The 133,432-nt window shown below is 41.9% G+C and overlaps 6 protein-coding genes and 1 long non-coding RNA gene across 10 annotated transcripts in view; 4 read left to right on the top strand and 3 right to left on the bottom strand.

Moving 5' to 3' along the window:
- The first annotated feature begins 19,321 nt into the window (after positions 1-19,321).
- Positions 19,322-34,089, top strand: LOC132769314 (fibroleukin-like). 4 transcript variants are annotated; one of them, XM_060766177.2, is made up of 4 exons: positions 19,322-20,253; positions 27,638-27,682; positions 29,133-29,254; positions 32,557-34,089. In XM_060766177.2, the coding sequence occupies exons 1-4, from the start codon at positions 19,719-19,721 to the stop codon at positions 33,148-33,150; spliced, it is 1,296 nt and encodes a 431-aa protein (XP_060622160.2). In that variant the 5' UTR covers positions 19,322-19,718; the 3' UTR covers positions 33,151-34,089. The 4 variants fall into 4 exon arrangements, with proteins under 4 accessions (XP_060622160.2, XP_067319612.1, XP_067319613.1 ...); XM_067463511.1 differs by having other exon boundaries at positions 29,136-29,254; XM_067463512.1 differs by lacking the exon at positions 27,638-27,682.
- A 2,062-nt stretch (positions 34,090-36,151) lies between these two features.
- RPN1 (ribophorin I) lies at positions 36,152-52,258 on the bottom strand. Its single transcript, XM_060766176.2, has 10 exons — positions 51,920-52,258; positions 47,387-47,451; positions 46,564-46,870; positions 44,808-45,017; positions 43,191-43,383; positions 42,203-42,302; positions 41,847-41,985; positions 40,256-40,375; positions 38,782-39,027; positions 36,152-37,008 (listed from the first exon to the last, which is right to left on the bottom strand). Exons 1-10 carry the CDS (start codon positions 52,169-52,171, stop codon positions 36,826-36,828), a joined length of 1,815 nt encoding a protein of 604 aa, XP_060622159.2. The 5' UTR covers positions 52,172-52,258; the 3' UTR covers positions 36,152-36,825.
- Positions 52,259-52,349: 91 nt separating this feature from the next.
- On the top strand, positions 52,350-66,045 carry LOC137096032 (uncharacterized). Its single transcript, XR_010909143.1, has 3 exons — positions 52,350-52,607; positions 59,496-59,665; positions 64,855-66,045. It is a non-coding gene; the product is annotated as an uncharacterized lncRNA (long non-coding RNA).
- Positions 66,046-68,754: 2,709 nt separating this feature from the next.
- RAB7A (RAB7A, member RAS oncogene family) lies at positions 68,755-100,490 on the top strand. The gene is made up of 6 exons (XM_060766175.2): positions 68,755-68,942; positions 92,188-92,277; positions 93,697-93,823; positions 96,980-97,198; positions 97,549-97,677; positions 99,199-100,490. Exons 2-6 carry the CDS (start codon positions 92,225-92,227, stop codon positions 99,292-99,294), a joined length of 624 nt encoding a protein of 207 aa, XP_060622158.1. The 5' UTR covers positions 68,755-68,942; positions 92,188-92,224; the 3' UTR covers positions 99,295-100,490.
- A 5,613-nt stretch (positions 100,491-106,103) lies between these two features.
- Positions 106,104-107,811, top strand: H1-10 (H1.10 linker histone). Its single transcript, XM_060766173.2, has one exon. It carries the CDS (start codon positions 106,234-106,236, stop codon positions 106,957-106,959), a length of 726 nt encoding a protein of 241 aa, XP_060622156.1. The 5' UTR covers positions 106,104-106,233; the 3' UTR covers positions 106,960-107,811.
- Positions 107,812-116,033: 8,222 nt separating this feature from the next.
- On the bottom strand, positions 116,034-120,622 carry LOC132769310 (histone H2A type 2-B-like). The gene is made up of 2 exons (XM_060766172.2): positions 120,522-120,622; positions 116,034-120,433 (listed from the first exon to the last, which is right to left on the bottom strand). Exon 2 carries the CDS (start codon positions 120,416-120,418, stop codon positions 120,038-120,040), a length of 381 nt encoding a protein of 126 aa, XP_060622155.1. The 5' UTR covers positions 120,419-120,433; positions 120,522-120,622; the 3' UTR covers positions 116,034-120,037.
- Positions 120,623-126,799: 6,177 nt separating this feature from the next.
- The window catches only part of HMCES (5-hydroxymethylcytosine binding, ES cell specific), a 13,535-nt gene continuing 6,902 nt past the window's right edge, over positions 126,800-133,432 (bottom strand). Inside the window, exons 4-7 of the mRNA XM_060766171.2 lie at positions 131,523-131,642; positions 129,494-129,660; positions 127,965-128,157; positions 126,800-127,203 (exon numbers count right to left, since the gene is read on the bottom strand). Of these exons, the coding sequence (XP_060622154.2) occupies positions 126,994-127,203; positions 127,965-128,157; positions 129,494-129,660; positions 131,523-131,642 (690 nt within the window). The 3' untranslated portion in view covers positions 126,800-126,993. The remainder of the gene's footprint in view (positions 127,204-127,964; positions 128,158-129,493; positions 129,661-131,522; positions 131,643-133,432) is intronic.

Raw genomic sequence — 133,432 nt, forward strand, 5'->3', positions numbered from 1 at the left:
TTGTTGTGGAAACAAGGACTGGCGAGAAAGCTTCAATAATACTTTCAAGAGTGAATTTCCCTTCCAAAAGGTAGGTTTCTCTCACTTCCTATTGTCTTAGCCCCATTTTTAACTATGAGTCATTTGTAAGCTGGGTGTTTGTAACTCAAGGACTGCCTATAATACAAAAATCTTTAAAATATCCAAGCTCTTCATAATATGCAACAACACTGTAATAAACAGCCTGGAATTTATTTATTTATTTATTTTTTGCCTTCTGGGAGTGGAATAACTAATTAGTAAGTAAACATCGGCTTCTCAAATTCAAGTTTTCTTATGATGTTAATGTGAGGGCAGAGGGACATGTATGGGCAAGAAAGAAGCCTTCTTAGGTTTAAGGACATCATTACATGGGAAAAAAATCCCCATTGTAGAACACATCACCCATGCACATAGCATAGAGCCGGCCTGTTCTCATCACATGATGCACATCTACTTCCAGGGGGGCTCCATGATGGCTGCGTCGGTGAAGTGTTCAAAGAGGGGGAAATCTGAACACGGGAAACTACTTGTGTTCAGATAGAAAATCATGAGGACAGCATGGGGGCACGCTGGAAATGTATGTTTTTCAGTGTGTGATGGGTAAGCAGATGGTACGAGTGATGCAGGGCACTGAGCGATGAATTCTCCCTGCTGCCCCATGATTTGCCTCACTGCCCTAAGGATCCCCTCACTGTCCCCCTTTTCAAGGACCTCCATGTGATGAGGTTCTAACCCTATCCCTGCCTCCTGCTTCCCCCTCACATCCCCGCCTAGCAGGGTGCTTTTCCTGGACTCATTTTCCCAAACAGAATGTGAGATGAAAAATAAGTTAATAGAAATTGGGGTGGTTTAATTCCCAACAAGTAATTATCCAGCCTCAGGTAAGAAGAAGTCTCATCAGTCTCCTTTACTTTCACAGATATAGAATCATAGAATCATAGAGTTGGAAGAACGTGCGTTGCGCTACGGGCGAGAGGCGGCCCCCTTCCGGCCGCGCTCCGCTCCCGAGACGGACGGCTCTCCGCACCGGGGCCGGCCTCGTGGGCCATCCAGTCCAACCCCCTGCCAAGAAGCAGGAAAATCATGTTCAAAGCACCCCCAACAGATGGCCATCCAGCCTCTGTTTAAAAGCCTCCCTAGAAGGAGCCTCCACCACACTTTGGGGTAGAGAGTTCCACTGCTGAACAGCTCTCACAGTTAGGAAGTTCTTTCCTGTAGTTTGAAGCCAATGCTCCGCATCCTTATCTTCAGGACAGCAGAAAACAAGCTTCTCCCTCCTCCTTATGACTTCACATCACATATTTATACATGGACATAATGTCTCCTCTCAGTCTTCTTCTGCAGTCTAAACATGCCCAGTTCTTTAAACCGCTCCTCATAGGGCTTGTTCTCCAGATCCTTGATTATTTTAGTCACCCTCCTCTGGACACATTCCAGCTTGTCAATATCTCCCTTCAATTGTGGTGCTCAGAATTGGACACAGTATTCCAGGTGTAGTCTAACCAAGGCAGAATAGAGGGATAGCATGACTTCCCTGGATCTAGACACGATACTATTTATGCAGGCCAAAATCCCATTGGCTTTTTTAGCTGCAGCATCACATTGTTGGCTCGTGTTTAACTTGTTGTCCATGAGGACTCCAAGATCTTTTTCACACGCACCGCTCTCGAGCCACACGTCCTCCATTCTGTATCTTTGCATTTCATTTTTCTGCCTAAGTGGAATATCTTGCATTTGTCCCTATTAGTTTTGGCCCATCTCTCTAATCTATTATGATCGTTTTGAATTTTGATCCTGTCTTCTGGAGTATTGGCTATCCCTCCCAATTTGGTGTCGTCTGCAAACTTGATGATCATGCCTTCTAACCCTCCATCTCAGTCATTAATAAGATGCTGAATAGGACTAGGCCCAGGACGGAACCCTGCTGATGGCACTCCGCTCGTCACTTCTTTCCAGGATGAAGAGGAAGCATTGGTGAGCACCCTCTGGGTTCATCCGCTTAACCAATTACAGATCTATTTAACTGTATTTTGCCTAACCCACATTTGACTAGTTTGTTTGCCAGAAGGTCATACAAAAAAAAAAAAGATCTGGTGGAAGTTGCTTCCTTGGCTTACATGTCCTAGAATCCTCACTGGCTGGAATTTGGGCATTAATAGCCCAAGAAAAAAACTTTTCTAAACTCTAACAGAAGATAAATATACTTCAGGCCTTGTAGTAGGAACTTGGTGAAAAGGCTATCAGGAAGGAAGGACAGTGATTATGGAAACAAACCCACACACTCCCACCGTATAGCCTTTCTGCAGATGAATAAGGAGACGGGCGCTCTCCTGCCCATGACAACTAGAGGATGACAACTCTCCCTCTGTCCCCAGGGAGATACTCTGATAAGCTGAGAGAGACAGACAAGAGATAGTTTCAAAGCAAGGGCCTCCTTTTCTCCGCTTTGAGGATTAGGTAGCCCATGGTTTTGATCATAATATTCAAAATGCTAGAAAGAGGAATACTTGGCAGGTTTAGGCAGGTGGAATCAACACACATACACAGACACTTCTCTTATGTCTTTCTTGATCTGAGTCAATAATTTCTCAAAGAAGAAGCTACAGGGATAACAGAAAGAGTGTGTTCCTGGAAAGAAGTCAGCCTTCTTCCTCCTCTTCTCCTCTTGCCACCACATTCATTGCTAAGGCCAGCTTACATTGTTCCTAGGGACTACTTTGCTAACAAACATTGTTTGTTTTCAAAGCTACACTTGCCTCCTCAAGAAGGAAATCCTATTGCAGTCTTAGGTTTAGGAACCAGGCATGTGAAGCAAAAGCTATCAGCATGGGACCAAGAGTGGCAAAGAGTTTGCTGCCTAGAAATGAGTCCTTCTATTAAAAGGGTAGGAATTATGCAAACATGGCTACTTCTTGCTCAACCATCTAGATCTGCATCTCACTGGAGAAGAGGAAGAATATAGTCTTGTGGTTATGGCAGTGAATTGGGGCCATGAGAAATCTGAGTTTAGTTCCTGGCTGCCAGTGAAATCATCATAATGCGATACTATGCATCTTCACCTGGATTCATGTCTCACAGTGTTCGGATGAGCTTCTTATTGTGATGTGCCTTCAGGTGATCTATGACTTATGGCAACTTTATCCCAGGTTTTCTTGGATAGATGAGTTCAGAGGTGGTTTGCCATTGCCTTCCTCTAACATTGAGAGGGTGTCCAAGGTCACCCAGCAGGTTTCCATAACTGACCAGAAATTCAAACCCAGAATCCCAATCCAACATTCAAACCACTGTACTACACGGGCTTTTTAAAAAATATATATTTTAATTGTCTGTATTGATTATTTGTTATCGCCTTTGTTTATTGATGTGCTGTGGGCTTGGCTTCATGTAAGCTACACCGAGTCCCTTGGGGAGATGGTAGTGGAGTACAAATAAAGTATTATTATTATTATTATTATTATTATTATTATTATTATTATTATTATTATTATGGCAGGGCTTACTGTCAGCAAATAAACTTGAGCTGCAGTTTAAGTTTATAGTCCAACCAGATTGTGTGTGATTTTGTCTTGGACTATAGTGGCTGCAGTCACCATTGGTCATGCTGAATCAGGATTTTAGGAGTTGGCGTCTCAAAATCTGGAGGGCCAGAGTCCCCACATATATAATATGGAATACTGGAGCTTTTTTAGCTTGTCTCATCAGAAGCACTTGTGCACAACCCATTAAAATTGCTTTTTTGTTGCTTATCTGTTCTGTTGTTTCCAACTCTTTGTGACCTCACGGAACAGCCCATGCCAGAGCTCCCTGTTGGCTGTGGCCACCCCCAGCTCCTTCAAGGTCAAGCCAGTCACTTCAAGGATACCATCCATCCATCTTGTCCTTGGTCAGCCTCTCTTGTTTCCTTCCATTTCCCCCAGCATCATTATCTTCTCCAAGCTTTCCTGTATTCTTATGTAGTCAAAGTATTTCATCTTTGCCTCTAATATCCTTCCCTCCAGTGAGTAGCCTGGCTTTATTTCCTGGAGTATGGATTGGCTGGATCTTCTTGTCGTCCAAGGCACTCTCAAAATTTTCCTCCAGCACCACAGTTCAAAAGCGTCTATCTTCCTTCGCTCAGCCTTCCTTATGGTTCAGCTCACGCATCCATAGGTTACTATAAAGAATTGTGCTTGCAGTATAAAGTCTAGTAGCAATTTTCATAAGACTGAAGCATCAATGCAGCATCAAACCAGCAACATAGCAGTTCTTGTAGAATAGAGTGGGAGCAGAACTTGAATAATTATATCGTTGGGTTATAATTCCCAGAATCACATAGCCAGCATAGGACTAATGTCAGTATTTTGCAGTATGCTTTAAAAATAAACGGGAAAATACTAGACCTCATTTCCTACCATTGTTTTAAATGTGTGTAGTAAGAGGCCACTTTCAGAATTACATAATTGTAACAGAAGAAATATGTATGTAGTCTTGAGTAGGCACTGTTGCTTAAAGACGCCATTAGAAACACCTTGCTGAAGCATACCAAAGTCCTGCTTCATTCAGCATCCTTTGCTCAAACATACAGCCAAACACATGCATGCTAGTCAATAGGAAAAGATTAATCAGTCAATATCTTGGCTATGCCATGCCCGTATATGTCTATTTCTCTTCAAATATCTATATTTTTAAAAGATGCAGAGAGGTTTGCAATTAATTCATAAGGTACTGATGAATCTGTTTGGGTTTGTTTGTAGTTGATGTTTTTGTCCTAGGTTTATTTTTTAAAACCTCAAATACTTTTCACCTAGCTTATGAGGAAGTGTGTGAATTTTTGTTAGTGCTGATTGTAAAACAACTTTCGACCCACCACTCTGGCCAAACTGGATAGACTGGACAGACTGTGTTTGATTTACCTGCCTTATAGTTGTTAAAGTTGTGTACAGCAAAACAAAACAGGTTCAGCACCAGAAATGTATTTGAATACATGGGGATTCAAAGACATACTTTTAACAAAGAGCTAAACACTCAGATCCCTTTGCATAGATGAATGAATAATTTAATTTAGATGTTTGTTGTGTTTATGTTTTGTTTAATGCCTCTCCCTATATAGATGAAATTTTGATAACTTGTTTACCCATTCTTACCAGTTCCTAATTTAAATGCAAAGTTTCAAATACATTGTCTCACAAAATATACATTTCTAAATTTCTTTCCCCACAAAATACACAATGCTTACTTTATAAATTACATATACTTACTTTATAAACTACATATCCAAAAACTGCATCGCAAAATTCAGAGAGGGGCGAAATGGGAAGTCTAATTGCATTCTGAACCCCATGCTAGTGCTGGAGATACAGATCAGATCAGCTTGTTTCAAAGTGAACAGAATCACGAAGCGTCCCTAGTGGTCAGTGGTTCTCCTGCCCATTGTGATGAAAAAGATATCATGAAGGACAATGATGGAATTATTCAGGGAGCCATCAAAGGACACTTTCTAGTATATTGTTGGTTATATCCACTGCCCTGCAAGCAAGGTTAGTGTCGGTCATTTGGTCAAATGGACATTAGTACCTCTGTGTTCTGCTAGTTGCACAAGAGAAAAAGGGAAAACGGGTAACTTCAAATGAGGATTTTATCAGACCAGCATTTGAAGGCACTTTTGCTGCTATTCTGTCTCTTTTTTGAGGAAAGAAAGTCGGAAGAAACAACAAGGGAAGGTTGTGAGTGGAGTGTGTACATTATGTAAAACACTCACAAAATTAAGTGAATGAGGCAGGTTGATGATGTGATAAAAAAGAAAGAATCTCCCTGTTTGGAACCTCTGTATGGTGAACAAGTACAGAAAACTGCCAGGCACAGATGGTTTGAGTCAGTTGGGCTGTCTTTTGTCCAAACTGATGTAGTACATAATATCTGCAGTTTAACGTGGGATGGGGAAACACATCTTTGAAGGGCCAAAACAGAAGAGATTCAAAACAGAAGAGATTCAAGCCACTGGTGTTTGTGTGTGCCTTGGGTTAGAGAAGAGTAGGAAAAAGCTCATGTTGAAATCAGGTGGGTTTAGGCCAATGAAGGTGGAGACTGGGCATTTATGTTTTGTTTGCCTCTTTTTTGGAAATCCAGTTGGTAGTTAAGTGCCTTTGAGAATCCGTTATGTGCCGGTGCTCAAGCCCCAGCCCTGCCCCCATGATGAGGAGGTACAGTTTGTGAAATACACTGAGCTTGCGGTTGACCAGAGTCTGAGGCCGGAATTCATGCTCTGCTCTGTATCCTGATGTGGTAAGAAGCTCAGGCCCATATGTGGGGAGGGCGGGGTGGGGAATAACCAAGGCTGCTAGTCTGACAACACAGGCACAGCCAAGGAACCTGGAGGGAGACTTCTGCCATGGGACTGCTCTTCAGGGGCCCCCTCGGATGCACCGGAAAGCTTGGCTTGGCCCTAACGGAACTGTGATAAATATGAACGTGGCTGGAAGCAGAGAGATTAATGTCCAAGTTGTCCACAAAGGAGTGGGAGAAGGGGAAATGTCACCTGGTGAAGGAAGCCAAAGGATGATGGGAATAAAACAGACACAAGGAGGAGGAGGAGATGGTGAACTCACGATGGACATCATAAAGCATTGTCCTCCACAGTATTTCTGACCTCTGTTGGTTGCATGAAGGAAGAAGGAGGAACAAGAGAAATTTTGCTTCTCTCCTGCTAAAGCTCTCTTCTTTGTGAGCATTTTTAAAAAATCTGAGTCACATCTCCCTACATAGCTGTTCTCATCTCTTATCCCACTATTGCTGGTATTATTATTATTATTATTATTATTATTATTATTATTATTAGTCTGACACACAAAACACAGTATGTCACAGCAAATGAGATCTATATGCCAGATTTTGTATCACAATATGATGATGATGATGCTGATTATTATTATTATTATTATTATTATTATTATTATTATTATTATTATTTCCTGATAGATACAAAGACCATTCACACAACAGGACTGTAAATGTTTGACACTACTTTAACTGCCATGGTTCCACCCAATGGAACCCTGGGATTTGTAGGCTGCTGAGGCACCAGAGCTATCAGACACAAACCTATCACACAAAACTATAGCGTAGATCCCCAAATTCCATAGCACTGGGTCAGGGCAATAAACGGGATATCAGACTGGATTGTATCCACACTGCTGTAGTTTTGCAGAGTGGATACAACCACTGCCTCCCCTCTGGACTTGCTCCTTTGGCCAAAAGGGAGTTAGGGCTTTCCCCATTGGCAGAAAGAGAACCTAGCCTAAAATGAATCAACCTACACTTTGCAACCAATGAACAGGTTTTCAGATTAACCCTTTTTACTGCAATCCTGTACATAACTCATGCACATTTTATACAAATGTACCACTAAGGAAGCTTGTCCCTTCTGGGTCATTAGTTTTCTGGGATGGCCAAAGGTTAATTTAAATACTTACAGTACTGAAGGCATCTGGGAAATGGCGTGGGTGTAAATGAAATTATGTTTTTTGTGATGTCAATGTTATGTATTTTAGGAAGTACAAAAGTTATCTGTCAAAATGTTCACGGTTCTGTCATCTTTAGAAGAGCAGATGTTCAAGCATAAGGGTAGTAATAGAAACATTAACCAAGGTAATGTTTAGGTATCCCAAGAGGATCAGCTACCCACTCGAGATGAATCTGCATGGAAATTTTCAACCACTCTGCACTAGAAACTTGATACAAAAGCTAAAGTTTCAGAAAATTTCCTTAATGGATCTTCTCTCTCAAGAAGACACAGATGTAAAATCCAAACCTTTGGCTCCTTTCTCTGTTATTCCAACAGCGGCTGAATGCCCTTTTATTCTTCTAGCTATGTTTTCTTCTTCTTTTCCTGGTAATGTGGGAATACAGGAACAACAATGTAGGAAGTGAGGACAGGAAAGGAAAAGGAGTGTGAGAAGAAGGAGCAGAAGCCGCCAGAGGAAGAAATGCTAACCAGCAGAGATATAAAGCAAATGTTTTCACGGAAGAGGGCGGAAAGTCATTCTAAAAGCGAGATGCTTTTCAAGATTCACGAAGTGAATGGGAAATCAAATAAGAAAGAATGTTAGATTCATCACAGAAGCTACTTCACAGAGATGTTCACATGTCTATTCCTCCTGGAAGATTTCAGTCATCAACCAAACAGTCAATTCTATTTGGATCAGTTCAATATATTTGCATCAAGTGAAATTCTTTTTTTGTTCTAAAGGGGCCCTCCTACACCCACACACATATCCGGATCATTTGCATCAACTGAAAGCCCTTGGTTGGTTTCTTTCATTCATTCCTCATTGTAAAACCATGCAAGAATCGTTTGTTGTGTTTTTTCTTTATTACCACACTCCACAGTTTTCTAGCAGGCCTGTTTTCCCAAAACAGTGACCAATCTTCCCCACAATTCAGAGTTATGATACCAACCATGTCTGTAGCAAGATGAATGACAGACAGAATTCACCATCATCCAGTAGACCAAGTGCCTGACTTCTTATTTCCTTGAGCCCACTTTCATCGTCATCCTCAAACACAATTTTTTTCAGGCCGAATTGAAGATACTATAAAGCAGCTATTGTTGCCTATGGTGCACATTTGTTTTGCTATTCCATTAACAGTGGTCAAAAGCAATTTTGCATGATCTTGAAGTGTTAGAAACCTGTAACCTGAAAGACTTGAACTATATGCAAGAAAACAGTGAAAACCAAATAATGAAAAAGAGCCCTGATAGGTCGGGCCAAGGGTTCACCAACATTATCTATCCTATGGTGGTCAAAACATGAAGACAACAGTCCTTTTTGCTATACATCCTGAGCATCTGATACTCAGAAATGTACTTCCTCTGAACATGGAGGCTCATTTGTTTATCATATTTCATAGGTGTTGATCTACTTGGTCATCAAAGTGTATAAACTGGGGACTGTCCATTCATAACATCCATTCATAATGTTCTGGGTAAAGAAGTACTTTCCATGGCCAGTCCTTAACCTGCTGCCAATCAGTTTAATTGTGTAGCAAGGGTCAAGTATTATCGGATTATAAACTGAGTGCATTATAAGCATAGCTCTCAGGTTTGCTGTTAAAACAGACAGCTCTGTGCAGTGCTATATTTTTACAATCTGTCTTAGAGGAACATCTAGTGGCTGCAAGGCTTCACTGCAGAAGTTAACACACTACTTAGAAACAGGGTGCAGTGTTCGAAAAGACAGGAACATCGGCAAGAACCAACCACCTATGTGAAAGAGGTCTGCATATTAAGCCAGGAATGGGGATACTGGAGAATGTCGCTGGGTCTATATTTTTAAGAGAACTAACTTAATGCATACTTCGTGGATTAATAAAAGAATTGCAGCAGTTAGTCTTCAGATTCTGGATTTCTCCTAATTTAAAAATACAAGTTTTCATTCAAAAAGATTGCATATAGAAATATATATATTAAATGTACATATATGTCTGTGTATGTTGAAGAAAGTTGAGGGTTTTTTGTGTGTGTCAGGAGCAACTTGGGAAACTGCAAGTCACTTCTGGTATGAGAGAATTGGCCATCTACAAGGACATTGCCCAGGGATCCCTGGATGTTTGATGTTTTACCATCCTGTAAGAGGCTTCTCTCATGTCCCTGTATGGGAAGCTAGAGCTGAGATGGGAGCTCACCCCTCTCCCTGGATTCGAACTGTCAACCTGTTGGTCAGTAGTCCTGCCGACACACCCATTGCACCACCGGGGGTACAAAACTAACTGAATTTTCAGAATGATGCAGAAATTGGACAGAATAGGTTCAAAATAAACATACACATTAGTGACATTGACTTTTTGGCAAACCCCTAAGCAAGATAATTTTTAAGACATGATACAAAATGGTACAAAAGAATGAAGAATGATACAAAAAAGGAAGGAGGATGCAAAATATAGTCATCACAATACATATTTGTAAAATATTATGAGCCAAATCAGACAATGCTTCTTTTGATCCAGCCTGAACATATGAAAGTGTATCTGCTTTCCAATATACAGGGTTAGTCAAAATGAATAGGCCAATAAGAAAATTAATTGTACCCGAATTGGCCTATTCATTTTGACTAACCCTGTATTCCAGCCTTCATGCTATGGAGTAATATTGAAATGCATTCTTGCATGATTCCTATCCAAAGAGGCTCATTAAAAACATTGCAATTCCTTAATTCACTATTTTTCATTTTCACAGGGGCCCTGTGTCCACAGCAAACATGAAGTTTACATGGTACATGTAAAGATATATCATTAAATACAAAAGTCAGAACCCTATATGCCATTGTATTTCTGATTTGTATGCATGGTTGTGAATATTGTGACAGTGGAGAATGCAAACAAGAAGACCCACTTATTTGCTGAAGGAAAGCTTTGGGGATACCATGGACTGTTAAAAAGCCAAATAAAAGAGTTCAAAGGCAAATGAAGCTGGAACTCTCTCTAGAGACCAAAATGACTTAACCCATTTATGCTCTACCTGCAAAACCCTTGCATGAGCCACAGGTCTACAGAAAAAGTGGATTGTGAAACTGGATTTGAAGGAGAGGAGAGAAATTATCCAATGAAGCCAATGCAAATTGTGAACTATCTTAATTCGGGGGGGGGGGGGGGGGACTGTGGCTTTAAGAATGGCAGCTTCAATCAACCAAAAGGACAGAAGGTGCAAGGATCATCCATAAAAAAAGACTGAAGAAACCTAGAAAACCAGAATACACGCAAGGTTCATAGAAAGAAAAATAAATGCATTTTGGAAATGCTTGAATGAAAGAGAAGGAGCTCAATTTGGCAGTGGCCTAGAGCTGGGTGAAGCAAGAAAGGAGAAATCAAGAAATGAAATCTAGAAGAAAGAAAAATAACTGGGCTGTTGTGAGTTTTCCGGGCTCTATGTCCATGTTCCAGAAGCATTCTCTCCTGACATTTCAGAAGCATTCAGGAGCATTCAGGAGAGAATGCTTCTGGAACATGGCCATACAGCCCAGAAAACTCACAACAACCCAGTGATTCCGGTCATGAAAGCCTTCGACAATACAGAAAAAAGAACAGTTTTTGCTTCTGATGGTGACAGAGAAATGGGGGAGGGAGGGGAGGAGGGAGGCAGTAGTGGAGGCTGGTGGCACCCATGTTGTTGGGTAGTGAACTAACATCAAATTTTAGTAATCTTCAAAGGAGCTTTGCAAGATTGTGAACTTATTTTGAGTATAGGGCTCAGCACCTTGGATAGTTCATGCTAAAATTCAGGGAGTTAATTCATTGCCTCACTGATATGCCAAACAGCAGGTACCAACGCTTAGCAGTATAGCTGAAGTGGTGATGGTTAGAGACCCCATCTTTATCATTTTCAGCTATTTCAAAACATTTTCCTGCCTGAAGTGAGGGACAAGTGACACTCTTTTCACATTTGACACAAGTGGGACTAGCTTTGGACCATACTTTAACACTGCTGATAGGGCTAGAGTTTTTCTTCATTCAACCCATTACGCCCTCCAGGCATTCATTCAGTGGAGACATGATATCCTTAGTTAAGGCTATTTTTGAAGGCATAGAGAAATAGATTTGGGTGACATCTGCGACCCACCTTTAGATCATTTCTCCCAGTGGTTTCATGTAAATGTTAAAAAGCATTGGGACTAGAATGGCTCCTTTTTTGAGGAGCAGCTATCCCCAAGCAGCAGCACCTTGATACTTGAAAATCCCTGAACAGACTCAAAAGTGGACTCTAGGCAGATCAAAAGACAACCTGGCAAAATGGCACTACCTAAAAGAATCCTCCATATTGTGTGACTGGGGAGCAGAACAAACAACTTTGCATCTGTATGCTTGTCCGCAATGTCCTGCCTCATATACAGAGGAAGAATGATTTAAAGCTACAGATAATGCAGTTGCTGTTGCCCGTTTTTGGTCAAGAAATATTTAGCCGCTTGTGCTCCTTCTATTTTTATCAGTTTTATACTTATTTATGCAATGCTTTTGATATGAAATAAATAAACCATCTGGATCCATCTGAGAGGTATGACCAAATCCTCTTCCTCCGATTCCCAAATCTTCCAGGCATTCCAGAATGATACCATGGAACACAGAAGACTGAGAGATCACATGACAGTCATCTCCAAATATCCAAAGGGATGTCATGCAGAAGACGGAACAATCTTGTTTTCTGCTGCTTCAAAGACTGGAATAATTTGATTAAAATTACAAGATATGAGGTTCCACTAAATATTAGGAAGAATGTTTTTACTGTAAGAGCAGTAAAAGCAACAGTGAAATAAGGCTGCTTTGGCAGTGGGGTGGATTCCCCTTCTTTGGAAGTATTGTAACAGAGGTGAGATGGCCCAAATCCTCACTGGTTGAGAACAAACTTTGACTTGCAACAACCCTATGAATGAGAGTCCTGCAAGAGCCCTGGGTTAGATCTACCCTGCCATATAATGCAGTTTGGAATTGATTCTCCTTCTTTCAGCCATCAACTTATCTGGTGTTAAACAAATTGGACAAATTAGTGAAGACTGCTTTTCATAATAACTATGTGCTACCTCCAGAATCAGAGGCAGTAGAATACGAACAACAGGGAAACAACAGTGGGAAGATGCTATAGTCTCCATGCCCTTCTTGGTGCTTCCCAAAAGTATCCCCTGAGTAATGAGATACTGGATTGTATACCTATCTAGTATACTTTTTACTATTTTCAAAATTCATATTTAAAGTAAAGAAGCTGTGAGAGCTGTTCAGCAGTGGAACTCTCTGCCCTGTAGTGTGGTGGGGACTCCTTCTTTGGAGCCTTTTAAACAGAGGCTGGATGGCCATCTGTCTAGGGTGCTTTGAATGTGATTTTCCTGCTTCTTGGCAGGGGGTTGGACTGGATGGCCCACAAGGTCTCTTCCAACTCTATGATTCTATGGGTTCATAACAGGGTGACCTCTGACAGAGGACTTTCTCTGCTATGGTGCCCCAATAGTGGAACGCTCACTTTGTGCATAATAATTTTGTACAATTCTACAAACACACACATGATTGTGAACTGGTTTAACTTGCTAATTATTATTATTATTATTATTATTATTATTATTAGCTGTCCCCTGCCATGTGTTGCTATGGCCCAGTCCATTTATATGTGTTTTGTGTATATATATGTGTGCATATATTTGTGTATATATTTTTGTTCGTGTAATTTTTTGGCTTTTTAAGTCCCTTCTGCTGTGTTTTTCAGTGGAGAGCTGCTTAGATCCAATGAACATATGGAGCACAATATTCCCATAGCACTGATGGAATTGCAAGATACCATACATCACACTGTTTTTAATCTCAGAATCCATTGGAATTGGTTTGATGTTCTCTTTGCCACCTTAACATAATACAAAAAGTGGACACCATTCTTGGGCCTTTTGAGGAGAGGTATTCTCCTCCATGTAATTGTATGAGCTGGACAGGAACATCTCATCAACTCCTGTCTTATGCTAATACTTCTTGCTCAGTGCTTATACTCACTTGGCAATCCTTCTAACTTTGAGAGTCTTCAGTTTGTTCTCTATTTTATGAAATAGAAATACAGATGGAAGTGGATGGATGTGATTTGCTTTCTTAACTTTTCTGTCAGGCAGACTTTAGTAGCAGAATGAACGCCGCCTCTAGAGCTGCATACATTTCAACCATGTAAGAGCACACTGGGTTATGTGGAGGGCAGTTAGCAAACTGTCCATGGATTCCTTGCATGGGGCTGTCTCCATGAACATAAGGCCAAGGGTTGTTTGTTGTGTTAGAAAGGGTTCCAAACAACATCATGGCCTTTCCATTGCTCCAAGAGTTCACTCAAGGAACCACACAAAATGGCGCCAGTGCTGGCTCTAGGTGGCTTCTACTATCCTTGGAAAGAAGGCCTTTGTGCCTGTCTTTCTCTGCAGAGTCAGTGGCAAAGATCCAGAGAGCCTTCATAGCAGAGCCCTCATAAAGTTTCCTGCCTGATGTCCTGACAGCAGTAGTGGGTCCCCAACCGCTACCAACTCTTAGGCTTCCGGCCGGGGCTCCAGCCTGAACCCCTGGTGCTATCAGCTCCAGACCAGATGCTTGTCAGGATACTGTGGTAAAACTGTACAGAGCACAAACTGCAATTTGGGGTTTTCTCCGGTGTCATTTACGAAGACAAATTGGATGGGGTGGGGTGGAGGGTGAGCAAGAGAGGAAAAAAGATGCCTTGCTTTGTCATTGCCCATTATTCATGCTTGTTTTTTTCTTTCACATGCTGAAAAGAAACATGGGCAAAAAACAAGTCCCCCATTTCTGTTAAGAGCTGGAATTTGGGGGTAATCTGAATGACCCAGCTAGGAAAGGGCTGGAGAAATGGTCTCACCATGAACTGTGACCATATTGACTCTTTTGTTTGTCCCCCTAGTGGTACAATGGGGGAAACGGCACCTCCTGGGCATTGATCAAAACTTGAATTCTGTAGGGAAGGCAAAGAAAAAGAAAACATTTTTCAATCACTCATGCAATGACTGAATCAGAGCGTGCTTCTTGCGTGACAAATGTGATGATGCAAGTTGGTTCCCCATCCTCCCATTCGGGACTGGGTTTTTCAATCTCTCTGGCCATCCATACTCTCTGCATTGACATTTTTCCCTTAAAGGACATTCGAGTAGTCTGAAAAGTTACAATTTGGCATCATTATGGTATAGCTTACTCTTTCAGAAGGAGATGATGGAATATTGCCAGGGTTGCCAGCTCTTTGTTGTTTGGAGAAAGGTCAAGACGGTTTAGATCTGGGGTGTTGTTGTTTTTGACCAGAATAATGGACTATCTACTTCATCACACTAGAGAATGAATCCACTTTAAATCCGATTTCTGCCTCCTGCAGAATTCTGGGGTTTGTAGTTTAGGAAGACTGTTAAAGGCTCCTCCCTAAACTACAAGCCCCAGAATTCTGCAAAGTCACCTACTCAGGATCAAGGGGAGTGAGGCCTTCTCAACAAACGGATAAGCTTAGCTGTACAATCTTAATTCTTTCAGTTAACTCTTCCCCTGTCATGCAAGGTTTTGATGTTTAACAGAGTTTTGTGTCCTTTGGAGACCTGTGGTTATAATTGTAAAGAGAGAAAGAACTTCCAGAGTGTTTCCTTTCTTGCAGTTGGCATGGTTGTGAACCAAATTCCACTGGCTGCCAATTAGCTTCCGAGCACAATTCAAAGTGCTGGTGTTGACCTATAAAGCCCTAAACGACTCCGGCCCTGTTTACCTCTCCGAACGTATTCTCCCCTACGAACCATCAAGATTACTAAGATCATCTGGAGAGGCCCTGCTCTCGGTCCCACCAGCCTTGCAAGCGCGGCTGGTGGGGACGAGGGACAGGGCCTTCTCGGTGGTGGCCCCACGACTCTGGAACTCTCTCCCTCTGGAGGCCAGAACCGCCCCATCCATCCTAACATTTAGGAAACGGGTGAAGACGTGGCTGTGGAGTCAGGCCTTCGAGGAATGAGACAACATCATAGGACTCTGGATGGAAGTGGATATAGATCCATCTTATTAGGACGACTGACCACTGTAGTTTTATATTTAGTGTTTTTAAAGTTGTTTTGTAATTTGTGATATATGATATTTTAATGAATGTATATGTTTTTATGGCTGTAAACCGGGCTGAGTCCCTCGACGAGGTTGAGAAGCTCGGTATACAAAACTGTGAAATAAATAAATAAATAAATAAATAAACGAACCTCCATTTAAGGCATGTCGTGCTGCATGCAAGGAGATCTGCTGACCAGGTACGGAGGAGACATCTTTTCGTTAGACAAATATAACAAAATTCACTTATATTGTCGAAAGCTTTCATGGCTGGAATCACTGGGATGTTGTAGGTTTTTCAAGCTTTATGGCCATGTCCTAGAAGGATCCTTTCTTGACGTTTCACCTGCATCTATGGCAAGCATCCTCAGAGGACCTCACAACCTCTGAGGATGCTTGCCATAGATGCAGGCGAAATGTCAGGAGAGACTGTTTCTAGAACATGGCCATTTAGCCTGAAAAACCTATAACGACCCAAAATTCACTCAACAATATTTCCTTCCACTTTCTGCTAAAAGAGGAGGATCCATCTGGAAGCACTGTGCTCACTTTCCACTCCATTAGCTTCCAGCAGATGAATGACACCAAACTGAGTGTGAGTCCAGACAGGCTTCCAACTAATTCACTTGCATATAAATTATTTCTGTTTCTAAGTCAGGAAGGAAAAAAGAAGAAAGCAGAGCAAAGCAGATCATATCAGAAGTGCCAGTTCTACTCCAATGGAGTCTAGAGAACTGCAGAAGGCAGAAATGGATTTAGGGCCAGACCTCTGTAGCGTGTTTTATAATGGCCTTAGCTGAACCATGGGATTAATTTAACTACAAGGCTTTAGGCCCATGCTTTATGAGCAGGATGCAAGACAAAATGATGAAGAATGACTTTAATCTGCTATCCAAGTGTTCAGATCTGGATACACTCCCTTGATCTTTGTAATCATCATTTGTGTTTCTTGTTTCAAGGAAATAACCAGATGTTTCCATCATGTTTGGGGATAGATTGTAACATTCCTACTGTATTGTCTCCCATACAGCGATTCAGGCCAGGAAAAAAAAAACTTTTCATAACACATTTATTGAGGATAAATACCTGCAAAAGTTGTCAGAATCAATGCAGACTGAAAGCCAAACTATAAATTAGAAGAGTGAGATGGGAAGGATATAAACACAGAAGATATAATTGATCATTTCCCTCAAATAAATTAAGGATCTCTTTGTACAATTAATGGCTTACTAATGATAAACTACTAGTAAGTGAAGAATGCAATCCTCTGTCCCCTAGGTGGCGCAGAGTTCCTGCCCTTTACTAAAAGTAATGTTTAATTGGTCCAAGAGGGAAACATCTTTCCAACATGTAATAATGATGAACCAAGATGTTCCATAATCTTGTGCAAGCTTTTGAGTTCTCCAGAATTCATCATGAGACTGGGTGATACCAAAAGCAGGTGATCATTGGACATCTAAACCAAAGTATAGAGAATAGACCAGATATATTGTTGAAGGTTTTTATGGCTGGAATCACTGGGTTGTAGTAAGTTTTTTTCAGGCTATATACCCATGTTCTAGAAGCATTCTCTCCTGACATTTCACCTGCATCTATGGCAGGCATCCTCAGAGGTTGTGAGGTCTCACAACCTCTGAGGATGCCTGACATAGATGCAGGCTAAACGTCAGGAGAGAATGCTTCTAGAACATGGCAATATAGCCCGAAAATTCTACAACAACTTAGACCAGATAATTTGATTATATATTTTAGAATTAAGACTCAAGACTGAGATGGCCAGCTTACTTGTCCGAACGCATCTCCCTCTACGTCCCCGCTTGCATTTTAAGATCAACCGGGGAGGCCCTGCTCTTGCTCTTGCCAGCATCACAAATATGTCTGGCAGGAATGAGAGACAGGGCCTTCTGAGCTGTGGCCCCTGCCTGTGGAATTCACTTCCCACTGAGGTTACATTGGCTCCATCCCTCCTGTCATTTAGGAAGAAATTGAAGTCGTGGTTCTGGGACCAGGCTTTTGAACAACAGGCATAGATAGCACGTTGGGATATGGAATTGACTGGAATGATGATACAGCTGTTAATACTGGTTTTACTGTTTAAATGAATGTTTTACTTATTGTTTTAATTGTTATTATATTGCTCTGTTATATGTAGTGGCATCAAATTCCTGCCAAATGTAAGCCGTCCTGAGTCCCCCTTCTGGGGTTGAGAAGGAACGGATAGAAATACCGGAAATAAATAAATAAATAAAGTGATCACTGCCAGGTGTTGGGTATTCTGGAAGAAGGAAATAGTAACCGTACAGTGATGTTCAACTACTCCTTTGTCCCAGAACACTCCACATAACCTGATATCCTTTATTACTACTACTACTAGTAGTAGAATCATAGAATCATAGAATCATAGAATCAAAGAGTTGGAAGAGACCTCATGGGCCATCCAGTCCAACCCCCTGCCAAGAAGCAGGAATATTGCATTCAAATCACCCCTGACAAATGGCCATCCAGCCTCTGCTTAAAAGCTTCCAAAGAAGGAGCCTCCACCACACTCCGGGGCAGAGAGTTCCACTGCTGAACGGCTCTCACAGTCAGGAAGTTCTTCCTAATGTTCAGATGGAATCTCCTCTCTTGTAGTTTGAAGCCATTGTTCCGCGTCCTAGTCTCCAAGGAAGCAGAAAACAAGCTTGCTCCCTCCTCCCTGTGGCTTCCTCTCACATATTTATACATGGCTATCATATCTCCTCTCAGTAGTAGTAGTAGTAGCAGTAGTTATGTACCTTCAACTGAACCTTAACCTTCCCAAATTCTGAATCAGGGTAGAGGGGACACATATAACATCTGGATATGCTGGAACACACGTCTATCACCTTTAGCCTGTGTTGCCAGTAGATAGGAATTTTGCAAGATGCAAGGTTACCCGTTCCCTGTCCTGGTCTGGATAGTTCCTTATCCAGAATAAGCCTTTTTTTCATAAGTAAACATAACTATAGTAACTGTGTGGATGTCATGATGCCTATCAAGCAAAGTAATATAAAGGAGAAGAAAGGCTATGCAGGACATTCTCTCAAAAAAGGAAATTAACATCTGATCCCTCTTTTGATCTGAAGGCCTTTCAAAGAAGAAGAAAGGATGTCAAGGGGCTTAGCAAAATTAAAGTGCATTCCTGTGCCTCCGGTGTCACCTTATTTTAATTATAAAAATACAGAGTTCGAAAGCAGGTCATTAACAACCATAGTAATTATACATTTCAAAGCGGGTGACCAAATAAGAGTGGTGTTCCTACATTTATAAATTCGTTTTGTTAGTATTCACTTCTTACTGCCCAGATACGTCATTTTTTGCTTCTCAAATGATATGTTTGAAATGTCTGTGTGCAGTTGCCTCCAGCACACAGTTCTGCTTTCACAGATGAAGACTTACCTAAAAGTAGCAAGGATTGAACATGAGATTTTCTGTGTGCAAAGCATGTGCACAACCAGTGAGTTACCATTGATGTGACTTCTTGATTTTCCAGGGAAACAGGAGGAGGGGTCTCTTGGCTAGTGCAACTGCGGAAATTAGGAAATTTATGAAGGAATTCAATTGGCCCAGCATAGGAAGCCTTCTAAGTATGGTGCCTCCCAGGCCCTTGGTCCTGGCATGGGAAGACCTGTGAGCGCATGCCTTGCATATGTGTTGTGTGGGTGGCAAATCTGTGCCAAAGGCCAGCGATCATTGAGAGAAACTGCCGCTCCTTTCACTTGGTTTTCACTCTCTTATTTGGGCGATTTCCTGGTGCCTTTAATGCTGAGGCAAATTACAGGCCTTTGGAGCCAGGGCCTCCTGGAGCAGAGCTTTGCACCAGCCGGACCCTAATCACGGACTCCCTGACTCCCACAAAGGCCTGGCTTTAATTGCCCATGACATGCTAATCTGCCGGACTGACTCAAACACTCCTTTATCTGTGTCTCTCTCACTTCCCTCCTCCTTTCGCTCACAGCTTCCCGATCTCCACCATTTCTGTGAGCCGTTTACACTGACCCAGCCTGTGAGGGGACTTCCTGGCCTGTAGGAGCTCCTTTTCCAAGACAGAAGAAGCCCTGTTTAACCTTGTCCCCACTGGTAATTCTGTGCATTTCTAGAAAGAGCAGCTAGAAGAAATGAAACTTTCCTCCTGCTTGTGCAAGTGTTTTTATTTGAGCTTCCTCCTTACAGCTCTCCTGCAAGAGTCAGAAAGCCTGAATTCAGACAATCCTGAATGCAGTCAAGGGGAAGGTGATCCTCCATGTTTGAGTTCTCTGGTGGCTATGCCTCTTCCTTTGCTGGAAAAAGGATGTGATGGACTAGGAAGCTGCAGACTCCATATCCTCATGCCTGAAGAGCCAGTCATACCTGAGGAAATTCAAGATGTTCCAACTGGAGAACAGCAGATGGAGTTCAAGCAGGTGATGAAATATGCTGGAGATCCCAACAAACAGGGATCATCTAAGGCTAGGACTTTGATGGATCGTCTTAGTTTGGTGGAAACCAAAGTGCTGTCCATGGCATCGAGCCTGCAGAAGTTGCAAGAGGAGAGCAGACTCAATCTGAATCGCCTAGAGGAGCAACTCAACTCTTTGGTGGCTTTGTTGCTGGGAATCCTGTCTGGCTGCAAATTGCCTTGCAGTGAATCAGTCTTGAAGTCATCCATTTTAGGTGAGTATATGAAGGCACTCAATTTTCCACTCTCTGTCTATTCTCTTTTCAAGAGTTAGTTTTATCTTCGGGAGAGTACAGTGATCCAAACAGCAATCACTGAAATGTCTGAAGCTTAGGGAGATTGAGTACCATGAGTACTGTGAAAGGAGACTCTTGTGTATATAGTATTGAGTTCCATGGTCAAAGAAAGTAGGACATACATGAAATAAACATGCAGCCTCATAAGAAGTGACCAAGATTGCAAGCAGACATGGGATTAATAGGGCAACACACACAATATCCTACAAAATACCCACTTGATCTTGGAAGGTAAGCAGTGGCTAGTATGAGATGGTGGACCATCAACAAATACCACATACCGCAGGCTATATTTCAGAAGAAGGAACTGGTAACATCCAAAGGAATTCATAGGTTTGCCATGGGTCAACAGGCAACTTGAAGGAACATACATACACACGTGTACATACATATGCGCATACATGTGCATACACACACAAACACATATTCAGAGAGAAGGTTATCTAGTAGAATTCCTATTGTTATTTATTTGTTGCTCTAATATCTTGCTCTTCATCCCTATGAGGTTTATGGAGAGTTACCAAGGGTTACCAAGAAGTTCCATGGCTGAGTGGGGAATGGAATGTGGATCTTTTAAAGGGGACGAGAAAATCCATACGGAGAAAGAAAAGCCCTTAAATAAAGCTAAAGATTGAACTATGCAGGCTACAGGATTATAGAAAGTGTTGTTCAAAATGAAACTTCTTCCAGCTTTTCATGATAGGTGGTAAAGAGCTGCTGCACCTGAGTTAAGGAAGAAGGGATGTCTGCTGCCTAGGTAATTGTTATCTTCAGAAGCAACTGAGGCAGAGAGCATGATCCAGAATATGATGTAGGCATCACCATGATAAAATAATGATCCATCATGCTTGGAGTGGGACAAGGATTGTTTGCAACTAAGAGCTCATACGGGAAGAAAAGGGGGATATAAATTGAAGGCAAGTAGGCAAACTTGCACAATAGTACTTCACAACCTGCTGTTGCTACTACTAAATATGTTTAACAGACCCCCTATTAGCAATGCTACTTGTTCCTCCTCTACTGCTAAGCCAGTAGTTGCGTTTTGCCCCTCATCTCCTGTTGCTACTGAGTTGGGGTGCAGTTGTAAAAGGCTGTGTAGCAGACCTGGCCGTACCATTAGGGGAAGCCACTTGAGGTGCCCAGTGCTAGAGGATGGGGGTGAAGAACAGGGGTCATGCCAAGGTACCAGAGGATAGATCAGTGTGTACCATACAGCCTTCTCCATCCTGTTCCTCTTGGGCACAGTGGAGGCTGTCACACCACCAGTTTCAAAGATTGAATTGCCAGTAAATGTGCCCCCTTCAGAATTAAATCCTCCCCATCCCTGCTCTTTGACATCTTAACAGTTGTCACAGGAGGAATTTGGCTTAGATACTGATCAGTGGCTCATCCTTGATCAGTGTGCGGGGGATAGCCCTGACTGGGACAACACTTCACAACATTCACACTTGCACAATCCTGCAGGTGTACCATCCCCAACCATAGACCAGGAGCAACAGGAACACATACAGGAGAACCATAGGCTCTTGGACGAATCTCAATGGATTGTCCTTGACGAATGCACCGGGGATGTCGAGGAGGAGGACAACACTTTTCACCTACACAATTCACACCAACAGGATCACTTTTCTGGAGACCTACACACAACATTGCACAAAAGGGGCCCTGTCATTCCTGAAAGTAAACAGGTATTGGTAGTAGGCGACTCCCTCCTTAGAGGAACGGAAGCTGTCATTTCCAGACCAGATGGGATGGCTCGAGAAATATGCTGCCTACCGGGGGCAAAAATACACCATATCACTCAGAGGCTCACCAGGCTCCTCAAGCCCTATCACCGTCCTCCCCTCATGTTGATTCATGTAGGAACCAATGATACTGCAAGGCATACGTTTCAAAAGATCACAAATGATTTTCGAGCTCTAGGAGCAATGCTAAAAGAATGTAATGTACAGGTGGTCTTTTCATCCCTCCTCCCTGTTGTAAGACACGGACCCACAAGAGCCAGAAAAATAGTACAGGTCAATGACTGGCTTAGAAAATGGTGCCAGGAGGAACGCTTTGGCTTCCTCGACCATGGCCTGCTTTTCCAGGAGGATGGCCTACTGGCAAGGGATGGGGTGCATCTCACACAAGTAGGAAAACACCTTTTTGCTCACAGACTCGCAAACCTCATTAGACGCACTTTAAACTAGGTCCACCGGGGGAGGGGGACAACAGCCTTGCGAACACTACTTTACCCATAATGTCTGGGAATCGCCAGAAGGCTAAACGGAGGGCTGCACAAACACAACAAGGACCAAGTGCCAAAAGCACAATAATCCCAATTAAACAGCTCAAGGGAAGATCCCAGGGGCTCACATGTCTTTACACTAATGCACAGAGCATGGGAAATAAACAAGACGAACTCCAACTTCTAGCACAACACCACAAATATGATATCATAGCCATCACTGAAACCTGGTGGGATGACTCCTATCGCTGGAATGTAGACATCGAGGGCTATAACCTCTTTCACAGAAACCGAACAAAGGGGAGAGGAGGCGGAGTAGCCTTATATGTCAAAAACTCTTATGCTGCAGAAGAAATTCAAGACAGCAATCTGGGAAACCAGCTTGAAATCATCTGGATAAGAATCAAGGGAACTGGGACTCAAAAAGATGTCGTTGTAGGCGTCTACTACAGACCCCCAAGCCAAGAGGAAGATCTTGATGAAGTCTTCTGCCAACAGTTGACCAAACAGGCACAGAAAAGAGATGTAGTAGTCATGGGCGATTTCAACTATCCCGATATTTGCTGGAAAACAAACTCGGCCAAGAGTACAAGGTCCAACAAATTCCTCGCTTGCCTTGCAGACAATTTCATGGTCCAGAAGGTAGAAGAGGCAACAAGGGGATTGGCTACTCTTGATCTCATCCTAACAAATGCGGAGGACCTGATCGACGCGGTCGAAGTGGTAGGATCCTTAGGGGCAAGTGACCATGTGCTCCTGCAATTTGAGGTACAAAGGAAGGCCGAAACTAAGACAAGTCAAACCCACATTTTGGACTTTAGGAGAGCTGATTTCCAAAAAATGAAGGAAACGCTGAGCAGCATTCCGTGGACACAGATACTAAAAGACAAGGGAGCTACGGATGGATGGGAATTTCTCAAGAGTGAAATACTCAAGGCGCAATTACAAACCGTGCCAACAAAGAGAAAAAATAGGACAAGTGCAAAGAAGCCAGAATGGATGTCCAAAGAACTTCTAACTGTGCTAAGGCACAAAAGGGACATGCACAAGAAGTGGAAAAAGGGAGAAATCACCAAAGAAGAATTCAAACAAATAGCCAACACCTGTAGGGAAAAGGTCCGCAAGGCTAAAGCAAAAAACGAGCTCAGACTTGCCAGGGACATTAAAAACAATAAAAAGGGCTTCTATTCTTATGTCAGTAGAAAAAGGAAAAACAAGGAGGCGATAGGACCTCTTCGAGGAGAAGATGGGGCAATGCTGACAGGGGATAGGGAAAAGGCAGAACTACTTAATGCCTTCTTTGCCTCGGTCTTCTCACAAAAAGAGAGTCTTCAACCTCAGCAAGATGGAGTGGATGAGGGATTGGAGGACATCCAACCCCAAATTGGGAAAGAAGTCGTCCAGGAATACCTGGCCGCTCTTAATGAGTTCAAGTCCCCAGGGCCAGATCAACTACACCCAAGAGTATTGAAGGAACTAGCGGAAGTCATTTCGGAACCATTGGCAACCATCTTTGAGAGTTCTTGGAGAACGGGAGAAGTTCCAGCAGATTGGAGGAGAGCCAATGTGGTCCCAATCTTCAAGAAGGGAAAAAAGGACGACCCAAACAACTACCGTCCGGTCAGCCTCACGTCGATACCGGGCAAAATTCTGGAAAAGATTGTTAAGGAAGCGGTCTGCAAACACTTAGAAACAAATGCAGTCATCGCTAATAGTCAACATGGATTTATCAAAAACAAGTCATGCCAGACTAATCTGATCTCTTTCTTTGATAGAGCTACAAGCTGGGTAGATGCGGGGAATGCCGTGGATGTAGCGTACCTGGATTTCAGTAAAGCCTTCGACAAGGTCCCCCATGACCTTCTGGCAAGGAAACTAGTCCAATGTGGGCTAGGCAAAACTACAGTGAGGTGGATCTGTAATTGGTTAAGTGGACGAACACAGAGAGTGCTCACTAATGCTTCCTCTTCATCTTGGAAAGAAGTGACGAGCGGAGTGCCGCAGGGTTCCGTCCTGGGCCCAGTCCTGTTCAACATCTTTATTAATGACTTAGATGAAGGGCTAGAAGGCATGATCATCAAGTTTGCAGACGACACCAAATTGGGAGGGATAGCCAATAGTCCAGAGGACAGGAGCAGAATTCAAAACGATCTTGACAGATTAGAGAGATGGGCCAAAACTAACAAAATGAAGTTCAACAGTGACAAATGCAAGATACTCCACTTTGGCAGAAAAAATGAAATGCAAAGATACAGAATGGGGGACGCCTGGCTCGAGAGCAGTACGTGTGAAAAAGATCTTGGAGTCCTCGTAGACAACAAGTTAAACATGAGCCAACAATGTGATGTGGCGGCAAAAAAAGCCAATGGGATTTTGGCCTGCATCAATAGGAGCATAGTGTCTAGATCTAAGGAAGTAATGCTACCCCTCTATTCTGCTTTGGTTAGACCACATCTGGAATATTGTGTCCAATTCTGGGCACCACAATTGAAGAGAGATATTGACAAGCTGGAATGTGTCCAGAGGAGGGCGACTAAAATGATCAAGGGTCTGGAGAACAAGCCCTATGAGGAGCGGCTTAGGGAACTGGGCATGTTTAGCCTGAAGAAGAGAAGGCTGAGAGGAGATATGATAGCCATGTATAAATATGTGAGAGGAAGCCACAGGGAGGAGGGAGCAAGCTTGTTTTCTGCTTCCTTGGAGACTAGGACGCGGAACAATGGCTTCAAGCTACAAGAGAGGAGATTCCATCTGAACATTAGGAAGAACTTCCTGACTGTGAGAGCCGTTCAGCAGTGGAACTCTCTGCCCCGGAGTGTGGTGGAGGCTCCTTCTTTGGAAGCTTTTAAGCAGAGGCTGGATGGCCATCTGTCAGGGGTGATTTGAATGCAATATTCCTGCTTCTTGGCAGGGGGTTGGACTGGATGGCCCTTGGGGTCTCTTCCAACTCTTTGATTCTATGATTCTATGATTCTAACTGTAGTAAAGAGAAATACTGAGAGGTTCCCTTCTGCCTGTTCTAGCCATCACATTGGTTTGCCTGATGATGTAAAAGAAATCGTTTTATCTGGTGAACATAATTAGCCCACTGTTCACCATCTTCTCAGTTGGGACTTTCACTTTTCCTACCCAATATCCTCCCTACATTTTCAATTAAATAAGGACAACAAAGAGATGAAGATACTAGAACTGAAGGGGAGCAAAACAAGGCAAATCCAAGATATTTTTTGCCTGAGATAAAGCTACAAACAGGCCCCTCTTAGCCAATCAAGCAGCATAACAGACAATAACAGACTCATAAATGAAAAGTTCTTATATTAGAGGCACTTCTATCCCCAGCAGTAAACATACTGTACAATAATAACAAACCACAGTTTTTGCTTTTTGTGGATCAAGAATCTGTTGTCTCTCTTTCCCTAATAATAAGGCCAACCCTGGGATTAAGCAACACAGGGTTGATTGTTGTTGTTGTTTTTGGTCTCTTTGGGAAGAACATCTTACTAAATGCTAATATTTTGATAAATGTTTTAATGTTTATGTATATGTATATGAATGTTTGCTGTATATATGCTGTTCTCTGCCCCGAGTCCCCTTTGGGCTGAGAAGGGCAGAATATAAATGTTTTAAATGATTTTTAACAATTACTTGTGAATATAGACAGTGAGCAGCTTCCAGCTTTTTCTGTGCAGTGATGCACATGCAATGAGGTCTTGTGGCAGATGTAGAGGAAGAAATGCTTTAAAATGTCAATTTGGCAGGGGATCAGAATTGGGCAGCTGTGACTCTCTAATCTTCATTCCTCCAGGACCCAAACATCCCAGACAGAATAGCCAATGGTGAGCAATTATGGGAGTTGCAGTTGAAGAAGCATTGTGCCCACTTGCCATAGAATCATAGAATCATTGAGTTGGAAGAGACCTCGTGGGACATCCAATCCAACCCCCTGCCAAGAAGAAGGAAAATTGCATTCAAAGCACCCCCAGTAGATGGTCATCCAGCCTCTGTTTAAAAGCCTCCAAAGAAGGAGACTCCACCACACTCTGGGGCAGAGAGTTCCACTGCTGAAAAGCTCTCACACTTAGGAAGTTCTTCCTAATGTTCAGGTGGAATCTCTTTTCCTATAGTTTGAAGTCATTGTTCTGCATCCTAGCCTCCAGGGCAGCAGAGAACAAGTTTGCTCCCCTATGATTGTCTCCTCTCAGCCTTCTCTTCGGCAGGCTAAACATGCCCAGCTCTTTAAGCTGCTCCTCATAGGGCTTGTTCTCCAAACCCTTGATCATTTTAGTTGCCCTCCTCTGGAGACATTCCACCTTGTCAACATCTTCAATTGCGCTGCCCAGAATTGGACACAGTATTCCAGGTGTGGTCTGACCAAGGCAGAATAGAAGGATAGCATGACTTTTCTGGATCTAGACACTATACTCCTATTTATGCAGGCCAAAATCCGCTTGGCTTTTTTTGCTATTGCATGACTTTTTTTTTTTTTTTGCTGTTCCATTATCATTAGTTAGTTATCAAGACTTTTAGATGGTTCAGTGCAAATTTTTAATGCATCTTCTTTTGAACACAAAAATCAGGTAGCAATGGCAGCTGCTAATTCTTTGCTATTTGCACAGATTGAAAAATAGTTACTTTGGCCTGATGGAAATTTGAAACTTCAGTTCTTCCAGTCTCTTACATTGGCCTTGCTACATGGTATTGTTTGGGGTTGCTGGGCCAAAGATCTGGAAGGCCAAAGGTTCCTCACTTTTGGTTTAAAGCATAACATTGAAAGCAGGTGACTTATTTTATAGGGGGGCATTTGAAGGCATCCTCTGTTTGAAACGTTGAGCCGATCACGTGGGCTTTAAAAATAAAGAAGCAATAAATATCTACTGAATTGCCAGCTTTGTTCACAACATTCAAACTAGTAGAGCAGTTATATTCTAGTCTAAATACCTGCAGCAATGTGTGTCAAATGTTTAGCAAAATTGTATTACAAATACAAAGCTAAGATACTCAATTATGAGTGATTAAGAGAAGTTTTATAGAAATATTTTGCAGCATCTGCACTGATTCACAGTTCTTTCACAGATTTAGGGAAAGAACACAAGGCTGAAGAGACAACGGCACTTTTGGGTTAGTATAAATCTATAATGCCTCATTCCTTCTGTTCTCTCTCATTCTTTCTGCAAGGTGCATGGCATGCTGGGAGATACATTAGTCATACAGAGAAAAGGAGATGCGCTATTTAAATTGATTTCTATTCTGCCTTTCTCCCAACACAGGATTTAAGGTGAATATTCAAACAAATCTGAAAATCTGGGAAGTTACACTAAGTTACATCTACAAGTTGGTAATGTAGCTTAGATAAACAAAGGGATATCACTACCAATCAGACAGAAATCTAGATCTGAAACTGATCCACATGAGGGTTACCCCTTCAAAGAGATTTCTCCAAAGACTTGACTGATCCATACATTGAAGGTTATAGACCAGCATATGGAGGGGCACCACTATGAGAAAAGGCACAGTAAGAAGTCAAGGCAGAAAGCAATGTTGCAAGCCTGGACAAGGCGTTCAGTCCTGCTCTTCATTCCAAAAACACAGGCTATACAACCAATTTTGTTCTACTTGTATATTAAAGGCTTACCTTGCTAGGTATCTTTCTTTTACCTCCTGTCATTAGGTGCCATTAGTTTCCCTGTACCATAAGCACAAGTATAACAAAGATATAGCATTTTCCTTTACTAAAGTTTTGTTACAAGAAAGGTTCACTGAGGGTTTTAGAATTATGTTTCTTTACCATATTCTTTGCTTATAATTACTCCCAAAGCTAGAGAAAACATACCCAATGTGAAAGGTGTAAACCTATTCCTTTACTAAACATTGATGCTAATAAAGATCCTTACTAACAGACTGCACTCTGAGGATGCCTGCCATAGATGCAGGTGCAATGTCAGGAGAGAATGCTTCTAGAACATAGCTGTACAGCCCGAAAAACCTACAACCCAGTGGTTCCGTCCATGAAACCTTCGACAAGAATGCAATAAGTTAGAACAATCATGGTTCTAACTTACGTATTGGATTGTGTATGTATTGGATTTATTCAATACATACAAGAACTTCAAGATTTTCAGATTGGTTGACATGATTGTTTTAAATGATGATCTTATTTACCTGCTGTTCTCATTAGATGCTAAAAAAAGATGTGAACAAAGTATATTGGCAATTTATCTTGGTTAAATTTGAGAATTTTTGGAATGGATCAGATTTCTTTATTAACTTCTAGAATTCTGAACATTGGCATGCTATTTTTGTTGTGTCCCTTTGAAACAATTATCATCAAGCAGGGTGTCCCTTTTCTCTTCTTACAGATGACTTATGGTTGAAAGCTTTGAGCTGTGTCATTAGGTACAATAATAATATCCATGCTTTTATGCATGATTTTTAGAAGTTAAAATTGTTCTTTATGCAAGTGATCTGTTATTATTTTACAGAAGGTAGTAGGTTATGTTTTCAGGATTTTGTTTCTATTGCCACAGTCCTGTTGTTTATTACAACAGCTGTTTTAATTGTATACTTCTAGTAGAACCCTCAGCAAAATCTGAACACACATATCCTCGAGATTGTGCTGAGATCCGCAAGCAGGGTATCCAAGACAATGGGATTTACACCATCCAGCCCATTCCTCTCCGACAACCTTTTGAGGTAAGGTAGGTAGTTTGAGATAAATATATCTATAATAACAAAAGATAATGTACCTCTCAGAATTGCAGTGTCATGATGATGAAATGGACACCTAAAAATTGTTACATATGCTTAAAAGAGCAGAGGTGTACAGTATTTCTAAAATCTGTCACTTTAAATATGTTTAAAGTCTGCAGTACCAACTTCTATCACTAGGTAGTAGACTCCTCACTTTAGGATGGTGTGTCGGATCACTGAGGAATAGAAGACCTTGCATCAGCTCTGGATCTACAGTCCAGTCTGTAGTGGTGAATGGAAATCGTTGGTTGTGACCACATAACAGTCTAGAGATTAAGTAACAAAACTCCCTGTAAAATTACAAAGCTACTGCTCTCACTGAATGTGCTCATAAGCCTTTGGGTATAGGATGCTTAGCAAATTCATAGGGAAGTAGAATGGCCTAACAAACAATTGATAGAGGTATTGTGAACACATTTGTTCTTTTGGGGGATGAGCAGTGAAGAGCTGTATTTGGGTATAGAATATCAGAGATCTCCTCACATTAAGAGACTGCTCTAAAGTTGTTGCTGGTTGTAGGTGGAATATAGATAAGATGATGTTTTGAGGTGAACTATAACACCATCGTGCTGCCCTTTCATTTAAAAGAGCTCCCAAAAGATAGTTTCTAGGGCCATTATACAAAGAGCAATGTAACAGATAGTGTATTAAATCCTCTCTTTTCCCCTACCCACAAATACAAACAGGACGCGAGAAAAGAGTTTTCAAACCACAATAGCATCCAAGTAAACTTTCAGAGAAGTTTTTGTTGATGAAAATTAAAAGAAAACGAGTAGACAATCCTTCTGAAGAGGTAAATTCCGGTCTGAATAGTTTCCACTTATATTTGTAGAAACATTAAGCAGAGTTCTTTCAGCAGCAGAAAGAATAGAAATAAATCTTAGAGAAGTAATGATACAATTCTCCATATTCTGAGATGGAGTATTTTGAGATCCTGGTGGAGTATTTCACTTTGGCAGTTGAACAGGTTTAGACACCTGTTGCATTTGCTGCCCACCCGCTACACTTGCTTTCCTTTGGAAAGGTGTTGCAATGGAGCAAACCAATGCTCTGGGTGATTCAGTACGCCAGAACAAGCCAAGGGATGGAATACTGTGAGAACTCTATGGCTTAACCCAGATAAATAATGGTAAGGACCTAGGAATATGTGGCTTACAATCAACAGGAATCTGTGGCCACGTTCCAAAAAGTGGAATAATGATGGTATAGCTTGGTAGCCCAAAATAATAGCAAATTGGACTAGATGGAATTGGTACTGGTGGAGGTGTCATTCTTAGGGAGCAGTCAAAAATGCGACTTCAAAGATGATTAAAAGTTCTTGTAAACTAAGGGATGATATTTTTGCTGCTTGAATTGCTGCTTTTGAAATGTTGAAGCATTTCAGCACTGAAGAATGGCAAGATGATCTCAATGTCAACTTGGAGCAACAGAATGATAAAGATGTCTGGTGACATTTGCAAGTGGGGGGAAAGGATGAGCCAAAAGGGATCAAGGCAAATTGAAAGTTAGGGGTTTTTTAGTCACAAAGACAGGAAGATGAAGAAAGCTATTGATATTTTAAAGGAGAAATGAAGTAAAAAACAGGGGGAAGCTACCAAATAGGGGAATACACAAAGTGAAGCTGTTTTTTATGATGGGTGAAGAAAGATGAGGACAAGTTTGACAGGTTGGGACATGTGTGCTAGGCCGAAGAGGGCAGATTATTCTCACCAAGCAACTCAGTTCTAGAAGTTTCTGAATGGAGTCTCTAGTAAAGGTAAAGGTTTCCCCCTAGCATTAAGTCCAGTCATGGGGTTTGGTGCTCATTTCCATTTCTAAGCTGAAGAGCTGGCATTGTTTGTAGACACCTCCAAGGTCATGAGGCCGGCATGACTGCATGGAGTGCCGTTGCCTTCCCTTCAGAGCAGTATCTATAGATCTACTCACATTTGCATGTTTTTGAACTGCTAGATTGGCAGAAGCTGGGGCTAACAGCAGGAGTTCACCCCGCTCCCCAGATTTGAACTGGCGACCTTTCCGTCAGCAAGTTCAGCAGCTCAGTGTTTGAACCACTGCTCCACCAGGTGCTCCAGAATGTTTGACAGGTTGGGACATGTGTGCTAGGCTAAACTTCTGTCATAACTATAGTTCCTGGGAGAAGGGGATTGTTATAATTCCCAATGCAATTATATGCCCCAAAATAACTTCTTTAATAAGAAAAAAAAGCCAATGGGATTTTGGCCTGCATCAATAGGAGCATAGTGTCTAGATCTAGGGAAGTAATGCTACCCCTCTATTCTGTTTTGGTTAGACTACATCTGGAATATTGTGTCCAGTTCTGGGCACCACAATTCAAGAGAGATATTGACAAGCTGGAATGTGTCCAGAGGAGAGCGATTAAAATGATAAAAGGTCTGGAGAACAAGCCCTATGAGGAGCGGCTTAAGGAACTGGGCATGTTTAGCCTGAAGAAGAGAAGGCTGAGAGGGGATATGATAGCCATGTATAAATATGTGAGAGGAAGCCACAGGGAGGAGGGAGCAAGCTTGTTTTCTGCTTCCCTGGAGACTAGGACGCGCAACAATGGCTTCAAACTACAAGAGAGGAGATTCCATCTGAACATGAGGAAGAACTTCCTGACTGTGAGAGCCGTTCAGCAGTGGAACTCTCTGCCCCAGAGTGTGGTGGAGGCTTCTTCTTTGGAAGCTTTTAAACAGAGGCTGGATGGCCATCTGTCAGGTGTGATTTGAATGCAATATTCCTGCTTCTTGGCAGGGGATTGGACTGGATGGTCCATGAGGTCTCTTCCAACTCTTTGATTCTATGATTCTAATGGAGTCTCTGCACAAGTGTAAACCCATTTGCCCGAGACACAGAAATCATAAGAACACCCCTTTGATAGGAATGCCTTAGAGTTGTCAAGCTTGGAAATGACTAAAGGCAGACAGCATTACTTCTGTCATAACTATAGTTCCTGGGAGAAGGGGATTGTTATAATTCCCAATGCAATTATATGCCCCAAAAGAACTTCTTTAATAAGAAAAAAAATCTCAAGTACAGCAGATGTCACTGTATGCTTAGACAGGCTATAGAAACAAGTGAAAGGGTTGTTCTGGATTCTGTAGAACAGGGATGAAAACAGGTCCCAAATTGCAATAGTGAGATGGTAGGAATTGAATTGAATAGTTGGGAGATCTAAACATCACCCGCCCTGCTGCTCTATAGGAATTAGTGACACTTTATGACCCCCCCCCCTTTTCTCTTAGGCATACTGTGACATGGTGACTGATGGTGGTGGCTGGACCATGATCCAGCGTCGACTGGATGGCACTGTGGACTTCAACCGCACCTGGCAAGAGTACAAGAAAGGATTTGGCAGCTTACAAGGGGAGCACTGGTTGGGCAATGAACATCTCCACAGTTTAACTCGCCTGGGCCAACATGTCCTGCGTATAGAACTGGAGGACTGGCATGGTGTCAAGCGACATGCCATTTACCGCAAATTCAAAGTGGCTAGTGAGGCCAACAGGTATCGTCTGACAGCTCGGGAATACCAAGGCAACGCAGGCAATGCTCTGAGCTACAGCCGCAACTACAACCATGATCACAAATGCTTCACAACATGGGACATTGACAATGACAACTACTCCATGGGCAACTGTGGTACATATTATGGGGCTGGCTGGTGGTTTGACTCATGCCTGGCTGCCAACCTTAATGGGAAGTACTACCATGGACGTTACAATGGGGTGACCAATGGCATCTACTGGGGAACGTGGTATATCTTGATTGATAAAAGAACCAACCAGAAGTATTCTTTCAAAAAAGTGGAAATGAAAACTAGGCCTGTTAACTTTTAAGAGAAGCATGCAATCAAAGAAGGTCACCTTCAAAAAGCTTTAAAGTACTGTGCTGAGCAAAAGATACAACAGGGTGCATCAGCAATCTAGAGCTTAGGGCCACACTGACCCACACCTCACCTTCCTTAATTGCCTGGAGCTGAAAACCAATTGAAACATTTGGGGTTTAAATGCTTTGACACCCGAGTGCTTACCTTTCCCTGAAGGCCAAAGATCATGTGCCAACTTGCCTTTGTATGGGACTCATCTCATGAAATAGTAAAATACTGTAAGCAGAGGTGCTAAATACAAAAGCAAAATGAGGAGGAGCTAGGTGGAGGTAAGGTAAGAGAGCTGCCTTAAAACAAATCTGGGCATTCTTTGCTCTTTTTGAAGGTAGCAATAAGATACCCAGTTAGCATTATAAAAGGTCAATTCACAGAGAACCTCAGACATTGGAAAAGCACTAAGCGTAACTAGGACATGGGAAAACAACAAAGAAGCAAAGTAAAAGCAAAAGTGTGCTCTGATTCCTTTTGCAAAGTGACAAATTTCATGTGGGCTATAGTACTCTTAAAAGTTGCATGGTGCAATATGACCCAAACAATTGTGCAACATGACCCAAACACTAGTTACTGTCTCTATACTTCTAAACAGTTATTCTTGTGTTTCATTTCACATTTAAGATGTTTTGCAACATTGATGTATGGACCTAAAATTCAAATAGTGCACAATCGTGTATTTACCTAATACAATGGACACTCAGAAGCAAAATTGCATGGGCTTCTGTGTGCTACAAGTACTTTAAGGTTAAAGTTCCTTTTAACATATTTATATTTAAGCATTTGGCAGTTGTGACCCATTTTTTGTATTACTCGGTATTCTATCTATGAGTTTAAGAGCAAGGGTTTTGTTGTAAACACATCTGTAATCTTAATTAAAGCTATTATTGCATTTTTAGCATAGGAAGCTTGTTTTATATGGAGAGCAGCACAAATAGCCTATTTCTATATGGATCAGTCTGGTGCTTACATATGAAAGTTTACTTGTATAACTACAATCGTTCTCCATAGAAATTGTCTTAACTCTGTTACCAGCTAATAGAATACTGTCTTCCTGTGTAACAATGAGAGCTCTAAATACCCTTAAGGCATGACATGCAATCTGATCTTAGAAGCTTAAGCAGGATAAACTCTGGTGAATACTTGGATGAGAAACCACCAACAAATACCAGGTGCTATAGGTTGTCTACCAGGTCATCTGTAAGTTCAAACAAAGGCATTGGCAATATCAAATCTAAGTATTTCTTACTGAAGAAAACTCTGAAATGCATAGGGCACCATAAATTAACAGGTCACACACACACACGACCTGTGGTGTACAAGCAGATTCTCATTTTCTGACACAGGATACACTGAAGGGCATCTAGTTAAATTCTTGCCAAGATAAAGATAAATTATTGCCTCTAGAACATGGCCATATAGCCCGAAAAAACCCACAAGAACTAAAGATAAATTCTTGCCAACACTCTAGAGCAGTGTTTCTCAACCTTCCCAATGCCATAACCCCTTAATACAGTTCCTCATGTTGTGATCACCAACCATGAAATTATTTTCATTGCTACTTCATAACTGTAATTTTGCTACTGCTATAAATCGTGATGTAAATATCCAAAATGCAGGATGTATTTTCATTCACTGGACCAAATTTGGCACAAATACCCAATACGCCCACATTTAAATACTGGTAGGGTTGGGGGAGCTTACTGATTTTGTTATCTGGGAGTTGTAGTTGCTGGGATTTATAGTTCACCAACAATCAAAGAGCCTTCTGAACTCCACGAACGATGGAATTGAACCAAACTTGGCAAACAGAACTCCCATGACGAACAGAAAATACTGGAACGGTTTGGTGGGCATTGACCTTGAGTTTTGGAGATGTAGTTCACCTACATCCAAAGAGCATTGTGGACTCAAACAATGATGGCTCTGGACCAAACTTGGCATGAACACTCAATATGTCCAAATGTGAACACTGGTGGAGTTTGGGGGAAATAGACCTTGACATTTGGGAGTTGTTGTTGCTGGGATTTATAGTTCACGTACAATCAAAGAGCATTCTGAACACCACGGACGATAGAATTGGGCCAAACTTCCCCCACAGAACCCGCTGCCTTGAAGGGACTCGAAGCATGAGCCTCCCTCCAGCCATGAATGCTCTCCCTTGCCCGCACATGCGCACCACGCTGCCATGCACCTAGCCCGCCTGCTCTCTCCTCCCCGCTTGAAGACTCAGAAACAGCCCTCCCCTTGGCTGAGAGGCCAGCCAATCACAGAGGAGGAGGGCTTTTGGTGGGAGGATTTAACATCTGTTTCCAAAAAGGAAGAGAAAGACAGGTGGAGATACCTTCTGCCTTCTCTGTCAAAGGGGTTCCTAAGACCATCAGCAATATATGCTTTCTGATGGTCTTTGACGACCCCGCTGAAACCCCCTCGTGAACTCTCCCCCAAGGGTCCTGACCCCTAGGTTGAGAAAAGCAGCTCTAGAGGGAATTACTAGTTTAGGATTTGAACACATTAAAAATGGGAAGGATGTTCCCCACTTCTCACCCATGACTGTGTAGCTATGTTGTATGAAGCACAAAAGAGGAGTAAGAAGGGCGGCATATAAATGTTGCAAATAAATAAATAAATAAATAAATAAATGCCTTATTGTCCTGAATGAAAACTCCTATGTTACTAGTCATAACAAATTATGAGATACATTCTTTAAAAATTACATTGTTTCATGGCTGCCTGTATGAAAGCAAGAAAAAAAGGCCACTGGGCATCTTTACTCTTCTGCTAGAAACGGGAAGACAAAGGAAAAATGGTCAATGGAAAAGGAGAAATTAAAGGTATTGAAATAGCTTGTATAATACCACTGTGCTATTAGTTATGTTCATTTCACAAACTTGTAACAAGTTGCTCAGTTCATTAGCATTAAATGATAGAACACTCAGGTAAAATAAAAACAAGATGCAGAATATCCATGAGCCTTTATTTCAGTTTGAGCTTTCCTACAAAGTTTTGTGGGTTTTTAATCCCCCAAAGAAAAAAAACATTGTAAAAAAAGCACAGGCTTATAGGCAAATGACTCACTCATTCTCTCAGTTGCACTGGATTCTACCTGAAGCTGTAATTTCAACAGGCTCAGAAGATTCAGGTATCAGAAACTCAATCTGTGCAACAAACAGTAAAAAAAATCCTTTGTTCAAGTTACTTATTGATTCCCCATCTCCAAAATACATGAGTATAAATTGAAAGGGGGTGGACAAAAAGAAGCAGTTGCTAGTACACCTCTGAACATAACCAGATATTGATTCTGAGACATTCAATGCCAATTGAATTGAATTCACTGCCTATACTGATCATTAGCACACTTTTCAAAAAGATTTTGAAAACTTCAGGCAAGGATTACTACTATAGTAAACCCAAAGCATGGTACAGCACATCTTTCCCAGTTTTCAGATGTCATGGAGCAAACAGGCCCTTAAAAAGTAATGCCAAATTTTGAAGGCAGTTTCAAATAAATTCTTCCTTGTTCCAATTCTCTATGGCATACACGTTTCCCTCACCCCAGCTCCCAATTTAGTGTGGCTCAGTATGTCTTTACAACCACCTTTCTCCCCTTTCCATCAACCTTTTGACTTCTAATTTATAGGGCATCAAGGATGTTGTCGATTTTGCTAATCAGCTCCAGACGCTTCTGAGAATTGATCTTCTCATTTTCTATATACGTATCCTTCTTGAGTTTGCCAACCACCAAGCGTTCTGCTTCCACAGAAGATTTCAGAACCAGATCCTTGACTTGACCATCAAGTTTCTGGATTTCACTCACCTTAAAGAAATGTAGGAAATGATGTTAGAAGCCTGGACATGAACCACAACTTTACAAGTAATAATGATTTTAGAAAAAATACAATATCAACATCTGCACTATAGGCTGGAGAGTGTTCTTTAAAGCCAAACACCTTTGAAGATCCCTCTCTGAACAGCAGTGAATTTGCAATTTATTTATTAATTGTTTATTTACTGCATTTATATACCGCTTTTCTCACCCCTGAGAGGACTCTTAGAAGTGTACAAAAAGGAATGGCAAAATCCAATGCCATAATAGCTAAAACAACAACAATAATAACTATAAATCAAACCTTTAAATCATATTAAATCTAGAACATAAATAGACATTTAAAATAAAAGTATAGAATTAAAAGAGGTTAATATAGCATTAAAATCACAGAATCCAGAATCGTAAGCCAAGGCCATTCCTATTGTCAACTGCACTTAGGTCCTATTTCTTTCTAGTACTGCATTACTTTACTGCACGAAGGCTTGGTCCCATACCCATGTCTTTACATTTTTTTCTGAAGGCCAAGAGGAATGGGGCAAATCTAATTTCACTAGGGAGGGAGTTCCAGAGCTAAGGGGCCACCACTGAGAAGGCCCCGACTCTCATTCCCAGCAGTCGTGCCTGCGAAGGAGGTGGGACTGAGAGCAGGGCCTCCTCAAAAGATCTTAATCTCCAAGATAGTTCATGGTAAGAGATGCATTTGGACAGGTAAGCTGGGCCGGAACCATTTAGGGCTTTATAGGCTAAAGCCAACACATTGAATTGTGCTCGGTAGCCAACAGGCAACCAGTGGAGCTGGCGCAACAGGGGGGTTGTATGCTCCCTGTACGCAGATCTGGTGAGGAAGCTGGCTGCCGCCCATCGGACCATTTAGAGCTTCCGAACAGTCTTCAAAGACAACCCCACGTAAAGCACATTGCATTATTCTATTTGAGATGTAACCAGAGCATGGGCCACCGTGGCCAAGTCTGACTTCCTAAGGTACAGGTGCAACTAGTGCCCGTACCTGCCAAACATCAAGAAGAGCAAGACCAAACCACAGACTGTGACACCAGAACAGACTGAAGTAATCTGACGAAGTAGACTTAAGTCTACGAAAGAGCATACCAGGTATCTTCCTGTTCAGAGGTTCAAAAAGACATATAGCTCACACCCATGTCAACACAATTTATAATCAAGACGGCTGTATGCCTAATAAGTTTCAGTCACTAATGATGAGCAGTACCTCGGATGACACATTTCATTTCAGAGTAGCGCTCCTGTTAAACCAAATGATAGCCAGGAGGCCTGGCACGGCCATGGAATGGATTGGTATGTTACTCATGCAGCATTACAAGGAGATTAACATTTGGGCATGACTGCTGCCTTTAGGGAACATTCTCATCCTCTCAACTAAGGCCTTGGCAGAATTATATGGTGAATTCAAGCCAATGGGTCCTGGCCAGCAGGGATGGACGACAGCACTGGTTTAGGTATTTTAAACCTGGCCATCCATTGTGTAAGATCTTAACTGAACAATGATTTGGAGGCTTTTCCTTTAGAAAGCCTAAGGAAATATGCTTGGAATTCAATACTGGACTATCAGAAAAGCCAGAACCATCCATTCAGGTTATTATAACTCATTATTATGAGTTAGAATATCTTTAAGCTTGAAGTGACATGTGCGTCAGGTAGACATTTGCTTCTGAAATGGCATGAAACATTTGGAATAAGCATCAATGAATACAAATAGAAGCAATACCTAGAAGAGCCCACACTTACTTTGTCACACAGGTCAGAGCCTTCGGTCTTCAGCTTAGACTGCAATGAGGCTATTTCATTGGTTAAGGTCTTATGCTCAGTCTCCAGAGACTTTTTGCCACTGTTTAAGGTGGAAATATCCCGGGTTTGCTTGTACTTATTCACAGCTTCATCAAAAAGTCGGTAAAGACATAATCTCTTATTTACTCCAGTGAGAACCTGCTCTGTAATGCAAGCCACTTTCATTCTAGCTTCTGCTGCTGGATCCTGCAAAAATACAAGGGAGTACAAGCAGAAATGCTTTAGATTTAGAACCCAGCCAATTATATAGTGCACTTACATGTTCAAATTGATCCAAATATTCTCTTGGTAGTGTTTATACAGACTCTGTGAAGCGGCTTAGCATTATGTCCTGGAAGTAAGAAACCAATGCAGAGCAGTAGCTTTGTGAAGTGGTTTGAACACTGGACTATGACCCTGGAGAACATGATCTGAATCCTGCTAGGTCTCAACAATCCAATGGATCAGTTGCACATTCTTAGCTTCAAACAACACAATGACATGATTGCCATAAGTCAGAAATGACTTGAAGGTAAACAACAGCAACACCAATTGAGATAACCTCTGTACACTGGCCTTCGGAGAGCAGATGATTCACTTCTTATGCTTCTATTCTGCCTGATGAGGCTGACTGAGAACATATTGCCCCAACTCATTGCACAGCCACATTTTTATTGTTCAATTTTCATGTTGCTCTTATTAATTCACTATGCTATTTATGGAACTTATTACTTGTTTTAGTGATTGCTGTGTTATTTGTAAATTTGTAATTGTTTAATTGCTTTTTACTGCCCTTTATCTCTATTTTGTTTTTGTAAGCTGCCCTGAGTCCCTTAGGAGAGAGAGGGCAGATTATATATAGTCACTGTTTTTGTTGTCGTCATCATCATACAGAAAGATAAGCAAAATTTGGACCAGGAAGCTCACAGCTTGCAGTACAATCCCTTTGCCACTAGATTGTATAATTTGCACAAAAAAACATAACATGAAATTTACTAAAGGGACCTGCCAGAAAAAAATGAGCCAGCATGAGGAGCAACCCCTAGCATACAACTTGCTCCAAACAGGCTCAGGTTGTGAATAGGACAGAACATCCCCTGAGCAAGTGGGATCTGGGTCCGGGAAAATTAGGAACTGAAAGTACAGTTGTTTTTTTAAAACTTTACAGAAAGTAAAGAAATTTAGTCAATGCAAAAAAAAAACTTACTAAATGTCAAAAGATGCCCATTTCCCTACTTATGTAATATTTGGGTGATAATGTTCATTTATAATTTTGCCACTCCCCAGTAATCTAACTCAAGGCTGCTTGCAAAATATCAAAACCAGTACAAATTAAACCGTAAAAAAGCAACAAAATATAAAAAGCAACAAACTGATATCAATTGTCCTAACACATTCTGTAGTCTACACTGAGGGTATATCTCAGGTTTGGTACCTTAGTGATAGAGAAGTCCAGCCTCACATAGAGAATCACAGTAAAGAATAGGATATAGAAGGCTCCAACAACCAGCAGAGGTTCTTGCAACATCAGGACCTTGTTAAAGGTGTAATGGACCTGGAAGAAACAGGACAAGCAATGAGATGGAGGACACTGCTATTAAAGATCTACACTTCTAAACAGAAAACTGAGCTACTTAAATGTTCAACTATTAAGATCTTCACTTACTCGCAGAAACCTGGCCTGTTGCAGCCATACATTATGTTATTATAAATATAGAAAAAAATGGGCAGATAAGTGAAGTACTTTTAACACACTACCCAATGTAAGCAAGGGAATTATTTGTTCAGCCACTTCCAACTCTCCGTGACCTCATGGACCAGCCCACGCCAGAGCTCCGTCAGCTGTCGCCAGCCCCAGCTTCTTCAAGGTCAAGCCAGTCACTTGAGGGAAAACATCCATCCATCTTGCCCTTGATTGGCCCCTCTTCCCTTTTCCTTCCATTTTCCCCAGCATCATTATCTTCTCCAAGCTTTCCTGTCTTCTCATGATGTGGCCAAAGTACTTCATCTTTGCCTCTAATATCCTTCCCTCCAGTGAGCAGTTGGGAATTATTTCCTGGAGTATGGACTGATTTGATCTTCCTGGGGTTCAAGGCACTCTCAGAATTTTCCTCCAGCACCACAGTTCAAAAGCATCTATCTTCCTTCGCTCAGCCTTCCTTATGGTCCATCTCTCACCTCCATAGGTTGCTATGGAGAACACAATTGATTTAACGATGCAGATCTTCGTTGCCAGTGTGATGTCTCTTCAGTAATGTATTGAGATTGGTCATTACTCTCCTCCTTCTGATTTCCTGGCTGCAATCTGCGTCTGCAGTAACCTTCGCGTCTAGAAATATAAAGTCTTGTCACTGCCTCCACGTTTTCTCCCTCTATTTGCCAGTTATCAACCTGTCTGGTTGACATAATCTTGGGTTTTTTATGTTTTTGCACTTTCTTCTTTCACTTTGGTTATAAGGCTCCTCAGCTCCTCCTTGCTTTCAGCAATCAAACTGGTTATCATCTGCATATCTAAGGTATCAATGTTTCTTCCAGCAATTTTAGCTTCAGCCTTGGATTCATCAAGCGCCGCATGTCACATGATGTGTTCTGCATACAAACTGAATAGGTCGGGTGGGAGTATACAGCCATACACCTTTCCCAATCTTGTACCAGTCTGTTGTTCCGTGATCAATTCTTACCGTTGTTACTCTGTCATTATACAGATTTCTCAGGAGACAGACAAGGTGGCTTGGTATCCTCATACCACCAAGAACTTGCCACAATTTATTATGATCCATGCAATTAAAGGCTTTAGAACAGTTAATAAAACAGAAATAGATGCATTTCTGAAACTCCCTGTCTTCCTCCATTATCCAGCAAATATTGGCAATTTGGTAACTCGTTCATCTGCCTTTTCTAGACCCAGCTTGTACATCTGGCAATGTTTTGCTGAGTCTACCTTGCAGGATCTTACATATCCTTCCCGTGTGTGTGTGTGTGTGTGTGTGTGTGTTCCTTCCTATACAGAAAGGAATTATATTTACCACAATATCTTGGATGTGCTGCTCAACAAGGTTGTTCTTGTGTGCCACAATGACTGGGCGACCAAATGTATCCAAATAAGTATAATGAAGCTCATCAGAGGCTCGACTGATTTCATATGGACTGTCTACATGGATATTCCTGCAGAGAAGTGGGTACAAAATATTAATAATCTCAGAAAAATATTGATTACTAAATAAACACCACAGTAACGATGAATGCCATAAATAACATTGGTGCCTTTTTTTAAAAAAGTTGAAATGTGATAATTGAGTTTCTAAGAGAATGTAATTATTTGTCATGATGGAAAGGTATATGTATCTGGATCAAATCTGTTCCCAACCACATTGTTACTTACTTGGCACCTTCTGGAAGGATTATCTTTACTGTTAGAGAGTCTGTAACTTGTTCATCGAACACATGATCAACAAATCTCATCTTCAAGGCATATTGATCACCTGGAAAACAATAAAAATAAGTGATCATGAAAAGCTTAGCATGGAAGCAACAGAAGCCAGGGAAAATAAAACATCATTTGTACATATTTATTCAGAAAAAGATGTGGAATTTTACTGGAACTGGTATTAATAAATAATATGCAACTCATTTCCCAGAATAAAGACTGATCAGAAGACATACAAACTGTAATTAAAGTAAATAATTAAATTCTGCACCTGATATATAATATAAAAACATAAAGCAACCCCATAGAACGACTAAAAATAGAAACTGATTTTCTTTGGGGTGTATTTATTTTTTTATGTATTTTTGAAAATGAATGGGATGGTGTCAGACCCAAACAAAATGTGAGAAAAAAGGAAACATATCTGAAGACCTTAACAAATGGATAGTGACCAAGTAATCCCCCAAATTTTGGGGTGCAATTCCCGGCTCTCCTAACCAGCATAATCAATATGAAATATTGGGAGCTGCAATTCAATAACATGTAAAGGGCTATCTGATTCCTTTCCCTGCCTTCAAAGGCTAAGTAGAGGTGTGAGATACCTTTCTGGTACTCTGCCTAATTTCAAATACTGACTTTTAAGACATTTTAAATAGCAAATCACTTTGCCTTTCTACGGGTTTCAGAGCGTGCAATTTGTCCAAGGTCATCCAATGGGTTTTGTGGCCAAATAGTAATTCATACGCTGGTCATCAGAGTCATAATCCAAAACTCAAAATATGACGCCATGCTAGTGAATACTACAAACTGATATTCTTGTGAATCTCAAATATGACCTGCTGCAAAGAAATACAGAATTAGCTGGGTTTTATTCCAGCTGTTGATATTTTTTTTTAGATGCATAATGTGCTCCAGTGGAAAATAATCGGACAATTAAACCTACCAAGATTAAAAAGATACTCATAGCTAGGCAGGTTATAACCGATGATATAGTGTGTCTTCCAACCACCAAAAAGGGGGAAACGGGGGCGAATCTCCATTTCCACAGAGTCATCCAAGATGAGAAGGTGACTGGTGGATATGTTGCCAATTTCATCTCTGTAGTACACATCTTGCGCAGCAGCAGGCAGGATAGTCTGCCAAAGAAAGACAGTGAGCATCCAATTAACTTTCACTAGAAACAGGTGAGTATGAAATGATTCCATTATCACTCTTAGCAAAATAAACTCTTAGAATCATAGAATTGGAAGAGACCTTGTGGGCCATCCAGTCCAACCCCTCCACCAAGAAGTGGGAAAATGACATTCAAAGCATCCCCGACAGATGGCCATCCAGCCTGCTGAACAGCTCTCACAGTTAGGAAGTTCTTCCTAATGTTCAGGTGGAATCTCCTTTCCTGTAGTTTGAAGCCATTGCCCCGCATCAAACAAGCTTGCTCCCTCCTCCCTATGACTTCCCCTCACATATTTATACATGGCCATCATGTCTCCTCTCAGCCTTCTCTTCTGCAGACTAAACATGCCCGGCTCTTCAAGCCGCTCCTCACAGGGCTTGTTCTCCAGACGCTTGATCATTTCAGTCGCCCTCCTCTGGATATATTCCAGCTTTTCAACATCTCCTTAAGAACTGCTAGCTATCTCTCTTGCCACAGGGGCAGACATCACAGTATAAATACATTGGTTTCAACAAAAATGTAGCTATGGTCTTTTGCTTATGTTATAACTTTATGTTTTTTGGTGGAAGGTGGTATCAGGAGTTGAATGAATGGAAGAAAATCCTTTTCCTCTAAAACGATACTGGATTGAGGAAATACAAACTATAAATAAAAATGAGATTCCCATATCCTTTCTTTCCTTTCCCCTCCCTCCCCATTTTATGATATTGTGTTAAATATGTTCATTAATTTAAAAAACTACTTAAAAAATGAAAAGAAAAGGGGGTGAACATTTATTTACTATTTATTTACTATATTTATATCCCGCCCTTCTCAACCTGAAGGGGACTCAAGGCAGGTTACAGCAGAGGCAAAATTCAATGCCTTAAACAATTCAACAATTAAATAACATTTAGTTTAAAATCTAAACGAGGTTAAAAGCAACATGGAACATAAGAAACACTAAGCATAAAACATTTATAGCTCAAATATAAACTACTGAAAGCAATGAGATCTCAATGAGTATTTAAAACATATAGGGGGATAAGAATGTCTTCACTTGTCAATGGAGGAACATAACAATGGCATCAGATAAGCTTCTCCAGAGTAAGGTGGAAACCATGCAGCTCTCTAGATGCTGTTGGACTGTACATGGATATGCAGGAAATGGTTGCCATAAGATGCAGTCCGATAGCACTTGGAAGGCCTCATTATTCCCATCCCTTGCCACTGCCAAGAAAGCCTTCCCCTATATCTATACCAGCAAGAAAATGAAAACAAATGTTTAAAATGAGAGAGTGGGGGCATAAAAATGACTCCCAAGGGCCCACAATTCTCACTCTTGGTCAATGAACAAACAGAACAATAAGCTACATTTGGCGCACAGGCAATTCTAAAAAGACTAACCTTAAAAGATTTCACAGAGGATATTCCACTGTCTGGCTGTCTTTGGTAGTCATATCTAGAGAAAGGGCCCTTGAGCATAGCTCCTGTATGCTTTAAGTCAATCGTCTCTTCTACTGCAATATTACCCCAGTGAGAAACTTCAATGACACGGGTCATGCTAGTGATAGTCAGGAATGGATTATTATTTTCATAGTGCACTTTTAGCAGGTCCTAAAGAGAGAGAAAAAACAGAGTAAAAGAACAAAATGTTTTATGTTTGCCATATATGTTCATAGTCAAGTCTATGTCACTTATAATACCACAGATTAACAAATCAAGCAGTCTTCATTTGAAAGGCTATTTGTTCTAGAGTTATATAGTGTGTTTTCCAACCACCAAAAAGGGGGAAACGGGGCAAATCTCCATTTCCACAGATGCATAGAATCATAAAATCACTGAGTTGGAAGAGACCTCATGGGCCATCCAGTCCAACATCTTGCCAAGAAGCAGGAAAATTGCATTCAAAGCACCCCTGACAGATGGCATCCAACCTCTGCTTAAAAGCCTCCAAAGAAGGAGCCTCTACCATACTACAGGGCAGAGAGTTCCACTGCTGAACAGCTCTCACCGTTAGTTTTTCCTAATGTTCAGATGGAATCTCCTTTCCTGTAGTTTGAAGCCATTGTTCCATGTCCAAGTCTCCAGGGCAGAAAAAAACAAGCTTGCTTCCTCCTCCCTATGACTTTCCTCACTTAGTTATACAAGGCCAAGATGAGAAGGTTACGCACTGTATCATGCAGTTACGTCCTTCACAAAGACTCAGAAAGCACTCATCTGTGACAACATTTCTCCTCCAACAATAGCACACACAGAAGTGTTGTTTCATATCTACAGAATATAATCTCCCTATATCCTTAATATAACCTTCCTAAGTGTCGATTCAATGACCTGTTTCTTTTTTTAGTATTGTTCTATTTTAAGAAGAATGACAAAATTGGAAGCTTCTTTATACTAAGCAGCAATATAGCAAAAGTACAGACAACACACGTATCTTCTATTCACATCCAATTTCGGATGGTGATGTTTAGCTCAGGAAAAAGTTCTCAGAAACTTCCACACTGGGTATATTGAGAATTTAAACTTAGAATAAATCGCCCAGCCCCACAATAAATTCTGGAGCCACCCCAAGTTTAAAAGGTTATATCAGAAATAATAATAATAAAAAAAATTGGCCCTTAAAGATGAATGAAAACATAATCATCTGGGAGACATTTTAGGAAGATCATTAGATCAGAAAAATAGGGTCTACACTTATATTTTTTTCTCCTGCATGAATGATTTAAAAACCCAGTAGTACATAAATTCTCTAGTTCCCTGTTTTTAAATAATGGCAACTTGAAAAGAGAATATCGAAGAGAAGAAGCATCACGATGAGAAGAATTTTTCGTGAATACTGTTATGGAGATCACACCAGATATACAAATAATTTTGACTGCAACAATATTTATATTCAAGATCCTGTCTTTTATTAAGCAAACTGACAGAAGAAAGGCAAAACGAGCCATTCCCCTCATCAGTCCATACACTTCACTAATTGGAAATTCATGTACAAAACTGTCTTAATTTCAGATTCCTTTAAGCCCTTAATATTTCAGCCTGTCTTATTTGTACCAGACCAGACATGTATGGATTTACAAACTAAAATGGTAACAGATGCTCTTTACATATTTTTTTCTGTTCTAGAACTCAAAAGTTAAAAAACAAAATTTAAATTTACCTCACTGTATGGTGGGATATCCTTGAATGGTCCATATTCAATCATGTCCTCTGACCGGCTGGGATTGCCCAGTTTGGTGTAACTTTCCACATTTCGTGAGGCTAGCTTTATACGAGTTGTTTGGGTCTTGGTCGGATATGGAGAGTAAAAGTAATGATTACCCTCAAAAACAACGAACTGCTTCTCAGCCTGGGTGATATGCGTTGGATAAGGCTGCAGGACATGGGTAAAAACTGTTTCAACAGATAAGCGGATTTTTGCACCTGGTGCCAAAGGAGATGGTAATTTGACAGTGAAGAATTTGCCACTGAAATAGAAAAGAGCAGAAAATCAGCGAGGCCCTGCTAGTTTGACAAACACCCACAAAGGAAACATCAACAGAACTCCTCTACCATATGCAGTTATGGATAACTCAGAGCATGCCTGCATTTCTAGCTCAGACGTATTCACCTGAATTTATTAAAATGTAAATAACTAGGAAGGCTGCTATCTGAAATCACACTGTGTGTCAGACTTTGAGGAGCTCTTGGTTTTTAGGAGCCCTGACTCTCAGACAATTATCAGTCTAAAATATGCTTCAGAAATACCATTTGTATAAAAGTGAACTTTGAAAAATTAAGTAATTCTGCATTGCTAAGACATTAATTTAGGGCCCTTATGCAAAATACATTCTAAGCCAATAGCTACAAATGCAAAATATGATTTTGCATACATGACAAATTTATCAGACAGGACCACTCACTATTATAGTTCCTTGGCAAATACACATTTGCAGGAAAACCAGGATACGAAACTGCTCTCAAATTCCCATTGTAAAGCTCACCTTATCCCTTTTCCTTTTGCATCTTTCACTTCCAAAATATTCTCCTCTTCTTCCTCACCTTTCACCTGTTTCAGAAAATGGAAATAAGGTAGTCAGCAATGCTGAACATTTCTATTTAAGATGACTAAACTAATCAGAATCTCTGTCCACAACCAGTGAAAAACAAATTTGTAGAGATACCAAGACTGGTATATTTTTGAGGCAAACATTAATAATTAACTATCTAGTCATTAAAAAAAAACCTTCTGGCCACCTTAATAAACACTAAAGCATTATATAACATCAACTGACAAATATCTGTTAAAACTTTGCACCTTTTCCATGGCAGTTAAAGTGATGTCAAGCTGCACTAATTCTACAGTAGAGATGCATCCTTACTCTAAAGGAAATCATTTGACCAATAGTTTTAAAGTCATTCTTAATTTCTTTTTCTTTTTCTAGCAATACTAGTTTTTCCCCTCCATCTTACAGAGACAGATGATTCAGTTAAAAGTACTTGCTTTCCTTTTCAACCTTAGGACAAAAATTACATGTAATGCTGTAAGGTTCTTTTGAAAGAGATCTGATAAAGTAAACAAATAACTAGAAAGTAGAAACATCAGTTGTGACAGATATTCATATCTGATTCCAAAATGGATTGCCTCCTGCCAAAAATTTTCCTTAGCCATAATTCCATTTTTATATACAATTGACTTTATAGGTCTCACCACTTTTGTTCAAAACTCTTTGGAATTGTAATTAGGAAATAATGCTCAAAGATTATCAAAGGAATTACTTATGAGAACGGTATGCTTAATCTCTCTAGTTAGGTCTACCTCACTGGCCAGCAATATAGCCATTTCACAAAAATGCAGACAGGAAATAAATAGTATCAGCCATCAATGCATGTAAGTCCTACTAAATTCAGAAGGACTTCATACTTCTAAAAAAACATATAATGATCAATCTGAATCTACTCGTAATTGGCTCCAGTATCATCCATGGATACCAAAAAGTAAAAAATGCTCAAGTCCATTATATGGATTCCTCTTTGGATTTTAAAAAAGTATTTTCAGGCTGTGAGTGGTTGAATTCATGGATACAGAATCCGTGGATATGGAGGACAATTTTATTTTGAATGGGCACTGTAAATGGGCAAACTAATCTTAAATTGGAGCCTCAGCTATGCTTCTCAATCTGAGTTTAATTCTAACTACACTGTGTCAGAAACCTTGGCTGCATCTACACTATAAAATTAATGCAACCTGACACCACTTGATCTGCCATGGCTGAATGCTATGGACCCAGGGAATTTGTCATTTGGTGAGGTGACCGCACTCTGTGGCAGAGAAGACTAAAGATCTTGCAAAACTACAACTCTCAGGATTCCACAGCATTCACCTATGGCAGTTAAAGTCGTGTCAAACAGTGTTACTTCTACAGTGTAGATGCAGTCCTTATCTATTGTCCTTGTCATTTTCCTCCCACATCTTGAATTATAACGCAATCCTCCTCCTTCCTAAAAAGCTGACCTAGCCCAGCTAGGATTCTAGATCCTCGACCATGACTTCAAACCAATCAGTCTTGCAAAGTGGATACTTTGCAAACAGGAGCCTCACCCACCCTCTAGTGTCACTATCATTTTTAAAAATGTTTTATTCATAGGCTTTTGAGGTTCCGGAAGAAGTTTCTTTAATACTGCCTATCAACACTGTGCCAGAATTGCAGAAACTGTGCAGGGAAATCCCTTTGTAATGGTACTCGAACATCCTAAACCCACATTTCTGCAGTTATTATTGTCAGTCAAGGAGCAGAGATTTTTACTCGGAACCGGAAAGTCTCTTGAGAGTTCTTAGGCCTCGGAAACAGGCATGCCTCTCTGCCATTACATGCGGACAATGCCTTCAGGGCCACGCCTCCTTCCTCCTGGGTTGCCACTGGTTGCTTTCTGATTTGAAGCTTCAGTGCTTACGTGTCAGTCCTTGCCAGGCTATCTATCCCTGCAGCAGAAACCACGAAAAGAATCAGCAACCAGGAAAAAACGAAATAGAAGTGGGGTTGAGCATTGCTGGGAATGGCAGTGATTCTCAGAACACTGTCTGCATAGACAGACTGACAAATCGAAAGGGCAGGTAATATGCAACTTGAGGATAAAATGATAGCCTCCTGACTCCAAGGAAACACATAAATAAATACTTGCTCTTCCTTAAAACTCATGATATGCACGCTCCAGAAGAGTCCAGATTTTAGCAAAAACACCTCTGATTCTTCCTTGAAAAACCTATGGAATGTATGGAGTTGCCATCAGCCAATAAGCTACTTGAAGGCAAACACACACAGTTGGATCATACTCATACAAACATAAAGGAACGAGATCCTGACTGATCTTAGAGGCTTAAACAAAATCAGCTCTGAATGGGAGGTTGCCAATGAGATATTTTAGAGGAAGCAAAAAACACCTCTGAGTACTCCTTGCTTTGGAAAACCCATGAAATCTAGGGAGTCACCATAACCTGACAGGATTTGAAGGCATGCACATACATACATGTGCAGGGTGGGCCAAAAATCATAAAAGTGGCCAATATCAAAATAACTTTTTGAAAAATATCTGAAAATACTATACACATAATATGTAATTTTATTTTCTATGTATATTGTATACTATGCTATGGTATTGCAAATTACAAACCAAAAATAGAGGTGTTCTTAAATATCGCAACCCCTTTGTGACTTTTGGCCCACCCTGGATAACCTACATCTTTGTAGACACAGCAAAGCCATTGCAGGTTAACTCCAAATCAAGGGTTCAACACATATCTAAGGATACGGAGAAACGGGCATTTGCAATAATAGTTATTCAAGGATTCAGAGACAAATGGGAACTGTGCTTCCTTTGTGTAGCTCCCCAAAACCCTGTTGTCTTGTATACTATCCCCATGGGTCTGAATCAAACTTGAGCAAACCCAATGAATTAATAGGGCTATGGTAAGATTGACTGACCACTTTACCATGTTCCAATTGGTCATTTCTGGCTGTGGATGGAAGCCATCTAATTACTAACCCCAACTAGAACCAGACCCATTGAAGTACTGTGATTTATATAAATCAGAACCAACCCTCTGGCAATGGATTCAGTGCATTTACTTTAATAGTTTGATTAAGGTTATTATTATATCCAACTATTGTACTCTGTGCTGTACTGTCATGCTAGTAAGCGCATGATAGGCATGTCTAAGAAAACATGGCCTTGAGCAAATCTATCCTAACTTTGGCCCCATCTACACTGCTATATAATGCTGTGTAAAGCTGAAGTAGTAATAATAACTTTTATTTATATCCTGCACCCACTCTCAGGACACAAGGAGGCTTACAGCAAGTAACAGTTAAAACAGTACAAAAAAACCCAAAAAAATAGCACATAGGTCAAATAAACATAACTAAAAATAGAACCATTGCAATTACTGAAAATGTATAAGAACATAACATAGCATAACATCAAAAATAGCTGCTCTTGCTGGAATAAAAGCATTAAAAATATTAAAACCATCAATCTTACTAAAATACCTCCATTTAAGACTGATCGTCTCCAAAAGCCTGTCCAGGGCCAAGTGTAGACCCATACAATACAGTTCTAACTGCATTTTATGGACCTACAGATTCAAACTGCATTATAGGGCAGTGTAAAATCGGGCCTAAAAGGCCTTTGGATTCCTTTCCCCTTTTATTTTTGGACTTCCTTTTGGGATAAATAACACTATGTATGTAACATGATTTTTGTTCCTGGCTACAAAATGTCAATTGCTATCATGGTTCTATCATAAAAAACAAGGGAAAAGATTATTAAATTGAAAAAACTTTGTTTCTGTGTGAGGGACATCCTGCAGCACATTTTGCTATAGTTTTTCAATGACTATCTCATAACAAGAGTCTCAGCCAATTCAGCATTGTTTGTGGCAGCCACAAAAACGAAGTTTCTGGAGGATAACGACTACTTTTAAGTACAGTGGGTTGCCGTAAGATTTTCAGGCTGTATGGCCAAGTTCCAGAAGCATTCTCTCCTGATGTTTTGCCCAGATCGATGGCAGGCATCCCCATGGTTGTGAGGTCTATTGGAAACTAAGCAAGTGAGGTTTATATATATGTGGAAAATCCAGGGTGGGAGAAAGGACTCTTGTCTGTTTGAGGCAAGTGTGAATGTTGCAATTGGCCAGCTTGATTAGCATTAAGTGGCTTTGCAGCTTCAAAGCTTGGCTGCTTCCTGCCTGGGGGAATCCCTCGTTGGAAGGTGTTAGTTGGCCTTAACTGTTTCCTGTCTGGATTGCCCCAATTTGCTGTCCTGATTTTAGAGTTTCTTAAAGGCTATTCAATATTAACCAAGCTTGGGGTGCACTGCCCAGGAAGAAAGGCAAGGAACCTGGAGAGAGGAAAGAATGAGGACAATATGGGAAGGGAGAGAAGGAGAAGCCCTTGTGCAGGGCTGTGGATTGGCAGGCCCAGCACCCTCCAAGCCACGAGCCTGCTGGGCTAGGAGTGGGAAGCGCCCGTGGGCCTCACCTGCACGGCCAGGTAGGCCAGGTGGCTCTCGAGGCCCGGCTCCAGGGCCAGGAGGAAGGCGGAGGCCGGCGCGGCGCCCGGGTTGGCCAGGCTCAGCTCCGTGCTGACTTTGGCCAGGTGCGTGCCCAGGTCCACCGTCCGCTTCACCTCCTCGTTGAGCAGCTCGGGGCCTTGCCGGGCCCCTCCGAGGCACACACACGAGAGGAGGACGAGGAGCAGGGCGGCGAGGCTCCAGCCCGGGCGCGCCTCCATGGCTGGCTGTCGACGGGGCACCAGCAGGCCGAACCGGATGCACTCCCTCACTCCCTCACGCGTTCATTCATCGAGCGGGCGCAAGATGGCGCCGCCCGCAGGAGGACAAGATGGCGGCGCCCTTGCGGACCCGTACGTCAAGGTGTCGAGGCCTTCCTGCCCTTTCCTGCGACCAAACGCCTCGCGTTACGATACGGTTAGAAGGCCCGGATGTTCGAAACACCGGCATGTTATGGATTCCATTGTTAGGGGTCAGGAACCTTCGGCTCTCCAGGTGTGGTGGACTTCAACTCCCACAATTCCTTGAGGCTCGGCATTCGCCCCAAAGGCTTACCTTGGCCCAACGAGGTTTGTTTGGCTCTACGTTACGCTCGTCTCTCCCCCTTTGCTGCCCGTCCTCCATGAAAAAGAGCCAAACAAACCTCGTTGGGCCAAGGTAAGCCTTTGGGGCGAATGCCGAGCCTCAAGGAATTGTGGGAGTTGAAGTCCACCACAGCTGGAGAGCCGAAGGTTCCCCATGCCTGGCTGGACTTCAATCCCCAGAATCCTTGATCATTGGCCGAAGCAGCTGAGGCTTCTGGGAGTTGAAGTCCAATAAACCTTAGAGGCCTACAGTTTGAGAAGCGCTGCTAGAGGCGGTGTTTTACCCTGTAACACAGGCATGGGCCCACTTGGGCCCTCCAGGGGGGTTTGGACTTCAACTCCCACAATTCCTAATTCCTTCCTTTTCCCCCTCAACCACTTAAGCAGTTATTCCTAAACCCGGGAGTGTTTTCTTAGGTATGGTCTCTAAAGATAAAGACAATGGAAGTGGGAGGTTAGAAGTATTTGCACATTGAGGGAAATTATCAGAATGTTTTTTTTGTAAAAGACATATAAAATGGAGATTGAAATGGATAGGTGGTTGTTATTGTGTGTCTTCAAGCTGATTTAATTGTGCACTAGGTCATACAAATGCATGAGTACTGGACCTTTTTCAGCACCAGAACCACCAGCTTTTTGCCACGTTATCCGCAATCAGCATAGACCACAGAAGCTAAGTGGCCTTTGTAGTACATAGGTTGCCCATCCACTGCAGTTAGCCAATCCTAATCTATATTATTATTTTACTGACACAAAAGCACAGTATGTCACAGCAAACGAGATCTATATTATTATTATTATTATTATTATTATTATTATTATTATTATTATTATTAGTCTGTCCTAGACACTTGGGAAGTGTCTGACATGTGATCCAATACAACAGGATCACATTATTGTTATTATTATTTGTTATTATTATTATATTGACACAAAAACACAGTATGTCACAACAAACGAGATATATATATATATATATATATATATATGCTGGATTTCGTATCACAAAATCACAAGTCGAACACTTCCCAAGCGTTTAGGACTGTGTGATATATTTTCAAAGGTTGCGCACAGATCCAAGGAAGGTGGCCTTTTTCAGTTGACAGATCGTGATTTTGTCAATGTTTATTGTTTCCAAATGCTGGCTGAGAGCTTTCGGCACGGCACCCAGTGTGCCGATTACTCCTGGGACCACTTGTACTGGTTTATGCCAGAGCCTTTGCAGTTCAGTTTTGAGGTCCTGATAACGGCTGAGTTTTTCCTGTTGTTTTTCCTAAATGTGACTGTCACCTGGTATGTCTGGATGCTTGACCACCATCTCCCAAAGCAGTTGCTCTACTCCAAACTCAAGAACGGAAAACAGAATGTTGTTGGACAGGAAAAGAGATTTAAAGATGGGCTCAAAGCCAAACTTAAAAACTGTGGCATACACACTGAGAACTGGGAAGCCCTGGCCCTGGCGCACTCCAGCTGGAGGTCAGCTGTGACCAGCAGTGCTGCAGAATTTGAAGAGGCACAATTGTAGTGTGAAAGAGAGAAACATGCCAAGAGGAAGGCGTGTCAAGCCAACTCTGACCGAGACCTCCTTCCACCTGGAAACCAATGCCCTCACTGTGGGAGAAGATGCAGATCAAGAATAGGGCTCCACAGTCACCTACAGACCCACCAGAATACTGATCCTGGAAGTCTATCCTACTCGGCCAACCAGGGATCGCCTAATGGTGACATCAATAATCCAAACTTTTTTTCTTTTCTACAATCATGATGTTTGGTGTATTGTGTTCCAAAACTTTGTCAGTTTAGATTCAAAAGTTCCACAGTATTTTTGCATGTTAATTTACCACAATCTTTGCAGGCTTATAATCCCACCAGTTCTTTACTACTGGCAGATGGTATTTGTGACATAAGTTCCAATGAATCATTTGGGCCACAGAGTTGTGCCTCTGTTTGTAGTCGGTCTGTGTGGTTTTCTTGCAGCAGTTGAGGATATGACCAATTATTATTATTTGTAACACAACAAGATGAGTCTACAGCAGACAAGATCATTCTGCTGGCTGATGTATTGGATCACAAATCAGACACTTCCCAAGTGTCTAGGACTGTGTGATGTATCGGCGAATAATGCGTGCAGATCCCAGTAAGGTGGCCTTTTGCTATTGTTGTTGTTATTTAGTGTTCTTTTATCCTGCTTTTTTCTCAATATAAGGACTCAACCCAGATGACTATCTCCCCCAGTGGAAGTTTCACATCAGTGTGTAAATTTAAAAATGACATTTCTCTTCTTGGAGTAAACAAAACAAAAATTAAAAAGAGGAAAGTGGGCATCTTTTTAAAACAAAAATAAAAGCGAACCAGAGGATCCAAGCAAACACATGAGTCACTTATTGCAACAATGTCAAGATGCAACTTTAATTTATCAGTTACAAGTATGTTTGATGGATGTGCCCATGAGTCACTCATGCATTCTTTTTTGTCATTTTTTTTCATCCTATACGTTTCAGTGTGCATTTAAATGTTGATTAGTCCCTGTTCATTAATGCCCAGCCCTAATTTACTGATAAGGTTTTATTTAGCACTTTGCCCCCAACCCTTTAGTTTGCTTTTTGCAAAAGCCCATGTCCTTCCCTCTCTAATCTGATTATGCCCACCTAGTTATTGGTTATTGAAGTTAGTTTGATACACCTTTACAATGTTTTTATACTTTGCTGTTCTTAATTGTTTTAATTACGGTAGATTGTTTATATTATATGTTATGTTTTTAATCATATTTTAGCTGGTAAATTTTGTTTTATGCTGGGCTTGGTCACCATGTAAGCCACCCCGAGTCCCTTCAGGGAGATGTTGGCGGGGTATAAAAATTAAGTTGTTGTTGTTGTTGTTATCCAGGCTTGCCCACAGGATGATCTTTAAAAAGGATGAAAAAGAAAAGAATGTGACCCTACAGTTGTTGTCAAATTGCTGGCGTTGTTGTCACTTATTGTCAAGTTGTCTTTGACTTACAGCACTCCCAAGAATAAGTGACTTTTAGGGGTGCATCTATGTTGTAGAACTAAAGCAATTTGGTATCACTTTAATTGCCATTGCTTACTTCTTTGGAATCATAGCAGTTGTATTTTACAAAGTCTTTGCTCTTCTTTGCCAAAAGGGGCTGGTGCCTCACCAAACTACAATTCCCATGATTCCACAGCATTGAGCCATAGCACTTACAGTGCTGTCAAACTGCATTAATTCCACAGTGGAGATACGGTCTCAGGCATCCTGTTATCAATAGTCCTGCTCAACTCTACAGGCTCAGAGCAGTGCATCATTGGTCGAGTCTGTTAAATAGAGGCTGGATGGCCATCTGTCGGGGGTGCTTTGAATGCAATTTTCCTGCTTCTTGGCAGGGAGTTGGACTGGATGGCCCATGAGGTCTCTTCAAACTCTATGATTCTATTGGCCTTTAATGTGGTCTTCCTTTTTTCCTACTCCTTATGTTGCCTCATGTGATGTTCAATCACCTCTGTTTACTCATTTTGGCTTCTAGGTTTTGTTTTTTTTAAAATCCCGCTTTGATTTGCTGTAGGACTCATTTATTTTTCTTTTAGGCAGTCCATGGTACCTGTAGAACTTTTCCCCAGCACCACATTTCAAATGAGTTCATTTTCCTTCTGTCAGCCTCCTTCATTTTCTAGCTTTCATAACATACACAGAAGTCAGAAATGTTATAGCAGTTGTTGAATTGCAGCTCCCTTTATCCCTCACTGCTGACTAATGCTGCTAAGAATTGTAGTCCAACAGGTTCTGGAGGGCCATGTGTTGTTGATATAACTATTTATATCCCACATTTAAAAACACAAACTCAGGTGGCCTGTCCTGCCTTACTTTGGCCCTGCTTCAGATGGTCCTTCCACACAGCCCTATATCCCAGAATATCAAGGCAGAAAATCCCACATTATCTGAGTGTGGACTCAGATAACTCAGTTCAAAGAACACATTGTGGGATTTTCTGCCTTGATATTCTGGGATAAAGGGCTGTGTGGAAGGACCCTTAGCTCTACCTGTCTGTTGCTGGAATAAAGTTCCCAGAACCCTTCTGAAATGAGAATCTGAACCAATTCCACCATGACTCCATCCCTGGAAAGACCCTCAGTTGCAATAGGATGCATCTACATTGTGGAATTAATGCAGTATGGCACCACCTTGACCGCCATGGCTTAATGCTATGAGATTATGGGAGCTGCAGTTTGGAGAGCACTGTAACACTACAACAGCCATTATTGCTAACTTTTGGCATGGGGAAGATTAGTGGAGCTTGACCTCAAAGGAGTCAAACTCCCACTTCCTTCGCCATTCGGAAACCTAGGAACAGAAGCTCTTAAAAGTAGCAATTTCACAATGCATTCTGAGTAATGACATCAGAACGTAAATTCCAGTTTGGTTCATCCATCCATCTTTATTTCCTGTCTGGAAGAAAAAAGTATAAGCTTTTGTAAACTCTTTCAACAGGAATAGTAAGCCCTGCTGTACTCAGCGAGACTTGAAACTATATAAATATGTGTAAGATTGGGTTGGCTATGTCTACCTACAAGGATTAGCTTCAGCTTTTTCCTTTTGGCTCAGACATGACTCATTAATTCGCCTTACCTTAATTGTTTTCTGTTGATTCATTCCATTGTTTTTAAATTTAAACAAAAAAATCCCAGATAGATCCTTACCTCTTTGGCCTACTGTGAACATTAATTACATTTATGTATAGTATTTCAGTATCACATCCCAGTCCACAAGGGCTCTCAAGATAATTAACAAATAAAAAAACAATTAAAACAATATAAATATTTTTAAAGCATATTAAAATAGTCTTTAAAGACTCTTAGAAGCAATGTAAACACAATCCTAGTATTCACTTTTAAAACAGTTAAAATAGCAATTTCGGACACTGATACCCCTTCTACACTGTCATATAAAATATTGATTATCTGCTTTGGTCTTGATTATATGGTAGTGTAGAGTTATATAATCTAGTTCAAAGCAGATAATGTGGATTATCTGATTTGATAATCTGGATGATATGGCAGTGTAAAAGGTGCCTGAGGCCCTTCCACACAGCTGAATAAAATCCCACATTTTCTGCTTTGAACTGGAATATATGGCAGTGTGGACTCAGGGCCCTTCCACACAGCCCTATATCCCAGAATATCAAGGTAGAAAATCTTGTGTGGACTCAGATAACCCAGTTCAAAGCAGATATAGTGGGATTTTCTGCCTTGATAGTTTGGATTATATGGCTGTGTGGAAGGGCCCTGAGTGCCATGTGAAAGAAGACCTATTTTGGCTGTCCGTCAGAAGTTTAAAAGAGTTGCAGGGCTGATTCACAAGGCCTGAACAAGGCTAATCGTATCAAGGCCTCAGGTGGGAAAGGTTGCCTCATAGCCCCCTTCCACACAGCTGTATAAAATCTGCATTAAATTGGATTATATGGCAGTGTGGACTTAAATAATCCAGTTGAAAGTAGATATTGTGGATTACCTGCCTTGGTATTCTGGGTTATATGACTCATTTGTAGGGTTACTGATTTGACACCACATAGAATAAACAACAGAACTCATGGCCTTCCAAAATATTTTTAGACTCTGGTGCTAGAGAGGGTTGATGGAATTAAGCCCCAAACATATGGAGGGTTGCTTTTTCTCCAACCTACCTTATGCAAAGTAGCATTCAAGTTTCTATATAAGCAAGTGGTTTTCGCACCAAAGTGGTTAATAGGTTTCCAAAACATCTCATTTCTAGCTGGCTGTAGAAGACTCTGGTTCTACTTTGAAATTTTTCATTGAATGTAATAATAGTGGGGAAATATTTCTTAGATGATAAAACTCCTATATGTTCATTTAGTTCCTATCAAGTTTCACACCATCCACTTCTTATGAAAGCTTGTATTAAATGTGTAAATTACATGCCATTGCGATTAATAACCAAGTATTGGTAGGATGGCATTTTGGGACCCAAAGCATCACTCTGCCACTGAGTCAATGATGGAGGGTTTTGTGCATTCAAAGCCTTTTCATAACTGAGCAGTTGGACAGCAGGAGAAGAAGCAGGGTACGTCTACATTGTGGAATTAATGCAGTTTGATGCTACTTTAATCCTGGGAGTTGTAGTTTGGTGAAGCACCATCACTCCTTAGCAAAGAAGGGTAAAGAAGACCTTGTAAAATCCCAATCCCAATTATTTCCTAGTATTGAGCCATGATGATTAAAGTGGTGTCATGCTATATTAATTTTACAGTGCAAATGCACCCAGGGCGAGAATCCCTACTGAATCCAGGAAGGAGAAGCAGCCGGGGTTCTTTCATATAGCCTTAGGAGTATAGATGAGAAGGGCCTTGCCCAAATGACCAGCTACGATTCTCTTCCCTTTTCCAAATACTTTATAATTTTTTTCTTTAATAGCATCTCTCAACTATTTACTTGGAAAAGGTATTAAAGTATCTGTCCTGCATTATCCTGGAATCCCTGGATCTATTTTTTAAAACGTGTGTTACATTGCCTGTGTTCTCTGGCATAGAGAACTGTGACTATAGGAAAATGTAACATATTTTAAATTTACAAATCAATAACTTCACATTCAAGAACCTTTGATGAATACCTCCCTTCGCCTGTGATCTGTATATTTTAATTTAGCTAGTGAGGTTTGGAATTTAATCACTTTTTCTTCAGCTGTTTAGACCCCCCCCCCCCCCAGAAAATTTCGGTAATGGATTGTTCTCTGTCCTACATCTCACACAGCAAAGACAGATAGTAATTCATCTTCACTGCAGTCTGGTTATCTTCATTTGTTATTCTTTTAATTTCCATGTAACTCAATGGATCAATTATGCTCCTAGCTGTTTTCTCCATTCCATTTCAATGAACTGAAACAAGTTTTAAAATATTGATTAGTGATTATGTTCCTTTTTACCATTTTATGTGAACCAAAATACAAGGCAGCAAGTCCAGTCTAATCCTGGAAGCTAAAGTGAACCAGCTACAGCTACAAGTTGGATGGAAGACCGCTAAGGAATACCAGGTGCTATTGGTTATACTTCAGAAGCAGCACTGGCAAAACCTGAGTAATCTTTGCCTAAGAAAACCTTATGAAAATTCATGGGCTGCAGTAAGTTTTCAGGCAACTTGAAAAAACATGCACACATTGCCTCCCTATATTGGATTTTTTAATTTGGATTTGTGTACATTAGGGGTTCCCAAACCTTTTGAGTCATGGAATCCTTCAGAAGACATTTATTTTCTGTGGAACCCTACTCTGTTTCTGATTTGTTTACTCAAAAATCATAGTATCCTAGAGTTGGAAGGTACCTTTAAAGGCCATTTAGTCTGACCATGCAAGAAAACACAATCCACGCCCTCCTGACAGAAGGCTATCCAGCTTCTGTTTAAAAACCTCCGAGGAAGGTAACTCCCCCTGACTCTGTTTTAGTCTGGATCATTTTACACTAATTCAAATGTCTCTCCCAATTTCCTATATAATGTTTAGTTGTTGAGTAAATGCTACTCAGGATATTTTGCGAATAACATCCCAATATCCCAAATGTCTCAAAAACTATACAAGAAAGAAACAAGATAAAAAAGAGACATGGAATCAACATGAAAAATCAACTACATATGAATCACTCTTATTGTAAAATGTTGAAACATGTAGCCAATAACGATATACCTGATAGCACTAGTTGTAACACAAAATTGCTATTACAAAGACTGTAAATCAAATAATTGGCCTTATATGGTTTTATTTTAAATTTGATTTTTAGGATTTTTGTGGAACCCCTACAATGTTTTCATAGAACCCTAGGGTCTCACGGAACACAGTTTGGGGAGCGCTTGTGTGCCTGCTTCTTTTCTTTTGAGCAAGACTGCCATTTTGTAAAGAAAGACTTATTTTCTCTAATTGCCCCATTCACTGTTTGTGGATCTCTTTGTCATATACATTCTGGCTCTGCTTCTGTCAGGTATGGTATTAGGTAGTCCAGTGTTCTGGAATACACTGATTTTGATTCCAACTTCATTTTTATTATTCCCCTGATTTTGCAGATATTTGTTGTTCATATTCTTTGCATAAATACTCTTGGGTGATATCCAGCGTAATACTAGATACCTACTTCGCCCAGTGATCTATCTAGCAGTCTCTAAGGTCTGCTATATCCAACCTACTGCTCTCTATAAGTTTTATAATGAAGCTCCTGTGATATTTTACCATTGACTATCTTAGCTGGGGCTGATGGAAAGTATAGTTCAGAAACATTTGGAAATCATCAGGTTGGGGAAAGCCACTCTTTCCTCACAAATACATATATTGGTATTAAGCAATGACCAATCATTTCAAACACAGTTTCCATGCAAGAATGCCTCAGCTGGAAATGATTGAGATCAACTGTATAACCAAAATACTAGTACTATTATTCTAGGTCCTCCAGCATGACTGGAGGAAGTTCACCATACAGTCACAATGAAGGACCCAGAGATTCCTGGATAAAACATTTACAATCAAATTAATGAACAATCAAACCCACAAAATTTAGAACTGCAAATGTGAAGGGACTACATTACAGTATTTTTATTTGTAACCCGGGCTTTTCAATCTATTTTTTATTTTTTCACCTTTCCTCTATTTTGGCCACCGTTAATTTAAATGTAGACTTTACTTAGATAGAAACCTATTTGCAGCTTTGCCTATGCAGCTATCTCAATATTATGCAACAAACACTATTGTAAAATTATATCTGTATGAATAAAACAAATAAATCAATGTGTGGTTTCTGACATACTAAATTATGGTCTCCTTGTTAATATATTTAATCATATCTGAGACAGAATTTTGCCTCATCTTCGTAGTAATAGTAAGTTTTCCAACAACTTATTTACAATAGTGATTTTAAATTTTGTTTTCATACCTGGAGCTAAACTAATTTTGATTGCAAACCTGTATTCATTTGTGTGCATATCAATTGCATTTATTTGTGAGTAGTCATGTACAGGATTTCACTGTCAATTATTAATCTACTTCTCATATATGCATGGGGAAAGAGTGGAATATGTACTAGATTACAGAGGGGTTAATAGAAGCAAAGTCCACAAAATAATGATATTGCCTATTATCTCCATTCTGTTGTGATTGGTTAAGTCATCAGGTATATAACATCAGAGTTTGAAAATCCCTAGCTCCAAATAGCTATTAATTTGTAATTAATTCACCTTCTAGGCTATATGATAGTTATAACTTATGGTAATATGCATAAGTTCACTCCTTTTGCAGGACAACTCTACATTTTAGTGATTTTTACAGATTTGTGATCCACTCATTATTTTGATGGCTGAGAAGGAATTTGACTTTTAGATTAGACCAATTGAATCAATGGAATTTTCTTATGTGTTTGCTCATTTTGTAATTGATTTAATGGGTTCACTCTAGCTGGAACTAACCAAATGGATGACAGCTTTTGAGTGTTTATATTCACACAGAAACTAAATCCACTCTGTTCATCAAGGGTTACTCTTGGGTCAATGTGCATAGTCATAACACTGTAGCCTAACCTAAAAGAGACAGTGAAAGGAAGAACAAACTATTTAAAACAAGAGGTTGGAACTTTTGGCCCTCTTTCTTTCATCTGTCCTTTCCAACTTGGCTGGTAATGTTGAGTAATTTCAGCCAACACAAGCTCCGCAGGTTCTGAAGCCCAGTGTGTCTCACTTTTCAGAAGGCCAAATTAGACACAGATTGGGGGGGGGGGGGATTCAAAAGCAAAGATTTATTCCCACTGCCCAGAGGTGGTCAGCAGATAACATACTCTAAAGTACTGACACAACACTATTAAAATCCAGAGCGATTTTATTTCATTTGACAGCTATACAAGAAATCCGTGCCCGCTCCTGATTGGCTGAGAAACTGGCTGGCTAGGATCCACACCTTGGTTGGCTCTGGACTCTTGTTAGTCATCTTCACTGACTGGCTCTTTGTATGGCAGGAAATTCACAAAACTGTCATTAGATCATCTGAAGTGTCAGTCTGTTTAATGGTCTACCTCTGAAAAGGGTGTGATTCCAAAGGAATGCAGTGTGGCAATATGTAGTGAGTCCTTGATGGGTTGAATGAGTTAGCTCTGGTTAACACAGTAGGGTTACTCCAATGTACACAATGGATATACCCATCTAAATAGGTGAAACTTGCTTAAAGCATGGGTGCTGGATCTTATTAATGGGAAAATGAAACTGACCCAGGGAGTCCTGGCTTACATTCACTGAGTAATTTCCCCATTTACCAGTCTATTGCAAGGGAATTATGGAAATTAGAGGAAGGGGTCTGGGGTGCAACTGGACAACATTCCAAAGGCAATCCATAAAATGGTTTTAGGTGAGGCACAGGCATGCATTCACTGGCTTGTGTTTCATACTGTGATACATTTTATAATCTGGAGGTCTGATTTCTTAATGCTCAGTGGTAAGGACATGCAGGATTTGCAATTTTTAAAAGGCCAAAGGTCCCACCCAGCTGTTCTAGGACTAATAACATACACAGTTTGCTAAGACTTGCAACTTATGTGAACAGAACTACAATTCCCAGCATTCTGCAGGGTGGAGTTATGGCATTTAAAGCCTATAAAAGTGCTATAATGGTGTAGCTGTAGAGTTGCCAAGTTTTAAAAATAGCAAAAAGGTCAGTAGAACTTAACCAGAAGTAGTTTGGCGATCAGAAAGTAGCTATTAACCAGTTTGTTTTCTACTTAAATACCAAATTAAAGCATTGGTTTAAGTCGCTATAAAACAAACATATTGACCACATTAATAAATGACCGGATGCCTACATTCCTGTTTTTATGATGGGCCAAACCTAAAAATGCAGGATTGTTTGGCGTCTTGGGCAGTCCCTTTAAAAAAGGAAAAGCTTTCCAACCCTCAAATAAATGACATCTTGCCAACCTTAAAAAGGTCAAGCTTTCTGGCCCTCAAGGAATATATCTTTAAAAAAGGAACACCTGGAAACGTGGATCTGTCGAGAGTGCTTTGAGTGTAATTTTCCTGCTTCTTGGTAGAGAGTTGGACTGCATGGCCCATTTGGTCTCTTCCAACTCTATGATTCTATGACTAGTGTGAAAGAGGTTGTCGTGGAAAATTTGAACTAGAAGAGCTTCCAAAGTTTGGCATCAGGGTGAGAATCAATTATAACTACAGCTGTCTATGTTGACTGGAGATTATTAAAGTTGTAGTCCAAATCTCCTACTTAAGCCAAGTTGTGAGGGCTGTGGACCTCAAGAAATTAATACTATATATTTTCAGAAATTATACTTATCAGAGCCAACATATCATAGACAAGCCACTTTGGGGAGATAAAGCAGGGTATACATAAATATAATAATCCAACTAAAGCATACAAACACGTTTTGATTAAAATCTTAGCACCACATTCTTGGTGGTATAACCCTTTTTTGAATGGTAATGTGTGTGTCTGTTCTTACAATGCAATGCTTTGTGTATTTATTTACTCAATAGTAAGTACCACTGATTTAAATGCTTAAGTTAGAATTGCACCACATGTGTCCTGTTTAATTCATGTTCTCACATGAGAAAGGTTTAACCTAATTAAAGCTTCCATCATCAGCATAATAGCCAATTGGCTTTTTCCTCCATGAGCATGGGCAACTCCAGATTAATGACAACCTGTTACATGTGCTTGGTTTGCTGGATTGAGACTTAAATTACTTGCAGAGAGAATTAAGGGCATATCTACACTGTAGAATGAATCCAGATGGACCCCACTTTAACTGCAGTGGTTCATTGCTATAGACCCATGGGAGTTGCAGTTTTATAAGGTTTCTAAGCATTCTCTGCGAAAGAATGCTGGTGCCTGAACAAACTACCACTCCCAGGATGTAGCACTGAGCCATGGCGGGAAACTTGCTGCAAAACTGCGTTAATTCTATAGTGTAAACTCTAAGCGACAATTTGTAGAGATGTTGACTCAACCAGCAGTGACCCCTGGACTTTTAAGTAAAATTGCACCACTCTATGAGAGACACATACATTCAATGTCTCCGTTGTAATGCAACAGATCAGTGGAGCACTACGGTTTTGTAAGCCAAGCAAGACAGCAGTCTGACTGCAAAAGAAATCCTGGTGAAAACAAGGGGTTTATTTTACAGAGCATTCACTAGGTACAGTATTAGGCTCCGCACTGCTTAAGGGGGTTTATGGTCTACTAAATGAATTGAGGCTGAAATCAACACTGCATGTATCTGACCAAGTCAGTTCTAATTCCTGAAAGCATATGCTATAATAAATTTATTAATTGTATAGGTGTCATGGGGATCTCTCTTGGTTTTGCTGCAAGCAAGTACTAGTGCCCCTTGGAAACTTGTGACAGTGAGGATTCAGTAAAGTTCCCTGCAGGATCCATGGGAAAATCAATCAGCCTATCCATGATCTTACCTGGCTTATGATCTACTTATCATAATTACAGTGATAAAGAGAAGATTGGGGGGAATGGGACAACAAAGGGGGAATCTAGCAGCACCTTTTAAGACTGACTGGTTTATATTTTTCATGACATTTTATGAATATTAATCCATTTGTTCAGCTGCTATGACATAAGAGGCAGTTTGATACTTGAACTTCAATGGCTCAATGCTAGGGAATAATGGCAATTGTAGTTTTAGCCTTCCCTGTCACCAAATCCTAGGATTCCATAGCATTGGCCATGGCAGTAAATGTGTAGCCAATCTGCATTAATTTCACAGTGCAGATGCATCCCTAGTAATCTTAAAGCCTCAGGTTGTTAAGCATATTTACAGATCTGTGGGAGTGAGAGATAATGTAATAGATTTCTACTTTCCTGGTCAAACAGTATATGTGGAATACCCTTTCTTTGAAATGCTTGGGACTAGAAGCATTTTGGTTTTTGAATTATTTACTCAGATTTTGAATATAATATGCACAATGAGGTATCTTGAAGATAAGACCCAATTCTAAACAAATTCATTTACCTTTATATATAAATAGCCTGAAAATAATTGTATAGTCTTTCTTAAAATTTTGTGTATGAAACAAAGTTTGTATGCACTGAACCATCACAAAGCATAAGTGTTACTATCTCAACCATGATTTTGGAGGTTTCTGGAATTCTGGCTAAAGGATGCTCAGCCTGTATAGGATTTTCAAGGAGCAATTCTTGAAGAAAGAAATCACAACGGGTGACTGGTGAGAGCAATTGAATGTCATTCACAATCTGCAATCTATTAGCAGAGGTAGGAATAAAGAAAATAGTTTTATAACACAATACATGAATCCCCACAACTGGAAATATAACAAAGGAAATCTCCCAATTTCACAGATCAATGTTGTAAAGACCCAAAAGACCCAAATTTCCCCATGCAGTCTTTTGAAGATTTAGGACAGAGGGCCAGGATTTGCATCTTTCTGAAGGACGCAGATGTGGACAGATATTATTATTTACAAAAGGCTCATGTGTATATGTATGTGTGTTGTGTGTGTGTGCACGCGTGTGTGTGTGTGTGTGTGTGTGTGTGTGTGTGTGTGTGTGTATATATATATATATATATATATATATATAATTTGGACTGATGAAAGGTAGGCTGCTAGGGATGGTGTGACTGGGATTTTGGGTCAATGTGGAATGTTAATGTTTTAGAATATTTTACATATTTTTATTGGACCTATGTTTTATTAGTGTAATCATGTTTTATTTAAATATTTGTATTATTATTATTAGTAGTAATTCAATTATCTTTTTAGTTATAAGTTTATTGATGTTATTTGTATTAGGTTAATCTGTGTGTATTTGCTTTCCTATGGCATTGAATGTTTGCCTTTTTGTATGTAAACCGCCCTGAGTCCCCTTGGGGAGAGAGAGCAGTTTATAATTATAATTATAATTATTAATAGTTTGATGGCACAAAGAATTCAATTATTTCAATGTTGTTAATGGCACACAGTGGTTTTTTTTAAAGTACATTGATATTTTAATGTGTTTACATTGTTTGGTGCCTTTGGTAGTAATATTGAGAGAAAGACAAGACAAAAATAAAGTACAAAGTATAATGTATTAAACTGTTTGATATTTATACTGGTGGGTTTAGCGGCCATTAGTTGTTTTAACTATGCTTAACGATATTTATTGTTTTCTTTTTTATTTACAGGCTTTTGTTTGATATTATGTATATTTTTTGTGTTGTGAGCTGTCCCAACTTTCTTTGGGGAGAGGGGGTGGGAATACAAATAAAGTTTATTATTATAAACTATGTATGTATGTGTGTGTATAATAAATAACAAATAAAACTACTAGCCTGAACTGGGCTGCTAGATCCCTTCTTACAATGCCATAGGGTGCATCTACACTGTAGAGCTGTAGCTCTCCATCTTTGGAACTCACTACCAGGTGAGATTAGGCAAGCCCCCACTTTAGCAGCCTTCAAGAAAAACCTGAATTCGTGGCTCTTTTGATGTGCCTTTGGAGAGTGACCATTTATCCCATTTCTGTTTGCTTCATCTATAGTGTTGTCTCTATGACGCACTCCCCCCCCCCCCCCCGTCCTAAACTGAAAACTACCCTACTGTTTATCCTTTTTGGGCTCCCCTCAATTACATATTTTCTATTCCTATCCTATCCAGGGTTTTATCATTCTACCTCATCCATTTGGCCTGCCCATTCTTTTCGATTTTATATTATGTTAGTTTGCTTTATTTTATTTTGCTACTGTATGTATTTTATTCTGATGTATATTTTTGTTGTCTGCATTCTGTATTTTATTGAGCTGTATTGTATCTTTGGGCTTGGCCTCATGTTAGCCGCCCAAGTCCCCTTTGGGGAGATGGTGGCGGGGCATAAATAAAGCTTATTGTTATTATAGAGCAGCCATGGGCAAACTTAGCCCCTCCAGGTGTTTTGGATTCCAACTCCCACAATTCCTAACAGACTCGGGCCTTTTCCTTTTCCTTCTCAGCCGCTTAAGCAGTTGAAGCAATTCAAGAGAGATATTGACAAGCTGGAATGTGTCTAGAGGAGGGCGACTAAAATGATCAAGGGTCTGGAGAACAAGCCCTATGAGGAGTGGCTTAAGGAGCTGGGCATGTTTAGCCTGAAGAAGAGAAGGCTGAGAGGAGACATGATAGCCATGTATAAATATGTGAGAGGAAGCCACAGGGAGGAGAAAGAAAGCTTGTTTTCTACTTCCCTGGAGACTAGGACATGAAACAATGGCTTCAAACTACAAGAAAGGAGATTCCATCTGAACATGAGGAAGAACTTCCTGACTGTGAGAGCCTTTCAGCAGTGGAACTCTCTGCCTCAAAGTGTGGTGGAGGCTCCTTCTTTGGAAGCTTTTAAGCAGGGGCTGGATGGCCATCTGTCAGGGATGATTTGAATGCAATATTCCTGCTTCTTGGCAGGGGGTTGGACTGGATGGCCCATGAGGTCTCTTCCAACTCTTTGATTCTATGATTCTATGAAAAAGGAAGGGACCCGAGGCTGTTAGAAATCGTGGGAGTTGGAGTCCAAAATACCTGGTGGGCTCAAGTTTGCCCATGCCTGCAGTAGAGTTAGTATATTCAGTTCTTGTGGGTTTTTTCCGGGCTATATGGCCATGTTCTACAGGCATTTCTCCTGACGTTTCGCCTGCATCTATGGCACGCATCCTCAGAGGTGAGGTCTGCTGGAACTGGGAAAAAGGGGGTTTATATATCTGTGGGATGACCAGGGTGAGACAAAGGGCACCTAGCCCAACTCAGAGGAGGATGCGTGCCATAGATGCAGGCGAAACGTCAGGAGAAATGCCTCTAGAACATGGCCATATAGCCCGAAAAAACCCACAAGAACTGAGTGATTCCGGCCATGAAAGCCTTCGACAATACAGAGTTAGTACAGTTTGATGCCACTGTGACCGCCCTGGCTTAGTGCTGTGGAATCATGAGAGTTGTAGTTTTACACCGTCTTTAGTCTTCTTGGCCTCGCCAAACTCCCACTCCCAGGATTCCCCCGCATGGAGTCCTGGCAGCTCAAGCCATTCCTGAGGATGGACTAAGAGAGCGGCTTCTTTTGTCTTCACTGACAGAGGAGTCACGTGAGCGAGGCGGCACCATAGACAGAAGCGGGGGCAGAGCGGCCACCCTCTTGCGACAGAGGAACCCAAAGCCTTCCCGGCGTGGCCCCGCCCACTAGGCGCGTCGGCACGCCGGGCGGGTCTCGTGACCGGAAGAGGGCGAGCGAGAGACGGAAGTGAAAACGGGGAGGGTGTTTGGCCCCATTAAAGCGGACCTGAGCGGCGCAGGGAGGAGGAGGTTGTCACCGCTGCTGCTGCTGCTGTTGTTGAGTTACCACAGAAGTCGCCACCGAGGAGGAAGAGGAGGAGGATTCCGGGCCCCCTGAGACGGTGAGGGAAGGGCGGCGGAGGGAGGGAGCGAACGAGGGAGGGAGGCCTGGCGGGTGGGGCTAAGCGAGGCTTGGCGTCCCGGTGGGCCCGGCCTTGGGTGTGCGGCCCAGGCAGCGCCAGCGGGGCTTGTTTGGGAGACAGCAGGAGGAGGAGGAGGAGGGCGCGGCTCCCTCGGCGCTTCAGGCCGCCCTTCTGCCTCGGCTGCCAAGGAGGGAGGAGAGAGCGGCCCCGGGCCCCGCCCTGGCTCTCTCTCCGAGGCAGGAGTCGCTCTGGAAGTTCCTTGCCTCCTCACGGCAGCTCCGGAGGGAAAACGAAAGGGAGGCGGCCTTCCCGGAAGGGATTTTGGTGTGAGGAGCGAGCTTCTTCCTCTTTCTCCCCCGACACAAAGAGATGTGGGGTGGAGCCCCGTGCTCGTCCTGATACCTTTGAAGTCCACACAGCCATATCACCTAGAATATCAAGACGGATAAGCCACAATATGTGCTTTGGACCGGGTTATCTGAGTCCACACTGCCATATAATCCAGTTCAATGTGGATTTTATACAGCTGTGTAGAAGCGGCCTGAGTGTGACTTAGACCTTGGCCCTCCGAAACCGAAAGGCGAGAAAGCCCGGCCCGAGTAGGTTCCCTTCCCCCTTCTGGTCCCCTCCCGCCAGCCCTTCCCTGCAGGCAAAACAATAACGCTTCCTGTCGCTCCCGGTTGAAGAGTTCAAAGGTAAGGTAACACGCCTTTGTTTCTCATGCCCCATCTCTAGTAATCACTTAAATCCATTTCCAACCGGTGTTGAAGAAAGTGGTTTCGCTGTGCAGACGATTACAGAGGAAATCCAGGAGCCACTTCGAGGCCTGGATGGTGATTACACAGATCACTCAGCGTTAAGAGGTTTCTTTCGCACGCTTTTGTGGGGCTTTGTTGTTTGCTCTCCGCAGTTTGAAGCTAGTTTCCAACTTCATTAAATAGTCAAGAGTAGAAGGGGCCTTAGTCGTCTGCCTTGTTCATGCCAAAGTGCTTGACCTTGGTGTCATATTACTTCGGGAAGTTTGAAATTGAAACCATCTCCTGAGGATTACTTTCTTGTCCGCTCCCTGTGTAAATAATCACCTGAGGTAAATGTACTCTTTCCTGAATGGTATTTTTTTTGGTCGCTCGGTCTTATAAGCAAGCTTGTCCCATTGTATAGTAGGAAGACTTATGTGTAAGCCTACATTGATTATCAATATACATAAAAATGTAATGTTAGTTTGTGGGATTTACATAACTCAAAAACCACTGGACGAATGTACACCAAATTTGGACACAATACACGTATTAGTCCAATGAGTGACCATCACTCATAAAAATGTTGAAAAACACAGAAGAGACTTAAAAAGCACCCACCCACCCCCAATTACAATGCATGCACAAAACCACACATATACACAAATGCATACATATACACACAAAAAGCACTTATACACAGACTGGGCCACAGCAACACGTGGCAGGGGATGGCTAGTGATTCATATAAATGGTTAGGTAGTATGTTTGTGGACAATTCTGGAATGCCTCTGGTACGCACAAGGACAGCTAAGGGTAATAATATATTGCTAGAATCTACTCAGAATGCACAAATGGTAAACCATTGGGTCCTTCAACTTGATGCTATCTTACTGGTTAAACATGAGATCATTGATTAAATTAGGAAAAGCAAACAAAGCTTGATCTCTTCCAAGTATGTAACTTGTAAGTGTGCTGCCTTTCTGAGTATTCACTAGTATTGGTCAAGACTGCAAAAGAGTCCAAGAGTACTCCAAGTCTTGACTCATCAATGTCCTTGGACAGAACAGGATTTATCTTGGTAATAGTGTGTGCACGCATGTGCAACTGAGTAGGAGAAAGTTCTTATCAGACTAGCATTTTCTGTACCTTTTTGTAAAGATTTAAATATTTAAGCATGGCAAATGAATCCTGGAAGCATGCTGAATTCTAAGAATTTAGTGGAAATTACTGAAACTAAAATGAGTTGCCCTTCCAACTGATTTTGTAACAAATGACTGTCAAATGCCAGATAATAAAATGTAAGCCAGGTTTAAATTTGGCTTGCTTAAATTCACTTCAGTAGTCCAAGTATTCTTGTGTATGTGTTATATTTTAAATATTACATGTGTAATTTCACTGATCTTTGTAAACTTCACAGATTTTCAGAGTGTGCTTTTAATTTCGTTGCTCCGCTGCTGAGGAGTAAAACTTGATTAATGGTAGGAGGAGTTTAGATACTTTCCCTGTTCTTAGCCATGCCCTCTTAGTTGGGAAGAACAAGCATACTGTCTTCCCTTGTGATTGAAGCAGCTGATAAAGCACATGATTTAGTTCATGGATGGCTAACTACAGTTTGTCTAGGTAAAGAGATCACCAAAATGCCAACAAGTAGTTTTGAATAAAGCCAGCAATGCAGCCTGTCACTTTTACTTCAGAAATCATGGCAAATAGCATGTGGGAGCTCTATAGCAATCTAATTCCCTATTTATAACATTTCCACCCAAGGGTCTTAAACACAAACAAGAAAGGTCTCTAATATATATGTTGTTGAAAGCTTTCATGGCTGAAATCACTGGGTTGTTGTGAGTTTTTCAGGCTGTATGGTTCTAATTTGTGTTTGAATATATCGTCTCTAATACGTGTCTCTAATATATGTTTGATGGTACTCTACTTGCCCTTGAAATTCTAAGCATCAGAACAAAGAAGTCATTTAAATAGCGTATGCATTTTATATTGAGATCTAGTTTTATAACTTGATAGTTCTTGAAACAAGATGGAGCATAATCTAGAGAAATCATGAAGTACATCTGGAACTGCTATCATGGAACAACAGAGCTACAGAGCATGTGCTTTTGTGAGTGGAAAGTCCCAAGCTCAATTCTTGTAATCTTCAGTTAAAAAGCATATTGGTAGCCAGTGATGGGAAAGGCTTTTATCATATTCTAGAGTTGCTTGTCATCAAAAGATTGACTACTGAGCTCATGGACCAGGAGTTTGACATCACCTAGGACACCTTGCTTTAAAAGGAATAGCAAAAAAATAAAAATAAAATGGCAGGTTATATTAATCTGAACTTTGTTTGATTTTTGCTTAAAGTGTGTATTTATAAGTGAAATCTACGTGCATCTCCTTTTGTGTTAAGTTTCCTTCTATGGTATCTTTGGGAATTCAGGACATTTCTTAATGCGCTGGTTATTTGTCCACCCAGAAAAGCCTGACTTAATCAAGTGCTTGATTATCCTGAACTTAACTGCCTTGCTGGCTGTGCCTAACATTTTCCCTAACCCAGAACAGACTGTACCTATAGATAACTTAAAGATTTCAAAATGCACTTCAGATTATTTTGGAAGGAACCCAGCCAGCTATCCAAGTGTGCCTGAATTTTCCCTCCAGGCAGTAATCTGAAACATGAAGTTTAGAATTCTAAACAGATTTGTATTGGTTTTGGGAGCAGAATGAGAGCATTAGAAGATTGCATTAGAAACATAGCTTTGAAAGCTCTTGAAGAGGGTGAACATAATTCCAGGTTGAGGCTATTTGTAACTACGGATACCATGGATCATTTAAAATCCCTAACTTTGAATTTAGGAAAGTTATTATCCACTTCTGTTTTGTGTTCTACAGCTGAGTGGGTGACCATTTACTCTTTTTATTAAAGATAAACTCCTCAATCCTTTGCAAATCAATAAGTTCTGTGCTCTGTCTTTCTTTTCTTCTCTTGTCTCTTCTTTCAACACACACCTGGGGCCAATAGTTCAAATTCTTTGACTTAGCCATCTTAAATCTGGACTGCATATCTGTTTCTAGTGTTACTTGATAATAAATTTTCTGTTTCTCTCTTAGGCTCATAATCCAGTCCCGTACTGTTTATTCATCTTTGTGCAGTTGCCATGATCTCTTGATATCTCTCCTCTTATCCACCTCAAAGCCACAACTATGAGTTGTCCTTGCATGTGGCTGTGGCTTGAGAACCAGTAACTTCAAGATGCAAGTGGTGTGGAAGATAACTAGCCAGCAAGATCCATAGGTTGATAGGATAGGAGTGTACAGAAAGTGCGTAGGAACTCATTGCTGTTAGGCTTCTGCAGTCATCACTTACCTTCTACAAGCAAACTACTGAGAAGTGACAAAGCTAGTTTTGGACATCAAGTGTATTTGAATACTCTTGGCTTTTTGGACTTCTGAGAGTTCACATGGAGGTTCTGCAGCATTTTGTAAGGAGGAGTGTTAGCTCGGCAAAACAGAATTTATTTTTAAAATCTAGTCCTGTTTCTTCTAGCATGGATCCTTTCAGATGTGTTGGACTTGGCTCTTGTTATCGTCAGCCAGTATGGCTAATAGTTGGGAGGTGATGAAACTCATACTTTAACATATTTGGAATACATTGGGTTACTTGACCTTTAAATTGGAGGCACAAACATTTATTTTTATTTATTTATATCCCACTTTATTTCTTCATATGGAGATTCAAAGCAACTCATTCTCACCTAATCCCCATCATATCAAATTAAAGGATTTTATTTGCCTTGAATAAATCCCATGTGTATTACTGTTGCACAATCTACATTTGAAAACTATTTGGCCACAGCAACGAATCCAATATACAGTAGCTACAGTGTTGACTAGGGCCACTTACAAGGAGCACATAACTCCTACATTGCAAGAACGTCACCAGCTATTGGTCTGTTTCCAAAACACAATTCAAAGTGCTAATTACAACATTTAAAAGACACTGTATGGATTGTGTCCAGCCCATATGAAAGGCAAGATTCTTTCTATGAGCCTGCCTGATCTCTTCTGGGGAAGGGTTTCTCTCCATCCACCACTATCACAGGACAGGGGAGAAAGTCTTCTCAGTAGCTGTCCAAAGTTGCAGAATCTCCACCCATAGGAAGCTTACTTTCCACTAGAAGTAAGGACATTTAGGGAGACTTAGTGCGCCAGGGATCTGCTATGCTTTTCCCCCCTTTTCTATTAATTAGTTTTAGTGTTTTTAACAGAAACTGAATACTTTGTATCAAATAGGATTGAATTGTTAAATGCTGATATCAAGATGAAAGTAAATCCAACTCATTCGATAGATAGTGAGGATTAATAATGGACTCTGAACAAAGTATGCTATCCACTAGTTCTCTTATTCACTGCCATACTACATAAATAAATGGTGTTTTGTGAGGAATATTTTGTCAAATGGTTTTAATGTACATCAAGTCCAACATGTCTTCATACTGTAATATATATTCATTCTGCATATACTGTCAGAATGGGCACTTAGCTCTGAATCCAACCAGCTCTTCATCAGCTGTCAGATCCATCGCTAAATACAACCCACTCTTTGAAAATGTTCAACATAATCCATATGTCTTGAAATGCAGCCAGGTCAGTGAGTCAACATATTTTTTGTTTCCAGTCTATGTCTAATGAACCTTATAAACACCCAAAAAATGAGACTGGCTGGCACTTTTCTTTCTTGTTGTTCGTGGTACAACCACAACTGGAACAGTAAACCTATCAGATTAGGGATTACAAGAGGCCTTCTGATTTTTGTCTTGCCTAGGTTTACTCTTGTTCTATGTTCTTAATGCATGCTGTGCTTCTCTATTTGTTTTATGAATTATGTTGTAATTAATGTAGTATAAGGGTTTCCAGCACTGTTTCTTTGGCTCTGGATATTTCCAAAATATGTTATTATCTGTGAACTAACTACTTCCATCTGTTATTCTCCTTTCTGGATAGAATCAATTGTGTGTGTTTATAGCCTTCCCATCTTTCAGCAAAAGGAAAGGGAGTTTCTGTAGAAAAGCAGGTGCAAGTGTCTGGATGCACTACTTGCAGAACCATCTTTCCGACTTGTCTATGTTTTAAGGTTATAGCAGATCCTTCATGTTATCGGGCAAGATGCAAGTTAAAATTACTAGGCAAACAGATTTAGACCAGTCTTGCTGGCAACAGCTGCACTTTGGGAGCTGAGTGATTTTATGAACCTTTGAGGGGTGGGGGAGGGAGTTGCATTTATTAAGAAAAAATAAAGTGAAATATATTTATGGATACCATGAGGGCTGTAAAATTTGAAGCAATTTTGAGTAGAAATGCACCAACTCTGACTTCATCTTTAAACTGGAAACTTATACTGGTATTAAATGTCTAGTTCCTTATAGTCTTCTTTTCATGACACTTCAGGATAATTTTTTTATTCCAAAATGTTAGTCGGATATCTTTATCTTCTATCAATCTAACCAGTTTGATGAAATTCTTATTGCAGTGAATTTGTTATTCCTAATTAATGCATCAAGGATATAGGATAATATTTTTTGTTTCTAGCCCACCTCTCCTCACAGCTCAAGGAGGGTTACAACATTGCTAAAACACACATTCATCTGAAAGCAATCTTTAAAATACATATTAAAACTTATTTCCACAAAAACATATTAAAATACACAAAACAATGATTAAAGATAAGATGCAAGTTTAAAATTGGCCATTAAAACTGTTTGGGTATGCCTGCTGGAAGAGATAGGTCTTCACTTGTGTCTTAAATTGCAACAGCTGATCTAGCTGTTGGAGCCCTTCCGGCAGGTCATTCCACAGTCTTGGAGCAGCCAATGAAAAGGTCCTCTGAGTGATGGTGGCCAGCCGGTTTCTCACAGACTGGAGCAAATGCTCCCCAGAGGACCTCAGTGTTCAGGGCGGAGTCTACAGAGAAGGCAATCCTGTAAGTTACCTGGACCCAAACCAGGTAGGGCTGTAAAGGTTAGAACCAACACTTTGCCCAGAAACAAATTTTCAGCCGTTAGAGTGACTTGAGGATAGGTGTTATATGTTCACTCCTGGATGTTGCCGTAACCAATCTGGCTGCCATATTTTGAATCAACTGAAGTTTCCGAACTTGGTACTAAGGCAGCCTAATGTAAAGTGCGTTGCAGAAGTCAAACCTTGAGGTTACCAGCACATGTACTACCATCTTAAGGGTCTCAGAATCTAGGAAGTGGCGCAGCTGGCGGGCCAGCCGAAGCTGATAGTAAGCACTCCTGACAATCTCATCTACCTCTGCTGACATTTGGAGAGATGGATCCAGGAGCACTCCCAAGCCTCTAACAGTCTTTCATAGGGAGTGTAACCCCATCCAGAACTGGTTGACACAACTCCATTCCCAGTTAGCACCCTTGATGGCAAGGACCTCTGTCTTTTCTGACTTCAGTTTCAATTTGTTTTTCCTCATCCAGCCCATTACATCCTCCAGGCATTCATTCAGAGGAGACACACTATCCTTAGCTGAAGCTGTTTTTGAAGACATAGAGAAATATGTTTGGGTGTAATCAGCATACTGATAACACCCCGTCTCATACCTACAAATGATCTTCCCCGGCAGCTTCATGTAAATATTTAAAAGTGTTGGGGATAGAATGGCAACTTGTGGGATATCACATGACAGCCCCTCTTTGAGGAGCAGCTCTCCCCAACCACCACCACCTGGAACCTGCCTGAGAGGTACGACTGGAACCACTGCAACACAGTGCCTCTGATTCCCACCCCCTCCAGGCGTTCCAGAAGGATACCATGGATCATGGTATCAGAGGCCGCTAGGAGGTCTAGAAGCATCAACAGGGACTAACTCCCCCTGTCAGTATTGAGACTGAGATCATCCACTAAGGCGACCATGACAGTCAACTCCGTATCCTGCTCTGAATCTGATTTGAAATGGGTCAAGGAAGTGTGCATCATCCAAGACTGCCTTCTCAATCACCTTGCCCAAAAAAGGAAGGTTATTAAGGTCCAGGGGAACCAGGAAGGGCTTCCTACCAGTTGTCTTAACAACTGCTTCTTTTAAACAGGATGGAAAATTCTCCTTCCTGAGAAATGCATTAATAATTTGTTTTATTTGAGATTGAATTGCACCTCTTCCCTGGACGACCAGCCAAGAGGGGCAGGATAGTTGAAAACCTCCCTTGGCTATCTTAAAACAAAGGCAAATTGGAAAGATTTCTGCAGATATTTGAAGTGCCAGTTGTTTATAGAGTTTTGAACATAGGAATAGGTATTGCAAAATTAATCTTTAAAGCAAAAAGGCATTTAATGCAACTTTCAGAATTTGTATAACATGGCTTACTTCAACTGTATATATTATAATCTTGGGTTGCTGCATTCTTCATGAGTTGAAACTTCTACATATTCTTCAAGGGCACTACCTTCATTACCCCTGTCTAGTACCATTAACTCCTTGTGACCCAAATGGAGATGGTAGAAGATAGTTGTAGACACCAAGGCCATTTATTTATTTATTTATTTATTTATTTGCTATACTTGTATACCGCTGTTTCTCAGCCTAGTCGGCGACTCAACGCGGTTTACAACAAAATATAACAATCAAACAATTTAGCCTTTTATCAACATGTCTAATCACAGATCTTGCAGGGTGGGACTAGGGTAATTTATGATTTTGCAGTGTAAAATTCTATGCTTTTAATTAGCTTAATTCTTCCAACCAAGTTGGTATAGGTTGTTGTAGGTTTTTCAGGCTATATGGCTATGTTTTAGAAGTGTTCTCTCCTGACATTTCTCCTGCATCTATGGTAGGCATCCTCAGAGATTGTGAGTTGTATATGTAGTTGTATATTGGTATATTTAGATTTTTTTTTTAAAAAAACTTCATTAATTTTGGCCAGAAAGTTACATAACATTGAGTAGACGTGTAGAAGTCTTAGGATGGGTGTTATTAAACAGAAGTAGCAAAGGGAGGTATTTTTTTCCAGAAATGTAGAATATTTAATATTAATTTCAGAATTAATACTTTTCAGTAGCTGGAAGGAAGTCCATGTTAGAAATTTGTACCACAAATAATGCTTGGGCCCTGAATATATCCACATACTTGCAGTCATTTAAAAGTGAAAGATGGGAATTATGCAAATCCCAGATGCTGTTGGATTGCAACTCCCAGCAGCCCTGGGCAACATAGCCAAGGCTGATCATGGTCTAAAAGTTTGAGAAGTGTGTGATTCCTACCCTATATTGTGCCGCTATAGGTTAACTGCTTTTATAAAAGTTGATTTAAAGCATTGGTTCTCAACTTGTGGGTCTCCAGATGTTTTGGCCTTCAACTCCCAGAAATCGTTACAGTTGGTAACTTTCTGGGAGCTGTAGGCCAAAACACTTGACGACCCATAGGTTGAGAACCACTGATTTCAAGGATCCTTCTTCTGTTTACCTAGAAAAGTGGGTTTTAATATGGTATTTGTTTGGCCCATAGAGAGGCGTAGATTTCAGTGATCCTGTGTTAATTATCACTGCCTTCAAGTTTGACTTTAGTTGTGTTAAGACACGAGGTTGAAGGCACATATACTTGATTTTTGTTGTCAGGGAGTTCTGTTGATTCCCCAGACCAAACTTTAGGGTTCTATATGTTGCATCCACAGCAGTTAAAGGAGAATCAGCGTGCTATAAGCTATAGATCTTGGTCTATTGAGGGCTGGTTAGTCAGATTTAACTTACATGTTCTGCAATCTCAAGGATGTTCATAAGGAGAGGACATCCTTTAGCTAGAATAATGGAGTGATGTTGAGTAGAAAATATTTCACATACATTTTTTCATGTATTCCACAGAATGGAAAAAAATCTATATAATCATTCTTATGCAGGCATTTCATGGATCTTACTGTTGGAGCTGTCTCAAGTGGTTACATCTTTCTGCAGTGTATCTGCTGCTGCTGTTGTTCTTAGCAAGGATAATGCAGGGTTCATGCAGCAGCTGTGCTTGATGCTTTCTGCCCAGCACTGGTCTGCCCAGGATGATGTCATTGTCACTGGTTAAGGACTGTGTTCTGTAAAACTAGCTTACTAATACTAAACATAAATGCCTAAGTATGTGGCAAATTTCCTGAAGTAACAGGTAGGTCCTGTCAGGCCCACCAATTTGATTCACTAATCATTGCCAAAATACAGTTTGCCCCTGGAAAAATGAATCACTGCAAGATTATCCTGTTAACAAATCCTTCAGAGGCTTCTGCAAGATAAAATATATGAAGAACCTGTAAAATTGCTGTCTTATGCAATCCATGGGAGGGAAGCATAGAGTGTATGGGGTATTATGACACTACAACAAAATGTCCTATTTGGAGTTACTTTGTGCTCAAAAGTGGAAAATAGTGTTTATCTAAATACATATCCAGACGAGGTTGCAAATTTGAATGGTCTTCCTTGGTACATGAAGTTTTGTATGCTTGTATTCCTATACAAAACTTAGCATCACCAACTTGTCAAAACTGAAAATGTTCATAGGATATCTTGTTTTGGGGACAAGGTGAGTTGAAGGCAGTGGTGCCTTCTGTATCTCAGTCATGCTGCACTGATTTTACTTTCAAATAGTTTAAGCTTTTAATGCAATTACCAGTGATCTTTGGGCAGTTTGATGCAGTGTTGGGTTGAGGTGTCCTCTGAAGGTTGAAATGGAAGGATGCCATCTGTTATTAAGTGAGCCATTGTCGGTATTGTCATGGCCAGATTTGGGAAACTTGCATTATTGAGTAAATTGTTCACTCAGGAAAAGATTTGTGTAATGATATAAAATCTGTTGTGAAAATTGATCCATATTCACCACTGTCTATCGTCTGAACATCCTGTTTGGTAAGATTTTTTTCCCCCAAGGTAACCCAGTGGATTTTTATTGGGGATTTGGATTCTGGTTTCTAGAGTCATAGTCTAGTGCTCAAATCACTAAACACTCCATGCTGCCTCTATGAGCTCTAATGTATTTTCCTGCTTTAGCTGTCATATTTGTACATTTGTAATATATAGAAGTCTTAATTATGTGCAAGGAAATTAGTCAATGTATCATATACTAAAGAGTTGCATGGAAAAAGTAAGAATTTGCAGTGGGGTCAGAAAACTGTTCTCAGCTAATGTCTGTTTTGTTCACTCTGAAGTCTTCATACTCTAGTGGCAAAGTTCTAAAGGTTCAGTGGAATACAGACACGGTGCTTTTAGCACCATTATCACACACATTTTTGGTCCCAGTGTTTGTAGAAGTAATTCAAATTTACCAGGTTCTGTATATCTAGCATAAGTGTACCTAGCATAAGTGTATTCCTGATATTAGGTGCAGGCACTCATTCTGTAAATGGTAGTATGGAAAGCAGGATCATTGTGGTGTTTCTGCCCTGAGTTGAGCTCTAGTAGTGGTCCCAGCACTGATGGAAAGTGGGACTGAGGCACCAGAGTATGACTCCTTCTCTGAGTGTTCTTGGCTAAGACACACATTGTAAAGTGAGAGGAGTGGGACAGGAGGATAAGTCATGCCTGAAGGTTTCAGATTTCTTTTACCACATAGAAACCTGGTTTCTCATGTGCAGACATTGAGATCCGAGCCTTGTGCATGCTTTAAAATACCCCATATATTGAGAGGTATCTCAACTCTATGAGTCCTGGTCACCAACTGCTCTCTCAGGTGTTGCAAACCACCCTTTCTGCAGCATTCCACAACTGTCTGTAAGGACTGATTAATCCACCTATAGTGTTGTCTTCAACTCTTCATATTTTCTTCTGTTTTGCCAAGCATCATCATCTTTTCCAGTGAGTCATGTTGTCTTGTGATATCTCTATAGTACAATACACTCGGTTTAGTCATTTTGGCTTCTGGTGAGAGTTCAGACCTGAACTGCTCCCAGACCCATCCATTTATCTATTTAGCAGTTCATGTTACTACTGCATTATATTTCTAATAAGTTGTTTTTCTTCCTGTCAGCTTTATTCACTGACATATATTTCCAGCTTTCACACCCATATATATATATATATATATATATATATATATATATATATATATATACACTGTAGAATCTTCATGTCAAGACCTCAGTTGAAACAGCAGACATACAGTGGTAAAGCCTGTTGTGGTCCCAGGGAGATAATGTTGACTATTTCAGTTTTGGACAAAATTGTTTGTTCAGTCTTGCACTGGCTTCCAAAAGAACCAGCAAATTGTTGTGAGTTTGAAGAACACTGAAGCAAATACTCTTAATTCTGGTAGGGGAAAGCAGACACTGGGCATTTTCTCAGTGAGGCAGGGCAAGTGATTAAGCACCCTGAGCCCACACATGATGCCGTAATCTGACTGTGCAACCTTGAGCCAAGTACTGTTCCTGTGGACACCAGAAGCAACAATCAGAAGGAGGGGGAGAGACATGCAGATTTAGCAACGGGAGCTTGCTTCATAGATGCCGAAATTCAATGTAGCCACTCAGATCCTTTTCCCTTCTTTCAGTGCTACTTATAGATAGCCACTACCTCACCTCCTTCCAGAGTCCCGGTTTACAGTAAAGTACAAACTTACTGGAATGTGTTCTAGATTTTGTGAGCCTCAGTAGAAAGGTGAACTTTAGACTCAGTGTTGAAAGAGTCTATTACTTTATTCTTGTGAGTACACTATGGCTTGCATGAAGGATTTCTCCTGCCCCAAATCCTTCCAGGCTTCCACATCAAGTCCCAGAACTGAGCTGTAAAACTTGAATAATCATGTAATGCTTTAGTTTATTCTGAGCAAGCCTGAAAGTGCACCTGAACATGAGAACTTGTATTTCTTCAGCCTCCATAGTCATATGCAAAAAGATACTGTGTGTGATTCTGTTCTTTGAAAAAATAAGTCACTTTTGATGGGCTTTAAAATGCTTGAGTAGCTTTTTTATTACTTGTAGCTAGATGTCATAATAATATTTGACACTTGAACAGTAATGGTTGAAAATTAATTTTTACCTGGTTGCCTTAACATGTTATGTAGTATCTTGCACCTTACTAAAGAAACAGGGAAAGGCATAATTTAAGTTTCTAGAAAACTGGCATGAAAATAGCTTGAATCATGGGATTCAAAATTACTAATATAATGATTATCTAATGATTATAGGCTGTAGTCTCTGTGTATATGTGTACAGAAGGCCCCTAGTATCCCTTGGGCTTTGGCTCCAGAACCCGCCTGTTGATACCAAAAAAATAGTGGTTGTTCATGCTCCATTATGTCTGATGGCATAATGACATGGTCCTTTATATAAAATGGAAAAAAATCAGATTTGCCTTTTTGATTTCTAAAAACATTTACAAGCCAACAATGTAGATACAGAGGGCCAGCTGTATATTTCAACCACTTTTAGCACTTGTACTGAAATAATGTAGCTGACTTACTGAGATTCAAGACTGCAGTGTACTTACAGTGTTTGGTAAACATGACACTATAAATTGACTGTTTTTACAAGCTGCCTTGGGACTGCTCTGAGAGAAAGGCAACATATAAATAACACAAATATACTAAAATGTCAGCATCTATATATATAAATTTGTTACGTTGGTTCAACCGGACAGCAAAACTCCACAACCCCCCAACGAAACTTAACCAAACTTCCCATGCCCATAACACAACCCACAAGGTACAAACTTATCTACTCAAAATGAAAAACAACACAACAACACACTCACAAAACGGCAAAACAACAAAACTCAAAAAAACCCCAACGAAACTTAACCAAAATTCCCATGTCCATAACACAACTCACAAGGTACAAACATATCTACTCAAAATGAAAAACAACACAACAACACACTCACAAAACGGCAAAACAACAAAACTCCAAAAAAAACCAATGAAACTTAACAAAAATTCCCATGCTCATAACACAACCCACAAGGTACAAACATATCTACTCAAAATGAAAAACAACACAACAACACACTCACAAAACGGCAAAACAACAAAACTAAAAAAAACCCAACGAAACTTAACCAAAATTCCCATGCCGATAACACAACCCACAAGGTACAAACATATCTACTCAAAATGAAAAACAATACAACAACACAATACGGCAAAACAACTGAGCATGCGCATTGGCACCCAGCCGCACACACACATGAAACCCCACGCTCCATCACTCCCCTGCCGCCGCACACACACACGCAACCCCACGCTCCATCACTCCCCCCACCACCGCGCACACACACGCAACCCCACTCCCCCCGCTGCCGCACACACACATGCAACCCCACGCTCCATCATTCCCCCCGCCACCGCACACACACACGCATCCCCACGCTCCATCACTCCCCCGCTGCCGCACACACACGCAACCCCACGCTCCATCACTCCCCCCGCCGCCGCACACACACACGCAACCCCACACTCCATCACTCCCCCCGCCGCCGCACACACATACACAACCCCACGCTCCATCACTCCCCCTGCTGCGGCACACACACACGCAACCCCACTCCCCCCGCCGCCGCACACGCACACGCAACCCCATGCTCCATCACTCCTCCCGCCGCCGCACACACATACACAACCCCACGCTCCATCACTCCCCCCACCGCCGCACACACACATGCAACCCCACACTCCATTACTCCTCCCGCCGCCGCACACATACACACAACACCACGCTCCATCACTCCCCTGCCCCAATCTTTCCTCCTTTTACTTCACGCCACCTCCAAACCCCACCCCGCCACTTCCCGCCCTGTCAAAATCCAGGAAAGACAGGATGGAAGGAAAGAAGGAAGAAAGAGAAAGGGAGGTAAAGAAAAAGGGGGAAGGAAGGAAAGTTAGAGAAAGAAGGAAGAAGAAAAGGAAAGATGGAAGGAAAGAAAAGAGAGACAGCAGAAGAGAAAGAAAAAGGGGGAAGGAAGGAAAGAGGTAGAGAAGGAAGAAATGAGAGACAGAGGGAGGGAAAGAAAAAGGGAGAAGGAAGGAAGGAAGGAGAGAAGGAAAGGAAAAAAGGGAATGAATGAAGGAAAGAGGGAGTGAAGGAAGGGGGAAGATGTAGAGAAAGAGGGAGGGAAGGAAAGAAGGAAAGAGAGAAGGAAGAAAAGAGACCAGAAGAGAAAGAAAAAGGGGGAAGGAAGGAAAGAGATAGAGAAGGAAGAGAAGAAGGAAAGATGGGAGGGAAGAAAGGAAGGAAGGAGGGAAAGAAGGAGAGAAAGAGGGAAGGTTGGCCACAGCAACACGTGGCGGGTAAAGGTTGTTATTTCTATTATTATTATTATTATTATTATTATTATTATTATTATTATCATTATTATTATTATGCTATGATTCCTATGAGACCCTTTTAGGGGGAATGGGAAAGGTGTCAGGTCCCAGAGGCAATGCATTGCATTATTGTTATTGTTATGATGGTGGTGAAATAAAAGGAAATAAAAAGTGAAAGAAGGAAGCAAACAGGGAGGGAAGAAAGGCAAAGGAAGAAAGGGGGAGGGAATGAAGGAAAGAGAGAAGGATGAAACCAAGTAGCGAAAGAAAGAAAGAGGAAGAGAAGGAAGAAAGGAGAGAAAGGGGGAGGAAAAGAGGGAAGGAATAGGTAGGTACCTCTCTTTCATAATAGTCCAGATATCTACCTCAACTTTGATAAGTTTCACTATAGGCCACAGCAACGCGTGGCAGGGCACAGCTAGTTTGAGATAAAATTCAAATGTCAGTTAATCACAAATGCAGATTACAATCCTTCATTTCAACTTGTTTTGTGAAAGCTGCCTAATGAAGAAAATGTCGGTAATAAAGTAAATTAGGTTTAGTAAAGTAAACATTAAGAACTTCCTGAGGATGCCAGTGATATACTAGCAGAAAGGATTGTCTTATGTGATAGGTAGTAAAGGCATTTTTATTAGAGAGGTAGATTAGGGGGTCGCTTGTCAAATGCATTGTGCAAGCAGATTTCAGAAATTGATCTAAATTACCTCTGAGACCATGTTTGCTCTTTAATTCCAGGAAAAATTGTTTGAAAAAGCAAAAAGAAAATATGGAAACTACAGAAAATGCTTTATAACTACATAATTTGGAACACTGTGATAGCTGAGCAGATGGTATGCAATGCCTGCTTTCAGTTTGGACATGTACAGATCTAGATAGCATCAGGCAGAGATCCAATATAGCCTGTGAATTCCTTTCCCCGCTCTTAAAAGTGACTTCCATTATGTCTTTATAAAACAATGATGGTATTTGGCAAATATATGTACAAAATCTGAAAAGATGCTTAGTGGAGGGAAATGCTGATCTTGCAGACAAAGCTGTTAGAATAGCTGTACTCTGCTCTACTCTGTTTTTTTCTCAGAAGGAAGATAATTTGGGCAGAAAACCTGTAGCTTCCCAACGGTTGCTGCAATCCTGTCAGCCCCAGTTGAGCAGATCAGTGGTTAGGAATTGTGGAAGCTATAGTCCAGTATCTTGAACAAAGCTTCTTAAACTGTGGGTCAAGACCCCAAATAGGATCGCAAAAGTGAATGGTGGGAGTCATGAAAGGGTAGAAGAGTTGCTGCTGTCGCAGGAAGAGCAGAGCCCAAGCTGCTTTTTTCCCTTCATGTCAGGAGCGACTTGAGAAACTGCAAGTTGCTTCTGGTGTGAGAGAATTAGCTGTCTGCAAGGACATTGCCCAGGGAACACCCGGATGTTTTCGATGTTTTACTATCCTTGTGGGAGGCTTCTCTCATGTTCCCAACATGGGAAGCCGGAGTTGACAGAGGGAACTCATCCACACTCTTCCCCAGATTCGAACCTGTAAGCTGTTGGTCTTAGTCCTGGCAGTACAAGGGTTTAACCCATTGTGCCACTAGGGGCTCCAAGCTGTTGGGTGAAAGGAAAGGATTTCAGCTGAGGCAGCCAGATGGATGAGCCCAGCAGTGGAGGAGAAGGAGGGTATGTAAAGGTGAAGCAGAAGGGAAAGGAAAGCCCTGTCAATCCTCTAAGCGTTTGCTGCCCTTCCTTCTCCCCAACTGTATCTCTTTATTTGAAGAAAATTTGATTTGGGGGTGGGGTGGGGGGCTATTTTAAGGATGGCATCTTAATCTTTCTGCAAGACTCGACTTGGAATGTGGTGAGCCCTCTGTATCCATAGATTCAGTCATCCATGGCTTGAATATATATCTACTAACAGACTGTGTTAGGTGTCCTCCAAACATGGAATCCATAAACTGCTATCTTACTATGTTCTCATTTGTATGAAAGGCATCTTTATTGTCTCAGAGGCACCAAGCACTTGCTTTTTCCCTAAAATCTTCATGATATGTGCAAGTTATAAGTAGCCGTTGCTAGCTCTGCCTTAGCTGGAACTAATTTCAAACATTTCTGATGGCTGGGAAGCTAAAATCTATATTGTCCTAAAATTGAACCATGAATGATATTTAAAAGCCTTACTTCACTCAAAATGTTCTTACAGCAAAATGTTGCAGTTGTAGCAATAAAAGTCTCCATACAACCTGCCCTAAAGTTGTGCAAATGAGCTTGGCTTGCTATTATGAATTAGCCCTTTGGATATGAATGTTGGTCTCCAAATCATGGGATTCTGTGAGCCTCCAGAGATGCTTAGTCATTATGTTTAGTCAAGTAATAGCAGCACTTGAATGACAACAATGACCAGGCCTATATATAGCATAGCCCTGCCACTTTTTGTGAACCAACTATTCTGATTGTTTTCCCAAGTATATTAATCTTTGGCATACCTGACTCTTCATATCAAAACTATTTCTCAATGGTACCATTTGTCCTTGCTGTGATGGGTCACACCATCTGTTAACATTTCATAATGAGCAGGCAATTAACATGTATTGACCTTCTGTCTATCGGGCATATTAACACAGACATAGCTTGTAGAAAAATGGGAAATACCTGAAGCTGCTATTAAATTGCTCTTAGGTGTGTAAGCAGACAGCTGTTAAATAAATCCAAATTTATGGAATCCTAGTTATACAATAGGATAATTTTAGTGTGAGACATGTTGATTCTTTTGATGCATGATTTTATCGTGGCCCCTTTCCTTTATTAGAGGTTTTTTTTGTTGCCGTGCAGCCTTCTTCCAACAGAGTTCATGTACCTCTATTTGTCTTAAGATTGAAGTAGTAAAGTGGGAGGATACAAGATTTAACTAGCTGCAGTAGCCAAATTGACCCTTAATCACGGATTATCACTCCTAGAGATCACACAATACAGGAACTGACTGGATGTTTTTGAAGTGTTGTATTCCTCTCAGGAGAAACTTGTATTTAAGGAATGAAAAATGTTTAACCCATTTTCAACCTCCCTTTCTTCAGCGTCTCACATCAGTCTGTATGGGCTGAGTATCCTCATATAATTCCTGTTAAGATGGGTGGCTCAGGTACAGTGATTTTCGTTTAAATAGTTAGTGAGGTGTGGACCACCATTTGGCCCAAGTACCTTGGCTGTTCATCTGCATCTATAATTGCAAAGACCCCAGGGAGTACAACATGGCTTTCTACATGACTCTTTCTCCTTAAACACTGTTAGGTGATTGTGACCATCTGGTATGTTGTATTACTTTACTTCTACCCTTATTTTTGTCTTTTTCTGGCAGTAGTGTTTGATCATGTAAGAGCTTTTTTCTGGGAAGAAGTATTGCTGGTATGACTTGAATGGCTTGCATGACCTGTAAATTAAGCAGTAAACAAGTCAAAGAAGCCTGAACAGTAATCGTGATGTAAGCTTCCCAGAGTTTTTTTTTAAGACAACTGCACATTGGTGGTAAAAGTTCTTAGCCTTATTGAAAGTAAGCCAAACACAAACTATGTAAATCTTAGCAACTGTAGGGACTTTTATAAAATATGATCCTGCTAACTGAGCCCCTTTGTAGATCTTGAGATAAGTACAGTAGGTCTGAGAGCAAGGACTTTAGTGCTGCATTTGCAAATGAAGTGTGCCTTCTGATGTACTGGAGAATTGACTTAACTGCACCTTGATACTTCCCTTTTCTCCTTCACCTGCTGCATTACTTGACTTCGGGTGTTTACCTTTCATAAAGTGATTACAGTGAGTTTGGTGGGAATTCTCCTGTGCTGTCCCTGCCTTAAGAAGCTTAATCTTGGGAGTTACTGCACAATGCTCAGTTTTCTTGGCCCCTGGAAACAGCAAGTTCTGGCTGGGGTTCTCGAATGGCTGAATAAGCCCAGTGATTAACCATTTCTTCATGCAACATTGTAATTGAGGCAGCAGTGCTGCCTATGAGAGTGAGATTGTCATGGTTTCAGTTTGGAAAGTGGATGGATTATTAATTGCATCTCAAGCCTTACAGAACAAATGGCTTTGTGTTTTGTCATATTTTCCTTTTCTGCAAAAGAAGGAAATGACATATAAGTACTAATTCTTCTCAGTTGCCATTCTGACTAAGCAGCTGAATATTCCTGCAGATTTATGTATTACTTTAAGTATTTATTTATTTATTTCCCAGTTATTGTATTTTCCAGTGTATAAGATGACCTTTTAAGCCTGGAAAGTCTTATGAAAAATCTGGGGTCGTCTTATACACCAGGGATAAAATAAAATAGAAGAATAAAAGAAAATAATAAAATCCCTTAGCAGTGCGGCCTGAGGAGGGCGGAGGGAGGGCGAGAGGAAGAGGAGCAGCAGGCCACATTGCCACATAGACCATCCAGGAGTGGTGGCCCACTGGGCTGCCCCTCGCCGCTCTACTTTTAAGGCCCTTCTCTGCTCCCGCTGCTCTCCCCACTCTACTTTGAAGCAACTCCTGCAATGTTGCCATTTCTGGGTAGCTGGGGGAGAGAGGAAGGAAGGAAGGCCACCCAATCAGCCAGCAGTAGCCTTGTAAGGCCACTGGGCTCGCCTAGACTTAAGGAAGCACCTTCAGACTATGACTTCCAGCTGCCCCGGGTGGTGCTGTGCCTTGGACGTGTGCACTGAGGCATTCTGGGAGTTGTAGTTCCCGAATCATAACCCTCTTGCCCTGCATTGACAAGGCTTGTACTTGGGATTTCTTGTGACTAGATGGGCATAGAATAAAATTGTGTTGGAAGAAGGGTAGTCTTATACAGCGAGTATATCCCAAACTCTATATTTTAACTTGAAAATTTGAGCGGCATCTTATACACTGGAAAATAAGGTAATATCCCAAATGTAGTTGGTGCTACCCCTCTATTCTGCTTTGGTTAGACCACATCTGGAATATTGTGTCCAATTCTGGGCACCACAATTCAAGAGAGACATTGACAAGCTGGAATGTGTCCAGAGGAGGGCGACTAAAATGATCAAGGGTCTGGAGAACAAGCCCTATGAGGAGCGGCTTAGGGAACTGGGCATGTTTAGCCTGAAGAAGAGAAGGCTGAGAGGAGATATGATAGCCATGTATAAATATGTGAGAGGAAGCCACAGGGAGGAGGGAGCAAGCTTGTTTTCTGCTTCCTTGGAGACTAGGACGCGGAACAATGGCTTCAAACTACAAGAGAGGAGATTCCATCTGAACATTAGGAAGAACTTCCTGACTGTGAGAGCCGTTCAGCAGTGGAACTCTCTGCCCCGGAGTGTGGTGGAGGCTCCTTCTTTGGAAGCTTTTAAGCAGAGGCTGGATGGCCATCTGTCAGGGGAGATTTGAATGCAATATTCCTGCTTCTTGGCAGGGGGTTGGACTGGATGGCCCATGAGGTCTCTTCCAACTCTTTGATTCTATGAAAGAATCCTTAAAACTGTGGACATTTCCTTCATTCTTTGCCTTTTTCAGTCAGGATTCTGGTGTTTTATTTTTCTTTAGATCTTTGACTTCCAGCCATCATTCCTTTAACATGTTCACTGTATTGAAACCTCTCCTTGGCCTATACACATAACTAATTCTTGTTTTCTCATTTTCACAAATTTCTGTGCTACTTGTTTTATTGCTCAAGTCTAGAAGTGTTTGAACACTTAAAACATTTCAGTAATTCTCATGGTAGGATCAACAAAATACAATTCCATCTAATTTCTTGAGAAGATACACTTGTCACTTTATCATAGGAGCCCCCGGTGGCGCAGTGGGTTAAAGCACTGTGCCGGCAGAACTGAAGACTGACAGGTCACAGGTTCGAACCCGGGGAGAGGCGGATGAGCTCCCTCTGTTAGCTCCAGCTCCTCATGCGGGGACATGAGAGAAGCCTCCCACAAGGATGATAAAACATCAAAAAATCATCCAGGCGTCCCCTGGGCAACGTCCTTGCAGACAGCCAATTCTCTCACAACAGGAGCGGTTGCTCCTGACATGACAAAAAAACAAAAACAAAACTCTATCATAAGTTTAACCAATAGTCGTACTCAAATCTTGCAGATTTGTGGCTGTGGCTTTGTTGACTGAGGCTATATATCTGGAATGTTGTTTTCCTCTTTTCCTACTGCTTTCTAACTTGCTATGAACATTATTCAATTATGCAATCATACATTATCCAATTAACCAATTATGTTATTTTCAGCTCTGACTTATGGCTACCCTGTCAATGAGGGACCTCCAAGTCACCCTGATCTCAGATCTTATAATTTAAAGGCTGTGGCATCCTTGAAATTACTATCAAGTAATGCAGTCTTCCTCTTTCTAATGAGACATATTTTCTCGTGACATGCCCAAAGCACTACAGCCTTGGTTTAGTCTTCGCTTCTAGGCAGAGTTAAGGCTTGATTTCTCCAAGACACATTTGTTTTGTCTTTTTGGTAGTTCAGGGCATCCACAGAACTCTCACCAAGGCCACATTTCAACTGAGTTGTTTATCTACCAATAGGCTTTCTTCACAGTCCTGCTTTCACAACCATACATGGAAATTTAAAATACAAAAGCACGGATAAGCCTTGCTTGGGTATTCAGTGATCTATATAAAATTTTGCACACTGTGCAAAAAACAGATCTGACAACAACCTATTCCTTCTGAAATCTGAGGGTGACTGCTGGGCTTAAATGGTGGGAGATTCAAAAGAAAAAAAAGAAATTAGGATTTGCTGCATCCTGCAAATTGTAGTTATAGTCTTAAATCTGCATAACTTAGAAAGCAATTTAATAAAGTGATGCTGGTTAGAGACTTCGAGTCAGGATGGTTACATATTATTTGCAATATCATGGGCATATTTTTCGTGTCAGGAGCGCCTTGAGAAACTGCAAGTCACTTCTGGTGTGAGAGAATTGGCCATCTGCAAGGATGTTGCCCAGGGGATGCCCGGATGTTATGATGTTTTACCATCCTTGTGGGAGAAGGCACTCACCCATGCTCTCCCCAGATTTGAACCTCCGACCTGTCAGTCTTCAATCCTGCCAGCACAAGAATTTAACCCATTGCTGCTCCACCTTTGTGTATTGGTTGTGAGATAGTGCCAGAAGGAGCAGATTGGTTCACGTATTTCCTGCTGGCGGGCTTTCCATAAGCATGGAGTCCCTGATATGAGCAGAATGGGTTAGACAAGTCTCAACAACATATTGCTCCTTTTGTGCAGTTTGCTAGGCCGATGTTCTCCTTTCCTTCCTGCATTGGCACAATCAAATTGCTATGCAAATTTCCACAATTGCTTTTTAAAACACTCTTCTTTGAACCTTTGAACTTTTAAGTACTTGCTTCCAAGTCTAAATACTAGTCATCAATGCATGCTTCATGCGTAGGAAAAGGAATGTGTTTTATTTAGTCTAACCAGGATCAAAACTTTTATAAATGCCACAGTATGGAGTAGTAAAGTACTCATTGAGAATCTGGAGTAATATAGCCTTTAGGTGCTTGCCTTTGTTGCAGCCTGGGATAGATAGTGTATGACAATCTTGTGCCTCATATTTCATTGCTCTTGCCCTATACTACATATGTTCGTTGGAGTTCGTCTCTCTTTGCCTTAATTTCCCCACCCTTTCTGTGGTATTTATGGTGAAAATGAAAGTTTCCCTGAATTTGGAGCCATATCAGCTAAGTAGGGACACCTATATCATCACTTGAGAGGCCCCTCCCCCTTCTGGCACCAACGGCTGTTCTGACCAGAGAGAAGAAAGAAGGGAGCAGAAGACACTGCCATCTTGTCTTTACTAATAATATAATATAGTATATTGTATATACATATAATATTTATAATATTATAATGTAATACAGTATAATACTAGTAATAATAATTCAATATTATAATAATAATTATATATTTAATTACATGTAATATTACTAATAATATTACAATATAATGGCATAGTGCAATATAGTAATATATACTGATATTGTACTTTGCTAATTATATAATATTGTATGAAAATATATATTGTAAGCCGCTCTGAGTCCCCTTCGGGGTGAGAAGGGCGGCATATAAGCGCCGTAAATAAATAAATAATAATAAATATCTCCAACCGTGAAGATTAAAGGCTTCTCTGTGAGTAGAATAGGGATGTAGTTATGCCTTTTGAGAAGCAGTGTTTGCTAACTGGCTTGTGATCAGCTGCCCTGTATCCTGAAATGTGTCGTCATTTCTCTTTGTACAGTAAGTGCACTTGAAGCCTTCATTTGAACTCCAGAACAATGACTTCTAGAAAGAAAGTATTACTCAAAGTCATCATCCTTGGAGATTCAGGGTAAGTGATACATTAATATAGTTACACCTGTGCTGTAGCACATTGAAACCATGAATGTGCTTGCTCACAAATGTATATACTGTATTTGGTATTGTGGTAATCTCCTTTGGTACACCTAAAAGGTGCCACTGACTGAGCTGACTTTACAGCAGGCCAGACAGAAGATCTAGGGATAAGAACTGTGGAAACATATAGAGTGTTTCTGCAACCTTACCAGTACTGAGCTGGCTAAAGTACTTTTGTTTCATAGACTATATGGCATGACTCAATAAATTGCAGCTTTGAAGAGCTTAACATAAGATGCAGAGGAAATACGTGGAGAGAAAAAAAGTCTACTTGATGTCCTAGCTCTTAAGAACAGCATGTCAGTATGATACAAACAAGACAGCCATGGAATGTGAAAATTGCTGCATCATGCAATCTGATCGGTTCTTAGAAAGACTTCACTTAGAACTCTGCTCTGGAAGAAACACAGACGTTTGCTGCCTGGAATGTAACCTGAACCAGGTTATTGCTGATAAATTAATCTGATATCACAAGGTCCAAACTTGTAAAGGATATTCTGACTATCTTGAAGTTCTTCTCTTCAAAATGCTCTTGCAGCTGATTGTGTGATATTGCATTAGTACAACTTCTAGCAATATTTGCTAATACACATCATGTTCATTTCTCATCAACGAAGGCGGTAAGCTTTCTTGAAACCACTGGATATTTGTGCATTTTTCCTGTAAAGTAGCATCCACAATAAAACAGAATAGATTAAAAAAAACATTTCACACACAAGTTATGATATCTAATAAATGGAGAAAAATCATTAAACAAAGACCAAAGTTATTCTACCTTGTATTCCTTCCCTACATTGCAGAATATTAAAAGTGGAGAAAAAGGGTTAATACAGTCTTCCAAATGGTTTTGTTGTACCTGGAGTCTGAGTTACAAAATCTCATGTCAGTATTTAAAGGGACTAGAGTATGAAATATAATCTAGTAGAAATGCCTGTGGAGATTATTATACAAGCTTCGCCTGTCAAGTCCGTATTTTTGAAAGTGATTAACTTGGTGTGTTATTGCCTATCTTTATATGCAATACATGTCAATACCTCATCTAATTTAATCAAGCACCGCATATTAAGCTAGCCCATCTGTTTGAAAACACTGATCGAGGTGCCTCTTCTGTATTGTTGTGGGATAACTTGTTCCTGACCCCAAGTCACTTGGACTTCTTTGGCAGTGGCAGGAATTGTGTGGTCATCCAGATATTGTTTAAGCTTTCTCTTTAACAAAAGGCTTAAACAATCAAAAGCAGATATTTGATATATGCAAATCTGTTATGTGCCCATAGCCTTATGCATAGATTAAAACTGAGTTCTGATTTGTCCCATTGTCTCCATGACCACAGTTTTCTTTCTGTTTCCCTTAGGGTGGGAAAGACATCTCTTATGAACCAGTATGTGAACAAGAAATTCAGTAACCAGTACAAAGCTACAATAGGAGCTGACTTCCTGACGAAAGAGGTGATGGTGGATGATAGGCTAGTCACAATGCAGGTAAGAAGATCATTATTTCTGCATTGTAGAAAGATCCACAAATTGTGGCTTGTGTGGTTCATGACTGCCTTTCTGCTCTCTTTAAAGCACTTTAGAACATTGGTGAGTGCTGCCATGTTCCTTCTCAGGAAGAATCCTCCCAATACCTTCTGAAGCATTTTGGAGGTGCTCTCGGTCTTGATATAATAGGGATAGAAAACCAAAACCTTGTCTGGCTTAAACAGACTTCTCCAGGCTTTTCCTAGTTAAAATAAGAAGATAGGATATGAGTGGGATCTTCTGTTTCTCATGACAGTAGTTAAAATGAATTAAAGCTGCTTTTCTGTGTTGAATTTGGCTTGATAATTCCACTCTCTTACTTAAATAGTCCAAAGGTTTTACATGATGGTCAGGTGACCAACATCACAAATTGATGAATTTCTGTCTTTAGGCTTGAAGCAAAAATCTCTTATTCAGACATTGTACAGTTAAAGGGATCATCATTGAACAGAGCTGTAGATTCTTTCTGATATGTGTGTCAGTTTTCTGACTGGCACTATGTACATTTAAGAAATAAGCACTACAATATATTAAATGTTTCAGACCACCTTTATTTTTCTTGTGATGCATTGTTAGTAACAGCACAAATTAATTCACTATTCCTATAGCTGTAATTGCAAGGAATATTTCAAATAGGAGCACAAGCAATTTTCAGTTGCCAATATTGCTGTCTAGTAATTCAAATCCTTATTTGGCAATGAAGCACATTGGTTTTTGCCCCTTCTTAGCCTGACTTACCTCCCAGGATAGTTGTGAGGATGCAGTGAGAGAAGCCCTGCCTGTCACCCCGATCTTCTTGTGAAGGAGAGAGTAAACATACTCCTCCTTATTTTATAGTTAGCTACTGCTAACAATAAAATATGAGTATCAACAAGTCTCTGCCTCATAAAATAGATACATGATATACTAAACTGGTTGATCCCTACCCCAAATTTGTTAGCTCCAACATATGAGTGTACACTGCGTCTGGTTCATCTAACCAACTTTCATTTTATCTCTAACTTTGATTTATTAGTATCAAGAAAATAGATGGCAGAGAGGGGAACCTATCGATTAATACTCCTGAAAAATGAGTCATGGGATCAACGAGTTTGTTTTGGTTTGGCAGCTGTAATAACCACCAAGTTATGTGTGGATGTTAGATGATCTAAGGTAGATATCAGGAACATTGATATCCTACAGGACTTTGGAAAGGCTAGTCATTCCTGCCACATCTTGATTTTGGTTTACATTAAGGAGTGTGGTGGAGGCTCCTTCTTTGGAGGCTTTTAAACAGGCTGGATGGCCATCTGTTGGAGGTACTTTGAATGCCATTTTCCTGCTTCTTGGCAGGGAGTTGGACTGAATAGCCCAAAAGGCCTTTTCCAGCTCTATGAATCTATTTTTCTAAGTCACTGAAAAAAGTGTGTTGTACTGAAGCCTTGAGATACCTTTTCACCCAGCACCACACCAGAGTCCAGTGGTATTGACTACACCAGTTAATTAAGAAAAGCATGTACAAAGGGGAAAGGAGCATTTCTCAAAAGAGCAATAGAAAAGGAACTACAAAACAGCAGTCCATATACAAAAGAGCAGTAGTCCAGGAGGTAAAAATCTCAGGCATAAATCCATGAGCATAAAAACAGGAACTTTTTCTAAGGCAAAATCTTTCAGGAACATAGGCAAACACAGGAAATTAGAATCATTAACTTGAGAGCTGAGACAGGAACCCGAACCTTTTGGCAACGTTGTCTCCTCTGAGAGACACGAAGTAAACACCACTTCATTTAAGCCCAAGCCAGCCAAGAAGCCATAAGATCATGTCTCACACATCTGGGTTAATCTGATATCAGGAAAACTTCCCATCAGCTGAAGGTCAATTCCCAAGAGAAATGGACCTTTCACCAGTTTCTCTTTCCCCTGTTGCTAAGGAACGAACATCGGAATCCAAAACATTCCCTGTCTCATCTTCAACTACCTGCAGTTCTCTCTGATCTAAGACCTGCAATTCCCCCTCATTCTCCCTGAGACTTCTCAGTTTGAAACCCAACATCTCCCCCTCCTCCTCTGAGAAACCCCCAGCCCCTTGCTGAGCCCCAACAAAATGCCCCTAAAATTTCTAGGAACCACAAGGTAACTTTTATCATATTTATAAATTTCTGTAGGTTTTGTAGGCCCAGGAGAAGCCTTTTTTCAGACAGGGAATAAATTGAAAGGCAGGCCCTTAGAGTCAGAAAGAGCCATAAGGACCATGGAATTCCTCCTCTTGGCATACAGAAAAGCACAAAACACTCTTGAAAGATGCCCATCTAACCAAATATGGAGACTCCACCACCCTCCAAGGCAATTTATTCCACCATCTTACAATAAAAAAGTTCTTCCAAATGTTTAGGTGGAATGTCTTGTAATTTGAACCCATTGGTTCATGTTCCAGCTGGAAGTAATTCCATTTTTCTACATGACACATCATCAGATATGTAAAATTCTTCCTTGTGGTCTCTGTGAATCACACAAAGGGGTTATCCTGCGCAGAGCTCCCCTCAGAGCCTTCTAGAGCTTTATTGAAACTTTTGGGCAGTAACCCTACAGCTATCGTGCTACCTCTTAGACCTCCCTTCTGCCAGATTTACTTTCTAGTTGAAAAGGTCTACTCTGCAATTAAAATAGCTTTCATTACATGGCAAAAGTGCCTCTCATTTTTTGATGTCGGGACGAGGAAAATTCTCTCCGGGCTGCACCCCCCCCTCCCAAATTTAAGTGTTACTGAAGCCTGTCTGGCTCTATTATTCAGCTTGGCATGAGGCTTCCTGGATGATCAGCTATTTCCTGATCTTGGGAAGGGAATAGGTTCATAATGCTGTGTGTCCTCTTTCAGTTGAAGACCAGTCACTGGCCTCTGGCTTTTTGCAGCCATTCAAAAAGTCACTCACCATACAATCAGTGATGGTCTTAGGGACTGAGCCTAGAGCAGAGTGTTGGTGTTTCTCCTCAAAAGGCATTAAAATGTACTTGGGTTCTACTACATCCAATATGTACAACATTGCTGCAGAGCTACCTTCACGACCTGGTATGGCTTGCGTCTGATCTGAATACCTAAAACTGTTCCTGAGCTCTCCTCTTCCTCTGTGATCTTTGCAGATATGGGATACAGCAGGGCAGGAACGATTTCAGTCCCTTGGAGTTGCTTTTTACCGAGGCGCAGACTGCTGCGTGCTGGTGTTTGACGTAACGGCTCCCAACACATTTAAAACTCTTGACAGCTGGCGAGATGAGTTCCTCATTCAAGCAAGTCCACGGGATCCTGAGAACTTTCCTTTTGTTGTGCTGGGAAACAAAATTGACCTAGAAAACAGACAAGTAAGTGCCTGTGATGGTTTTGAACCTGAACCTTTATCAAGCTGAATGTGAGTCTTCCACAGATGGGATTGTTACAGTTACTGCAACAGTATTTTTAGCCTGTGCCTCTCAAGGAAGCAACTATGAAGTGCTTACATAAGTATATGCTGTTTGAAAGAATGTAGACCAGAGAACGTAGCCTTGGAAACAAGTGCTTTGTCTACAATGATCCCTGGAAATAAACAAGAATTGTTAGACTGTGTAATGTGAGAAGTAATGGATAGTCTTTGACAGAGAGCTAAAGGTGGGTGATAGTTACACGTTGGCTATTAATAATGGTAGAATTTTAAAAGGTTATTCCTTTATTTCAGGTCACTACAAAACGAGCACAGGCCTGGTGCTACAGCAAAAACAATATCCCTTACTTTGAAACCAGTGCCAAGGAGGCCATTAACGTGGAGCAGGCTTTCCAGACAATTGCACGGAATGCACTTAAACAGGTACTAGTTCAACCAAGTGCCCTCTTGTGGCCGCCCAGTCAGTTTTGTAGATCAAATCAGGCCCGTTAATGGCTGACAGGGAAACAGATCATAGGGGTACTACAGCCTTTTTTTGTCTTGGGCTGCACTAACATTCTCCTCAAGTAATAGAATTGTCAAATGTTTTTTGTTTTGTTTTTTAAAGCAAATGTTGGTCAAGGCAGAATTAGGATGTGTGTTGTTCTCTCACAGGTAGTTGCGCTCCTTTATCATCATTACTTCGAAGAGGCTAATTATTCTCCAGTCCATATTTATGCTTGAGTGGGTGGTGCCTGACAAGTACAGTAATCCCTCCACATTCGCTCGTGTTACAGTTGCAGGAAACTTGCAAAAATTGGGGGGGGGGGACGCAAATAGAAAAATGCTATTTTTCATATGAACAAATACTTCTCTAGGTCCTCTAGCGTGCTTCTGTGATGAACTGGAGGACCTCAAAATGCTTGAAGAAATGTTCTCCCTAGAAATCTCTAGGTCTTTTAGTGCAACTCTGTAGCAGAAGTTGACCATAGATTCACACTGTAGGGCCTAGATCAGGGGTATCACATCAGTCTTTGGGCTGCCTCAAACAGACATTGAATCCATGGATACAGAGAGCCAACTATAATTTTTTAACATAGTGGTTGTTTTTTATTTTACATAGTGATTAGTGCTCTTTCGTGTATAGGCAGTTTGGGTCCCAGGTGGCATTGAACGACAACTCTCATAACTTTTGATTATCTGCCATACAGACTGGGGATAATGGGAATCACAACCCAACGGCACTTGTGGCTCTGAGACTGGTGAAAGGCTAAAAGACATTTTAAAGTCAGACATCATATTTACAAACTTTGTATCTAAATTTGAACCCCACGATTCTGACTAAACAGGACAGACTTCAGCCTTCCAAACAGGACAACCTGCAGTTGTGTGTACTGTATAACAACTCCCATCATCTCTAGTCATGTGGTCTAATAAAGAGCAATACAGGAGTTGTAGTCCAACATCTGGGGGGCCACATAAAAATGACATAACAAGCCGGATTTGGGTTGGAGATTGCTAGAGAGAACATGTGAGTCAACTGTAGTGTTAAGCTGGGAAGGTTTTGCCTGGTGTTGCAACACACACTTTCTCATTCCTATTACCTGAAATAGCTCCCGGTGGCGCAATGGGTTTAACCCCTGTGCCGGCAGGACTGAAGACCGACAGGTCACATGTTTGAATCCAGGGAGCTCCAGCTCCTCATGTGGGGACATGAGAGAAGCCTCCCACAAGGATGGTAACATATCAAAACATCCGGGCATCCCCTAGGCAATGTCCTTGCAGACGACGAATTCTCTCACACCAGAAGCAACTTGCAGTTTCTCAAGTCACTCCTGGCACGACAAAAACCAGAAAGGCAGCAAGTCCTTCTCAGTTCTAGATTTGCATTGGACTTTTTCCATCTTTCTCAAAAGAAGGTTGTGTAAATGACTCAACTGGAATTTGTGATTTCTTTCTTCACAGGAAACTGAAGTGGAGCTTTACAATGAATTTCCTGAACCCATCAAACTAGACAAGAATGACCGAGCAAAGGCCTCTGCGGAGAGCTGCAGCTGCTGAGGTGGGGCTGGAGGGGTTAGCACAGTCCTTCACAAACAGATATCACACCTAGGCCTTCAAACACACACGGCCCCTCTCTCCTATGTAAAAAGAAACAAGATCTCATCCTCAGTGGCCAAAACCACCCTTTTACCATGAACAACGTGTAAGCCCACTCATTCCTCTCCACGACTCCATCAAAGTCCCTTCATCCCATTGCATTATTTCATGGTAGCAGCCCTTTCTCCTATAGTTTAAAAAAGGAAACTCTCTTATATGTTTGGAACTTAAGCTACTTCCAGGTGTTCAATGGAAAGAAACTGTGTACAGATGATCTGTAACAATTTCCCTTTACTTGTCTTGTGTTTCCCCTGTGAAGGCGGCGACTGGAAAGGCTGATAACTCATAGTTCATTGCAAGCTCAGCACTCAGTCCAACTAGGTTGAGTTTTGTATGTATCTGTTAATGCTTGTTACTTTTAAACTAATCAGATCTTTTTACAGTATCCACGTATTATGTAATGGCTTCTTTAGGAAAAATCTTATAGTACATGTTAATATATGCAACCAATTAAAATGTATAAATTAGTGTAAAATTCTTGAATTACATGTTTAAGTACTGAAACACAGGTTGTTTAGGAAGTGAACAGGACACTTGTGGGATGCATTGTGCTCGCAACACAAGTCCAGATAGAGGCAGTATTCTGTACAGTAGAAGCAAGAATTATGTAAACATTTTTATTGATTTAAGAGCCAAAAAGCTTCATCTCCTGGAAAAAAAATGTTATCTGGCTTCTTTGTAGCTAAAACTTTTCAATGGATGATTTGCATAACCTTGCACACTGGATTATTGGACTTCCAAAATGAAATACAGCTTTCAGAATGATCACTTTGTTTGCCTTTTATCCCCCTTCATGATTAACTCTGCAAAGCGGAATCTAACATGATGTCTGACTGTTGTAGAACGAGCTCCACCTGGGTTGTTATGGTCATCCTTGATGGCTAAATGCCCCTTTTTCCTTTTCTCTCTACTGTCATTTGTCTGGATTTCCTGGAATGGAAACTTGGCAACTTTGTTCTTCCCTATTCTCTTCGTTCTTGCGTTTGTAGCTTTCTTAAATGGAGCACTTCTACTGATTTTCCCAGAAGTCTACAATCTAGTACGTAGGCAGAACTCTTCTGTAAAGAAACATGCCAATAAACTTAACAAGAACAAAACCTTTTCCTCCTTGTTTCACTTTTTAAACTTCTTACTGAACCTAATGATGGGGTTCCTAAGCTAATTTGAATTTCCCTCAAACTTGAGATGTTCTTAAAGTAGGAGTGAGTATCATGTGCTCTCCATGCTATTGGACTGAAATTCTCAGCATTCCTCACCTTTGTCTACACTACTTAGGACTTCTGGGATTTGCAGTCCGATGTAGCTCTCACTCCATCCCTAAAGAGAGTATGTGAAGACTATATGTTTTATGTCATGTTACTGCACCTCAATATATTCTATCAGTGGTTTGAAATAAAATTACATTGAGGTGCTGAGCAAAGCCTTCTTATATTCAGCAAAGATTCTCTTGCATATTAAGGCTTTGCTCCATCTGACCAGTGTCTTTCTGCCTTGGAGTGTGATGGTGTTGCCTTTGAATAGGACTCTCTATTCACATCCAATTCAGATGTAAGGTCCTAATTCAGATGGATAAGCTGAAGCCCTATATGCTCCACACTGCCCTAAACCAGATGAACAGAGGCTGGAGCCATACAGTGACTAGTACTGTTCACCACTGAATACACTGGGTAATGTTGATAAAGACTTTCAACCCAACAATATTTGAATGTGTGCACGTGTTATTTAATTGCATTTATATCCCACCTTTCTCCCAGCTCAGAAACCAACATGAAGTACAACTTTTTAAAAGGCACAATTAAGTTTTGAAATTCTTGATATAAATGTCAAACCACAATTACATTATATTTCTGTTTATAATATACACATGTTGAACTCTAGCTAAAAATGGGATCAAAAGATGCTTCAAATGTAATAAAATAAAAAACAGTAGTTTCCTCAGTTCTTGTGGGTTTTTTCGGGCTATATGGCCATGTTCTAGAGGCATTTCTCCTGATGTTTTGCCTGCATCTATGGCAAGCATCCTCAGAGGTGAGGTCTGCTGGAACTGGGAAAAAGAGGGTTTATATATCTGTGGAATGACCAGGGTGAGACAAAGGGCTTTTGTAAGTTGGGCTAGGTGTGAATCTTTCAACTGACCACCTTAATTAGCATACAATGGGCTGACTGTGCCTGGAGCAAACTCTTCTTGAAAGATGATTAGATGTCCCTGCCTGTTTTTCTCTCTGCTGTTTTTGCTGTTGCAATTTTAGAATTTTTTTAATACTGGTAGCCAGATTTTGTTCATTTTCATGGTTTCTTCCTTTCTGTTGAAATTGTCCGCATGTTGCCATAGAACGTCAGGAGAAATGCCTCTAGAACATGGCCATATAGCCCGAAAAAACCCACAAGAACTGAGTGATTCCGGCCATGAAAGCCTTCGACAATACAGTAGTTTCCTCATTAAAAGCCTTATCTGTCACAAAAGGCTGAAAGCTTATTTAAATAAAAAGGTCTTTACCTGCTGGTACAAAGGCAGCAGGGAGGGGACTAGACTTCCAGGGTAAAGGACTTTCATAACTTAGGAGCAGCTGCTGAGAAGGCTCTCCCTCTTATGTGCTCACTAGATCTGCCTAAGATGAGGCTGGGACTGCCTATAGGGAGACCTCAGTGGACCTAAGCAAAGTAGGATTATAAAGGTCACAGCCAGCACTTTGAATTTGGCCCAGACATTGAGTTGTTTCAGCTGGGGTAGAGATACTGTATGATCCTTAACAGCTGCCTGTCATGCTGATGATGCCCAGCTTCAAAACTGGAGATAACCTCTCCCATTAATTTCATGTTGACGTCAAAGGCCAACTGTGTAATACCCCTTGCCTTTTTTCAGTGGAGATTTAAACAAGAGTATCAAAGACCAGGGTAGGAACTCTAACGTTCCAGATGCGTTGAACTGTTTGTCTGGAGCAGTGGTACCCAACCTGCGGTCCATGGAGCACCAGTGGTCCACAAGAATGAAAATATGGTCCACAGCCTCATAATTACTACACCATTGCCTTGAAACCACACGGCAACGAGAGCAACTGGTCTCGCAAACCCTCTTATAGTGCCGAGGCAACAGGGATGTCGGGAGGGGAGAGGCTGACTACCCACGAACGATTACTTCTACACATCAGCTCTAGATTATTAAATACTGTTTTCTGTGGGTAAGCAGATGGCAACTACTGGATGGCATGTGTTCTACATCAGAAACCAGAGCTGATGTGGTCTATCCAATGCAGTTTTCTGAATCAGTACCCTGAATAACCAAATCTAAAGTTGATTAAAACTGATTCCTAACCCTTTTGGTACTAATGTGAGAGAGTGGTCCCTGGTCCAAAAAAAAGGGTTGGGAACCACTGATCTAGAGTCTGTAAAGCCCCTCAAAGCAGTACTGGACTCCCTGGTGGCCCTCCATACCAGTCAGGTCGAAGTGGTCAGGAGCAGCCCTTCTTGTCCCTTTGAGAACCTAAGAAGCTGAGTGAGATGATGGTCCAGGGGCAGAAAGCAGGTTCCTGTTCCCCAAAAGTCACGACCCGGGAAGGGTGGGCAGGAAAGGGTGGGGAAACCAAGGAGGAGGGGGGAGGACGCCTCAGATTTGGGGAGGGGAATGGGAGGGCGGACATGGCGCCGGGAGAGACCCCCGCCCGAGCTGCCTTTTTGCAGAAGCCAAATGGAGAGGAGGGAGAGGAAGCGGGGAAGGAGAGGAAGACGAGGAGGAGAGAGAGAGAGGCAACTTTTCCTGCACCGGAGAAATAGCATTGGTGATGGAGGAGGAGGAAGGGGCGGATTCCTCCGCTCTTGGGAGCCTTCAAGGTCTTCCTTTTACAGAAAGCAATTCTCCTTCCCCCCTCCCCCGAGAACCAACGCTACCCTCCCCCCCCCTCTCCCCCCCCCCCCGCCACCTCTCAAAGCCTTGCCCCCGCCGTTTTCTTCCTGGAGGCGCTCTCTTCCCCCCCCCCCCCCCACCTCCTGTTCTCCGCCTCCTGTGGTCTTCCCCACCCGCCATTTAAAGGGGCAGAAGCACGGCGTTGTCACTGAACCCCTCAGAAAGATGCGGGGAGGAGACTATGAGGCCCCGAAAGGGCAGTAAGAGGCGACAAGGAAAAGCAGCCCGGGTAGCCATGGCCTCTCACCTCCAAAGAGACGTGGATGGGAAGCCAGTCCAGAGAAATGTGGGCGGCCCTGCACTGGAAACACAGCCACCCCTACCCCGCCCATCGCCTTTTGGGAACCAAGAGAACACTGGGTCTGTGGGCGAGGGAGAGTCGAGACACGCTCGCCACAAAACCCACCTCATTGAAATCACCTTCTGGTCCGGTCTTGGAAACTAAGCAAGGCCTGCCCTGGTTGGTATTTGGATGGGAGTCCACTAATGAGTACCAGGTGCAGCAAGCTATACCCCAGGGAAAGGAACTGGCAAAACACCTCTTGAGTATTGCTTGCGGAAGAAAACCCTGTGACAGGCATGTAGCCGGGGGGGGGGGGGGGCGGCCTCGGGGGGCTTCAGCCCCCCCCCCCCCCCCCGAAATTTTCATGGTGGTTCGCGAAAAGGCCTTACTGGTGCATTATTTAAACTGTTATGTTTATTCATATCATGATCTGATCACCATACTCAATATATCCCATATGCATGGGGGTATTGGGGTAATGATACAAAAGGTTTGCTAGGCTAGACCCTCTTTCACTCAGACTCACCCCCCCCACCCGAAACTCAGCCCCCCCCCGAAACCCCCCCTGAAAAAAAACGAAACGAAATCCTGGCTACGGGCCTGCCCTGTGAAATGGACAGGGTTGCCATAAACTACGGGGTATTTAAAAGACCACACATAGAAAGAAAGAAGAACAGGAAGTGGGCCACCATGAGCACGCCCTTGGGAGACCCCAGTCCCCCTTCTCCCAATCCCGCTTTTTAAACGAACCATAGATTGAAAGGTGGCCATTTAGTCCAACACCCTGCTAGGCTAGGATACACAACTAAAAATGACTGTCTAACCTCTTTTTTTGGAGTAGGCATGGGCCAACTTGGGCCCTCCCTCCCGGTGTTTTGGACTTTAACTCCCACCATTCCGCTTAAGCGGCTGAGGGGGGAAAGGAAAGGGCCTGAGGCTGTGAGGAATGGTGGGAGTTAAAGGAGGGAGTGCCCAAGTTGACCCATGCCTGCCTTAGAGGGGAAAGCACCCCCCACAGAGAGCCATCCAAACCTCCATCCTCCAAGGCTGTACTTCCACTGTATTGTCGAAGACTTTAATGGCCAGAATCACTAGGCTACTGTGATTTCCTGCACCGGAGAAATAGCATTGGATATATGGCCATGTTCAAGAAGCATTCTCTCCTGACGTTTCACCTGCATCTATGGCAGACATCCACAGAAGTTGAGAGATTTGTTAGAAACAAAGTAAGTGAGGTGTGTGTATGTATGTATGTGTGTGTGTATATATGTATATATGTATATATCTGTAGAATGGGGTGGGGTTGAGCTCGACTGTTGAGCCTATTGAGTATTCCTTGCTGAAGAAAATCCTGTGAAATGGACAGGGTTGTCATAAACTACTGTGTATTTCAAATAAAGAATAACAGGAAGTGTGCCATCATGAACACCTCCCCCCCCCCCCCCTTGGGAGACCCCAGTCCCCCTTCTCCCAATCCCGCTTTTTAAACTGGAATCATAGATTGAAAGGTGGCTTTTGGGGGGGGGGGGGGGTGTTGAAGTCCAAAACACAAGAAGGGCCCAGGTTGGCCCATGCCTACTCTAAAAAAAGAGGTTGGACAGTCATTTTGTAGTTGTGTATCCTAGCCTAGCAGGGTGTTGGACTAAATGGCCACCTTTTATTCTTTCTTTTAAATACCCAGTAGTTTATGGTAACGCTGTCCATTTCACAGGGTGGCTATTTAGGGGGGAGGGGGAGTTGAAGTCTAAAAAACAAGAAGGAAGGGCCCAAATTAGCCTATGCCTACTCTAAAAAAAGAGGCCGGACAGTCATTTTTAGTTTTCTAGCCTAGCAGGGTGTTGGACTACATGGCCACCTTTCAGGCTATGATTTCAGTTTAAAAGGCGGGATTGGGAGAAGGGGGACTGGGGTCTTCCAAGGGAGTGCTCATGGTGGCCCACTTCCTGTTATTCTTTCTTTTAAATACCCCGTAGTTTATGGCAACCCTGTCAATTTCACAGGGTTTTCTTCAGCAAGGAATACTCAAGAGGGTCAACAGTGGAGGGTGGGGTTGAGCCTCTTTAAATGCCAAGCGCTTCTTCCTAAAGTGGAGGTGGGATCTTGTTTTCCCCGCTGTCATTTGAATCCATTGCTGCCGACCGGCCGCGCGAGGGCGTCCCGTGTGTTAGTTCCCACAAATTAACCGGCCTCCCCCTCACCTCCAAAGCGGCCCCGGCGGATCCGAGCCGGACGATTGGACAGAGGGCCCTCTTCTCTGCCCCGCAAGCGCGTTCACGGGCCCGGGAATCCTTTGGGCGGCGACCCAGAGGCCCACGAACAGGGCGCCCCCCTCCTCCGCCTGCGCCCAGCATAGGGAGCGCCCCCAAAATGGCCCGAGAGGGGCCTTTCCCGGCCTAGCAGCGCCGCCACACCCCCGCAGCCGCCTGGGGCTCCGCCTGGGGAAGCGGGCCGCGCTACTGCGGTGTCTCTGCATGCCTTGAGGCGAGCGGGAGAGCTCCGCGAAGGGCCTTGGAAAAGCACAACTCGGAGCGGGCCTCTTGGGCTCTTGTTGTTGTTCTCAACACGGTCCGCTAGTGGAGTATATAAAGAGCTGCGGCAGCGCGCGCGGCCTCAGAACGCGGTTTGCGAGCGGAGCGGGAAGGTCTTCGGCGGCTGGATGTTATCGTTTTCGGCCATGTCTGTGGAGCTGGAAGAAGCCGATTTGCCGTTGACGGAGGCCGAGGAGGCGCCCTTGGCTCCCGAGAAGAAAGGCGCCGGCGCCGCCGCCAAGAAGGCCTCGGCCTTGTCTCCCTCGAAGAAGAAGAAGAACAGCAAGAAGAAGAACCAGCCCGGGAAGTACAGCCAGCTGGTGGTGGAGTCCATTCGGAAGCTAGGCGAGCGCAATGGCTCCTCGCTGGCCAAGATCTACAACGAGGCCAAGAAGGTGCCTTGGTTCGACCAGCAGAACGGCCGCACTTACCTCAAGTACTCCATCAAGGCCTTGGTGCAGAACGACACCCTCCTCCAGGTCAAAGGCACCGGCGCCAATGGCTCCTTCAAGCTGAACCGAAAGAAGCTCGAAGGCGGAGCGGGAGAAGGAGGAGGGCCCGCCATCGCGCCCCACGTTAAGCCCCACAAAAAGGCCGCCGCGGTGGTCGCGACGCCCCCGAAGAAAGCCGAGAAGAAGCCCAAGGCGCTGGAGAAGAAGTCGTCGCACAAGAAGGGCGCCTCCCCGTCCCCAGCCGCCGCCAAGAAAGAGAAAGCCAAGGCCAAGAAGGCGGGGGCGGCGGCGGGCAAGAAGAGCGGCGCCCCTTCGCCCTCTTCCTCCGCCTCCGCCTCCTCGCCCGCCGCCAAGAAGGCCAAGAAGGCCGCCAAGCCCAAGCCCCTCAAGAGCAGGAAGTGAGGGAGAAGGAGGAGAAGGAAGAAGGGAAAGGCCGCCCTCCTTTCCTAGGACTCAGACTGCGCTCGAAGCACAGAGCCACCTTTTTTTTCACCCTCGCTTCGGTTGTGTTTACTTTTGGGGGGCAGGCAAAGGACACTTTTCCCTCCATGTTTTTTTGGATATGTTTTGTCGTCAAGGTTGCTTTTTTATCCTTGCTCGTGTTATACCAGGATGGGGGCCTTGGAGGTGTTTTGGACTTCAACTCCCAGCATTCCTCACAGCCTCAGGCCCCTTCCTTTTCTAGGGAGGAGGGGGCAAGCTTGTTTTCTGCTGCCCGGAAGACTAGGACGCAATGGAACGATGGCTTCAAACATTTGAAAGGAAGGGGCCTGAGGCTGTGAAGAATGCTGGGAGTTGAAGTCCAAAACACCTCCAAGGCCCAAGTTTCCCCATGGCTGTGTTATACTGTTCTGGAAGACCCATATTTTTGTGTGTCGGTGGAGAGGGGAGGGTGGGGGTCCTATTTCGCTTTTTTTCTTGATTTATTCAGTGACTGTCGCGTATCTGAGCCTCAATTCGTTTATTGGCTTCCATTTCCTCTTGAATTGGGGGGGGGTGCCTTTGAGAGAGCTTCCAGCAGCTGAGGGGGCGCCTCGTGTCGCCATGGCAACCTGGCCTCCCACCACCCCCGCCCCCCTTTTTTGTAATTGAAAGGACCTAGTCGGAGAGGGAGACGCCCCCCTTTGCCTCCATCTTGTACTGTACTGCCTTCATGTCTTCGATTGCCTTTTTTTAAAGGAGGGTATTTGTGTTTTCTTTTGTGGGAAGGGGAGGGATGGGGTTTTTTGTCAATAAATGGTATTTTAAAAAGCATTTTTCATTCGCTGCTTGCTCGCTGTTTATGAAGGGGGGAGGTCAGGGGTGTAGCGTCATGAAGAGGAAGCTTCAGCTGCAGGGTTGGAGAATTAAATATATGTGAGGAAGTCCTAGGGAGGAGGGAGCAAGCTTGTTTTCTGCTGCCCTGGAGACTAGGACGCAGAATAAAGGCTTCAAACGACAAGAAAGGAGATTCAATCTGAACATTAGGAAGAACTTCCTGATAGCCGTTCAGCAGTGGAACTTTCTGCCCTGGAGTGTGGTGGAGGCTTAAACAGAGGCTGGATGGCCATCTGTCGGGGGTGCTTTAAATGCAATTTTCCTGCTTCCTGGCAGGGGGTTGGACTGGATGGCCCATAAGGTCTCTTCCAACTCAATGATTTTATGTAGAGATGCTTCCCCCTCTTCTTAAAGTGGTTCCTCCCTTGAGTCCAGCGCCAGTAAAGGGGGCGATGGGAGAACCCACTTTAAGAAAAGGGGAAGGTACCATTCTTTCCAATAATAATAATTATTGGGAGGAATGGTACCTCCCTTTTCTTAAAGTGGTTCCTCCCTTGAGTCCAGCGCCAGTAAAGGAGACGATGGGAGAAACCACTTTAACAAAAGGGAAGGTACCTCCCCCCCCTTTGTTAAAGTGGTTTCTCCTTTCGCCCCCTTTACTGGCACAGTTAGTAAACGGGTTATTCAACTCCCCCTCTCCGGTGACATTTGGTATGCCCTGTCTTTCAAGGAAATTGTGAGGGCTGTTCCTTTGCCACAAAAGCCTCAATAGGCCAGAAAGGAAGAGGAAACTACTGCGCTGGAGCTCTTCCGCTCGCTGTCCCCGTTATTTTGGCGGTTCCTGAGTAGTAGAGAGGGTGGGTCCAAACTCAGAAAAGGGGGCGGGGCTCCCGCTAATTGATTGGGTGGCGCATGTGCCTTTCCCCCGCTGCGCCCTTGACGCCAAAGATGAGGCTCCGCCCCTCCCTGACGAAGCTTTCCTTTTCTCCGCCGGGATTACGTCATCAGGCGCCAATGCGTGCGAACTGGCGTGCGCAGTCTGCTTCTGATTGGCTGGACGGGGAGGGGACGTCACGCGACTCTTTTCGCTTGATCCTCCCTCGGGGGCGCTTTAGAAGCCTCCTCGCGCCCGAGCTGTGGTACAGCCCATGTTTAAAGGGGAAGGAGGCCAGGCCCAAAGACTGCATTCCTTCACCTTCCCTCCTCATGCAAACTCGCTGCCAGAAACCTTCATCTCCTTAGAATCATGGAGTTGGAAGAGACCTCGTGGGCCATCCAGTCCAACCTCCTACCAAGAAGCAGGAAAACCGCAAAGCACCCCCGACAGATGGCCATCCAGCCTGTTTAAAATCCTTCCAAGAAGGAGCCTCCACAACACTCCGGGGCAGAGAGTTCCACTGCTGAACAGCTCTCACAGTTAACAAGTTCTCCCTCATCTTCAGGTGGAATCTCCTTTCCTATAGTTTGAAGCCATTGCTCCGCGTCCTTGTTTCCAGGGCAGCAGAAAACAAGCTTGCTCCCCCCTCCCTATGACTTCCCCTCACATATTTACACATGGCCCTCATGATGTCTCCTCTCAGCCTTCTCTTCTGCAGGCTGAACTTGCCCAGCTCTTTAAGCCGCTCCTCATAGGGCTTGTTCTCCAAACCCTTGATCACTTTAGTTGCCCTCCTCTGGACAAATTCCAGCTTGTCAACATCTCCCTTCAATTGCGGTGTCCATAATTGGACACAGCAGTCCAGGTAAAGTGGTCTGACCAAGGCAGAATAGAGGGGTAGCATGACTTCCATGGATCTAGATACTATACTCCCATTTATCCATTTGAATTACATATTGATCCAAATTCCAATTACTCCTCACCAAGTGCATCCCACTGATTGAATAGTTCTGTTAAAGTTGGAACCAGCAGTAAGAGTCCAATCTAGCATTAGGAATGGGGGTACTGTAGCCTATAGATTTAAAATCTCTTGCAGTGTGCAACATCAGTGTCAGTAGCATGTAGGCTGCAGCTACATTGTAGATTAGAATGAATGCAGTTTGACACCCCTTTACTGACATGTCTTAATGTTACAGATTAATCATAGGAATTGTTTGGTGAAACAAAGAAGGTCAGGGGCCTTGTAAAACTACAACTCCCAATATTCCATAGCATTGAGCGATGTCAGTTAAAGTGTGCCAAACTAGTGTAGATGTAGTTGTCTGCGACAGCTTAACTTCGTTCACAGTCTCTAAGGTGCTACAAGAATCCCTTGCAAATTTTCCGGGTTTTTTTTCCCATGTCAGAAGCAACTTGAGAAACTGCAAGTCGTTTCTAGTGTTGGAGAATTGGCCGTCTGGAAGGATGTTGCCCAAGGGACGCTGTGATGTTTTACTATCATCTGGAGGCTTCTCTCATGTCCCCACATGAGAAGCTGGAGCTGATGGATGGGAGCTCATCCAGCTCCCTGGATTCGAACCACCGACCTTTTGGTCAGCAATTCTGCCAGCACAAGAGTTTAACCCAATGTGCCACTGGGGGCTCTATATTTTTTCATGACAACACTTTCCCAAAGTGTCTTTCTGTGGCTGAAGAGGACTGACTCTCCACACACCCCGCCCAAGCAAAAAACATATCTTGTTGTTTATTCATCTTATGGGATTTTCTAGGCAAGATTTGTTCAGAGAGAGTAAGAAACAACTTTAAGGCACACAAACCCCATTAAGATTATAAAATGATATGAGTGAACAAAACACCCCTCACAAATGTTAACATAGACTGAGTTTCCATGGCCAAGCAGATTTGAGCCACGGCCTCCAGATTTGTAGTCAAGTGCTCCAAACCATTACACCACTCTGACTCAAGGTAGTTATTATTTTATTACTCCATTTAGCAGTAAAGATCATTGTGGATTTAGCTTATTTTCACACTGGGGGAAAAGTAGCAATGCTGAGAGATGCATTATGATTAATGCCCACTAACAAGTCTCTAGGGCCCTTCTCATGCAAGCACAAATCCTCCACCGCTAACACAAGCATGCAGCCTTAAGGAACATCCAAACTCTCACGTAGAAAACTAAAGCTGGTTGTAATGAAAGATCTTTAGAAACATTGGTAACTGTGGGTCAGATATGTTCAAATATCCATCAGCTCTGTTGGTGAAGCTTGGAACACAGTGCTAGACTTAATAGTGGAAACTTATAGAAGCCAACCCTGACCAGGACAACCTTCCACCTGGAAACCAATGACCTCACTACGGATCCAGAATAGGGCTCCACAGCTACCTACTGAACCACTGCCAAGACACTACATTTGGAGGACCATCATCCTCAGGCTACGAAGGATCATCTAAGTAAGTAAGTATAGAAGCAATTCTGCATTTATTTGTTGAAGGTGAGTCTATTACCCTCATACCCTATGGAGATTCAGTTGCAGTATTAAGATCTATACTTACAAGCTCCTGGGACAGAACTTTTCCTAGGCAAGAATGGAAGTCACAAAATTACAGCAGAGGCATAATTCCTTCTCATTAGTATGTTGACATCATGATCTTGAACCATGTCTATTCCAGGATGCTCTACAACATTTCAGTCACATAAGACTGAATTATACAGAAGTAAGCAGGCTACTACACTTTGTGCAAGTAAACTGCACACTGTTTAATCTGGTGTAGCTAAGTAGCACTGTCTCTTTTTTCACTAGAACATGCAATTTCACATTTTCAATAGCTAGTTCCACCCCAGCCGCAAAGGTACCATTTTTGCAGCTAACTTTGGCAAATATGTGAAGAAACTTGAGCTCCGTTGGGTCCTATACTGGCAAAAGATTTAATGGATGGTAATCAGGTTACTTGAGGTCACATAGCCAAACAAGAGAAAAGCCTTGCGCAGCAGTGGCTATTTGGAGTGTAGTGGCATTAATCTCAAGCTGATGAACACAGGAGAACTTGCATTGCTTTCTTTTTCTCTTCTAAAAGCACTGTCTACTTACCAAACTATCATCATTAAACAAATCCTTTATATGCAGCAAAAGCAGCACAGTAAGTAATTGTGTTACATTTCCTAGAGAGCAACAGCAAAATTCCAGACCTATTTACTGGGGTTCATATCAGACATCACTTTTCTGCAAAACAAGCAAGCCTTTATCTTCCATATCAAGATATTTTAGCCACTTGTACATTTCTAGATTTATTGAGATGGCTTAGACAGGAATACTGATATTCTTTTTAAAGATTATATATATACCATTTCACCTCAGGAAAACTGAATCGGTTCATGTTTGCTCTTAATCCAGATCTTTTACAAAATAGATTATAAACCTTTATGAAGGGCATTGCCTCCAGGAGAGCCAATGTAGTAGAATGGCCAGAACATTGCATTACAATTCTGAAGACTAGGGTTGAGTTCCCTGCATAGCCATGGAAACCCACTGGATGACCTTGAGTAAGTCACATCCTCTTAAGCCCCTTAAAACCCCATGATTGAGTTGCCATAGGGTTACCGTAAGCTGGTTTGTGACTTGAAGGCATACAGCAACTATTACCTTCCAGTCAGTCCCATCCCTCCCTCCACTGGCTATTCCCCTCTATTAGAATTTTTTTTAAAAAGCAACAGCTCACACTGACAATACTTAGCAGCTTAACAGAGCAGGAAAGCTCTGCCTAATATTGTGAAGTAATTAGGAGAGCAGCTGGCATGCTCTTCCTGCTGGCAAATGTACTTTTTGGAAAACTGACAGTCGCATTTTAAAGCAATGTATAATTTCAGAGCAGTGAGACAAATTCTAGATCTGTTACCATTTGAACTGGACAGCATAAACTGTACTGATTCTAGTGGCGTAAATAAAAATTCTACATCCTTTGCAGCCAAAGGTGGCGGACATCCATCCAGTCGGTGAAAACAAGACCTGGGGCTGACTGTAGCTCAGATCACGAACTTCTTATTGCCCAATTTAGAATAAAACTAAAGAGATCAGGGAAAATACACAGACCAGTTAGATATGATCTCACTAACATTCCTAGCGAATATACAGTGGAAGTGAAGAACAGATTTGAAGGACTAGATTTAGTAAACAGAGTCCCAGAAGAACTATGGACAGAAGTCCGAGACATTGTTCAGGAGGCGGCAACAAAGTACGTCCCAAAGAAAAAGAAAACCAAGAAGGCAAAATGGTTGTCTGCTGAGACACTGGAAGTAGCCCAAGAAAGGAGGAAAGCAAAAGGAAACAGGGATAAGGGGAGATATGCCCAGTTAAATGCGCAATTCCAGAGGTTAGCCAGAAGAGATAAGGAACTATTTTTAAATAAGCAATGCATGGAAGTGGAAGAAGACAACAGAATAGGAAGAACAAGAGACCTCTTCCAGAAAATTAGAAACATTGGAGGTAAATTTCAGGCAAAAATTGGTATGATCAGAAACAAAGATGGCAGGGACCTAACAGAAGCTGAAGAGATCAAGAGAAGGTGGCGAGACTATACAGAAGATCTGTATAGGAAGGATAATAATATTGAGGATAGTTTTGACGGTGTGGTGAATGAATTAGAACCAGACATCCTGAGGAGTGAGGTTGAATGGGCCTTAAGAAGCATTGCTAACAACAAGGCAGCAGGAGACGATGGGATCCCAGCTGAACTGTTTAAAATCTTAAAAGATGATGCTGTCAAGGTGATGCATGCCATTTGCCAGCAAATATGGAAAACACAAGAATGGCCATCAGACTGGAAAAAATCAACTTACATCCCCATACCAAAAAAGGGAAATGCGAAAGACTGCTCAAACTTCCGTACAGTGGCCCTTATTTCTCATGCCAGTAAGGTAATGCTCAAGATCCTGCAAGGAAGACTCCAGCAATACATGGAGCGAGAGTTGCCAGATGTTCAAGCTGGGTTTAGAAAAGGCAGAGGAACGAGAGACCAAATTGCCAATATCCGCTGGATAATGGAGAAAGGCAGGGAGTTTCAGAAAAACATCTACTTCTGCTTCATTGACTATTCTAAAGCCTTTGACTGTGTGGATCATAATAAATTGTGGCAAGTTCTTAGTGGGATGGGCATCCCAAGCCACCTTGTCTCTCTCCTGAGGAATCTGTACAAGGACCAAGTAGCAACAGTCAGAACTGACCACGGAACAACAGACTGGTTCAAGATTGGGAAAGGCGTACGGCAAGGCTGCATACTCTCACCCAACCTTTTTAACTTGTATGCAGAACACATCATACGATGTGCGGGGCTGGATGAATGCAAAGCTGGGGTGAAAATTGCTGGAAGAAACATTAACAACCTCAGATATGCAGATGACACCACTCTGATGGCCGAAAGCGAGGAGGAGCTGAGGAGCCTTCTAATCAAGGTGAAAGAAGAAAGCGCAAAAGCCGGGTTGCAGCTAAACGTCAAAAAAAACCAAGATTATGGCAACAAGAATGATTGACAACTGGAAAATAGAGGGAGAAACCATGGAGGCCGTGACAGACTTTGTATTTCTAGGTGCAAAGATTACTGCAGATGCAGACTGTGGCCAGGAAATCAGAAGACGCTTACTTCTTGGGAGGAGAGCAATGTCCAATCTCGATAAAATAGTAAAGAGTAGAGACATCAGACTGGCAACAAAGATCCGCCTAGTCAAAGCCATGGTATTCCCTGTAGTAACCTACGGATGTGAGAGCTGGACCTTAGGGAAGGCTGAGCGAAGGAAGATAGATGCTTTTGAGCTGTGGTGTTGGAGGAAAGTGCTGAGAGTGCCTTGGACTGCGAGAAGATCCAACCAGTCCATCCTCCAGGAAATAAAGCCCGACTGCTCACTGGAGGGAAAGATACTAGAGACAAAGTTGAAGTACTTTGGTCACATCATGAGGAGACAGGAAAGCCTAGAGAAGACAATTATGCTGGGGAAAGTGGAAGGCAAAAGGAAGAGGGGCCGACCAAGGGCAAGATGGATGGATGGCATCCTTGAAGTGACTGGGCTGACCTTGAGGGAGCTGGGGGTGGTAACGGCCGACAGGGAGCTCTGGCGTGGGCTGGTCCATGAGGTCACGAAGAGTCGGAGACGACTGAACGAATGAACAACAACAAATAAAAATTCAATCTCTCAGCTAAGTAGCACTTAAACAAGCCCCCACAAAACAACCACTGAACATCAAAAGGCCACTTCTTAAAATCCTAGATAAGGTCTTAGCAGTGCAAAATACTATTCAATACAATACTACTCTGTACATGTCCACTGCATGCTCAGTTTGTGTTGAAATGGGACTTCCTATCAAATAAACAGCCATAAAATAAAGCCTGAACCCCATCTTTATTTTAAAACAGTACTAGTTTGCTTAAAGGATATATAATGTTGGCTTTGAAATCAAAGTGCAGATTCTAAAAGAACACCCATTACATTATATGCAATTTTCCCCCCATTTGCTTTTCCTTATTTTGGGCTGATTCAGAATACAATATATAAAACTAGCAACACAATCTTTCTTTCAATTCAGAGTTAGAAGCTGCTTGTTTGGAAAAAAAAACCGTCATAAAATATGGTTTATCATGAGTTTGCTACCTTATAGACCTTGGTTTCTGCCTTGTGTTTTTGGGAAGATGGTATCTAAGAAACTGCAAACATTGCAAAACCTGCAAAACATTTGAATGCCTAGGTGTGGGACTCAAAGAGCACTTTGCATAGGAGATTAGAGCTCCTTATTAGAATTAGTGTAGTTTCGAAAATCAGTTTTGACTGTTTCTGTAATGAAATTCTCTGACCTTCAATTTCAGACATTAGAAGATATGGTAGTTAAAGCAAATTGGACCAACTGGCTACATTCCAAGAATACATGGCAGCCTATTCTCCAACATTTTAGTGATCACGAAATCTTCCCTTGTAGTAGAAACCTCAGATCACAGTATTCTCATTGAGAGGAGCAAAGGTGGTGGGAATGACAAGAGAAAAGCATTCTCTTTGGATACACAGGTCAGACAACCCTTTTTAAGCCAACTGAAAGAGACTTCCAATTTTTGAACATAGTTGAACTCCAATATATTTGTCTACGCTAGTTTTCTCTCTTGGATAGAAGGAAAAGTCAGGGGAGCTGAAGAGAAATGTCTTGTGTGGCTGGCAGTCAAGAAGAAGCTTCTGACCTTCCACCGTGGCCCAACGTCCCTCCCAGCAATGTCATCCCTCTCTGGATGACAGGGCATGAATCCTTCTTCCCAAAGGAACATATAGGCAGGCAAGTAAGTGATGTGAGGACAAGCAACAGCTCTCATGTGCATTCAAAACCGAATCAGTTTAATAAGAATATGGGTTTTGCACTTCTCCAGTATCACAAGTTCCGCATTGTCTAATAAATACAAAGCAATCTTTGACAGAACACAAAATATTGATTTTGAAAATAATTTGAAAGACAGAAAAACACAAATACAGAACTTCAGCTACTACTCTTTAGCAGTTGTTTGTAAAGAAATACCTCCCCACCACAATGCAATCAAGTCTTCCTTCTGGGAGAAAAGAAGAGCTACACTGGTCCAGTGCCAGAGGAATGAGATTGCTATTTAGAAACATGAGGGTTTTTTTTTTTCTGTTCCTGAGCCTGCACAGGAGTTGGGAGGTCAGGGGGAAGGAAGCAGGCAAGACAATCAAACAGGGGCAGAGAAGAGATCTACTTTTTGAGCATCAACAGTGAAACAGTATGCCTACCAGCAATGGAATGAACAAACTGCCTTCATTATCCAGTTATTAAAGCATCCAACTTCTACTAGTCTAGGTTGTATTAATCGAACCAGAGCAAGACATATTTCATCTACAGATTTACAACTCACTTGATGGGTTGAACACATGCTACTTAACAGCACATACAGCTGACCATAATAGTAATTATTATGAGTTCTACGTATTCAACAGCCTAGGCACTGCTGCATGCACATGGTTCTATGAACTCTTCACCTAAGCAAGACAGGTTTGGCTCCAGTACCGTTTCAGAAGACCAACAGCTACTTATTGCACCACAGAACTGGCTAGGCCAACTTTCATGCTTGCACATTTAACCAAACACTTACTTCATAAATCACCACATAACTAGATGTTTTATTTTTGTATAAATTACTTTCGTTCTTAAAAAAAAAAACCTCCTTCAATCTCCCAAACATTAATCCACAAAGGATTACAAATAACCCGATGCCATGCTTGCATTCTATTTTCTGAAGTGAAATTTGGAACAAAAAAAACACTACATAATTTAAAGTGCAAACTGGGGTTCAAATGCTAAAGTTCAGCCACCATCAATGGCTCTACATCAGAATGAAAATCCAAGGAGTCAGGGAGAGAGGGAGAAATAGTACAATTCTTTACTGTTCTAAACAGCCAGAAAGTACCTCCTATCTAATATTATTTAGGACTGGAGGCTGCTCCGAGTCCCCATTGGGGAGTCGGTGGTGGGGTATAAATAAAGTTTAATATTTATTATTATTATATTATTTAGGCTGAAAAGGACAAAAGCTTATACTAAAATACTTTAAGTCATTGTAGCTCCTCTGATATCCAAAGGACCAAAATAGACCTAAATTCATGGGCTCTTGCTTCCACTTGGCTAGCAGCTAAGCTGTTAAGACACACTCAGAAGATCCAAATTTATCACTTCAAGGCAAGGTTTCTTCTCTGCCACCTCCCAGTGGTCAAAACATTACTGATTCATGGCATGCATACCAATCCCATTTGTCTCTCTGGCAGGTCTTACAAGTTTTGTGTTTCGAAAAACAATCCTGAAAGGTATGTTGTCGAAGGCTTTCATGGCTGGAACCACTAGGTTACTGTGAGTTTTCTGGGCATGTTTGAGAAGCATTCTCTCCGGACGTTTCACCCACATCTATGACAGGCACACCCAGAAGTTGTGAGGTCACCTCCCAACCTCCGAGGATGCCTGCCATAGATGTGGGCAAAATGTCAGGAGAGAATGCTTCTCAAACAAGGCCAGACAGCCCGGAAAACTCTCAGCAACCTGACCCTGAAAGACTTGTTCAATCAGAGGTGACAGTAAGACAACACAGGCATGTGTATAGTCTTGCAATTTATAAGCCATTGTTTGCCATGATAACTTCTTGTTTTTATAACCATATTTTTAAGAGTAGCTTTGTAATAACAACAAAAATTAATACATAAGCAATGGGGTTCCAAAACAAATACAACACAAACTACAGTGGGGAGAAATAGCATATGAAGCTAATGCTTTCTGAGCAAGACAAATTCCTCTTTTTACACTGAAAATTTCCTAGCAGCTTCCCACCCCAACCCGCTTCCTTTATACTTCACTTTGTGATCACATTGAACGGGGATGTGCAGCAATATCAGGTAGATAAATCCATCACCACCTCGATCTCTGGGACAGTCACTTTACGAAACCAGACCGGATCTTTGTGCAAAACAACAAAGCAATCGCAAGGTAACACCTTTTCCCTCCAAAGCGCCCGCAGACAGGGTATAGGCAAGCTCCACTGTCCCAAACACTCCAACCAGAATCCCTTGACATTCCCAGTGTAGACTTTGAAGCTTCTGGCGTGCTTCACGATCCTTGAAGAGAGTCTCATTGATTTCAGTTTATTGGGGGGAAAATAAAGATGAAGGAGTCATTCTTCTAGTTTTTTTTAAAAAAAACCTTCACTCACAAACTAACAATAACAACAAAAAATACCCCAGGGTGTTCTTCCTTTGCCACTCCTCTCTTCTAGGGAAAATAAAAGGGATTTAAGGGAGGGAGGAAAGAAACTCCTCATTGCACAGATGCTATAGATATGACACGGGCAAACTTCAGCCCTCCAGGTGTTTTGGACTTCAACTCCCACAATTCCTAACAGCCTGTCGGTGTTTTGGCTGACAACTCTCAGAAATCCCAGCCAGTTTACCAGCTAGGATTTCTGGGAGTTGTAGGCCAAAAACATCTGGGACCTACAGGTTAAGAACCACTGGGTTAAAGGATTTTTGGAGGGAGGGTGGGTGGGGAGGGGGAAGATTGGTCAATTTGCAGGACACTAGGTGGCAGCCAGGCCCCAAAGCAGATGCCCTTTCAGTGACATAGAAAAGAAGCAAGATGACTCTTCCCACAATAATCTCTGCCACAATGGAGAATGTTTACTAGAGTGCTGAAGCTAGGCGAGAGGGATGTGGAGGAAAGGGAAAATCAATTGGCAGGGCAACTAAGTGGCAGCCAGGCTCCTTTCGGTGACAGGGAAAAGGAGGAAGGTGAGGCTTCCCACAATAATGCCAGGAGATGGGAATGCAAAGATCTAAACCAGGCATGAGCAAACTTTGGCTCTCTCTACTGGCTGTTAGGAATTGTGGGAGTTGTAGTCCAAAACACCTGGAGGGACAAACTTTGCCCATGCCTGCTTTAGATTAAGCTGCTTCCAAGGCAAGAGATGTCAGGCTGAAGAAGTGATTCTTAACCTGTGGATCCCCAAGTGTTTTGGCCTACAACTCCCAGAAATCCCAGCCAGTTTGCCAGCTGTTAGGAATTGTGGGAGTTGTAGTCCAAAACACCTGGAGGGACAAACTTTGCCCATGCCTGCTGTAGATTAAGCTGCTTCCAAGGCAAGAAATTTCAGGCTGAATCGGTGGCTCTCAACCTGTGGGTCCCCAGGTGTTTTGGCCTACAACTCCCAGAAATCCAGTTTACCAGCTGTTAGGATTTCCTACCGGCTGTTAGGAATTGTGGGAGTTGGAGTTCAAAACACCTGGAGGGCCAAGGTTTACCCGTGCCTGCTGTAGATTATGCCGCTCCCAAGGCAAGAGATTTCAGGCTAAAACAATGATTCTTAACCTGTGGGTCCCCAAGTGTTTTGGCTACAACTCCCAGAAATCCAAGTCAGTTTGCCAGCTGTTAGGATTTCCTACAGGCTGTTAGGACTTGTGGGAGGTGGAGTCCAAAACACTCGGAGGGCTGAAGTTGCCCACGCCTTGTCTAAACTAAAAGGGGGGGGGGGGGAATTCAAGCCTCTTGGAAAGACCAGATGGAAGGAACCCTTTGTTGACATGGGAAATGAGGGAGATGGCTCTTCATCTCACACAGAGAGGGAATACTAGAGTGCTGAATGGAGCCGCTTGGCCCAAGAGTGCTGAGGGGACCAGGGCTGGGAGGGCAGAGGAGGTGGGCAGAGCACCAGGGAGGAGAGAAGGCGAGGAGGAGGAGGGGGCCAAGAGGATGGGGCAGGGGAGCCCCCCAGGGTGAAGGCGAGGGCCCAGTGTCCGGGTGCCGCGGGCGTTCCCTGCCCTGGCGGCGGGCCTCACTTCTTGGAGCTCTGGGTCTTCTTGGGGAGGAGCACGGCCTGGATGTTGGGCAGGACGCCTCCCTGGGCGATGGTGACGCCGCCCAGCAGCTTGTTGAGCTCCTCGTCGTTGCGGATGGCGAGTTGGAGGTGGCGCGGGATGATGCGGGTCTTCTTGTTGTCCCGGGCCGCGTTGCCGGCCAGCTCCAGGATCTCGGCCGAGAGGTACTCCAGCACGGCGGCCAGGTAGACGGGGGCCCCGGCGCCCACCCGCTCCGCGTAGTTGCCCTTCCGCAGGAGCCGGTGCACGCGCCCCACCGGGAACTGCAGCCCGGCCCGCGAGGAGCGCGACTTGGCCTTGGCGCGGGCCTTGCCGCCGGATTTGCCCCGGCCGGACATGGCGGAGAGAAGAACCTGCGGAACGGGGGCGACAAGGCGTTAGTACAGGCTCGCCACACAGACCACCCTCTCCTCTCCTCTCGCTCTCTCCCTCTCCTCTCACCCTCAGCCGCTGCTTCTCCGCAACCTCCCCCTTCGAGCGCTGCCGCTGCAATGACAACAAGCGCGAGCGGCTGAGGGGATATAAATCCAAGCCCGACCCGTCGGCGGCTCCCGATTGGTGGCGGCAGGAGCGGCGCCGGGCTCTCATTGGTGGGTATTCCGATCCTTGATTTGCATAGGAGGCTCGCGGCGTCCATGTTCGGACTCTGGTGGAGGGAGAGAGGGAGGGAGGGGCGGGCTGCTGGTGCTGCTGGTGAATCTCAATGCCAAGGAGAGAGAGAGAGAGAGAGAAAGGCAGGCAAGGGGTTGGCTTCCACCTCCTTGGGCGCTTAGGGACAAAAGAAGCCGGGCCCTCCTCTTAGGCTGCTGGAACCCTGGGCTGGCTCTCCGTGGGACACACTGCAAGTCACTTCAGTAGCAAAATTAGAGTTATGGAAGTAGCAACGAAAATAAACGTATGCTTGGGGGTCACCACAACATGAGGAAGTGTATTAAGGGGAACTGAATACACTTCCTCATGTTGTGGTGACCCCCAACCATACATTTATTTCCGTTGCTACTTCCATAACTCTAATTTTGCTACTGTTATGGATTGCAATGTAAATATCTGGTATACATTTTCATTCATTGGATCAAATTTGGCACAAATATCTGATGCGCCCAAATCTGAATACTGGTGGGTTGGGGGGGGGGGGGGGTTGATTTTGTCATTTGGGAGTTGTAGTTGCTGGGATTTGTAGTTCACTTGCAATCAGAGAGCATTCTGAACTCCACCAACGATGGAACTGAACCAAACTTGGAGCGCAGAACTCCAATGTTGGAAGGGTTCAGTGGGTATTGACCTTGCGTTTTGGAGTTGTAGTTCGCCTGCATCCAGAGAACACTGTGGACTCAAACAATGATAGATCTGGACCAAACTTGGCACGAATACTCAATATGCCCAAATGGGGACACTGGTGGAGTTTGGGCTAAAATAGACCTTGACATTTGGGAGTTGTAGTTGTTGGGATTTATAGTTCACCTACAATCAAAGAGCATTCTGAACTCCACCAACGATGGCATCAAACCAAACTTGGCACACAGAACTCCCATGGCCAACAGAAAATACTGGTAGGGTTTGCTTGGCATTGACCTTGCATTTTGGAGTTCTAGTTCAACTACATCCAGAGAGCACTGTGGACTCAAACAATGATAGACCTGGACCAAACTTGGCATGAATATTCAATATGCCCAAATGGGAACCTTGACATCTGGGAGTTGCAGTTGTTGGGATTTATAGTTCACCTACAATTAGAGAGCATTCTGAACCCCACTAACGATAGAATTGGGCCAAACTTCCCACACAGAACCTCCATGGCCAACAGAAAATACTGTGTATTCTGATGGTCGTTGGTGACCCATTTGATACCCCCCACGACCCCCCCCCCCCCCGTGGTCTCGACCTCCAGGTTGAGAAATGCTGATCTTAGTGCTGGAAAGCCAAATGGAAGCTGTCAGGGGCAAAAGGTGTGTCTACACCAGGCATTGGCAAACTTTGGCCCTCCAGGTGTTTTGGACTTCAACTCCCACAATTCCTAACAGCCGATAGGATGTTTTACCATCCTGTGAAAGGTTTCTCTCATGTCTTCACATGAGAAGCTGGCACTGACAAATGGGAGCTCAACCCCCCCCCCCCCCCCCGATTTAAACCACCAACGTTTTGGTCAGCAGTCCTGGTGGCACAAGGATTTAACCCATTGCGCCATTGAGGGCTCCACATATGCACACTACATGGTTGCTAAGGCTATAAGCTTCCGTCCTGTGACAAAAAGTAGCTCTGATAGGTAGGCACCTGGCTTTATGTAGTGTCTGTAAGTCTTCCTACCAAAGGGCACTTCTTACTTATTTATAGGTCCTCACTGCTGAGAGTTTCTGTCTTTCCCTTTTCTCTCCAGAAGCCAAATGTGCTCTGGTGTCTTATGGCCCGGATACCAAAGAACCGGGCAGGTGACCAGCAGCCTACCAGCTTGGCTGGAAAGGTCAACCCAGTTCAAGTAACACAACTGAGAAGAGGCAAACCCAAGTGACAAGGATATACACTGGCCAATACACATTCTGTGTATATTTTACCTGCTGATGTTGGAAATAGCAACCTTCTTCAAGCCTCCACTAGTTATTTGTTATGTAAATAATTCAGATTGCTTACTGTATTGTATATGAGTGTGTTGGTATGCAGTTTTCCTTAACTCTTTGCAGACTATGTGATCAGATTGGGACTTGTTCAGCTCAGATTCCATTTTAGATCTCAGACTCCATTGGGCTTTCAGACTAGACAGAGACTCTATTAAACTCAGAACAGAGAGATGCTTTGGACTTGGACTGTTGATTATAATAAAGATGCCCTGTGTTACCTACACAGAGAAACTACTTCAAATCTTATCTGTAACTGGATTGATAAAGCAAAGTACAAAGCATATCTTTGTTCCTAACAGTTCAAAGAGATATCTAGGTATATCAGTTTAACAGCTGAGAAACCAAATTGCCTTGCATGAATACTAGTGGATATTTTACACTAAGGGAAAGGTTGACTGAAGCGCGTTTTTAAATCTTTTCAGGGAGGTTCCAGATTTCCCAAAATGGTGGTAAATGCCATTTTTTCAAAAGGTCATGGAGATTTCTATTTCCCAAAAGGTTATGGCATCATTTCCCCAAAAGGTTATGATTTCTAACAAGGTCACGCCTTCCCAAAGAGCATAATTTCTACAAAAGCTGATTCCAAAATAGCACATCTCCCCCTATCAGTTCTAGTGTTTGAGATACAGAATATATTACATATACCATAGAAAACCATGATAACCATGTCTAAGAAACTAGAGCTGATGCAGTCTGTCCAATGCAATTATCTGAATCAGTGCCCCAAATAACCCCAAGAGCAGGCTTAAAAACCAAGACACCAAGACATTTTTGTTGTTGGGCTGTTTAATTTTTAAAAATTGTCATTTTTATGAGTGTGTTTAAATTGCTTTTTGATTCAATAGCTCTTGAATATTATCAATTGCTTAACTGAGTTTCAACATTGTAACATTAGAATGAGGCAGACCAAGTTAACAAGAATATTATCAAGCATGGCTTTTCAGGAAATAACGTTTTAAATGGTAGCGGCAAAAATTCATGACAGTAAAGCTGGCCTTCTGTATCCATGGATTCGACCTTTGGGGGCTTGGAAACATGAAAAAGAATATCCAAAAAGCAAACCTTGTTTTTTTTGCCATTGTATAAAGGGACACCGTTTTATTTTGCCATTGTATATAAATGGGATTTGAGCAACCACAAAACTTGGTATCCACAGGGCGTGGTGATGGTCCTGGAAACAAACCGCAGCAGATATGAGGACTCATAGTAACTGCATGTATCCAGCTACACTTATAGGTATAGATGTGGGACCTCATTAAATGGTAAAGGAGGAATGTCACGGGGTACAGTATTACTTCTGTCAAGTGTTGAGGGAACATGTGAGCAATGAGCACACAAAAGCAAGGCTCAGATTTGTATTTCCTAAATTGTTGCCAAATAAATTAGGAAACTCATCTTGAAATTGACTCTTTACAATTTGTGACCCTGGGTTTTAGAACTAGAACATTTTTTTTGAAAAAACACAAAACACTGCAAAAAAAACCAAAACTTTTGCCGTTAACAGCTCAGTAAAATATTATTTCCAGTCTACAGATGGCAACCTGAGACAGCAGCTTGTCTTCAGGGCTCTGAAGTGAGCCCACAAAATCTGAACCAATCAGTACTCACTTCTCACGCCTTATTGCTACACTTAGTTTTCATGGGAAAGGTATTGCTTTTGAACAGTCTGCTCTTGATTTTGTGCCTAGTGAGGGAGCCTTCGACATTTTGTATGTAATGCTACCACTTTCTGCGATGTACTGAATCATGGAGTTAAGTTTTTTGGCTGCTGGGCTAAGCAAGCTATTGACATTTTCCAGATGAGTAGCTCTGCTGAATGGGGTGTTGTTGCCTTAAGACTAACAAGATTTATTACAGCATAAATGTTACAGAAACACATCCAGGTCATGACAGGAATATATATATATTACAGTGAACAAAAACTGAACAAAATGATGGAATAAATCTTGGCCGTTTTTACTTTTAGGGTACCCAGTACTGAGCGAGAAACGAAATCAGCTAAATGCTTTTATTTTGTACAACCATCATTTTAATTAATGCTCCCCAGATGGTTTCTAAAATCTGAACTCAAGTTTTTTTATAACACTTCTTCCTGCTTATTTAAAAAGTACAACTAAAAATGACACCTCTGCTTAATTTTTTCCTGGTAACTTAGTTTTAAAGACAAATATTTTCCAACAAAACAGAATCTCAAAGGAACTCTAACCCACAGAAAAATATTGTTTTTCAAAATAAGAATTCTAAAACATTTGTAATTTCTCTTCAGATTATCTGATTTGACAGGGAGGCTATAAAATAGATGAGCTACAGTTATCTGGCTTTCTTCCCTTCTCCATATAGGTTGTTGCTGATTTGTTCAGTAGCTTCCAAATCTTTATGACCACATGGACCAGCCCACGCCAGAGCTCCCTGCCAGCGGTGGCCACCCCCAGCTCCTTCAAGGTCAAGCCAGTCACTTCAAGGATACCATCCAGCCATCTTGCTCTTGGTCTGACCCTCTTCCTTTTTCCTTCCATTTCCCCCAGCATCATTATCTTCTCCAAGCTTTCCTGTCTTCTCATGATGTGGCCAAAGTACTTCATCTTTGCCTCCAGTAAACAGCGGGCATTATTTCCTGGAGTGTGGACTGGTTGGGTCTTGCGATCCAAGGCACTCTCAGAATTTTCCTCCAACACCACAGTTCAAAAGTGTCTCTCTTCCTTCACTCAGCCTTCCTTATGGTCCAGCACTCACATCCATAGGTTGCTGTGGGGAATACCACTGCTTTAACTATGCAGATATTCGGTGCCAGAGTGATGTCTCTTCACTATTTTATCAAGATTGGTCATTGCTCTTCTCCCAAGAAGTAAGTGTTTTCTGATTTCTTGGCTGCAGTCTGATCTGCAGTAATCTTTGCATCTAGGAATACAAAGTCTGTCACGGCCTCCACGTTTTCTTCCTCTATTTGCCATTTAAAAATCAGTCTAGTTGCCAGAATCTTGGTTTTTTTTATGGTTAACTGCAACCCAGCTTTTGCACTTTCTTCCTTCACCTTGGTTAGAAGGCTCCTCAGCTCCTCCTTGCTTTCAGTCATCAAAGTGGTATCATTTGCATATGTAAGGTTGTTAATGTCTTATCCAGCAATTTGAACTCCAACCTTGGATTCATCAAACCCTTCACATCACCCTGCACATCGCATGTGTTCTGCAGAAGTTTGTGATCTGAACTACAGTTGGCTGCAGGTCTTGTTTTCACTGACAGGATGGATGTCCGCCACCTTTGGCTGTAAAGGATGTAGTCAATCTGATTTTGGTGTTGACCATCCAGTTGTTGGAAGAAATTTTTTGTTATGCACAGTGAGTTTTCTGCATATATAGAAACAATCAAATTAACAACCTGAAAGGTAGATATTTTCCCTTTTATTGCCAAAACATCTAACATCTATTTCAGTGATGATAATCGCATTAAGAATAGGTCTGATGACTAAAAAGCAAGCTGACTTCCTTAGTTTTCCAATGGTACAAGCACAAAAAGTTTTACCACACCAATTCTTTATCACTGTTGGCTTAGTACCTCCAGGTCAGGCATGTAGCGGGGGGAGGGGGGGGCTTGAGGGGCTTCAGCCCCCCCCCCCCGAAATTCTCATGGTGGTTCACAAAAAGGCCTTACTGGTGCATTATTTAAACTGTTATGTTTATTAATATCATGATCTGATCACCATACTCAATATATCTCATATGCATGGGGGTATTGGGGTAACGATACAAAAGATTTGCTAGGGTAGACTCTCTTTCACTCAGACTCAGCCCCCCCCCCCCCCCCCGAATCGATATCCTGGCTATGGGCCTGCTCCAGGTGTTTTGGACTTCCAACTCCCACAATCCCTCACAGCCTCAGGCCCTTTCCTTTTCCCCCTCAGCTGCTTAAGCACATTAGAAGAGACTCAAGGGTTCTGTTTGGTATATATTTGCCTTTCCTAAGAGGAGAAGGAAATTTGACTTGTATTTTTTCTCTTTCTTACATATTTGGTGTAAAGCTGCTTTTGCAAGGTTCAGGGAAAATCTCAGTGTTGCACATAAAATCCACATTCTTTTGTGCCAGAAAGAAAATGCTAAATAATAATAATAATAACAATAATAAAAATACTTTATTTGTAAATGTCAAGGCTAACCTGTTTGACATCAGTGAAAAGTAGGAAATCCTACACCAGATACTCAAATCAGTAAAAACTGACACATGTAAATATTCTGTCCAGTAAGAACATATCTAATGTGCTGGGGGTCTGTTATTTTGCTCCTGAATACAAGGAATGGATAAATAAGTCACAGAAATTTGGACTGCTTTGGTGAAGGTCCTCCATTTTCCTTTTTGAGCCACTGGTCCATGAAGCTTGTATTTGTCCTTTTAGCTGGTGTTTGGATGAACTGACTGGACCATCTTGGTAAATCACCTTCTTTCTCCTCTTCCTTCTTGGGAGATTTGTTTTTTAACCAGTTCAGCATCATTTTACTGCTTGCACTAACTTTGGTTTCCTGGAACACACAAAATCGGGGGGGGGGGGGGGGGGAGTGTATTTTTTTCTAAAACAAATTGCATACATTGAAAAGGATTAAAACTGGTTAAGTGTTGTCTTCAAAAAGAATAAAATGATGCTTCTCCCATTACAAAATAGAACCTGCAACCTTGAAATCTTTTCAAATAATCCAGAAAAGTCTGACAAATATTGGTAAAAAGAACAATCTCTCTTGGTACCAGGTGATCAACACACATGCAGCTTAGGAAACATGTTGAGTCAGCATGTGAACCGGGGAGTGAAAGTGATGAGCCTGGGAAAAATCAGAGGCCCCAATCACATGATGAGTCTCAGTAATGGACACTCTCCTATTCAGACCTGTCAGTTGCCATGTAAAAAGAACAACAGAACAGGAGACCGGGGGTGGTGGTGAGGCCAGCATACACCCATTTACATTTTATTGTATTAATATGCTTCCTAATCCCTTGAACAGATATTTTGTGGTTTGTGTTTGTTTCATAAAGAAACTGAAATGATAACATGAAATTATTAGATGAAATATTAAAACGCTATAGATATCTCCATGCAGTCGCTCCATACAGTCATGCCAGCGACATGACCTTGGAAGTGTCCATGGACAATGCCAGCTCTTTGGCTTAGAAATGGAGATGAGCACCAACCCCTCAGAGTCAGACATGACTAGACTTAATGTCAGAGGAAAACCTTTACTATAGATATCTCATGACACAAATGTGTCGGAAAAGTGTTACCACGCTGTACCTTTTTCATATCCAGATCAATGGGTACAATGCATTCTGGGGAATTGTTTCGTGAATTGTTCACTACTGTTGACACTGGATGAAAGGCAAGATTTTCTGTGGGGTGGATAACCTTCAGAGCTTCTTGTGTGGGTATTTCTGCAAAGTCCAACCATTTACTAACAGCATCATCCCCATCCAGGATAGCTGGCATCCTAAACAAATAAAAATGGGCCAGGCTTTAGCAGAGCAGGTTAAATCAGCTGCAGTAAATCTTATCAGTCAAAAGGCTGCCAGTTTGAAGCCCAGGTCAGGGTGAGCTCCTGGCCTTTAACCCAGCTTCTGACTACCTAGTGGTCTGAAAGCAAATGTGAATAGACAAATAGGTACTGCTTAAAAGTGGGGAGGTATTCTGAGGCACCCATAAGGAATGTTGGTGATTCACTCAAAAAGCTCTTTGTCAGGGAGCTGGAGCAACAACTCCCACCACCCACCTCCCTGTGGCTGGTACCGAAAACAAAGTCTCCAAGATGCTGAAGATGGGAAAGCCAAATATATATACCTCTATCTATGTACTATGTATGTACAATTGTCTGCCTTGTTTATGTATAAAACAGCATTGAATGTTTGCCGCATATGTATGTTCTGTGATCTGCCCTGAGTCCCCTTCAGGGTGAGAAAGGCAAAATATAAATAATGTAAATAAATACATTAAAATAAAAAAATATGTCACTCGTTGAACACACCTAAAGCAGCCTACAACATGTAACAAATAAACACAGTCAAGGTATAGATAAGAATCAGATTCCCTGCTTCCCAACAGAATGGAGATCAAGGAAGGATAATTTATCAAGTAAAATTTGCACAAATTTGCAGGAGTCTGGACTAATAAGACCACACAACGATTTTGGAAAAAGAATGACCACTATTAAAGACAGCATTAACATAGTAATGTAATAGTGAAATTTGGTCACTCAAACGAAGTCACGAATGTTGAGATGTTCATCTCCATGAGAAAACTGAAAATGTTTTTGACTTGCACATCTGACCTTCATTTCATCTTATTTATCTAAACATATACAGTAACAATAACAAGTATATAAAACAAAAAACAAAGGCATAGAACTGGGTTGCTGACATTTCACCCACATCTAACACTTCTCAACAAAGGATTCCCCTAGGCAGCACCAGCCAGGCTTTGAAGCTGCTAGGCCATTAAATCCTAATCAAGGTGCCCAACTGCAACATTCACACCTGCCTCAAGCAGGCAAGAGTCCTTTCTCCCACCCTGGACATTCCACAGATATACAGACCTCATTTGCCTAGTTTCCTACAGACCTCATGACCTCTGAGCCTACCTGCCATAGATGTGGGTGAAACGTCAGGAGAGAATGCTTCTGGAACATGACCATACAGCCCAGAAAACTCACAGCAACCCAGTGGTTCTAGCCATTAAAGCCTTTGATAACACAATGGCATAGAAAATGATCTTTAGCAAGATACTTAACACAATATGCTTCTTCAACAAACAATTTATTTACTCTCCCTTGCCTGTTATGGATGGAGCTTACAGCTTTAGAAGCATCTACTGTGATGACAGTGTAGCTGTATAGTGTTTCGCCTCCATTAGGAGGCTCCCAGCAATCGAAAATGCCAGCCATGGTGAGTAGCCTCCTATCCTCCTTCAGATCTTCCTCCTCCACATCAGATTTGATGAACTGCCAAATTAAGACATCACATAATTAAAAACTACACTTACAACACTCCTTAAGCACCATCTCTTTGGACAACTACCCACAGTAGATTATCTGTTTCACTGGGTCTGAGCTCCAGCTTGTTAGTCCTTATCTACTGCAGTGCCACCACTCTGAAGCCACAATATCTGAAGCGATTGAGGGGGAAAAGGAAGGAGCCTGAAGCTGTTAGGAATGGTGGGAGTTGAAGACCAAAACACTTGGCAGGCCCAAGTTTACCCATGCCTGTTGTAGAGCCTGAGCAAAGGGAAGTATTTTTATTGTCCATTTTCTTGTAAAGCATCATGTTTTAAAAAATGTTCTATACCCTTTATATGTTTTCAGGTGTTTGCAGGCAAAGCTACAGGCTACACGCATCCATCGTATCCCCTCTGCTCACATTACAGCCTTTCAATTAAGTTGTTCCTGTTGCTTTGCTGCATGGAGGACGATGCCCTAGGGCTAGCATTACTCCTAGCTCATATTGCAACAGTAGAAGGCAAGCAGTACTAAAAGGACAAATAATGAAAGCATCGTGCTTCTCCATCTCCTCTGACAAGCTTGGCAATCACATTGCTAACTTAATCTCCTTTTCTAAACTAGTAGCTGTTGCCACAGAAGACTTCAGGAGAGAGCCGGACACAAGTAGATGTATCTGACTGAGTATGTCTTTTTAGATCAGTTATACCCTTCTCACAATACTTGTATGAATGCTATACAGACAGACCTTGCCAATATGTACGTGATCTAATGCATTTAAATATCTGCTTAATCACATGCAGCAGAATCATAAAGGCCAAACTTTCTGCAGCATTGGGTTGCTGTGAGTTTTCCAGGCTGTATGGCCATGTTTCAGAAGCATTCTCTCCTGAAATTTCACCCACATCTATGGCAGGCATCCTTAGAAGTTGTGAGGTATATTAGAAACTGAGCAAGGGAGGATTATGTAACAGTGGAACGTCCAGGGTGGGAGAAAGAACTCTTGTCTTTTTGATGCTAACAGAGGGAGCTCATCTGCGCTCTCCCCGGATTCGAGCCTGCGACCTGTGGGTCTTCAGTCCTGCTGGCACAGGGGTTTAACCCTTTGCGTAACTAGGGGCTCCTAATGCTGCAGTTGATCACCTTGATCAGCATTGGAATGGCCTTCCAGCTTCAATGCTTGGCTGCTTTCTGCCTGGGAGAATCCTTTGTTCAGAGGTCCAGCATTTTTAGTATTCTCAAATAATATGATGTGTCCAGGTGGGTTCATCAAGTGCTCTGCTATGGCTGACTTCTCTGGTTGAGTTAGTCTGCAGTGACTTTCATGTTTGGGTGTTGCGTTATTTGAGAACACAGAAATGCTGGAGCACTCGAACAACCACCATGTCAGACTACACAGAGAAGCTACTGACATCCACAAACATGTGGATGATTTCAACAGAAAGGAGGAAACCATAAAAATGAACAAAATCTGGCTACCAGTATTAAAAAAAAAAACCTCTAAAATTGGGACATTAAATAAAGAGCAATACTCAGAAAACAGGGGAACTCCAGACAAGAAACGATCAGGGCCAGCTAACACCTCCTAACAAAGGATTCACCCAGGCAGAAATCAGCCAGGCCTTGAAACTGCAAGGCTTAGTTTCAGATATCCCTCACAACCTTTGAGGATGCCTGTCATAGATGTGGGTGAAACGTCAGGAGATAATGCTTCTGGAACATGGCCATACAGCCTGGAAAAATCACAGCAACCCAGTGATTCTGGTCATGAAAGCCTTCAACAATACATCCTGAAGCATCCTGAGCATTACTGTAAAGAGGTAAAAGTAAACTTTAGCATTAGTAGTATTAATTCCCTAATGTTGTACCGTTTCCTGCTCATTCAGGGGAAAGTAAATGAAATAGGGTTGCTTCTGTCCGTTACGTTGCTGCCACTCATAATAACCTTCAGCCAGTACCACACAGCGTTTGCCTTTTACAAGAGGTCCCTTTGGAGATGGAGAGAGAGAGAAAGAAGAGCGAAAGGAGTATAAATTTATGCAAATTTAATACATTTAAAACGTATGCTGTCATGACAAGAATTCGTAGTAGCTTATACTGGATCCTATGACATGATCTTCAAAACAATTACATTTTTCACATGAAAGTTTACAAATAGAGCCTGCTGACATTCGTTTTTCACTACGATCATAAGGAGGAGGGAGAATTTAAATCACTACAGTTATACAGACTGGGACTTCATGCCCTCGTAAGGATTCCTCAACATTCACTGTCATGTGAAAGTGCAATCATCATAAACTAAGAACTATGAGAATAATTTTAAACTGACAATGACTTATTTTTAGGCTGATGGGGGTCTATCTTTGTAGGGATTGCCGCAGTTTTGAATTTTTTGGAGCAGTCTATGATATTTTCATTTATTGGCTTGATCTACAACAGTAGACTTTTACAGCAAAAATATATTGAAGTCTTTGTGATATGTCCCTTTAATGAGGAGGACAATCTTTAAAGACCTATCTCTGTTGCCAGATCACTCCAGGTCAACAGGGACACTGGTCTCTCAGTGTTGCCATGTTCTCACTCTCAGTGTTTGGGTACTCAAGAGCAGAGTTAAGCAAAATATATTAGTTAAAGGCAGATCAGGACATTGGGAGAATTTTCGTAGAAAACAGAAGTGCTATCAAAGAGCATACTGACTGTTATGGTGTATTCACTCATGGGACTAATTTTTCATATGTTGAAGCACCAGTTTATTTATCGTATCAGTTGCAATACATTATATTAAATATCCTTTGACCAGTAGTTGGTCACTTGGAGTGCCTCTGATGTTAGTGCCTCAGACTGCATGTAATAGATGGTCTGTGGTACAAGCAGTCTTTGAGTTACAAACATCTGAATTACAAATGACTCATAGTTGCAAAAAGGGGTGAGACAACAGGAAGTGGGAGAAATCTACTCCTAGAAAGGGAAATTCCCTCCTGAAACAGTTATCATGGAGAAAAGGTATCTCAACAGGGACACAGACAGCAAAGCAAATGTCACAGGGGTGTTATCCAAAGTGCATATATCGTATATATTTGAGTATAAGCTGACCCGAATATAAGCTGAGGCACCTAATTTTACCACAAAAAACTGGGAAATGTATTGACTCGAGTATAAGCTGAGGGTGGGAAATGCAGCGGCTACTGGTAAATTTCAAAATAAAAATCAGATACCAATAAAATTATATTAATTGAGGAATCAGTAATTCACAAATATTTACATAATTTAAGATAAGACTGTGATTAAACCATTATTCTAACCTTCTTCGATGTAAATGTGCTTACATATCCTTCTAATAATAACTAAAAGATTAAATAATAAATGTAATAATAGAGTAACATATTGAAAATGTAATAATAACAGTAATAATAGAGTAAAATAATAAATGTAAAAATAATAATAATAATAATAGATTAAAATAATAAATGTAACAACAACAACAACATAAAATAATGAATAACCTTGACTCAAGTAAAAGCCAAAGGGGGCTAATTCAACTTAAAAAAAGGAGTGAAAACCTCAGCTTATACTCGAGTATGTGTGTGTGTGTGTATATATAGATATATATAGATATATAAATATATAGGCTGGAGTTACACTTTAAAATGTACCTGTTCCAACAAATTCAACTTAAGAACAAACCTACAGAACCAATCTTGTTTGTAACTTGGGGAGTGCCTGTACTTGCTAGAAAATAGTTGTTTTGACAGTTTTACCCAATTAGTCAAGAGAAGAA

This window comes from Anolis sagrei, chromosome 2 (genome assembly GCF_037176765.1).
Source record: "Anolis sagrei isolate rAnoSag1 chromosome 2, rAnoSag1.mat, whole genome shotgun sequence".
NCBI lineage: Eukaryota > Metazoa > Chordata > Lepidosauria > Squamata > Dactyloidae > Anolis > Anolis sagrei.

Coding starts and splice junctions, on each gene's coding strand:
- LOC132769314 (XM_060766177.2), top strand. CDS start 19,719: ATGAAACTTTCCTCCTGCTTGTGCAAGTGTTTTTATTTGAGCTTCCTC. Junction 20,254..27,637: donor CTTGAAGTCATCCATTTTAG/GTGAGTATATGA, acceptor GTTCTTTCACAG/ATTTAGGGAAAGAACACAAG. Junction 29,255..32,556: donor CTCTCCGACAACCTTTTGAG/GTAAGGTAGGTA, acceptor CTTTTCTCTTAG/GCATACTGTGACATGGTGAC.
- RPN1 (XM_060766176.2), bottom strand. CDS start 52,171: ATGGAGGCGCGCCCGGGCTGGAGCCTCGCCGCCCTGCTCCTCGTCCTC. Junction 47,452..51,919: donor TGGCCTACCTGGCCGTGCAG/GTGAGGCCCACG, acceptor TTTCTGAAACAG/GTGAAAGGTGAGGAAGAAGA. Junction 37,009..38,781: donor GCTCTGACCTGTGTGACAAA/GTAAGTGTGGGC, acceptor CATTTCTTTAAG/GTGAGTGAAATCCAGAAACT.
- RAB7A (XM_060766175.2), top strand. CDS start 92,225: ATGACTTCTAGAAAGAAAGTATTACTCAAAGTCATCATCCTTGGAGAT. Junction 93,824..96,979: donor ATAGGCTAGTCACAATGCAG/GTAAGAAGATCA, acceptor TGATCTTTGCAG/ATATGGGATACAGCAGGGCA. Junction 97,199..97,548: donor TTGACCTAGAAAACAGACAA/GTAAGTGCCTGT, acceptor CCTTTATTTCAG/GTCACTACAAAACGAGCACA.
- H1-10 (XM_060766173.2), top strand. CDS start 106,234: ATGTTATCGTTTTCGGCCATGTCTGTGGAGCTGGAAGAAGCCGATTTG.
- LOC132769310 (XM_060766172.2), bottom strand. CDS start 120,418: ATGTCCGGCCGGGGCAAATCCGGCGGCAAGGCCCGCGCCAAGGCCAAG.